We start from the raw sequence: 144179 nt of genomic DNA on the forward strand, positions 1-144179 counted from the left end.
AGACCCAGGCAAAACATTGCTTGTCTATAGGGCATAACCCATGCACAACAGAAATACAAATCTGGGCACAGTTGGGACACTTATGTTCCCAGCTTCCAGTGATTTTATTCTCAAGGTGCAAACCTGCTGTAAAGTTGAGATTCAAAGTAGCCGTTGGATCTGTAACCTTCCTGCTCTCTTATTCTTTGTATATAATCAGCAGTCATGGCATTCATTCTGAAAATACAGTAGCTCCCTGGGTGATTTTGTCAAAATGGTAGTACAGCAGGGGAAAAAATCAAATGTGCTGTAAAAGTTATTATCAAAGTTACTTTGCCTCTTTAAAATGTGGAAAGCCTTATTCTTCTGGCATTACTATGGAACAATTTAAAGAACAAAATGTATTCAGTATTTAGCATGGAGTGACTTCCATCAGACTTTGAGGGAAGTTAATAAATCAACAGAAACCACTTAACTGCAGCATTTTCATGGGTCCAGTGGAATTCTAAGCAAATAACAGGTTTGTAAGAATGAAAAGTCACTTACATTATACACACAATCTAATGTTCAAAGGAGTGTAAAAGATGCTTAAGTGTTAATATTTTATGTAGCCTTTGCTCTCAGTAGTAATTGCAAGCCATTAAAAAGAATGTTAAACCATAGCTGTTAGCACTGGCACAGCCCCAAGTAAACACTGAACCCTCACGGAAGGGGGTTAATTGGTACAAGAAGAGGTAATTTATTAAGGAACACTGAAACCCTGTATATACCCAAAAGATCAGACTGAACTGCAGAAATCTTGCGTGAATATTACATCTGATAATCAGATTTTTTTCCTACACTGCACTTTAGAGTCTCACCCTACTCAGAAAACTGGAAAACCAACAAGGTTTTTCTACGTGGCTCCAATAAACCTTTACCTGGTGCCCTTCAGTCTGCCACTCCCCCCTCCCCTCCCTGTCACTCCCTCGGACACAAGCTTACTGGCAAGAAAAGACAACACAACAATCAGACCAAGCGCATGGGGCTCCCATCGCTTTCTTTCGCCAAGTCGGGCACAATGTGGTACAGCCTTACAAGTCTCACATAGGTCCAGTGACCTTTGTCTGGATTGATAAACTTGTGTTTTCATGAATCTTCTCGAAAGGCCATCTCGCTCAAGGCTTCTGATCTCCTAAGGCACGATCAGGCAAATGGAAGGTGGGCAGCAGTCGGTTCTCACCCCACTGTCCCGTGAACACACTTTTTATCAATTGACCTCTCAGAAAAACACGTGTAGTTGTTTAGACGTCAGGAGCAGAGTTCTGCCTTCAAATTGCCACCGCAAGGCTGGGATGCACCCGCCTTCCAACAAGCCATAGGAGTATCGTGCATGTCAGCAGCACTCCGTTAAGGAAAGCTACCTGGAAAAGCTGCAGACCCGAGAGCCAGATCCAGCCTCCAAGCTGAAAGAAAGGGTATCAGCTTTTTATGTTTCTCTCTCCCTGGCATAATCTTTCTTGTGGTCTGCCATGCAGATGTCTCCCGCATATCTGGGGTTTAAGTTTCATGTGAAAGGTGCACAGAGTACATGGCAGACGTGCAGTTTGGAAAGGCCAAATTTTATGATTTGGTTTTTAGAAATTTTGTACATAAAGTCAATTTCAAAGCCCATTGAGGTCACTGAGAATTCTCCCACTGTGCTCGGCAGGATTTGGATCAGGACCATGAACTAGAATATCTTGAAATCAGTGTTTAAATGTCTAGGCAAACTAAAAACAGACTTGGGAAACCCCAACCCCCCTTCTCTGCTTTGCCTCCCATGGAAAGGTAGCACAAAAGCAGGAATAAGGGACCTGACAGCTGTAAGGTTTTCTAGCTGTGATCCCCAGATTTCTTTCTCAATCTCTAGAGGAAGCAAGAAGAGTTACATCTGTTCAAATTATTTTATTAACCTAAACTAAAAAGGAAGCCTAATTCACTAGAGTAATTTGCGATTCCATCTGTTTTGACATAATTTACTTTGCATTACTAAATGCCATTATTTGGGGAGAGGCCATTATTTCTCATACAGGAGATTATTTACCTCTAAAATTAAATGCACTGATAACTATATCTTACATATTCATAGGTTTGGTTTAAAGAAGTATTTCATTTTTCTTAGTGTAGATCCTACTCTTGTAGCTTATTTTACTGTTAACCTGTATTTTTAATAACAAATGACGCTAGTATAGAATTGGTGTCAATGAAAAAAAAAATAATTTTGCATTAGTGATAATAAGGACTTCAGAGTTTCTGGTTTTGGATTGTCATATAGCAAATCCAAACCAACCCTTAACCTTGAGAAAATGGGCCAGAAAAATAGTCATGAATTTATACATAGTACTTTTTTCACTTCTAATTGTCGTTTTATAGGACTTAACAAGAATTTTGTGTGTAAACCTGAAGCATCTTAAAATTACGTTCAGATTAAAACACAATTTTGAATAACAGACCTAATCACTTTTAGATTTCTTTTGCTGGTACAGGTAATCTCTTAAAATTATTTTCTAAGCTTTCTTGTTTGTTCATCATTTTTAATGTTCAACTATAAGCCTTTGAGGATTTCAAAGCAGTGGCCCAGTATTTGTCACCCAACTGTACTAAAAATAATATTCTAATTCCATTAAAATACCATCAAAGAATATATTTCATAATTCCACCCTTTACTTTTTGCAGTACTTGTATGAGATGATCCGATTAATTCTGAATGAATTGCAAGTAAAAGCAAGGAGTTTATCTGAAAAAAGCTGCTAGACTGCAAGGTAATATCTAAAGTATCCCTACACACACTGACTTGGTAAGTCATAAAAGTACTAAGAATGGTTGTAATAATACCATATATATTAAAAATGTCATTCTTATAAAGAAAAATCTGTTCTATATGAATTCAAGGGCATTCATAGAAGTCGTAGAACTATCAAAGTTTATCATCTTTTTTCCAAAATACTTAAAAAAAAGTCTTGAGTTTGGTTGTTTGGAGTTTTTTGTATGTTTGCTTATTGGTGTTTTTTTCTGAGGGGGTACTGGGGGTGCAACATAGTAACTGCACAGTAATCCAAGGCAGCTCTAATGGGGATGAATTTGTCCTGTCCTGTCCCTGCTAGGTAGGTCTTCTGCTTGGACATCTCTCCTAACATGTTATTGTGGGTAGTTCCCAGGATGCACTGTATAGTTTGCTAGGACCGGAGGTTCTGGAAGGTGTAATCCATTCAAAGATGAGATGGAACTGAAAATCTTTGTGGGGTTGTTTTTTTGTTTTTTTTTTTTGTAGCTATGCAATTCAACAGGCAGGTATAGGTTAAGAAGTAAGTTACACAGAACATTTCATTTTGACACAACAAATTCTTAACATTCACATTAAGTGCAAGCCAGTCTGAAAGGACATTTTTTTCTAAATATTATGACATTTTTGCAAAATATTAATTTATTAGGGCAGATGCCAATTTTATACAAAACCATCCTGGACCTCAAAACTTCCCTAGGTATCAAGAAGTTTTAGTTTATGTTGCCTGTCACTTCCTTCCACAGGTGTGTACTCTAAGTTGTGGGCAATTCAGTGTATATTAAAGCACACTTAAAACAGCAACAAAATGGTGAACAAGTACTCCAGAAATGTCCAGGTACTGTCTTAAACATGTTGCTTTTCAGCAGTTCTGATGCTCATGCATCTGGGAGGGTGGTCCCCGGATGATGACATTGCCATGACGTAGAAGCTACGTCAAAATCTACTACTACAATGCTCCATAGAGAATTCCCATGTCTTATAATGGCTTTTGGGACCCAAATGCACCAAGGTGGTATAGAGCAGTTATATGTAACAAAGTTTAGCATGTGTTATTTGTATAGTACTGTAGGATACTAGATACCTTGCAGATGAGTACAAAGACGAGTTGCAAAAATATAATATACTGTACATACAAGATCTAAGCAAACAAGAAGCAACTTTACTGATACAAAGGGGGTTTACCACCAGCTTGAATTTCTGTTGAGAGTTGTTCAGAGCTGCAGTCTGATTTATGTCCATCTCTGATATGTTTGCAAAATGTGATGAAACTTGCATGACAGCTCGCTTTTGCCTTGTACACTTGTTGCTAACAAACAAACAAACATACATACGTACATATATTTATACACACACACGTGGTAGTACCATTCTTAAGTCTAGAATCTGAACCTCACATGAACCATCACCACATTAAGATACTTCTTATTAAGACAAATATTTTCAGGGTAAAAGGTGTTTAGTATACTACTGCAGAAAATTTCCTAATGTTATTGAGAGTTATTGCTTTAACAGCCCATAAAAACATGCTTTCATCAGAACTATTCTTCACTACATTCCTTAGTTTTATTTGTATTTCAGCTCTTTTGCAGGCTGGAGTGAAACAATATTTTAGCTAAGAACTTTATATCATGATATATACAATGTTATCAAGAGCAGTATATGCCTTTCAAAGCAGATATAATGGTCCATTTGCATTCACCATATGAGTTCACTTTTGAAAATAAATCTTCAGATAACCCACAAAACAGGGAGGCAAAACCGGGGAGAAACCAGAGGCAGTGGAATTAGTGCCTAGAAAGGGCGCTCTGGGGACACTTCTTCTGTTACTTATGCATGCATATATCATGCACTTCTGCTGAAACATAAGGATTTATTTTTTTATATGCATATATGCCATAAACCTATGAATGAAAGTATGGTATTATTTTATACAGAGGAAAGAAATAAAAAGATTCTTAAATTTCAAAATCAGATGTTCAAAATGTAAGAGATGTTCCTAACAAGCTAGCTTGCTCTGCTTTTGTTCTTCTTTCCCTCCTGGAATTTCCTACATACATCTGGGTCTTTAATTGCATGATCACATGCTATCCTGCACGAGAAGTTTGTTTCAGTACAAGTACATTCAAGGGAGCAATGATGGCAAAATGCTAGTGAACAACTCTTTGGGTCATCTATTTTAGATAAATCTAGAATTAAAAAAAAAATAATATTCAAAATCAAATTCTGTTCAAAACAGATCCAAAAAAAGGATCTGCACTGACTTAAAAAATGTACTTCAATATGTTCACCCAGCCGTGCAACATGAATGCATGATGAGAGACAGAAAAGATTTATTGGCACTCATTTGGAATGATGTATATAATTCTCTCATGGTTTCATCACTTATAATACAGTCATCCCAAAATGATTCCACTAAAAACCTGCATTTCAGATCATATCATCATGTGCTCAGACTGTGTACAATGCATGCAGACATTTAAAGAAAAGAATACACAACTTAAGAACTCCATTATGCGGAATATGTTCAGATTTTACAAATTTCAGACTTTTTTCTTATGTATGCTCTGTGCTTAAGAGACCAGGTGCTTTAGCTACTGGCTCCAGCTGACCAGGACTCAGCAAAAGCCATTAAAACTTCATCTAGTGATCTCAAATCGCTTTCCTATACATAAAAATGCCATGATTTTAAGGCTTTCTCTCCCCTGACTCTTCTGATCTGGGAGCAGGTCAGGTGGGAAACTTGGGAAAGTTTGTTTTCCAAATCTTCCATTTTAAGTCTGACAAGCAGTGAGATAAGTATCTGAAACACATCATTTATCTAAAATGAAATATCGTCCATTTTGGCCATAATACTGTGATGAGAAATTCCAGATTCAAAAAAGATGGGAAGCAGTGATATATAAGATGTTTCAGATTCCTTAATGACATGTGCTCAGAGAAGGGTAATAGTGCAGGATATTGGGTATAATTTCAGTAGATACTAATTAGTAGGCCTCTTCTAATGGAGAAAAGCAAATGTGATTTTATCCTACAACTAATCCTCATACATGAAGTTGGAGACACTCATTGTTATTGCTCTGGACAGGAATTCAAGATCTCTGGGTTTGCCCTCATCACCATTTCAAGATTTTTCTTGTTACCTTGCTGAGGGAAGTGTCTTAGAAGTAAATTTTGTTCCTGCTTGGATCAGTAAGAATTCTTCAGCTGGGACAGAATTTCTCCTTTAATAATTTTATGCCATCTCTAAAGAGAGCACTTGATGAAAATGTATCCAAAGCACTTGTGATGTTTTCTCTTTAAGTAATGAAGGTTCTGTTTGGGCGGTGGGATCATGCCTGCAAGTTTGGGGTGAAAAAAAAGAATTTTCAGCCACTGAGAAAACGTGGTTGCCCCACATCCCTATGACTTGTTGAGCTATGTTACATGGCCAGAATAATTCAGATGATTTTTCTAAAACTGAAGGCTATATTAAGTATACCAAGAATTAAAAGTACAACTTTTGGAAGTCATTATAATTTTCACCCAGTACCAATCTGAATGGCATTTTCAGATTAGCAGAAATGTATTTTGCTTCTATTCTTTGTATGTACTTAAATCTAGATATACATCTCTACCTCCTGATCTCTATGTCCATCATACTCCTTGATAGTCGCAGCAAGAGTAAGGACACATACTCCAATAGAAAGGAAAGACAGCACCGCTTCCCAAAAAACTTTAATCTGGCTAATGCTGTAAGGAATGGAAGTATGCTTTGTGCCTACCTGGCTTAGAATATAGCTGATGTTCTAAGAAAAACAACACACTGGGTTTACATAAAACCGCTTTTTCTTTACCATGCTAAAATCTGACCTTGTTTGGACAGTCTTTGATATCCATCATAAAATCTTCTGGGAAGAGCCCAAGTCTATTTGGTTTTAAATAGCAGTTAAATTACAGAGTCTGCACTAGACACTAAAACCTGTTTGCTTGAGTATCTTTAGGGTGTGTTTCAGCCCAGTGGCAGGACTGGTGTGGAAAGATTTTGCAAGAGCAGAGGTGTTGAAGGTGTAGTATGATCTTAGCCAAACCTAACCCAGCCTGTTAGCTGAAGATGTATGAACACTACTGGGTTCATATACCTTCATTGAGAAGACATATCCCTCCCCTGATGGACACTGAATCTTTAGATGGGAAAAACACTGTGCTCATTGTAAAAACATTTTCTTATGGCTATTTTTTTCAGTTTCTATGAGAAATTATTGGACAGTCAGGATCAGGATGGGATTGGTACCATGGAAAATTTCCTGTTTCAAGAACTGGGGTGCTGTGCTCTTTATATTTGGTGATATTTTCTCAACTGAACCAGGAAAAATAAAATATTTTATTCTTCCTTCTTCACCAGATGTGCAAGAAAGACGCAGAATTTCTGGATATAAAGGTATCATATGAACTCCGGATCATTGAAGCATGCCTGCATATGAACTCAGAATTCCCAGCAGGCTTCAGGAAGAGTTATTTTTCTTTCAGGGATACCATTTGTTTTCCATTATAGCCACCTTCTGTTAACATTTTTGTGAGATGAGACCTTGTATCTAATTGTATTCATCCACAGCTCAGCCTATGACTGACTTTCCTGGCACCACATGTCTGTATTTGTCCTGAATCCAAGATACTCCAGGAACTGTGTGACTATCTATGATCATTTCTTCCTCCACCATCCAAAAAAAAAGACCTATCTGGGAAGAGATAATTGAACTCCCTCCTACCTGAAAGCCAGTAATAATGTTATCATGATCCCACAGAAAGATCATGGGCACTTCTAGAGTAAAATGTCTTCAAAATTAAGTGAGACACCTCTCAGTTGCATGTGCAACCCTCCTTCTTAAAATGCATTGTTTCATGTGTCTTAATCTACCCTTTCTGGGGGAAGACCGCAGACAGGAAAGGATGGTCTAGTTTAGTCCTTTCAGCTTTATTCATTGCTGCCTCGCTTTTCCCATTTTGCAATGGAACTGTGTTTCTGTCTTTTGACTTCTCACGTATTTGGCCAGGCTCTTCTCTGTGGTGCCCAGCTACAGGAGAAGGGGTAGCGGGCACAAACTGCAACACAATAAGTTCCTTCTGAATATGGGGAAGAACTTCTTTACCTAGAAGGTGGTGAAGCCCTGGGACAGGTTGCCCAGACAGGCTCTGGAGACATTCAAAACCCACCTGGATGTGACTCTGTGCAACCTGCCCAAGGGGAACCTGCTTCAGAAGGGGTTGACTAGATGATCTCCAGAGGTCCCTTCCAACCCCGACCATTCTGGGATTCTAGGATTCTATACTTTTCTTTGACTTTCAAATTTCTGTCTGAAAATCCTCGTCTATCTCATCTTCTCTGTTTTATTCCCAGTAGACAATCCTTTAATCTGAGCACAAATTTTGTACCTGACTTCTGCTTTTGAGACTTTCAGATCATCAAAACATTTTCCTTAATGGTTTCTTACTAGACTTCCCTCTTTTCCTTTGCATCATTATAGGTTCCACACGTCATCTTAGAGCAACCACTTGAAGTAATTGCCATCTCTCCTGTACCCCCTTGTTTGTCGTTGTTCTTTTCTTGCTCACTCACCATTCTGAGAATATGAAACTCAAACATTTAATAATCACTTTTCATTCAAATCACACGTCTTTTCTTAAGCATGCAGCCTGGTCTTCCCTACCAGTCAGTACTGTATATAAAATAGCTACTGCTATGGTGGCTCCCTTCTGCTTTTGAGACAAAATAGCTTCAGTGCATTTATCCAAAAGGTTTCAGCTACCACTTCACCTAGTAGCTTTCAGTATGGTTATGATATTTCTCTTGTTCTTGTTAAATCTGTTTACACTTACAGGCATGCAGAAAATTAATTTCCTACATTTTACCAAAAGCACAGCTTGATTTGTCCAATCCAGCCTTCAGTCACAGGCAGCCACGCAAAAGATGCACTTCTTCTAGCAGTCCACAAAACGTACTCCGGACATCACATCACAGTACAGTACAATAATGTGTGTGTATATGCGTGTGTGTGTGCGTGTGTGTGTATAGAACAAATACCATTAGTAACAGACAAAAAGACTAGAAAGCGAGTAAGAGAGTTAAAAGGTATTGTGAGTTACCTCTGCACTAGCAGTTCCTGGAAATCAGAGCAAATATACACATCCTTAAACTCAAACACACAAAAAATAATCTTTTTTTTTCTCCATCCTTCCAAAACAAGCTAATCCCTTCTGTAGATACTGTTTTCTATGATTTGTCTCTCAGCTTTGGTTATGTACTAAAACCTTTTTTCATTTTGTTTCCCTGCTCATCTATATATTTTTTGAGTTGATGTCCAGATATGCTCTTTCCCTTGTAAGATCATGCCACAACTATCTAGTCTATAACATTTCTGAAATATTGAAAAGGGAATGATTTGAAGATAAATATTGACTGGGAGGGTGTAGAGAAAGTTCAAGCAGAAGCAACACTAGTTCTGACAAACTGTGTCTAGAAATGGGATGAGCATCTGAAATGCACGGCGGTTTCCTTCCTGTGTTATCTTTCCACATGGAGGTTGAATTAAGGAATTCATACTTGAAAAGCTTGAAAGTTCCCATTCTAACCCAGATGCCAAAACTTTATCTGATCAAAGCAGTATGTAGGCCATTTTCCTGGGAACACAAAGAGACTGGTGAAAATTGGAGGTCCAGTTCCAGATAGCTCCATCTGCAAGACCTGCAGATAGTTCTGGTGAGACAGAGGCAAAACTGATACAAGCCCTGCTCATTTTGAAAGGGGTAGCTTTTCTCCTGGTGGACTTCAAAACTTGCTCCAGTTTACTCTGCGATGTATATACCTTTTTTGATACCTACCACAAGCTGGGAGATGTTGTGATCTGTTTTAGATGACTGTATAGCTTCAGCTTTCCATAAAGTTTTCCGTTGTGTCAGTAGAAGAGCAGGAAAATTACTTGCCTGAGAGGCAAATCTGGAGGCTCGGAGAACATCCAGCTGCCTGCAGAAATCAGCCTCATTTTCCCTCCCACGGGACAGGGCCCTCAAACTCTATAGTGTTTGGGCTGATCAGAACCACACGTGAGATACTGACCTTCCATATCTGTGCATGTGTGTTAGATGACAACTCAATGTGTTTGCCTGCTTCTGCAGTGAAAAACACTTCCAGAAGTTTGGAGTTCCTCCTCTATCTAAGACCAAAGGATCCTCTGTCTATAAAATGCAAATAGCCTGACATTCAGTTTAACTTATCTGCGCACCTTGATAGCTTGAAAAGGAAATATTTTTCTTCCCAAAGAGCTTCCAGGATAATTCATCAGTGTTTGCTTGGTGTTCAGATTTTGCAGTAATATGCACTACATAAATATGTAGACAGCTTAGTTTCATTACACAGATATCACTACCCATATGTTATTAAAAAATTGAAGGAGAGACGATATTCTTTGAAACACACTGTAGCTTCATCTGTCAGCTCTTGACAAAAGGTAAATTTACCTTCTATTGATCATTTCCTACTAACAATGAAAATATTGGTAAAAGGGGTAAGGCATATTAGAAGCATTTACCAAATTTGACCCTGGTTTGTAAAATCAATGGAAACTTGCCATGCATTAAAAGGTAAGCAAAAAAAAAAAAAAAAAGAAGAAGAAAAAGAAAGAAAAAATAAAGATGCTAAAAATAAATTGGTAAAAGAGAAAAGTTCCTGTAATTTTAGGTTTAAAATATGAGCCTGAGTAATCAAGGAAAGTATTTTTACTGCCCTGTCAATATTTTTCCTGGAAGCTCTGGTAAATAGACTTTCTTTAGATCTGTAGTGTGCGTGCCTAATGGTCTTAGGTGTCTCTTACCGCAGAAAACTTTATCCTTAAGAAATACAGTAAACAGGAACTCTGTGGTTACGTAGTTCCTGAAAGAAAGAAAAAAAAAGGAAACATGTTCACTGCCATGACACACAGACAATTTATACTGATTTAAGAAGAAGCTGTTCTCTTCTATTTTGAATCTTTCATGTCAGCCTTTGTTTCCATTGCATTAAAAAAAATCTGTTTTTAAAACCTATCAGTGAACTGGATCATGTTTTCTCAGTCGTTTGAATTAACATCTCCATAACCCCAGGAGCCCTCAGAAGTGCTGGAAAGCAGAAGGGAGCTTTTTTTTGCCTTTCTAAAGCTCTGTTTATTTACTTTGCTGGAGAAAAAGATCAGCCATCTTCTCTTCTGAATCAGCAACTTATAGAAGCTGTGATCCATCCAAATCTGAACTAAGCTAGAAAAATTATCTTGAGATCAGTTAAAGACATAATTCTCCCAGGTTTGGTGTCACCTCAGTCACTCTTTTTTACCACTTTCTTTGCTTCAAAATCTGCCGCTTGTGCAAATGAAATAGCACAGCTGGCTCTGCACATCTTCCCCTTCATCTGCAGCTCCATGACCTGGTTCCTTGGCTAACACCTATCCTACATTCACAAAGAAGTCCATCTGCTGAGCCTCCCAGATGGATGCACAGTTCAGTTGTGTAATGTGGGGGAAGGCTGGCATTACAAGGGGTGTGTTCGCAGGGGGATAAATCTCAGTACTCGGTGTTCCTGCGCTGCCGTGCAGACCAGGTGCTCCATCACCGTGCCTCATCTGTTCAAGCTCGGTCCATTCTTGACCACAGCACTGATCAGAATTAATAGTTAAGAAAAATGTCTTCTTCTCTTAATCCTGTCAAAAACAACTGTGATGTTACGAAGAACCATAAAAGATGTGACCTACAGCATTGCACAGAGACGCAGTTACGTTATGGTAGTATTATCTGAAAACTGACAAAGACCAAGACAATAATCAAAAGAACAACATTATGTTTAGATTCTAAATAGTTTATTCTCTTAAATGATAAGTTCCCTTCGTGTTAAACTCACCAGTTCAAAAAAAAAAATTATTTGACTCCGTTTATTTGATGTTAAATTATATTTCTATACACCTCGTCTGTGCAAAGTCACTCCTAGCGAACAGTAAGCATGCTGAATGCACTGTAGGCTCAGCCCTTCCAGGCTGCAGTCCAGTGAAGAAGCTGAAATTTGGACAAATATCCCATTTTCTGTTATCCAGTTGTGGTGACTGCTGTGCTTATGGGATGGACAGGATAGATTGATGGGAGCTGTAAGATGTTAAAGCACTGGTGTAAGGCATTGGCGTGCCCTGCTGCTCACCCCACCCCTCATCAATGCTGGCAGAGGCTGGGGCATTTTTTAAAGGACAAATTTTGTCTACCTGAGAAGTTGAAAAAAAATTTTTTTACACTTTATGTCAAAAGCACTGCAAAGCACTACCAGCACTGCAGAGCAAGAAATGGCTGAGAAGACCCAGCTAAACCAACCCAACTCTTTGTCATTACAATCAAAGCAGCATAATAACAGGATGGAGTCTGCAGGTGTCCTGGGCTTTGGTCTCTTCTTCTATTCCAGTGGTCTCTGCACTCCTATCTTTCCTGAAAGCCCTCTATTCTTTTAGTGAATTTTCCTCTTTGACTCAAGTACTCCATTTTTGTCACTGTAATTTCTCCCTGTACCTCTCATTCAGGTGATTTAGGTGTTACACACAGCAGCAGCTGAAGATTTTGGAGGGTGTCTGTTGTTCTGTTGGACTGATGTCTATTGCTTTGTAGCTGTTTCTTAGCAGACTTTTCCCAAGGAGCACAGCTCAGACTTTTCTCAATTTGTTTCTTTGGACACTGCAAGAAACAAACTTTCCAGTCTGTGTTGTCAGCAGTAGTGTCTGAAAAAAAAACTGATTTTTTTTTCACCAGATTCAATGTTAAAAGAACTTTTTCACTTTGAATCATCAGGTTGCCAAAATTGGAATTGAAACAAGGGGAGGAATCAGATTTGATTAATTTCCCAATATGAAAAAAGACTTTTGAAAAACTTTTTTAAATGTCCTATCACATTAAAATAATTATTTTAAATAAAAATAAAAAGTAAATTAAAAAAATGTTATTGTACTTTGAAACAATCTAATTCAAACACCAAAACCAAACACTGGGAAAATGGAGGGGGGGGGGGGGGGGGGGAGGGGAACACAAAAGAATTGAGATTTTTCATAAGAATTTTCAAAATTTCAAATATTTAGCCAGACTTTTTATGAGTGGCAGATACACAATCTAAAATACTCTCCTGAAACCAAAACAGAAGCATTTTCTACCACATCTAATCCAGCGTGGTAGATTACTGAAGTAAGCCTCATGGCTGCTTTCACTAACCTAAGATAAATGAAAATCTGCTTAATGAAATTTTCTCTAGAAAAAAATCTTGACTCAATTGTTAGCCTGTACAATGAAACAAGGGCAGAATTTTTGTAGAATTTTTCCTTAGAGAGTGTCTTATAATGTGCATTGTTTTTCCTGAAATTCTTTAGGGCCTGGTAGGCAGTGATCACTTCAGAAAGAAGTAAAAATTAATCCACAACTCCAGTATCTTCAAGGGACAGTGTACCAGTAATTAATGGGCCTCCTATTTTCAACGTAATTCTCTCTATATAACTGATATCTCCCCTTCAGTTCAAATGTAATTAATTCTCATTCTGGACTGACAAGAACCCTGGGTCGGTGAACATAGCCAGTTTTATTCTAAATAAATGTTTTAGAGCAATTATGAGTCAACAATAAAGTTGATTTTTCATAAATTATTTTTGGCACAGTTCATGTATCTATTACAGCACCATAGTATCCATCCTGTGAGTAACTGATGCATGTTGAGCTTCACCGAGGACTAAAGCACAACTCTTTAAGCCTGGAATAACAGCTCTGAGGTCAGAGATGGCTCTTGTTTAACTGGAGTGAGAATCAGCAGCAAGATCAGAATCAGCACCTTAAGAGCATGGTTTTGGGGACACCTTTTAGGGAGGTCAGTTCAGATCTCTTCAGAAGTTGCACCTTGTTCTGAAAATGTGCAGGGAATCTTCTAAACCCCAATTAGAGATGTCCACTGGGATATCACCGTGCCCCTTTCCAGCTTTCACGTAAAACCTTCACAGCGACGAGGAGAGGAGTTTATGGAAGTGAAGCTGATGTGGAGGAGCTGGCGGAGGAGAATACTCCTCTGAAGTTCAAAATACGACATGAACACCCAGGTGCTGGAGCCATTCTGGTCTTCATCCTTCCCCACGAGCCAGCCGTCTGGCCAGGTGACCCTTGTCTGCCTTTCCAAGGGCTCTTACTCACCGTGTGAGTGGGTGCAGGGGTGCCTCCCCCGGGGTACCCAGCCCTCACACCGGTGCTGTGCCTCTGCAGCTCTCACTCCTGCCTCCTCATGAATCCAGCCCTGGGAACTGGCATGGCCCCCTCCACCACAGCCATGGATCTACAGCACGTAGCAGCAACGCTCGGATCCACCCACCAGCACGAGATCGGTTCGTATGGACAGGGTTGTGCAATAAACAAAACGTTAGCTATATCTGAAAAGCTTTTCCCGGCTCAGCTTTCAGCTTTGTGCTGTTTATTTTTGTTCAACAACAAAAACAGATGTTTGCTGGTGTTTTTGCTTCTCCAGATGTACCATTTAAAATGTTGTCAGCTGTTCAAAGACACTGCTGACTTTTGGAGAGCAGAAAGAGCTGTGGGAAGTGAGCTATCTGGCACTGGAAATTGAATTTTCTAGGTGCACAGTCTTTTTTTTTTTTTTTTTTTTTTTTTTTCAGTGAACACACCGTGATTAAGGATTCGCTGAGGAGTTCTTTGAAGGGTCCCAATGTGGCTTAGACCCACGGTGCAAACTCCATACATCTCAGCACATTGGACCTTGGCGTGAGCAGAACGTGTGTTAATGTACAGATCACAGCTGCCAAGACACACAAATTCTCTGTGTGATCGCCTGGATTTCTGGTCTCTCTCTTGTTGGGGAGGAAATGTCATGATCACATGGAGACTTAGCATGAGAGACCACTGTAAAAAACAGATAAAATGGAACCATATTTTCTGACTGGAAACAGAAACACAGTTTACCATCAGACTTTGACTGCAATAGTGTTACTTCAAAGTATAAGTAATGTTGCAATTTTCATACGAAGAAATAAGCAGAGGGGTTTTTCTGGTTTGGTTTTGTTCATTAAAAGCAAAGGCCAAAAGGGTCTGACTGAATTCTGCATTTGGGTTTGGAGAGCAGTTTCCTCAAGCGTGCGTATTTTGTTATGGTTCCATATTTAGCTCAATGCTCATATTCCACTAATGTGCTGGACCGTACATCTGCAGCAAGGTGAAGGATATTTATCATAATTTGTAGCTGGTGTGAATCCATCACATCTCAAAAATATGTATTTGGCTTTTAGACTTACAGCATGGGAGAGACTTTTATAAGCTAGGAGATGATAGTCCTGATAACTTGAAAAAACAAAGACTGTAGTTACTTCCATATTCTTGCCTGAGGATCTGAAATCAATAGTGGGTTTTTAAAATTCAATTTACGTTTATGTGTACTTAGACTCTTCCACTGAAACTTACCAGTTTCACATGTCTTGTAAGGCACTGCTCTAGAGGGAAATCTGGTGAAAGCTGAATCCTGAAATTCAGATCAATTATTTAATTCATAACTGAATTGTACTGTAGATTGAAAACTTTCCTAATACTAAAGCAAATAAGATCATTTCTATTCTGCAGAGTGGATTTCTGTTACATTTTCTGTATCATCACACTCTGTAAAACCCATGTAAATCAATATAACTTGACAGTTCCACATGAATGGGGTTTGTGACTGCCACATAAACTGTATCAATCACATCACTAATTTCATTACTAAAATTAGTTCATTACTTTGGGCCATACCACTCTGAGGAAACACAGCTACGACTCGCAGGCTCAGTCCCCTGATAGACAACGTAGCAGGCCTCCTGGTTCAGGAATTAGGAGCACACAGCAGCTGTAGCCCCAAAATACTGCAAAATTACCTGACTTCAAAGCAGTTCACTGGGCAGATTGACCTGAACCTGGACCTACATTCATTCCATAGAAATGTGGAAATGTTTGGGTCTTGTTGTGAACAGGAACAAAACAACCCAGCTGGAATGTCCAAGAAATACAAAGTGAAAAAGGCAGAATCGTGACTTTAGAGAATGACCTGGGGCTTCTTTTTGACTCTTCCTCTTTATAGTAAAAGGGAGCCACCGATTACCTGATCTACTGGTGAGCTTTGATTGAAAAGGAGCAAATGTAAACCTAAATAAGGAAGTATTTCCTTTATACTGTGAGTGTTTCCTCCTAGAAAACTCAACACCACAAATCATGGCGGCCAGAAGTTCCTAGGTAGTACAACCACTCGGTTACAAGTAAAGGTTAAGAAACTGATGGAAGAGAAGCTTGCTCCCAGAAATAAGCCAGTTGCAGTGCTGGAAGAGACATTCCTCCCGAGCAGATCAACCTAGATCTGCCTTGCATGCTTAACTGCGTACTCCTAATTAGTCTGTGGCCATTGCCAGTCTTATCAAACTGTAAACCACTGGTTGATTCAAGTTTTATAATTGTATTACGTAGGCTTAAGTGTTTATAGAGAAATGCTCAGCACACGGTTGCACTGTTCTTGATCCATATCTTGTTACAGTGATCCAAGAGCATTCTTATGGAAGAACGTGTGTGTAATCAGAAAAGAGAGTTGGCTATGTTCATCACTGCTGAGAAACCTTTGCCTAGACTGTTTTCAAAGATCTTCAGTAACTACCAGTGTCAACAAGCAGCTCTGCTCTGTCCTCATACTGAAAAGCTTTTTATAACATGTAAGCATGCGTCTCTTTTGCTACACTTTCAGTACTTTATTTTCCACTTTCAATATGGAAAAGTTTTAATTCTCATCCTCTGTGTGGTAGACTTTCTGTATTCAAATACTGTTATTGTGTTGTTCCTGCCTTCAACCTCCCTACCCTTATAAAATAACTGTTCCATTCAATCTCTTCTCCTAGGCAATGCAAGGCAGAGTACCTCAGCTGGTCCTTCTCAGTAATGAATTGGTGTGGATTATTTGGACAGCACTTGTCTCTTTATGAAGCTTTTGTGAATATTACTTCGAGATTTGTCATGTTCAAAACCACAACGTGCTCATTTCATCTCATGAAACTTTAGCACGACAAGAGTACAGTAACCTGTAAGTACTCTTTGGTTCAAACCTGACTGAAATCAAAGAATTCCTTTACCATCTCTGGCTTGTGAATCAGGGACACACCAAGGCAATAATTTAATTTTCTGTTAGAAAAAGCATAAATGTTTTTAAGGAAAACCACTCCACCGGCTGTTTCTTTTGCCCTCTTAACCCCCATCTCAGTTCCAAGTATGTTCCTAATCTGATCATGTTATTACTACACAGATTGTGGTACGTTATCTAAAGATTTCAATTTACTGAAGAAGCAGAGTTCTTTTAAAACCAGTTTTTCAATAAATGCTCATCTTATCAACATTGGCCCATTATAATGACATTTACTACATTTCATTACAATAAACTTTTCAAAGAGTAGAAAAAGTAAGGGTTGATGGATGCTAAGCTGAGTAAAGGTTGTAACATTCCTGTATTTATTAGAATAAAACAAATATGAATCTGTATTTTCTGTTGTTTCTTTCCTGGTGAAAGAGTTCTTGGAAAAGTGAATTTCAAAATGTGATTCTCTCCACATGCATTGAAAGGGTTTCCATCACCAGAAGCTCAACATAACTAAAACTTGACTTTGCCAATAATACTTCTCCTCTTAAGATCCTTTCCACAGCAGTAGTAGTGTTTCCATTGTGGCCATTTCATGCCTAGAGAGAGGTACCATCTGAATCACAGGACAAGGCTGGATGGGGCTTTGGGCAGCCTGGTCTAGTGGAAGGTGTCCCTGCCCATGGCAGGGGTGTGGGAACTAGATGGTCTTTAAGGTCCCTTCCAACCCAAACCATTCTGTGATTCTATGATGAGAGTAGGAACGAAGCAAAGCTTCTCTTTACAAGACAGGTATTGGCATATATAGTAGTAGTAGTAATAATAATGATCAGATACTGTCACAGCACTCTCCAAACTAGCCAGCTGCAACAAAGTCTTCTTACCATCTCATACCAACATACACTTCATGCCAGTCCCTCTGCTGCCTTCTCTTTGTCCCTCCTCACCCAGGGCAGGCTCACACTCTCTGCTTCTTCCTCCTTAGCTGCCCAACCACTGAACAGAACCAGCCACACCTACACTTTATCCACATCAGCCAAACCCCACCCCTGAAGCCAGCCCACAGCTGTATATTATCAACATTAATTAACCCAGCTTCATTCCTCTACAAGATACCAGACAGGAATCCAATTTGTTGGTTCCAAACAATACTACATTCTGTGCAGGCAGCAAATAAAGAACATTAAGTGAGCACGTGCTGTGCCATGGTGTATTGTGCTGACCTATCCACTGGTCAGATATACGGATGCGAGTGACAGCAAGAGCAGGGGGAAGCCCATCAGCCCTTTGGCCATTCTTCACTGGTGAACTGGTTCTCTTGGAACTCTTCTCACTTCTGCTCCCTGCTCAAAAGTCAGCTCCAAACTCAGAAAAACAACCCCTGCCCCCAAGAAAAAAAAAAAAAAGCAACAAAAAACAACAAACGATAAGCATACAACAAACTACAATGATTACTGAATTCATTCCTATTTGGACAAATCAGTTTCCTCTAATACCCTAGAAAGCAGCTAGAGAGCATTTACCATTAAGCTGTTATTTGATATTTTATCTGATTTTTTCCCACGTCAAGTGCACCTTAACAGCTGGCAAATGGCCATTTATTCAAGTGACAGGCAAATTGTGAGAGACTCATACTTTAAGTTTGCTTCAACTAAATACCTAAAGATTTAGATAATTATTCAAAGGTTATCCAACAATTCGAACCTCTTCAGTCAGCACCCCTGGCTGGAGATCTCACAAGAATATGGAGGCTGTCTTGTGAGATGTCCAGTACTTCCTCTTTCTGGTTAGTATTTTGGCCTTTCTCTGTTCCTGTCTCAGTATTTTGGCTTTTATCTGTTCCTGTCTAGGTATTTTGGCTTCCCTTGGATTCTGTTCTATCTGGAAACCAAAAAGTGCAGATGCATATGAAAATGAGAAATAATTAATAATATAGCTAAACTGAATATTTCATATTCTAAAAGTTTGATTCATGTTCAGATTTTAAAATTAGGCATAATTTGGTTACCCCTCAGGGTTTTTTTTCAAAACTTATATGCTTCTCCCTACCATAAAAGCTCTCAGAACTGTATTTTCTTGTTAATCTGTGGCAGCTATGTTACATGGCAGCACTGTACTTTTTGTGATGATTAAACCTCCAAAAAGATGACATTGAAATCAGCTAAATTTTTCTAAGAAAGTAATTGATCCATGTTTCAAGGGGAAAAAAAGGAACAGGAAAAAAAAATGAGTCAAGAAAGTTCCTACACAAATTTTTTAGGATAATTAGTGGGTTAGAGTTTCCTTGCAACAAGCAGGTATTTTCCAGCTGGCTAAGGGCAGCAATGATTTCAGATCCAGCATGTCTGATGAGTTTCTAATGAAATCCAAACAATGTCTGCCCTGGCTCTTTGCAAATAGAGGAGTCTGTGCTTAAACCCTGGAAGGCTCTAAGGCATGAACTCCTCTGTGTCAGCTTGGAGATTTGCAAAGGTTTGCAAGAAAAGAACTTCCCAACAGGTCCAATGTAATGGCTGTCAGAACGGCTTGCTCTTCTCACCACACTTGGACACATACTCTCCAAAACACCCAATCCAGCTCAAGATGAAACCTGGCCCATAGGCTGTGACATCAAGGATCTAAAAGTAGCTGCAGCTGGTGAACCCTAGTGATTCTGGAAAGGTCCTTTGGAGCATCAACGCACAGGTCATCTCAGATCCTGCAAGCTCCCTTCAGTGAGGGGTGGCCAAATAAATAAGCAAGGGGATGAGGGATTTAAAAATAAATTGTATTACAATGAAAATGCTGCAAGAGCCTGTGGACTCATTTAAATCTCATATTTATAATATCATTTCCAAAAATTTAAAGACCAGCTGCAAAGCTTTAGGAATGGACAAGTAAACCAATAAAATGAGCCCAAGTACTAATGTGAGGCCACCCAGGTTCATTTCCTCAGCAGTTACCAAAGTAAATGTGGGATGCAGGAGTAGGTGTGTCTTCCCAGAACCATTCCCCGTCTCAAACAGGGATTTCAAGCACCCTTCAATTCTACCTGCCTCTGTCCCAGCTGTATAACTTGGAAGCTCTGGGCAGAGTGTGAAGGGAGAGGGAACGAGCAGCTGTGCTTCAGAAGCTGGCAGAAGCTGCAGACTCATAAGAGCAGGAGAGCAAGGCAAGATGCAGACAAGCAAGATCAACCCCTGATGGCATCTTGCTTCCACGATGGCAGCAGATCCCAGCTCCTCCAAGTCACCGTAAGCCAGGGAAGCCCTCCCTTCATGGATCCACCACCCTCAGTCCCTGGCAGGGCAGCAGGTCCCAGCTCTCCGGAGCTCCCCATTGCATCCCGCACACTGTTGTGTGTGAATAAGCTGGCCCCTTGCTGTGAGTCAGTCTTCAAGGGCCAACAACTTCAGACCCTCTGGAAACTTGCCAAAGTCTGGAGGTAACAGTATCCCAGTCCAAGGCATGGCTGTGTTCCTAGAGAAAAATGGTCAGAAATTCAAAAATTTGCAATTTTCCTGTGTTTTTTAGCAAGGGATGAAAAACAGTGTGACTGTCAAAATGCGAGAGCTTTGCTCTGGCTACAAAATAAATAGCCATTTACCCATGAGTTATTTAATAATATAAACAACAAAATTAACATAATATACTGAAAGGTAGTCAAATACTATGAAATGAGAATCTGGGCTCCAGTGAACAGCCCTGTCCTGGCTGCCAGCAGGTCGTGACACCACTGCAAAGCCTGGTGGTGCAAAACGCAGCGCAGAGGGAATGCCTACCAATACTTAGGTTTTATGATCCCGATATTGGAGGACTGAGGTCTTGGCATTGGAAAACAGTTTTCTGGGAGGAATGGAATCTCTCTTGGGAATTCGTCTGCCCTGTGTAATTATGTGTGCGTTCACATGCTACTGGTGTCAGTGAAGAAGAGGAATGAACTGTTCAGTGAGACTTGTCTGAATTCTTTGTTATGATGCTTCATCTGCTAAGGTGATAGGTATTTGATGCCTTTTTCCATCCCTCTCCCTTAAAGGTTTTCACAGCTATGAAAAAAAAAAAGGGGGGGGGGGGGCGAGATATTATCATTCAAGTGAAAATCTGAGTAAGCAAATGCATTTGGCTCTAACATACGTGGAAAGTTTATTCTGGAGCCAGAGGTGGTTACTCTGACCATAATTTTACACAGACAGTTACAAGCAGTTATCTTGGTAGGTTCATACCATTTTAATGTGAAGTACTTGAGTGTTTTGCTTTTTAGTATTTTTCAATAAATAAAGCAGAATGAACTCCAATGTTACGTGCTGCCAACTATTTTCCCAACCACTGCTCTTTACAGAGGATAATTTATAATGATCAAAGATAAACTAAAGTATTAGCCTTGAAGAAATATGACTTCAGGTTTAAAAGTTCATTTTATGAGGTAGATAATCTTTAATATTTTTTTCAGGCCTCGTAAATTTGATTGCTTTTTCCTTAGTTCTTTAATTATTAGAAAGGCAGAAAGTTCAGAAATACAGTTTCGTTTGTGTTCCCAGGGGTTTCTAATCATCGCTTCAACTAGCTGCAAGGGCACAGGCCAGTCTTCGCAGGCACTGAGCACGTATCGCTGACCTTTGCATTTGTGTTGGGAAAGACCTATTTAACGCTCCTCCGTCAAGAGAGAATCTGAGCACACGATCATTTTTCCTCCCGTTCTATGAAGACCACAGCATCCGATCCGCTCAATGTCAGCTGCTAAATAATAGTGCAATGCGAAAGATAAGATTGGTTATTGTTTTTTCAAAGGCAAAGCATACATTATTGTGCCAGACATCGAACAAACGGAGCCCTAAAGTGACAGCAGGCAAGCAAGGGGCAAAAGGCACTGTTCGTGTTCCCACATGCAGCTCCCCACCAGCTTCCCACAGCGGGTATTTGGGGGTGAGGGGTGCCCATGCACACACCCTGGTGTTTGGTCTCAGCTCACAGCTCCAGAGTTGTTCTGTCAGTGTCTGGAAAGCCAAAATACACCTATCTGCTTGTGATTGGTGAAGATTTACTTCATCTCACGCTGTGGTGAATCGCTTAGGCTCCTTCTCATGCGTGACATATTTCTTTAAATATATGGATTCAAAATGTAGAATTTTGAATTGCTCCATCTTTACATGTTTTAATTAATTATTCATAAATTTTAGTTGTATTAAAAGACATCTTCCTAACCTCCTCTTCAGTGACCTCTCGTGTTTTTAATGTTCTCCAAAATGATGCATTAGTACAAAGAGGGCATGAAGAGTTCAGCATTTTTCTTCTGGTTAAGAAGAAGATGCATCAAAAAAATTGAAAGCTCAGATAGTTCAGATTTTCAGCCCTGTTTGCATCGTATTTAACCCTGGAATGCACTGTAAAACATACAAGCCTTATATTTCAATAAAATTGAAATTCAGGGCTCCAGAAGCACAATAGTGGGACAATGGCTGTTAAATGGAGAACCTCCACGTCTTCTAGGCACTCCAAAATAAAAAATGCAACAATAAAGTGCTTCACCTTACACTTTTTATCACCAGTAGAACACTTAATCTCTCACTTTTGTTGTGCGGTGTCTTTGAAATCTGCCTGTCAGTTGGCAGCTCCAAGCTCAGTGTAACGGCACATTAACAGCGAGCTCATTAGTGACCAAGTAGCTGTGAAGCAGTGTCTACACCGTCCAAGCTCAGAAAACATCACAGCGTCCTCTGAGGCCATCTGCTTCTAAGAATTTTACCCAAAAATTGAAGCCAAGACTTACACCTATGGGACATGAGGGATGTGTTATTGTACTGTAAGAAGGAGTATGATCCAGAAGATTACTTTATCTCTCCACCCACTGGGGGGGCAATCATTGAAAAATTCTAGTATTTGTAGCTGGCTACAAAACAAAAAAAAAAATTGCTATTTCTCTGTTCTAGATGTATCTAGATTCTAGTTATATATATAATACAGCTCTAGATTATCCAACATGATGACAATTAATGTTCACCACTTTATGTTCAGGACTGCATTAAGTCAATGGAGCTTCCCATTGTCATTATTCCCACCTTCATTTTAGGCAGCTGTGGGAAATGTCGAACCGTTCAAATAACATGCAAAGAGCGATATCTTCACTTTCCTCAGATTTTAGAGGAGGGGGGTATGTGCACATGTGTTCACGTCCACATGAGAGCAAGGGAGGATGGGAGGGTGGAGGTGGAAGAAAATGGGTGAGGTTATGAGGTTAGTTAGATCAACAATTAGTGACAAGCACTCTTGTGGCACCTATGACAAGCAAGATTGATCAGGTATTTCAGAGCTCAGAAATGCAAGGCATTTGGCAACCTCTGATCTCTTAATTCAATTGATTCTTTTCCAAGTTTTTCAAACTGATGACCTTTCCAAACCTAATTAGATGGCAGGAATCAGAAAGAGGACACTGGAGAATTTTAATAAAAGGAATTGAATTGTTTCTTCATCTTCACAACCTGGGATTTATGAGGGAATTGCACTGGCTTTGTAGCAATGTAAAATAAATAGACATTAGATGATGACAGGGAAAATAGAATTGCTGCCAAAGCTAAAAAGAGCTTGGCAGAAGAAGAAAGAACTACTACATAGTCAGTCATTCTTTACTGTACAAACCTTTTCATAAGGCACAAAAAAGAGATATACAGAAATAATGGACCCTTGCTAAAAGATGAAAAGGACTTTCTATAGCTTACATTTTTCACCAGCAAGAGCTAAGATGCATCTCATTTGCTACAAAATCCTATTGTTCCCTTTCACCATTCAGAAAACTGGTTACAGTTCACAAGGAGTATTTGCAGCCTGAACATTTAACATCAGAAATAAATAACTGAAACAAGAGGTCAGGAAGAGAAAAAAGTTGTTATGAGCATAAATACTTTAAAGACATATCAGTCAAACTCCATTCTCATATAGTTCCTTTTAACTGTGCCTTCCTGAACTAGGCAGAGTGGTTTTTTCATACAGTGAACTTCTAGTAAAATTGTGTTTCCATGCTTGACAGCACTAAAAACATGTTAATAAAAATATATACATGGAAATATATATATATAAATAAAAATACATACATGGAAAGTTTCAATATTTGAATATTCAAAGGAATTGTAGATGGAAGAAGCTCCCATCTTCATGGGCTAAGATATGTCCAACCCATTTTAATCTTTTTATCATCCAGATATAACTTAGGAACCATCCTGTGTACTTAGTTAAGTTGCAGAATCACTAGAAATACCTTCATCGAACCTTATACTTCTGCTGCCTTAAATCATAAGACAAGATGTCCAATGGTAGTAAGTGTCACAAGAAAGACAGCAGAAATGTAGCTTGTCCATTTTGCTTTTACAGGGGCCTGAGATGTACACCAGAGAGCAGGCGTTGTCCTGGATCTCAGCAAGCCACCTGCTGCCCCATGCCACCACGCTGTCACTGTGACTCCTCCAGGTGCTCTCCCATGCATTGAGTAAGGTGAAAGATGCCCATTTTTTTACATTACACCAGAATGATTTTGATTTGGTGGATGTATCACTTTGAATCTGTCCCACACACCAGTGAATTCCAACCAAAATTTAAAAAGTGGTAGAAAGCTCGAAGATAACTAAATACCTAGAGTGTCCATGAAAACTGCCAGTTCATTAGAGACGGGACCAAGCCTGTACAGCTCCTCACCCGTGGAGAGGCGGCCAGGCAGAAGGCAAAGCTGGAGGGCAATCACTGCATATACGCTTCAGGACTAACTATAGCGTAGTTGTCTTGTGGTCAGAGAGGTAGCAAAGACATTCAGAGCAGTGCTTGGGTTCTTGGAGAGGGAGACTATTTAAAGAAAAAATACTGCAAAAAGGTTTTCGTTTTCTTTATCTCTTCCCATTGTCTCTTAGGGAGTTAATCTGAGGCAGTAATATTTCAGTGACTGCCAACACTCGTTGTTGCATTTGAAGATACGTAAAAGACATAAAGGAAGGTTTAATAAGGAGAAAAGAGGAGTCGCCTTTTCTGATGTAGCAAATCACAAGTACAGCAGAAGAACATGACACTACGAGGTGCTGGAACACAAATAATTGTGTAAACTATGTAAGTAAAATCTAGGTCTACTGAAGTCAAATAGATTTTGCCATAAACTACACTGGATTCAGGATCTTATCAGATATAAGCATGGCAAAGCTGAAAAAAAAATCTAAGTGAATGAGAAGTGCATACTTTTGTATATTAGAATTCCCCTAAACTCTCAGAAACAACCTCTTTAACCATTTCAGGATTCCTGCTCTGATTGTCCCCTCTTAAGAATTACCTACTTCATTCCATTGCTCATGTTTCGAAAGAAAAAAAGATCCTCCTGAAAATGATAAAAGCTTTTCTCACGTAAAACCAGGGGATTATAGATGGCATGGTTTCGGAAACAAGGACAAATGCCCAGAAAAGAGCCCAACAGCTGTTAATATAGAGGAGCCGTTAAAGGGGATCTCCTGGTATTACGTTGCAGACTGTCATTTTCGGTAGTGCTGGAGGTATCTATTGATGTAATGGTCTCAGGAGACAGGAGAGCTTAAGTAGTTTTTTGAGACGTGAGGGTATTGACCTGACCTACTCACAGCAGTTGAATTGTTGGGAATGTTGATTCATGATTTTACAAAGACCTCACTATTCTTATTCTCCAGAGTGATTATACACCTGACAAATGGTAAAAGCAACATTACTGGACCTCAGAGAGTTATTTTACTTTTAATGCATGCCATTATTAAGCCTGATAGCCTCTCTTATTGCTGTTTTGATAGCTGCCTGCTGCTTAAATGAAAGCACCACATTTCCTGACAGCTCATGCACAGGTGGCCCAGGTCTCATTCTAAACAAGTTGAGGAGAAATCAATCTTGGTGAGGAGGGGGTAGGAGAGAGGTGTCAGTCCATCTCATCCCAAGTTTGAACAAAGAATTTCACGTTGTCGCAGGGAGAATGAGGGAGAGGGGCCCAGGGAGAGGATGCTGACAGGCACCCCGACCTCACTGGCTCCTGTGGTCTGGGACCGTCTCTGCTGAGCCTTATGATGGCAAGACAACATCTTGTAGCCCTTCCACATAAATGCTGTGGTATCTTACACCTGCAGGGATTTCAGGTGAAAAGTGCTGACATCATTATTTATGCTGTCTTCATGCAAACCACAGCTATAAAAAATGGATGCAACTATTGCCGTAGCTGAGTTACTCTTCCCAACTGTGTCAGAAAAGCCCATTTCATGAGTCCATGTCTCTGTAAAAATAGTACCAATGCTGACTAGAAGTGCCTGATGCTAGGGGACAGGTCCAGCTCACACGTATGTTTCATTACAGTCTTAATGAAGGTTTGGCAATGAAACAGAAGAATTGTCCCTTGGTTTGTAAATATGTACATAGGGGGTATTAAATATTTGGTTTGCATTTCAAGGTCTCTTTGGGCTCCACTGGAGAACTACAAAGCAAGCTTTGACTTTTTGAAGACTCTTTTGGGTTGTGTAGTCTTTTCTAAGAGAGTTATGAGACTTTGACTGAGAGACTCAACAGGAACCACCTCCCGTTGAAGATCCTCTGCCACTCAGGAGTCCTACCACCACCACCGTGCCCGCCAGCAGCTATGCGTCTGAAGGATGAGCTCTCCATTAGTAGGCATTTAGCCCCAGCCAGATTCTCAATAGCTGGGGAAGTGCAGCCTGCAAACAGCAAACTGAGCTCCAGAGAGGAAAGACACCCTTCTGTTGTAGCCCTCTCGTCTGGAAAACCTTTCCTCTTTGCTAGTTTTAGAGGTTGCCCTTTCCATATGCAGAATATCTGAGTACACTTCAAGGATTCTCTGCTGGCTCTTTAGGGAGCTTGGGCACCTATCTCTTCTGCTCTGAATTGCTGGGCTGCTCCAGCTGATCATTTTTAGCGTCGTGGCACTTAAGCTAAGAGTATCCACGTGGGCAGACTGGCCCCTGTGAGCCTTCGCCAAAAATGGTGTGTGTGGATTAGAGAGCGTTTGAATCCTCCCTTGACACTTGTAGAGTTATGGCCTCTGTAAACCTCAATCCAAGATATGGGTCCCATGAGGAGAACTGTGGTGCCATCCCCCATAAATGCAATTGCTCTCTAGCGTTTCTTGCCTCGTTAATCTCTGCTTCCTCAAAACTGTGGGAATGAACTGAGCAGTACAGGTCCATCGGGAACAAAGGAAGGCTCTTCTCCAGGCATTTGTTTAGCATCTCCTTAGCGCTGTCCCACCACAAACACAGCTCTGACCTTTCTTCACCAGTCTTTCTTTTACAAAACAAAATCATCCTAAGCCTCTTACTTACAGCAGCCTCTAGACACCAGTAAAGTTCAAGGGTGTGGCTTTGGCCCCAGCTCTAATTATGGCTTGGGGTTATATTAGTTAATTATCTGCTGCAGCTTTCTGGGTTTCTGGCTTGAATGAGAGAAAAAGTTGCAAAAGCCACAGGAAAGACAGTTGGTCCTCAGAGAATTTTTGGCCCAGAGAGCAGCAGTAAGTACTAGAAAGCTTGTGAGTAAACCTGGAGAGGAGGTTTGCTACTGGCCTTTTGTAACAAGTCTGTGGATAAATTTTTACCTTATTTAGAATGGTTATGAATCTTGAGAAACTTCCCTGAATCCACACTTAACTTCAATTTAAGGTTTTGTAAAAAGAAGAAATGTTTTGCCTGAGATATTTGTTTGGTGCTGGTAGGACCCTGATGCTGTGTAACCTGCTTGGCCATTCCGAACTCCACTCGTAAGGAGGCAGTGGTATACTGATGAGTTGACTCTACATAAAAAATTAATTTTACAAACCTCTTCAAAATGTGAGGACCTAACCTAAAACCCTGTTAGCAAAGGGTGAGAGTTCATCTCAAAATGGAAAAGTAAGGTAGCATTTATAAAAAACATTTTTGCAATTATTTAATTCTGCTCCCAATGATGTTGGAGATAATGCCTCCAAAGCGTGCAAAATTAGAATATCATTTAACACCTTTGATAATGCTATTCCAAGCATACTCCTCCTGGGTAACACTTGTACAGTCATGAACTTCACTTTAAAAACATTGGCAGAAATACAGATGAAAGAGGCTTTTTATTCTTTCCTTTTTGAGCAGCTGTATGTTCTCCTCACTGCGGTAGCTCGGTGATCACACTCATTTATGAAGGTCTGTCTCCCATTCTGGAGATGAAGATCAGAGACAAAAAGAGGTTAAGGGTCTGATTTTTCAGAGATGTTGTATGCATGAAAGTCACCTCTGATTTCAAAAGAAGGTATTTCAGTGGGGTTTTTTCAGGCTCTAAACTATACAGGAGGCCATGCAGAGAAAGAGAAGAACTCAGGCAGAGTGTCCCCTCAGCCTCAGCCCTCAGAGTCTCAAGCATCTGACCACATAAGTGATAGGCTCATGGTCCCAGTGGATCCTGCCTGATGTACTGGAGAAGGTCTGGGATTGCTGACGAGGCTTCTGTGACTGCCAGCGCTGTGGTCTGCATTACTTTACCACTTGCACCCCTCGGCTGATGCCGGGACCCCACTGCAACAGATGGAAGGAAGAAACCAGTTCCTGCTTCAAGATCTTGCATTTGAAACAGCCAAGACCAACAAACAGCAAGAAGATGGTTCTCTTGTGGTCATGATGAAGCTGAATCAGAATCCACAGCCCCTCATATGTCTAGTCCAGAGACTTCTCTGTTGGCAACCCAGGGAAGTCACCTCGCTGCTCCTAGCTCCTGTCAGAGGACTCCTTTTTCCTTTTGTCAATGCCTCAGTTTTTTCAGTCAATGTACACATACCGAAATTGAACAAGGAAAACTGTAGTTCCCCACATAACCTCATTTATACTTGAAGTTAGCCTTGCTAGCAAAGCCTTTCCCATTATCTTAATTCTAAATAGACAGTAAAATAAGGTTTTCCTTAAAGCAAATACTTTAGAAGCTGAAGGAAAACCTTTTTGCCACACCTCTCCAAAACATTAGAATCACCCATTTTGGTTTTGCTCTTTAGCTCAAGGAGTTCCTTTTCCCAAGACACCTGGTTCTCCTGTAAGGTACACAGGCACTGGGACGAGGACTCCCTGTAACTCTTCTCAAAAGTGTTTAGGTTTCCTCCACCAAGATCAGAGGCCTTTTGGGCTGCATGAGGATCTCTTCTCTTGAGTTTCCCTTTCAGTATTTGGCCTTCTGCAGGAGCTGGAGGTCTTATTGCCTTTTGTTTATTTTGAAACCAGGCTTAGGAACTGATTCTGATCTACTTGACATCGCGGTAAATCAGGAAAGCAGCACGGAAGAGAGGCAATGCTTTCATGGAGAAGCACCAGAAATGCGCTCAAAATTTGATTCGTACCAGCCATGGTATATTGAGAAGTTACAGATCTTGCTGTGAGGTCCGAAAAAAGATCCTGAGTGGAAACAGGTTTTTTTTTAAATGCTTTCAGCTTCCCAGAAGACGTTAAATGAAGAGTATACAGAACCAGCTACACACGAGTGCGTGCTGCAGCAACCTAGCCTGGGACAGCAGCTTTGCCAGGCACAAAGGGACTCCTGTACTGGTGGCGTCTGGTTAGTGGGTCGGGGACTTTCCACCCATACTAGTAAACCAAACAGGGCCGATGCGTAGACATACGCACTGTCACACAGTCATCACCGCTGATTCATCGCTAGCACACTGCACTACGCAGGAAACCCTATAGTAAATACCCCCCACCCCCCTTCTATATTATGTTGTTAGGCTGTCCTGTGCCAGCTAGCATTCCTGGGCACTGTTCAGGGGAGAGCACAAGGCAGGGACTGTTCCCAGAAGTCAGGATAGATGAGTCCATTGTGTTGAGGAGAGGTAAAGAGAGTTTAGCCATATGGATGCAAGCCAGTCCCTTTGCTCTTGTTCACCCTGCCTGTGGGGTTTTTTTTAGGGGTTTTTTGGTAGATGTTTTTAATAGCTGTAAGAAAATTTCCCAGGTATAACAGCCTGGATGCTGCGAGGTAGTGACCCAAACCAACTCTGCCATCAGGTTCTTACCAGTTCTTCATTAATGTTGCTTCCTCACTGGTTCATAATAAGCATCGCCTTTTCTATTTTAAATAGGGTCACTTCTGTTTTACAGAAAACGCGTTCCTTGGCTGCATGTAAACTTCATTACTAATAGCTAGTCTTCCTTTTTTTTTTTTAAAGTACGCAGCTGTTTCAGTTGTTGTTAGGCCTGCATTTGGGGATTATCACTTTTATTTCTGATTAAAATATCTACATGGTAATGTAATTGAAACAATTGTTCCAAAGTAAATGCATTGGTTGTGGTTTTCATTATCAGGATAATCTTCCTCTCTCCCTCACACCCAAAGCAGTGAAATCCTTCCCTCTCTAGCAATATAAAACCGCATCAATGTGCACAGCAGATTTTAAACGGTTTACTGCTCACTACCCATTAAACTATTTTACAAACAACAATGGAACAGGAAATAACAAAGCATGCTCTTTGCATTAATACTTGGGCTAAAACACTCAGCGTTTCTCTGCGGTTCATAAACCGCTCCAGCTGCGTGTTCACGGTTTATGACATTTCGAGCACCCTGCTCCTCAGCAAAACGAAAACCTCCTCTGGGGCTGGGAGCTGCAGCACCCCCGGGCTGCAGGGGCGGTGGGGTACCCGGCTGCCCCCCCCGCCGGCGCCCCAGGCAGCTGCCGGGCTGCGGGAGCGGAGCCCGCCAGCGCAGTGCGGGGGTAAGAGGGAACACTGATTTTTCTCTCTGTTGCAAGCAGGAACAGATCAGAGGAGGAGCTGATGGTAGCGATGGTGCCAAGAGGCGTGGGATGGAGAAGCACTGCCACCTCTTGGCTAGAGGCTCACATGGCGGGGCCCGGGGGGGCATCCCCGGGGCTGCTAGCGGGTGGCAACAGACCGTCGGGGCTTGGGGGGAATCAAAACGTCTGGTTTGCTCCGTGTGGCCGCTGCTAAATAGCACTTGCACACGTGAACATGTATGAGTGCTTGCCGTTTGGTTTCCCATCTCCTACACCTGAGGCACTGTCCTACCGAGGGTGCCAGAAAACCACCTTCAGAGTCGTTATCTGCCAGCAGGACCAAGCGGGGAGCTCAGCTGGTGTAAAGCAATCCTTCCAGCCTCTGGTGCTGGGCTTGGCCCAAAGCGATGACATTTCTGGGGAGATTTATGTTATTTTGTTATATGGCGATGGAGCTCTTCCAAAGGAATAAATTACATATCAGTGCTGCACTGACGCTGGGCAGGTAATGATAGTCTCAGAGGGGACTCGACAACATCTTGCAAACATCTGTGGTCATTTGTGTGAGCGCCAATTAACCTGTGGTGGTCTGTAGATGAGCTGGACTGTATCTTATGTTCTAACTTAGGAAGTTAAGAAACTTCTTTAAGAAAAGAGGGGATGTTTCCAGATGCTGACAGAGGAACTCTTCAGGTTCTTCACGGAAAACCAAAACTGCACAGTGCTCCGTGCTGCTCTGCAAGCCATCAGCTGTCCAGCCACAATTGGTTTCAGTAAGTGCAGGGAAGACGGTAGGAAAAGAGCATAGTGATGAGCGCTCATTCTTTTCTGCCACTGCCTCAGAGAACATCTTTAAGTCTGCTTTTGTGTACGATAATGAAAAATCTGATCACCTTCCTCAGCATCCTGGGGACATCCAGTCCAAAGAGTTGTAGCTCGTGCCAAGTTATAATCAGCCCCGTGAGCAGACAGGTCCGTGCCTTGGGTCCCCCCACACACACATGGGTCCTTCTACTTACAATCCGCTGGTGAGTTTCTGCCTGGCAGGAGAGTGCCATCACTGATGACTTACTCTGGAGAAAAACGATGGACTGCATGTGGTCTAAACTACATACCTGGAGCCACTTGAGGCTATACAAGGCAAGGAACACATATGTGACTAGGCAGTGTCTGTGAGTATGCGTCGGCACCAATAAACACGCTGAGGAACATGACCTTGCACTGACACGTGGAGTGGCTCGGCAGATCTCATAGCCATGCCATGGGATCTTTAAGCCACGCTTGAACATACAATTTTTTAACCTATACTCTTCATCAAATACTTCAAAACTATTTCTAAGTTTATTGGGAGATCCCAGCGGAATTCAGGATTGAGGACAATCACTGTGCTTTTTCTCTCATACTTCTACATAAAACCTTCCCAGCTTCAAGTCTGCCACAAGGAGACAAAGTTCTTCAGTCACTCCGTTTGTTGGTCTAAGTTTATCATTTGCACAAAACACCTTCCTGAAGCAAGCTGGCAAATGGAACTAGAGTTGTTTGGGGTTTTGTTAAATAAGATAACCCATATTGCTGTTTAAATACAAACTATAGAGTGGAGGTTTAAGGACTTTCTTTTTATTATTTTGGGCTCAGTTTTCCTGATAATTGGCAAAACCTTTAGGAGGGGTTTTAGTTTTGGAGGAGGCCTCCAAGAGCTGCTTGGCTCTTTCCCTCCCTATGGGTAACAGTCTTATAAAAAGCTGATCCCTATGACTGTAAACAGGGGGGAAAAAAATGAGTGTGTTGGGAAATGCAATAATAGTTTGTCAGAAAAAGCAAGCAAACTGTATCCGGAAAGCCCATATGTATTTGCCTTCCAAAACTGCCATGAAAATTAAACTTTTCAAGATGAGAAGTACTTACCAGAGTGGAAATTAAAGTACTCAATATCCACAGCTTTACACTCCATAATGAAGTAGGAAAGTCTTTGCAATCCCTTGTTTCTCAGAAACCATCCTCCTCATCTCTGAAATGTTTTATGGTAGCACAACTTAATAGTAGGTTTCCCCATTTGTTTTGTACTTTTGTATAAATAAAATTTCACTTCATAAGATATTTCTATATTTCAAGCCAACTTACAGAATAATTGTAGGATTAAAACCTAAACTTTTGCAAGAACAGCTCTGGTACATTGTTGTATCACTTGGCTTTGTGTGTGTTGCTGTGAAACATCCTCAGTCTGCATAGATAGAGAACATGTTTAACCAATTTTTACAATATAAATACTTTGCAATAAAGAGCAAGGCCGTACTTTCATGTTTGTGTGTCAGAGATCCACACTGCTATCTATCCTGCCAAGCTTTTGTAACATTTAAATATATGTACATATATATGCATATATGTTCTAAATAGGACTAATTGCCTGGTGAAACGTTCTTCCACTCCCTGTTGTCTCCCTCCAGAAGGCAGCTGTTTATAGCATGTACCGCAGTGAGGGAGAGCACACGGTTCAGGCTTAGGAACAGGGTGTAATCAAGGTAGCTATAAAAATTTCACTTTGTAAACGTTTCTCAGGTTTAACTGAGCTCTTAACAGGCGCAGTAAAATGTGATGATGTGATTGATAAAATTTGACCATATCTTTCCATATGAGATCCTGAACAAAGATGTATTGCATTCCAAGGCAGGTTAATTTTGACTCCAGTTTCACTCCATCTTTGATATTATCAAAAGACCTGGAAAAACAGTTCTGAAATACTGAAGGCTTTATCTTTCGATTCTGCAAACAGAGGTTTGGTCTTCTTATCTGCTCAGACATACGGTGACTTCCTTTTCTTGTTTTAATAATAGAGCCTTCATCAGCACTCAGGGTGATGAAAGTAACTCGTGTGATGGCCTCACTAACAAACAGAAAGATTTTGCCATGATTTCTTTTCTACAACATAACATATTAATTAAAAGAAAACTTGATTATCTCAAATATAGCATTTTGAAAATTTTTAACTACTTGACCAAGGGGTCACACCTCTAAAGTATATATTCACTCACAGCTGCCCATATGTACTGTCACTCTTCTAGCTTAGCCACCTTAGCTAAGCAAAAAGAGCTCCTCTATACAAATATACGTACATACACACACCCTCCTATCTGCCTGCCTCTGATTATTGAAACCAGAATAAATTTAATGTATAGATGCAATTTTCTTCCACTTGGGGCTTTTGCATCCCACTGAGCTGGAGCAGGAAATCCACAGGGAAGAGGGTCCGTGGCCAGGGGCTCCACCTGGCCCTTGGGCACTGCCAGGGAGGAAACCTGGCATGGAGCAGGGGGCGCGTGGGTCTCAGAGCAGCACCTTCCCCACCCAGTGGGACCCCCTAGTTGAAAAATCTACAACCTGTGCATAAAGAAGGAAAAAAAATATGCTGGAAGAGATCACTGCATTTTTCTTTCCAGTTACTGTCTGTGCCATTGAGGTTCAGACATCACTTGCTGTGGGCCTCCTTCTGAAGTGCTTATTCATATTAAGTAGCACCATTGAAGTCAGTGCTGTATGAATAACGTTTATATAATGCTTGGTAAAAGCCTACAAAGCCCCGTGAGATGAGTGTTCTTATTGCTTCTGAGTTATAGTTGAGGGAATTAACACAGCAAGGCTAAAAGAGGGGACTTGCTGTTCAGAGCCAAGTCATCTGTTGTTTTAATCCACCTCTAGCTCTCCATTGTCCAGGGACTTTAAGTAATTGCCTTTCTAGACTCCCTGGTGAAATAACATTTATCCTCTGACCCTGCCATCAGCATGTGATGGTGCTTCCCTGGCAGACCAGGTTGGCCACTTTCTGCTTCCTCCATTAACAGAAAGAAAACTGGTTTTCCCCTCCTTGTCTCCTGTCTTAATCTCTTCCTCTGTCCTCACCCCTGAAACACCTGCAGTAGTGGTCTTGTTCTACAGAGTCCCCAAAAAGTACGCCATGCCCTGGGTGATGCTGTCGAAGCTTCGATCAACATCCAAACCAAAAATTCTAAAAGCAAAGGAAATCTTGTGGGAGACTGTCGATTGCAAAAACATTATTGGGGGGTGGGGTTGCTCAGAGAAGTGATAGTGGTTTTGCTGTAACTAGCAATCTACCTATGGGGAGCAGAAAGTTACTGTTGGTTTTAATACTACCGTTTCTTTAATTGTTGCCAGGATACCTGGAACTGGGCTAAGTACCTCTTTTTGGCTGGTGCTATAAATCTGCGAAACCTAAGACACAGGACTGGACCTCCTGAATCATCAACTCCAGTGCCTTGCTGACACAGGCAACCGCACCATACATTAATCTATAAATAAATATACTGGAAGGCTGTTGTTCAGCAGAACTCTTTGTAAAAGGCGTACACACAGCAAAAGAGAAATAAGGCAGCTGGTGAACACAGCGCTCAGAAGGAGCCTCTGGCTCTGACCCGCTAGACCTCAGGCATTCTGTGGGCCATAGCCACCTAAATAAAATAAAACTATTTGATTTCAATTAAAAAATATAAAAGATGGCATATTTCCACCATTGCTGACTCTTTGATATCTTTTTATTTCAGTAAGAAAGTTTCTAGTTTTCCTAAATGCAGGGAGAAAATAACCAAGAGGATGAAACCCTGCAAAATGGAAGAATGAAAAGATTCCCTTAGTGTGTCACAAAATTTCTCCACTGATACAACCCTATTTTTCCTCCTTTTGAAGTATTCCTATCAGAGGAAAAAAGAATTACAAAAACGGTCCCACAGCAGTAAGTATCAGACCGGCACAGCTTTACAGTAGCATTTTTATTGTGTTTATTTGTTTTACTGATGATAAAGACAAAGTTTTATATGACTCAATTTAGATCACTGTAACATACAGTAGTTAACATTTGATGCTAATAACACAGTGTTTCAATCGCCTGGAAAAGTTAATTTCATTTCTGAAGACAGTAGAATCTATAGGTTGACTCTGTTAGTGACATGCATTTTCTACAGTCTTTGTGTTATTTACGCCTCATCTTATGTTTTCAGCTTCTTAATTAAAGTGGAAATTGAATGTGCTTGTTTTAAAAGGGAACAAAGTGGAAATGATTGATGAAAAGTAGCTGCAAGAATTGCCACTCTCTGAAACCACTTGATTTGGCTGTCACAGAGGACTTTCCAAAGGCTAAATTAGAAGGGCAAAACAAAGGAGCATTGTATGTTGAGACTGCAGATGGTAGCCTGAACCCTGGGGTCTAGGCAGATTAATTTCAGTATGAATTTATAATTCTTTAAGGATATACTATTGCTGTATTGATAACAGTGTAATTAAAGAATCGCTGTAGATTGATTTAAAAATATAGTAAAAATGAAACCTTGCAGGAGAGACTAAAACTTCAGAGAAAAAAAAGGCTTTCTTTCAAGGGACAGTTTGAGGGCTCTTTTCCCTTTTTTGAATATCCCAGTTGTCTTGCTGCTTTCAGGAGCTTTGATACTTGGCCAATACTTGAGCACAGAGTAATGAAAACAAGAAGAACTCTAAAATCCTGAGTCGTATTTTTTTGCAAATGCCTTTGAAATGTCTGAGGGCAGCATTTCTTCTTTGAGGTTCATCTATTTTAAATGTTTGTGTTGAGCTGAGTATAATTTGACTAAGTAATATTGTCTGATGCACTTTAAGGCTTAGGTTCAGGATGATATATCGGTGTGCATTGCATAATGTTCCTCTCACTGTATCTGATCTGAGCATTGCCAAAGGAGAGGCAGTGTGATCAGAAAATAGCATGCTGGACACTGGCTTTCTCTGTTAAGACTGGTGCAGCAGAGAGCAAACATTTTTTTGTGTTGAGATACATATATATATATATATATATATTTACAGGCATTTGAAAGACTGCAAGCTGACTACTGTACCTCATGTAATCCCATTCTGAGATGAGGGACAACCAGAATTCAGTCTTGTCTCAACAACAGATTTCAGGTCTATCTCAAAGGCAAGAGGCGTGGGGACCGGATAAATATTGGACTATTATTACCTTTTTATATATCATAAGAACTAGAGGCTGGTCCACGATGCTCTACCCTGAGCTCAAAGACCAGCTCTGCTCTTAGTCAGCCACCAGTCTAGTTGGGGCAACAGAAGCGCAGGGTGTAGGTGCACAGTGTAGTAACACTGATCTTATCTAGTAGGGAGAATGTAAAAAGGCAACGTTAACTCTCACTGTTTCCCCAGGATGGGATGGCAGGAAATTTGAAGAAGGCTACTATGGTTTAGCCTTGACCGTAAAGGACACAGGAAATATTTATTTAGAATTAGAATTAGCACCTGCTCCTTTGGTGGTGTGGTAAGGACTGCTGAAAGGTGCCATTAAGGAAATGAGTAGGTGGAGGTCTGGGAGGTGACTAGGAGGTCTGAGAGTTGGTAAGGAGCTCTTTGCTATCATCCTGTTTGTCTTTGTGGGGGCACGAGCAAATACAGGGAAAGTGCCCAAGGATGTTGTGTCTATACAGGCATTCACAGGATTTAAGCAAATATTACTAACTTGGAGGGCAAGTTTACAGTCCTCGTGAAGATCTCCTAGCACAACCATACTCAGGCGATCTGCTTTCTTACTCAGAGAAAGCTGTCAAGGCAATTTATGACTCTCCTAGATGTTAGGCCTAATTATGCAGTGATTCTCTCCTAGTGACGAGGGCATGATGGAGTGTCCCACCAGCCCATACTTGTCAGCTCTTACCATAGTGCCTCTGGCTCTCCAACTGGAACTTTTGCTACACTAATAAGAGGGAACTGCTGCTGAGAAGTCCTGTGTCAAAGAAATTCTTACCCAGGGTAAGGTTCCTTTGCAATAGCCCAGTAAAAGCATGAAAAAGTCAGACATCTGGTGCTCAGTATCTACAGTACAAGTGCAGTCCATACTCACTTCCTTCAGTGGGATTCATCTTACCTAATTTTAGTGGGCTACAGTGTCCATGTCTACATCTGAGCTCATCAGGTATCACCCCTTATAATCTCCTGAGACCCAGTGAGTTTATTAATGGCAGTCTGGGGCATGTTTCACCTGATCCCAAACTCTGCAGAAGAGACCTCTACTGACTGTGAAAGGAGTCTCAGTGACTAGCTCAGATATACACACTTGCTTTGCAGCTCTGTAAAATTAGAGAAGATGAATCCCAATCTCTGACCACGCATTCAAATTCTGAAAATGGATAGTCCCAGAGGACGTATCAAGTCAACAGGCGAAAGGAACCAAGACCTGCATTCAAGGGTGGATTTGTGAATGTTAGGTTCTCCAGCTTATAATCAGGCCACTTTACAACCATGTTTGGCCATTTGTAGACGTAACTTCACTGGGCCCACATTTCCTTTTCATACTGACAACTGTGCCTGGACAAGGCACGGTCAGTACCGTGGCTTTACAGGGCTACGTTCCGTCATTAACTCCTCCAACACCTCTGAAAGGGAGTGATTCAGTCTAGGAAAAAGGCTCATGCAACTTATTCTTCCTATAACCAAGTGAGAAGCAAAGACTGAATTATGCCTCTCAAAGGCGGCGTTCAGCCTGTGGCCTGGGTAGAAGAACATCGATGTGCTGGCCATCCTTTGAAGAAGGAGACAAGGTACTCACTTTAACCATTACGGGCTTGTTTTAAGGGAGCTCGGGTTCTGTAAACAAGACAGAGCAATGTTTTCTTCTGGCAACCCACACGTTTCGCAAGAGCTTTAACAGGCTCTACCAGGAGACAAACAAGTAGCCAGCTAGCGAGGCGAGGAAGCAAGGCATCTCTTCAAACAGCCGGAGCTCTTTCCTAACCACAGGCAGCGGCGTGTGCTGCTGCCCCAAGCACGTGGCAGTGACATGCTGGAGGGTGAGATGGGCTTCCTGAGGGAGAAGTTCAGGTGGAATTTGTTACAAAATAGCTCTGCTGGACAACTCTACAATAAAGCATTTGTTTTGAGGATATTCACTATCTCAGTTGTTCCTGTGAGCTGTTATTCTAAGAGTGTAAACACAAACCATGCCTGAAGGGGTCAGACCCAATGTGGCCCAGTAAGCTTGCTCTGACAGTGCCTCTTCGTAAGGCGTCTGTTTTATCCCATGTATCACTTTTACTGCCCTTGCCTCAGCTCTCTGTGTCCATCTGGAAATGCAGAGACCAGAACCTTGCCCTCTGCTGTAGATGCTGATGGACAAAACTGCCTGAATGTGCTGGATAGAGACTACCGCTGGCAAGAGAGACCAGCGAAGAGGGCTGTGCTGCAAACAGCCATTTAAGCAGATAACAACTCTCATTTGAACATTTTTGTGCGGTTCTGTTGCACGCTGCTTCTTTAAGCATCAAGTGAGCTATTCATGCAAGCAAAACCTGGTGGCTTAGGCTGTGGACCCATAGCTCTGGCTGTGCCATTGAGGAGGTTACTGCTTCTGCTGGCTGGAGGCTGCTGTTCCCTCAGCTGGCATCTGAATTGCCTATATGAGTACACTCTACCCTGTTAAAGTCAAAATGTGCTGAATGGGCAAAGTCTGGTTATTTAAATATGGATCTGAGCTCCTGTCCTATCGCAAAAGTACCCAGGCTGCAGGTTATTGCACCCTCAGTTGTGCCGCTACAACTGTTAGTATGGTCGTGTTCAGACTAGCATTGGTTTAAAAATGGTTTGCTGGATGGCAGGGAAGCAACAGTACAGGCAAAGAGCAAAATACGTGGAGTTCACCTGTTACAGTAGTCAACTTCTGCCTTCAAAAACAGGACGAAGAAATCAAATTCTGTTGGAGAGAATTAACCGCCATGGAGAAGACGAGAAGAGCCTATGCATCCACTGAGCCTCACTCAGGTCCTAAAATATATGACTCAATCTAGACTTGAGTGCTGCAAATTCAAGACTTAAGAGTTGGATGCGTGTTTCTTACAATAAAAGAAATTAATGGCATGTAGGGGTTTCATTTTCTTAGCGCTTAATTTATTTTATTATACCACATAGATCCATTCTTGAATAGAGTTGGTTAAAGAGCATACAAGAAATCCTCCTCTTCCAAAACCTCCAGCAAAATACCAAACCCAGTTCCACCACAGCCTGGCTCCAAGACCAGACGCCAGTTAGGTCTTGGTGGATGATACTCTCCCCTGCTACTTGCAGCAGGTTCCCACAAACAGTAGTAAGCCTCAGCTTTGACAGAGCATTTCATCAGACAGTGATCAGTGTTCTCAGTCAAAAAAGCACTTCCTTATAAACTATGTATATCAGGACCATCTGGAGACCCCCACCATAACAGTGCAATAAAATATACTTTAAATTTATGCTGTGACATTGTGCTTATTATAAGTTCAGTTCTTTCAGCAGACGTATAAACCAATAACTTTCCTTGTGTTAAATATTCCCCAAAGAAAAGTAAATTGACCTCTTCAGGGATTTTCCAAGGATCGGAAAAATGTCCTTTCAGTATCTGTTTTCCATTATTGCAATTACAGAGGGTGATGATAATCCTTTCAGCATTATTGTTTCGACATGTGCATGATTTATAGTCGGACATCGAAGTTCATTTGATGCCATTGTTGAGAGCAGCGCATTGTATCAGAGATAAAAGGAAGGAAAGAGACATGTAATCTGATAACGAACAACTCGTGAGCGGAACAGAAATGTGGTCTTATTTAACATGATTATAAATAACTACTTGAATTTCAAGTCATCAGTGGAGTGTAAATGCTTGGAGATGAATATTGTAAATAAACAATTTCACAAGAGGCTATTCAGATCAGCTGATAGTATCCCAGCGAAGGGACAAAGAGTTTCTGCTGTGCACCCTGGCACCGGGTCCCGCTGAAACTCCTTAGACAGGCAAAATCCTCAAGAAGATCACCAGGCAGTTCACATAAATAAGCAACACTAAAGGCTCTGGTTAAAAGCATCTCTATGGAATTAAAAGGTGCCCTCCTAAACACATGCACACACACCCTTTTTTTTTTTTTTTTTTTTTTTTCCCCCTGAATAAAATGGGCTCTGTTAAATTGTGCCTACACAGGTGCTTGCACATGTCGGCAGGATAAGCTGCGCCAGTGGCGGAACAGCTTGTGCACAGAAGACATTTTCTGTTCCCAGGACGGGGAGAGCATCACCCACAGCAACCTCTGCCCCAAAATGTTTAAAACTAGCACGTGGTGGGATTTCCTTGGTATGATGGCAGCAAATTCCTACCAACAGCTTACCTAAAGCCCCCTGGAAAAGCAGGAAAACAGCAGTCCATTTTCATAGCAAACCATTTGTCTCCAGAGAGAAGCACAGGCAGGGCTGTGGGCCAGGTGTCGGGGTATTCCTATGAAGAGGCAGAGGAAGGTGTTCGTGTCTCAGCTACTGGGCACCAGCTCTCACCATGCTGGGTAACACATCAAGCCCGAAGTGCAGCTGTTGGGACAAAAGCCCATTTTTGCTTCTGCTGCTCCTTCCCAGTGCAATAACCCTCAGCTAAGCGCCGGGTCGGGCAGTGGGTGCCAAGGGTCTTTTCAGTGACCTTCGTGCAAGCTCCCAGGGCTCTCAAATCAGATATCTCAGCTCTTTGGGAAGATATAACTCTGTGAGGGAGGTTTCTGTGGCCACACACACATGTCTACAGCTGAGCTGGTCACCCTGGGCTCCCTTTGCTGACTGCAGTGAGAAGCAGGCACTTCCAGGGTCTCATCCTTCTGGATGAGATGAACTGTGTCCCAGAAGATAGTACTGGTCTCCAGTGAGTGTGACAGTTGTATAAGGTGACTATATGTAGGTGTCTGTGCTAGAGATGTCAAAAGGTAACTGAGATGAGACCACATGCAGTGCTTGGCAGAAATCAGACTTTATTTTATGATGTTGGAGATGCTGTTTCCTACTCGTGCATCGTATTGAGTAACCAAGTCAGTGATGTGGAGATCATTTTCAGTCTGTTAAACGAAATACTGGGATACAAAGACAATCAGGAACATCAGTCCATATATATATTTTAAATGGATTTATTACAATCTGTTGAATCCCCATACGGATAACCTAGCTTAGTAAAACTATCCTTTCTTAGTTAAAGAAGTAGACTTATCCAGTTTCATTCAATTCAGCTCAGAAATTAATTTGTTATACCGACATAAAGCCACTCAGAGTCTACCAAACATTAAAAATAATTCGACTGAACATAGTTTAGACAACACATTCAAAATTTACTAGAATGACAAAGTTGACAATAGAAACCCAACGTCCTGTATCTCAGTATTATGCTGCATTAGCTAATTATTTTCTCTGAGATTTAATTTCTTTTGATTTCTGTGCATAACTGGACAATATCCCTATATGACAGTCATCATCTTGCTGTATGGGCTGGGCTGAGCCTTTGTGATAAATCTAGTAAAGTCCCTAATTGGCGCTACGCTATATTAGCATATATATTAGATATATCCATTATAGATAATGTTACATTAGATGGAAAGTATCGGCTATTATCTACAGTTATCTGGGATTTGACTGAAAAATTACTGATGGAATTATTTCTATTACAGATACTGATTTATTCAAATCAGAATTTTTACAGAAAGTTTTAACTGGATTATGAATTAAAATTGAAAATTTTTCCCTGAAGGAAAATCCTGTAAAAAAGAATCTTAAATCATTCAAAACACTTCCTTTTGATAAAACTGTAATAACTTGTTTCACTTAGCTTTTTTGAGTGTGACATGAAATACCTCAGTATTTTAGAACATCTAATTTAAAAATCATTTCCAAGCAAAAGTGGAACTATTTTATTCTGAAAAATGTTAGCTGATAATCTCTAAACCATCAGTACCTTTTCTCTCTTTTCAAAGTTGGGAAGAAAATAAATTTCAGCAAAAACAACCCAGTTTGTCCGAGTAGTTCGGTTGGAGAGTCTTAGCGACTGACAGCAGTTCTTTGTGCAGGTCCCATCACAAGCTGCTCTCCTGTGTTTGAAGTTCCAAGCAAAAAACCTTTGAAAACAGGAACTAGGGAGGAACAGAGTTGAACTTGTATTATTCCATCCTCTTTTTTTCTCCCTGATGCAACACTGATACATTCTATTAAAAGATGCATTTATCTATGTGTCATGAGATCAAAAGATATTTAAATCACCAGCTGTGATATTTGTTTCATTAAACTAAGAGAGTTATTTAATATTTATGGCTAATCTTTATATACAGATATTAAATTTTTTTAGCTTATGAACTGTGTTCTTGAAATTATCCTGAAAGTAGCTGCATATTTGACCCTCAGCAGCAAAAACAAATGGTACACAGCAGCTCTGACATGGTATCAGAGTAATGGATCATTTTAAAGAGCCTGGAAATGATTAAACATGGGTGCTGCTGCATGCAGTCTTTAATTGATTGATTTGAGTTTGCGGTCAGAAAATGACTGTCAGCTACAGCTTATCTATAATTATCAGTAATCAAAACCAGACTTTTCTCTCTTCCTAATTCTGTAATGCTCTTTCAGTGCTCTTGACTTATGTGTGACTCAGGCATGCATCTGCAGTTGCCCAGCAGGGTTAGCCTGAATAGCAATATTCTATGATACACACTCAACAGAAAAAGAAATACCTTTGTACCTCTGAAATAATCGCTGGGAGCAAGAAGGAGAGACGTTGGCAGGGAAAGGTCTGAGGTTTAGATTATTCGTTTCATGCTGTGCTGAATGACAAGGGAACCACAGAGAAAACTCACGTTCTTTCTTTTCCCCTGCCTTGTTTGTGTACTGCATGAAGAGCAACCAGAGCACTCCTGGAGCAGGAGCAAATTTTATTCCACCCCAGTTAAGAGAAACAAGGAAAATCATCCCATTCTCTTAGGCATCCCTCCTGGAGTGATTAGAAAGAGATTTGGTTTTGAGGGATGACCCTTATAATTGTTTTGAAACCTACTTTGACTGCACAGCCTGAACAAGATGCTCACTTTGCTGAAGTTGCTGAGGTGTCATCAGCATTGTTGCCGCTCCAGAAACAGGAGTGGCTCTCCTGACATCTTTTACCTATCTTGACAGGACTGATGCACATCAGGATGAAGGGTTGAACCCAATTCCATCAAATCCCACTGGATGTTCTTTGGGTGAAAAGAGGAGGGAAAAATCAGGTTCGACTCCTTTTGAAAAACAGGAAAAAACTGCTCAACTCCTGTTCAATTTATAGAACAAATAATTTGGTCACCAAATTCCAGAGCAGAAACAGGGTTATAAATGCCAAGTGATGGAAGATGCTTCCTGCACCCGAGGTAGGATAATAGGTCAGAAGCTGTTCAGGGTGCAAGTCCCATCCCTTTGCAGCACGCCCTGTTGGGTATGGGTTTAGACAGCTTACAACTCAGTTTGGTGGTGTTTGCGAGCCCTGCTATGATATATTTCTGACTGGATGGCAAACAGAAGGGAAACCCAAAGGAGGGGAGAGTTTCTGCTTTCCCAGCAGAAAGGAGGAGCAGGGGGCAGTCAGGGAAGATGGTAGTGCTAAAAAGGGGAAAAAATGGGTTATGTTCTGCTGATGTGCTAATGTATCTGGTATGTCCTGTCTGCTTGTGCTAACTAGCTCAAGTAATGCAGCCAAAGATGAAAGCTGAAGATATAGAAGGATTCTCTAGAAAACATATTTTCAAATGCAGCATATCCCTCCAATGTCTGTCTGCACGTAAACATCAGTGAGCTTTTTTTAGATGTTTAAAAAGGGCAGGTCTCATTAAACCCAGATGAGGAAAAAAATAATCCTTTTCATCACATGAGTCATGAGAGCATGTGGATACATTCTATATGTATAAAGATGAGAAAAGAAGACAAATTACTAGCAAAACCCACATTCTATTTGTTAAGGAAGAGCTGAATAGTATTTTATTTTCATATTTTGCATAAAGACTTTCATCATCAGTCACTTTGGTGAAGATGCCTAGGGAATCTGCTATCTTTGTCCAGAGGACTCGGTCTCTCTACAGTCTTTTGAGCAAGCATCCCACAGATGTGCTTTATGAACAGGTAACGTCTTCTCCTGTTAGCCAGCGCTGGCAGAGCAGCGTATGCCTGCCTACTGCTCCTCTCCAAAACACGTCGATTCTGGCCACACGTCCTACTTTTTGATTTATATTCTAGAACTGCCGAGCACTTGGACGATACTTGTCTGTCAGCAAGCGAACACTCTCACAGAAACCTACTGAAGTATTTGTGGTGAAAGACAATATGCTCTGTGCTGGACAAGGGCCTGAGCAACCGGAGCAGGGATGCTAGGGCCAAGCAGCTCTCACCGACTAGAGACTTTCCCAGTCCAGAGCAGGATGCTATACCTCTGGATCAGCTCTGGGATTGCTACCAGACCTCCTGCTTCTACGCCAAGTCAAAATCCAACGGTGGCAGCTCAGTGTGCTTCCCCTCTTCTCGGAGCTGGCAAGAATAAAAGACAAAGGCCCAAAGCAGTCAGTGTGCCTGTGCCTCCTTTTGCCTTGCCCGCTGTAAAATGGGCTGGCAGTATCTCTCTGACGCCATGGCTTTGGGTTTTTTTCTTAGAAAATGCTGATAGCAGAAAGAACTGCCCAAAAAAGGAAAGAAGGGGAAAAAGGCACATTTGTGCTTTGGTCCGGCAGAGGGGAGATCCCTGCTGTTCCATCACTTCCCTTGTTTATCAGGGAGGTGTTGCATTGCACTGGGTAGAAATGCTACCCCAGAAAATGTTAAAATGTTGCAAGAGAAGGTGCCAATGGAAAAAAATACTTTTCTCCCCTTTGGATCTCTCTCTGACAAGTACTTAAAGCAATCAGAGTTGACAGGATGATAAATTTCGACTGCAGTTTTGAGATTGAAAGTGCAAGCTGGCACACAGTGATCACATTTCTTAATCATTTCAAGATGGATTTGGAAAGGGCACATTGTCTTGGTCTCCTACATCTCGCACAGACAGAACATGTAGCACCAAGCTTAAATTTCGCCTCTGATTTTCGCAGGTGGCTACGTATACCACTGAAAAACTGACTACAGTGCCAGCACGTTTGCTCCTCTGAAATGCAAACTATACTCTGGTGAGACGTTTTGCAAATTGCTATGAAGGAAGCGAGAGCTGTGGCACTGGTCCATTGTACCCAGTAGCAAAAGTGGAAGAAAAGGAAACCCCTGGCATGGCAGAGGAGTAGAATTAGTGACAACACTGGTGAGAACTGCTGCAGATTTTCAGGACACAGCCCCTGCCGACAGGTGTTAGCATGGGAGGTGAAGTCGGGGTAGGTTTGTGTTATACCGGACCCAGCTAGTTCACAAATGACATCCCTAGAAGCAGTATTCTGTGTGGAAGCTGCATGTGCATGTGCTGAGGGTTTTTGCTACTAGTCACCACCTGAACTAATGCCTACCAAAAGAAATGGAAATACTCCTGTTGACTCCAACACTGCTGGAGTGGCTCCTGGGAGTTTATATAGGATAAGCGGCTATGCATCTCCCCTGATCGCTGAAGAGACACCAGCAAAGAAAAAAAACCTTCATGGCTTCATAATTTACTGCCAAAAAGTGATCATTGTGCTTATCTAATCTGCCATCCTGTACAACGTAAACCCCAGGATTTCTTTAAAATATCTATTTTGGATTTCAGCCTCACTCCTCAGTGAGCTGTTCACCTTCACTGAGCTCACTGTAAAGGTCTATTTAAAGTCCTGTTTCCAGTCTGAGTTTGTCATGCCTCATCTTCAAATTGATTCATTCTCTGCTGCCTAAAATCTCAGGAATACTTTATAGCTTCCTTTTCCATAATGCTATTGACTAACCCTGCCCGGAATTCCCAAGACCTCAGAAAACTTCTATATTACATTTTGGTTTATTTTTGTGTCTTACTGCAGGCTGTTTTCATATACTTCTGTGTATGAAGATGCACGCTCCCACACAAAGAAACCCACAGACCACAGTAACCTCTTGGATAAGGGGGAAAAAAAGTCTCCAGTTGTTATGTCCATTTTGGGAACATGACTACAAACTACTCGTAATCTGAGTGCACCCAAAACTATTTTTGAAGTCTAGCTGTCAGCATTTTTGTCTCAGCAATATTTCTGCTCTGCACTGAAAGTCACTAAACTAGAACATTGCAGCATTAAGCTTTCAAAAAGAGGAGTCAAAAAACTTTGTGTCGAGTTGAATGCACTTTTAAAATAGGACTGAAGCTAGAGCAAGCTGATCTCCCCTCCATGAAAAGAGGTCGTGGGCACATTATGTCCTTGATTTTCTTCTCCTCTCATCATAAAATGTGTTAGATGACAGGTTTGGGGTTTAGCCTTTTCTATATATCAATCTGCATATTTAATTCTCCTTTTAGTTGTATGTCCATAAAATGTAGCTTGATGGCGTATTGACTTTTGAGGGCTAATATTTGCTATTTTTACCTCTGAACAGAGTTGATCAAACTTAGCCAACACACCCAGAAGAAAAAAGTGTGTGTCTGGCACCAGCTTTAGACCTCAAAAAAAATGTCTCTGCCTTCAAGTTTTCTGCCATTTGCTAACTCTCTCCAATTCCAGATCTTGACAGGCCTCCTGGGTGAGCTTCTTTATTCCCTGTGGGTACCAAGGACCCAGGACTCCTGTTACTGATATAGGAAAGCCAGTTCTCTTCAATGGTCTGAACGGTGATTGTCCAGCAATGTTTGTCATAGCTTGTGTTCTCAAATCTCCTTTTCTCCCTGAAAGAGCCCTATGCATTTTTAAGTAATATATCCATATCAGTTGTTTCACTATTCCATTTTCAGAAGTCAGTGATATTAACAATATAGGTTTTACAGGCGGAGAACAGTCAAGAAATCTCTTTCCCTAAACTTAAACTTTGCAATCTAAAAAGTATAGGCAAATACAATGCATTTGAAGAATTACTGAATTGTTATAAATATAATAAATATTTCATAGGTACTTCTTTTTAATCCTCTACATATTTTAGTCAGTCAAGGCCAACTTTTAACTATTATTAGCAGTCTGTTAACAATCTTTTTGCGTGTAACCCTGTATTACTTATGTTTTCAATCCTTGTTAATTTTCTCTCTAAAACTTTAAACGGTGATGGTCATATTCTTCAGCATAAAGTTCCTAAATGCCAGTTTTCAGATCTACTGCAGTACAAAGTTCATAAATACCGTGGACAAATAATTTTTTTTCAGTAACACTGTTTGCTCATATTGTTTTAGCTTTCCATTCTCTCTTGATGATAACATGGGTAAATAACGCGTAAAGGTCAGTAAAACTTCAATAAACTTCAGAAGTTTTGATCTGGCACTGACAGAAATTTCCAAGAATTAATATATCTTCTTAAAATAAATCTTTGATTTTAAATATCAAAGATTATTTTCCCATTAAATGAGACGTGTGTGCTGCAAATGTTGTTCCACAAAGATCCTGGGAAAAGTAGAAACAGAGGATAGACGTACATTTCTGTGCATACCCTATAACCACATCAGTCCTTTGCTAAAGAGTGATCCTAAAGAGGACAAAACAATATAATATAATATCATCTCTTTATAGGAGCAACATCAGAGGGAAATGATAAGAATGACAAAAATCTAATCTTATAGGCAACACTCTACTGCTTATAGCATATAACTTGCAATTCTAATAAAATCTCAGAAACAGATTCTGGCAGCAATTCTAATAAAAACTAGGAAACGTTATATTCTACTAGAGTTCTGGTATCACAAGATTTATCCAGATAGGAAAAGACACTGTGTAAGATCACTTGGAAGAGATTCAGCTAGTCATACGAGTTGTCATTCTGCTACCGTAATGGTTTTAACCCACTCTTTTGGAAAGGCAAGCCTACACAGAAGACAAACCAGTCTTCACAAACAACTTGATCAACCTACTGAGTACAGGAGGCTGCTTCCTACCTTCGGAAGGCCTTTCATTTAAAGTGCTATAGAAAGACAAAGTCCAGAAATGAAAACTGAAAATCAAGTAGAGTCTAAGAGTGATATTTGGGACAGTGGTCTGAGTATCTTAGTACACAAAGCAATATACACAGGATTACATTAAAATCCTCTACTCATCCTACTTCCTTCTGAGTTAAATGCATCCATAGCACAGGCTCAGGCGAATGTCAGTTGGTTTTCCATAAATATGAAGGGTAGGCTACAATAATTAGGGATTTTGAGAAGAGACTGGGGATTTTGGTTGTGTTGCTAGTAGCCAGATAAAACTCCCCACCACCGCCACTGCCTCACACACACACACCCCCCCCCCAAAAAAAAAATTTAAAAAAAAATAATCAGTGCTCTGTAAAAGCTATAAAGAATGATCTGTTTGTTAGCAGCAGGAAAGAGGATAGTCCATGCTATGGTAGAAAAGATAGTGCACTGACTTGTTCAGAAAATGAACGGGCACTGCTTTCAGAAAGCTTATCTATTAAATATATGTTATTCCTACAGGGACGCAGTGGAATTTATTATCCTCCCACACAGCGAGGCTTTCTTTTCACAAACGTGGATGAGAGAATCTAGTTAACTGCTTGCTTATTCTAGCTGGCCCTTTCATGGACATTTTATAGTTGCAAATGTTTTGCTATGGCATTGTAACCCATAATTATAAATACAGATCTTTGGCAACATATTAGATACTCCAAAACATGAAAGTTTAATAGGATTAATAGTTATACCCAGTAGTTATATTCTGTAGTTCATCTATAAAGCAAAGTGTTCTTTGTAGCGGGGATGCCCAGGAACTTCACATTACAAGTAAGGAAACAGGAGCATGAAAAGCTGAAGAACTTCCAAAGAAAGGCAACAGGAGAACTTTGACCACTTGCCTTTATTTTCCCATCATTTCGTTTCTAGATTTATTATTCTTCATATATTTGTATTCAATAGTCACCAAAATAGACTTGTTTGTGGTGCTTGAATGTTCTCATTCCTCTGAACTGCAGAGGCGATTAAAAGAAAGGGAAGTTAGTTTTCGAAGATACATTTTTATCGGCAGTTTGGACTCAAGCCCATGAAATTAAGAGTTCTTAATACATTTGGCACCTTCTCTTTCCTAATTTTTACAAACATATTTTTAACTCTATTCTTCAGGGATTTTATTCCCAACGTATGACATTTCACAGCCTAGTACAGTTGTCATTAATAAATTCTTTATTCTCCCTACAGTACTCTAAATGGTAAGATCTGTGGAACATAATCCAGCCTAAAACAGCAACATAAAATGCCTACATTATCACAAAATGGCTTTTTATTCTCCATTTATCAACAGCTAAATCCAGCAAGATGCTTACCAAAGGAAGTCCAATTCAACTGCTTACAGAAGACATTCAGGTCTCTCATGACTAGCATCTGATTCCTTTTACAACCATCAAAATGGACTTAAAACATTAAAAAGGACATTTCATTTTACCTAGGATTTGAGGTAAGATAGATACATAAGCCATTTACGTTCTGCAAGGCTAGATGTATAAGCTGGGGAAATAAAGAGCAGCCACTAAAAGCTCTGATCTTTTTCTTTAAAGACAGGGGGGGAAAGGTACCAAACAAATGATTTTTTTGAACCCATCTCTTTGTAAACTGATGGTGAACTCCAGCTCACTTAAAGACCTAATCCTGGTCCTAATTAATCAGGAATGTCATGTGTTCTACTGCTGAACTGTTTGTTGCTAATTTGAGAAAATAATAAAACATTAAACAGTTGTGAGCAATCTCAGCTCTTGAAAGCTAATAATATACAGCCCTTATTTTACCAGTGATTTCTGCCCAACTTAACTGTGAGCGTAACAGAATTAAATGACTTCTGTATAATACCACTAGCTCACTAGCTGTTCTTTTTTTTTTTTTTTTTTAATACAAATCCTTAAGGGCAACCCCACTACATAAATATGTCTCCTTTACTTGGAGTAATGGAACCCAGGCCAGGGTGAGTCCAGTACTACCCAACACTTGATTTTCTGGGCTATTTATAGAGATGATCTTTAAAGCAGATTAATATGACCCATTTCAGAGTGACTGAGAATTTGGCCCAATTTCCTTGCCCCTCCCAGGGATATAGCTGTCAAGGTTTCAAGTAATGGAATCCAGTAGCATGAAATAGTAAATTTACTTTGCCTAGATGCACGCACACACTCACACACACACACAGTCATCATAATTTCCTATGACATTTAAGAGAAGAAAAACTTTCATACATAATATTCTAAAGGTTGAATATTTGGCTACCAATTTTTTCCAAAATAACTATTAAAGTTGTAATCGGAAGTGTTCCAGGCCACAGGGTTGGGTGGTTAAATTACACATTGAGGGGGAGATGGGCTGTGAACACTCAATGTGAGCTTTATTCTCTCCAAAAATTCTTTCATTAGGGAAAACCTAAGACAGGCAACTCAATTTTATAATAAGAAAGTGCCATTTCTTTCTATTGAACTGACTATTTTGGAAACTCAAAGGGTTCCAAGCATACTATTAATTTTTTACAATGTCAGCATGCTTTTTATAAACTGTTTGGGGGTTTTTTTTCTGAATTTTAACAGTCGTCCGTTTTGGAAATATTTTATACTCCTGAGGAAAGATTTTTCTTTCCCCGAAGTGGGGAACAGTATCATATTTAAGCCATATGATCTATTTTTAAAAATGCCATAAATATGGAACAAGCCCTTTCCAAATTGTTCACATTATAAACAGCGTCTAGCAAGAGCTGTAGCAAGGGCTTTGTTTGCTTTTGTTCTTGCAGGAGATTCCTCGCATGGATTTCCTCTGCAAGCGTCGGGGTGAAGACTCAGCCCTGCTTTAATGTCATCAGGGCTGGGAGCACACTGGCACAGGCGGCCACGTGGGTGGACATATCTCCATCGTCCTCGTGGCTACCTTCTACGTAAGTGATCCTAAGGCCACTGAAGCCAGTAGAAGGGTTTCCAGCAGGGACAGTAAGCTCTCACTAAACCATCGGAATAGGTGTACAGTCAGGGCAGAACCACAGTTTCGTGGTCCAGCACGAAACAAGGTAGGACAAATCGAATCCACGTGGGACTGACTGGGTTCACTTGGTCCCATTTCTGCAGTATCACAGTTGCCTGCCACGGTGTGTCACCAATGTGGTCAAAACATGCTTATGAACTGTTTCTTCCCCCTCTTTCCTGAACCTCAACCTGAAGAAATGTAGGGAGGATATTGTTCTGAATCTGTAACTTTGAAAGGTCATGGCTTTAAAACTTGCTCTGTTATAGCTGAAAAACATGAGAACTCTTCCATCTTTCAACAATCACTGTGTCTTTCAGGTGTTTTTCCCATTCATCCATACAATAGTCTACAATTTCAACCCTGAATGTTTCAAAGACAATGTATTACAAATAAGCTCAAGCTATTTCCTTTTTTTCAGGTTTTCTTTGTTGCTTTTTAAGTTGGGCTGAGGGTAACCAGAGGTCTTAGAAGCAGATACATCCACCCTTTCCTTACTGCCAACACCACCTCCGAAAGGGATTAAAACACATTCCCGGAATGAGTATTTGCAGCACAAAGAGCATGAGCTGCGGGGAGCATGTCCAGTGGGAAAGATGTGCTCAGCCACAGTGGGGTCCTGGTGCTGGTGAGCAGTACAGCGCTGCCAGGCTGCCTCCAAAAGCTGCCAGCTTTTAGACCACCCGCTTGCATGTTCCTTTCTCCCTTGCCCTGGTTTAACAAGAAGGCAAGGCCTCATCTTTGAAACAGAACTTCTTTCTGTGATTTATTTATTTGTTTGTTTGTTTTATTTAGAGATGGCATATAAAAGGCACAACCTGGCAAAGAGATAGAGCCAAAGAATTCAGTAGCTCTCCGGAGAAATCAGTTACAGGCCTGGGATTTTTCTGTAGTAACCCAAAGGAATTAATCTCCTCCTTTCACATAAACAAGCCTTATGCAGAGCCTAGGTAATCACATAATTACAACCACACTTCACATACACATTACCATCTGCCCTTTTCTGTTCCGACAGCAGTTCTTCCTCAGGCTTATGTGAAAAGGAAAAAAATGATTAGCAGAGAACAAAAACATATCAGTAAAGAATAATGTGTGTTTCCTTATTAGAAAGCCTTGGTCCTCCCCTCCCTCCTTATTCCAGTACATACAGACTATAAAACAGAGAAATATTCACAGGATATTAAGTATTAAAGCGCTGATGTCAGCAAGCCAACAAAAATGCAAAGGACAATATACAGAAGTGTTACTGGAGCTACCACTGTAAAGTAGTCATTTTATGGCGAATTTTAAAGTTAACTCAAAAAACCTGTAGATATGGTAAACACATAAATTGCTAGATTAACTAAATCACATTAGTCCCATACATTCTGCTCCATCAGAAAAAATTGCTTAGCACCATCAGATGGAAATACAGCTGAGTCCTGACATATTTACAATCAGCACCAGCACCCTTCATGGTTTTGTATTCCTCTTCATCACTTTGCTAACAATTTATGTGTTTCCTAATGTTCACCAGGCCCAGGCAGGCATGAAGACAAGAAAAAGTTTTATATTTATATATATATATATAATGTAAACAGTTTTTTAATCAGGAACCTTCAGACTTTCAGACTCTGAAATTTCTTTTAGGTTAGATTACCAGCTACTCTTTCCCTTTGTTCCTAGGGAAAGCACAAAATCTTTGTTTGCCTTTGGCATCAACAACTTGTTTACTATTAATCTAAACTTTGCATGATGTCACTGATACTGCATTGATATTGACAGGCATGTCACCAGTAATTGTCATTAGAGAGTATGAGGATATGTGAGTGCGTGGATGTGTGTGCATGAATATGTGTGAGACAGAGACAGAAAATGTGTGTGCAGTCTTTTCAGAGCAAACAAACTGGGAATCCTGGCATTTTTAATCCCTGAAGTGTGTGCAGTGCACAAGGAGTGACCTGTGGGTGAATTGATGTAGAAACAGAACATTCCTCACTCTTTCCTGGAAAAATACTACCAAAAACCTTAGTAAATGGTGCAGAACATTTTTTTTTCAATTGGGCCCCAAGGAGTCACAAGTAAGAAACAGAGAGACAAAAGAAGGTAGAAAGCATCTATACACTGCGCGTTCAAAAGTGCAGTTATAAAAAATAAAAAAGGAAGGAGGGTGGGAGGAGAGAGGTTTATAGTTTGGTCATTTTATCCCTTGAGTGCCATTAAATGTTCCAGGCTGCGCGTATCTGGGATCATGCCAGGTGTTTCATGTCCTTTCCACAGTTACTGAACATTCCTGCTAACGGCCAGATCCTCTCAGACCTAATTCTGCTGACTCTTCCAGGTAAGAAATAACATTCAAGAAGGTGTTAGTGATGTGGGCTGAGTAGAAGCACTGCAACACAGGATCTGTGCAGAAAAGGCTCCCCTCTCTGCTCTGTACTGAAGCAGTCAAACCTTTGGGTCCCTATGGAAGCAGTGGCCTGTTCCTCCAACGCAATGGTCTGTTTTCATCTTGTTGGGAGCTCAGGACCCCTGCACCCAAAGGAAGACCGTCTGGAGAACAAGTGGGGTCAGTCTAGACAGGGAAGATTGCAAGACCAGGTCCTGCTGTACAGCACACACACACCCTCAGCATCCTTTTCCTTTCTTCCATGGGGTCATATGGACTGTGCCATGGTTTCTATGTAGTGCTTACATCTTAGACCCAACATAGTGTTTATGAAGTCTTTCCCTCTTTGAAGGTCTAATGGAAAAACATACCCTATAAAGCTGCAAAACTGGGCATTGACCTGCCTTTTAAATATCATTTTGTGTTTGAACACCTTGAGTTTCTTTTCACTTAGCATAATCTCTCTTGATTTTTGTTTAACGTGGGGAAAGCATATCACAGTCACTCTATAGGGTAAACGCAAATGCAGTTCTCTCATAAGGAAGAGTTAAACAGGACAGTTTCAGAACTGGTCCCAGTCCCACTTCTGCTATATATATTTCAAAATATATTGTGATGGTCTTGTTGCTTCCCCTAAACAGCTGGACACAGTTCATTAAATGACCTCTCACCATACAAATTGCTTAACGTTTCCTGATGAGCCATCTTTTCTCCGTTGCTTTAACTTTCTTCCAGGGATTGCTCTCTTGTGTGTATGCCCTTTGACTATCGGGGCTTAAGTTTTACATTTACTCTTAATGCTACTACTGTAACAAATGGGGCAGGAGACTGACATCTTCTGGATATCAAGTCATGTAAAACTCCCACTTTTCAATGTCACCCTGTTGGACATATTCTCCAAAGAAATAAGGAAAGTCCTTCCTCTAAATTCCTGTCTCTAACCAAGGTTTGTCCACAGAGGGAAAGAATTGGAGTCTTTGTTTTTAATTACAAATACATACCATGCTTTCAAATGGTTTTCCTTACCTGGCAACAGGTTTCACTGTTTAAGTCGTTTCCTTGCTTCCCTTTTCCTCAGCAGGGGTCCTCTTAGCCCCTAAGAAACTAAAGATCTTTTGTGTTTCTGTGTTTATCTTGATTATCTAGGACTTCACACCGTTTGCTCTTTCCCCATATTATAAGTCTATATTTCAAGGGATATCTCTTGGAAAACACATGGAGAGAATGATAAAGAATCACCCAAGCAAGAAGAAAAGACCATGATGCATATGCTGCCCAAACTTTCCTTCACCTTCTCCATCCCCCTCAAAAGCAAACCCTCCCCTAAACCCCCAAAGCTCAACATGAAGCATATGTGAAAGCAATAACTTGCTCTGGAGAATCAACGCATTATGCTACCCTTTAAAATCTTTCAGATAAATCAGTCAAACAAATAATGGAAATCTAAATTAAACCAGTTGGACAGAGCCTATTAAAGCCCAGTGTTCCTGGAAGTGCTGAAATAACTTTCCCTATCAGCCAGCAAAACATTAAAAAAAAAAAAAAAAAAAAGCGCCAAATCTAATTGGGACAAATAAACCTTGTTTACAGAACATAGCTGTTTTTTAAATGCTTGCCAAACTAATTGTTACTTTTAAAGCACTGCTGCTGTTTCAATTAGGCACATACTTAACTGAAGGAGTTGCTACACCAACATTCAGGAGCCAAAAGGAGAAGTAACGTTTAAGTAGCAAACTAGAGCTGTGTCATACAGCCTCACAGCAGCATAGGTAGGTCTACATCACTGATAAAGCAAACACAGGTTTCTGCCCATCTCCACCCTTCCTTATTCACAGTGATATCTATGATTATAATTATCCTGTAGTGCTCGGTGATGCCATATACATTACCCCTTCAAGTGGCACATCTGCTGCTTCAGTTTCCTCTAAAGACCTTGAGAGATAAGTTGTGTCCTTGGAAGCAATTACCTGTCTCCAGTCAGTTTTTGCTAATGTATAAAGTAAGAAATGAAAAAAAAAAAAAAAAAAGAACAAGAATCCCCAGTACCATGTGTGTGGTGTCCCCACACAGATGCTGGCAAGTACAAGCAAACTAAACATGCCCATTAAGACATGATAACGCTCCATAATGCCACGTGGAGATTGTATGGTGTATCATGCAAAGTCTCCAGCAGCAGAGTTTGCACTTGGAGGAAAAATAAAAGGAAGAAGTTAAAAGATACGAAAAAAGTAGTTATATTCATATTTATGCTGCAGTAGTATTTGAAAATACAGACTTTAATAATACAGCTTAGACTTAATCTGCTGGCAGAACTGTTGCCATCATTCCCTAAGAAATTTAGAAAACCAAAGGTGGTCTTGTTACTATATCACAGAACTGGGAATCAAGTTCTTGTTTTCAGAAATGCCAAAACTTCCCTCGGATCCTCAGCAAGTGCTTTAACTTTTCAGCTCCCTTAACCTTTCACTTTTCACACAGACAAAATACCTAGCCCATTTTAGCCCAGCCTGTCCTCACCCTCTTCCAAGAGGGATTTCTGAATGCCCCTGAGCCATGCTGGTAGTGTGTTTTGAGGGCTAGCACTGAATTGTTTCAGTGACAAGTGCAAATAATTAGTAATTATTAAAAAAAGAGTAAAAAAAACCCAAGGTTTTATGTCAGCTGAGCATCATTTCTTTTTGTGAGGCTTTCTGTAGCTGTGTATGTTGCCTGATGGTCCCATTCTGCAACACTTCAGTGAGAATTTCACCCATATTAAAAGTGCATGATCAATTCAAATGCAACTCCCATTTGTTAAAAGCTGAGCACCACTGAAGTAAATCTATACAAAATACCATAAGGTGAATACATTGAATCTCAAGAAATATACCAAAAAGAAAAGGTTTCTTGTGTTAGAAAATGTGTATTAGCTAAACTTTACATTTGAAATGCTGGTCTCCTGTGAACCCAGAATATATTTTCCGTATGTCCATGTGTTGGGAGTTTCATAAAATGCTGAGCACGTATATTTAAAATAGTTCTGACAATGTATTAAAAAGCTCTAAAATATTATGACATGGCCAATTTCCATGCTTTTTAAAATCCATGACATGACACAATATATTTTATGTGTGGAAATATACATCATAAATATTGGCCAATGTCATAATATTTTTAATGTTTTATATGTTGTCAAATCTGCTTTAAACACAATATGTGTGTTATACATTTACTGAAACATAACTCAGAGGGATGCAGGAAATCAACTATATTCTTTTTCCATGTGGGTTTATTATATATTTTATGGTTTTGTTGCTCCTTACAGTACAAAGCTCTTTTTTTTTCTCTTTTTTCCTTCTTTCTCTTTCCTTCTTTCTTGCTTGCTTGCTTATTTGCTTCTTTGATTACTTCCTTTTTCTTTTGTTCACTTTCTTTTGTTTTCTTGCTCTCTTGCTTGCTTGCTTTTTCCTTTACTTCTCTTGAACAAGGTAAATGTTGCTTGAAAAACAAGAACAGACTTTGTAGTTTGCTATTGCTCACTTTTCTTTTAGCTATGTTGTACCTCTGACCCAAGCAACTCCAAGTCATGGACAGGTAATTATCATGTTAACCCTGTCTGACCACTGGGAGTGAGGTATTCATACAACCAAGGAAACAGCTGCCTTTCCTAAAGCTCCTGCAGTGCCAGAGCTCTGACCTTCTCAGCCCAGCCACGGGGCCGCAGCTCTGCCACAGCACATTCGATCAAACCCTGGGATATCACAAGTACAAGCAAAGCTACTGAAATGATGTAAGACCAGAAAATCCTTTTCTTTGCAAATCAATATCATCACAAGGCAACGAAACCCTGCAAGGCAGGATCAATGCACCTCAAAGGCATCCTGTCCCCAGGCTGATGGTTGGCACCTCCCTAGCTTCCAAGAAGCCTGGCCAGTTTTGGTGTGGACAGGCCAGTGCTGCCCCAGCCACTTTCAGATGACAACCTTGACATTGGTGGGCGCTACAAAGTGTTCAAACACAGCGCCCATGTTACCCTGTGGACCAGACCCTTCACCCATTTCAGTGACCTAGACATGACTGAACACTTCTCCATCTCTCAGTAGCGCAGCCTACCACATTCAAAGACAAAATAATAATGCAAAACCAAACAGCTTCATCACCATGTAAGGCTACGAGATAAAATTTAAAAGAAAGATACCGCCAAAGGTACACTTCCTTACAGACATAGACTGAAATCCTGGTCCCACTGAGGCAAACAGGAAAATCCTCAGAGCTCAAAAGGCAGAAGGCTTTACCTCTACTCTTCTTGCCTATCAGAGACAATCATGAGCTTCTACTACAGACACCTTTGTGATAAATGCCTAGCTATGAAAAGGGGCAGCAACAAGTAGGTCACACAGATAACTTTTTGGAAAAGTTTTACTAGAAAAAGGAAATGTATGTAATTAATGATGTTCCTAGGGTGAAAGGGAGTGGTACAGTAGCTGGGGGGGGGGGGGGGGGGAATAATATTAAAAGAACTCAAAATATTTGAAAATGTTGTTTCATGGGTTTTATTTTATTTTTTCAGGTTTTTCCCTTTCCTTTTTTTATTCTTCCTCCATTTTCCCTTTAGAAATGGAAGGGAAGCTTAATTAAAACAAGTTGTTCTGCAAGCAGCAGAGCTAACGAAACCTTGTTTCCTGTGGGTTTTTGTCCTGTATCCCCTGCTGTGATAACCTTAGCTCCATTCTCACATCCTCTATGGCTGCCCTTGCAGTTCCCCAAAACAACCACTCAAATTCTCACACTCCCTACAGTTCCCCACCATGTTCTTAAAATCCACTCTACACATGTGCTACTGTGTCCCCAGTTCCTTCCTAAACCACTGGCTTTGTCAGAAGCTGTAGCAACTTCATTATCCTTGTGATTGGCAACAAGCCAGATTGCTCATGTGTCTTTAAAATCGGTATGTAATCCTCACTCCAGTATTTTGCATTAATCTTAGCGTAGCCTTATGCTGCAATGATCCTGGGGGTCAGGGAATACATATAACTAAGTTTAACTGTATTCTGCAACATTAGACATGCAAAAGAAACATGAGAAACAACTAATGTGAATGAAAATATAGCAAATCCATTCCAGAATAGCACTCCATAAGGGTTCACATCTATACTCGGATCCATTAAATATTTTACTGTGAAAAAATGTTGCAACTGCATTGGCACAGACAGCCCAGCTTATGATCCAGGCCTTGGGCCTCCTGCATAAATTACTACTGGATTCCCTGACAGGGTGAGGAAACCTGGAACCCAAAGCCTGGGAATTCAGTAGGTGGGCACTGGGCACTAAATCAGCCTTTCTTTCAAAAAGAAAAGTGTTTTTGTCTGCAGAAGCAATAATCCGGAGCTGAAGGGTCCCTGTGCTCTGCGCCTGAAGGGTAATTTGTACAGCAAGACTCCTGGGAGCACCAAGACATTGACCAGCTCATATGTTTGTGGGTCCCAGCGAGGGTGGACCTGACTCATGTTCTTTTAAGAGATGCTGCTAGGCTGCCTGGGTTGGACCTGATACACTGCCTCTTCTCTCATTCTTGTTTCTGAAGTACATGTATCCCTGCAGCTTTGACCCACCCCGGTCAGGATAGCTTTTCCTCAGAAACGACGGGTGATTTTATGCGTTCCAGCTTCAAACAGCCAGGGTAGGGTGTGAGCCTACAGTGCAGATGTTCAGCCCTGTCCTAAAACCCAGCCCTTCTCAAGTGCTTCTCAGTCATCTAAAAAGCAAAGACACTGGCAAGTGTTAGTCACTTGTGAAACACTCTGGATGGGAAGGAGGGTGCTCGAGCAGGATCAGCCTTAACATCTGAAGTGTGGCCACACAGCCTTTTGCAAGTCAGTGTAGGCAGGCTCTGCAAATGCTCTGAGCAGATTTGAGCTCTTCCTCTCTTACTGCATTTGAAGGTGACCCAGACCCTGTAAATCCCATTGGAATGGAGCCTGCAGGCCCTGAAGACAGGCAGGGGACATGGAAGTAAATTGAGATTGCACTGATGAGCTTTCCTAGTTCTCAAAAGCATAATCAGGGCAAGCTCATGTCTTGCTGCAAAAGCCCTCATAGCCATCCCCTATGAAATAACTTTCTCCATGCATAACTAAGCTCCTTCTACCACTAAGCAGAGGACCAGTACAGGGACCCTGAGGAGAGCTGTTGCCAAAATGAATCTATGGAGCACTTCCCAGCCTTAACTGGGTTATACAAGTATATGAGCCACTAGGAGTAAAGTTCAGCTCCATCTCCATGGCTGTGAACACCATTAAAAGTGCTGTCTCAGTGTAATGACCAGGTTTCCAGCACTTCTGCTCTTGCTCGTGAATCCCAGCACCTGCAGCATGTCAGGGCTAGCACTCTGGCTAGCCAGCTAACAGTGACTCCCCTTCCTAGGGAGGTAAGAAATACCTATTTCAAAGATGAAAATTAAAAAGTTACCTGATTCTGACTAATGCAATGAAGGGAATCAAATTATGATATAGGTCCTCACTGCTCATGTTCTTCCCATTAATCTACTTTACCCCATTTTATGCTTTTAAGCTACCTTTTCCTGAGCCAAAAGTTACTCCAGTCAAGCTAGAAAAACAAAGTGTGTATAGCAAATATGTGAAAGAGCATATTTATTAATGCATTTCCCCTCTTGTTTCAGGAACACATTCTTACAACATAGGCCAGTAGTTCTGAAACTGGATGGGAGAAAGAGAAAGGTGGGGAACAGTTTTATTTTGGTAGGTGGTCACGGAAAAACAGAAGAAGGAAAGAAAGAAAAGAATCTACACATTTAAGAAACATTAGCCTAAATATAATCACTTGATGTACAGAGATGTTAAAAACAGCAGAAAAGACAGCTCTGCTGAAAACAGCAAGCTCAGACAAAACATGAAGCAAAATTAGTATCATCAACCAACAGCATGAATGAATTCTAAAAATATTTGTGGGATCTCCTGCAATGCTTATCACTCAACATTAAGCCATCCAAGGCAAGTGTCCAAGAATAAGGGGGGGGGGGGGGGGGGGTATGGGCGGAGCAGGAAGCAAAATGTTTGAATATTTTCTCAGGAGGAACTCTGTCACAAGCCTTGCTACGAAGTTATTTCTTTTTCTTTAGGGAAAGGCAAGATTTTTGCAAAGTTTCTAAGAGGTGATCCTTGGCTTAGACATTTTGTATCACACAGGTTAGCTGAAGACACTTGAATCTGAAGCATAATTAATTTTTCCAGAAGTAGCACTCTAGCTAAAAATGGTCCCTGTTACACCCATGGAGAATGTTTCATTGTCCTCTAACAATAAAATCCATGGACAGATAATGGTGAACAGTGTATAGTATGATGGTTTCGGTTTTTTAAATGAGGTCTTTCTGCATTACAGCTTGCTATGCAATAGAGAAAGACAACATGAAGACAGACAACGTCAGGTTTTGCAGCTAGGAGTGGAAGGAAGGAAACAGCCTACCATTATGTCAGCCATTTCAGCCTGGCTGGGTTTGGAGCCTCAGAGGGGCTCCTTTCTTTGCACAGAATAAATACACCACCCCTGACAGCACAGAGAGCAAAACAGAGGAAAACCACAGAACTCAGATAATTGCACTTGAAAAGAGAGGAATTGCAAGCAACCTGGGTGCACGGTTCAGAGGTCTGATTCCTCCGTGCTCTCCCCAGGTATTTTGAGAGAGCAGGAACAATTACAGCTGCAGTGAGAGTGAGAGTGCAGGGAAAGGGGCAAGAGAGGGACTGCCAAAAATAACCCTCCGTAAGCTGCAGAAGCAGTGATTGAGAAAACAGAGTCAGGGCTCTACACAAACGGCCACATGTACAAATCTCAAACAGAGCAGTGAGTGTTGACTTCAAACTGCAAATCTTTTTGTGGAGGGGGAGAAACCCCACTACCTCGTAGTTCTGGTATAACTATACTTCCACTTGCCACATCTTATATCCTGCTGTAATTGTGTCCCACTGAGCCATGCCCGTACTGCATATGTACTTCCCAGCTTGCCCATATGCTTCTTAAGTGGTGAGCTCATCTAAATCATCCCTCTCATTTCCCTCCTACAGAAACTATTCATGGCCAGTCTATTTCTATTCTGACCAGATCACTGATGCTCCACAGGACTTTGTGGAGCCAACCCTACCGAGATAATTGTCAGATTTAGAACTGGTTAAGAAAAGCTTTTCCCGAAAATATTTATTTGGTTAAAAGAATCCAAGAGATTCTCAAATTTTTGTGAACAACAGGTGATTGTTTTTGCCAGAATGTACCCTCAATTCTTATGACATCTTTTTATATAGCTGTAGGCACCAGGCACATTAACCACTCTGAGGCCATGCTAGGTTCAGTCCATATCAGTCTGACAAAAAAACTGACAAGCAGACATGAAGGTGAACTCAAGATGTCTTAAAAGTCATGTACAAGTTCATTCATGGCCAGAAGTACTCGGCACACACTGTGGGGGAACAAATCATCAAAGTTGCTCATAGGCCAAATTTCCACGAGCTCTGTTTCCACTGCAGAAGCCAGATTTTCAAAACATTTTCTAGGTGTCTAAATAACGGGCTGTACTTTTATAAAACTTCAACCCAGGCAGCTGAGCTCACTTGACAGCGTGGCCACTCATCTAAATATCTAGAGAGGTGCAAGGGCCTTCTGAAAAGTCACAGATAAAAAGTGCTGGTTCAGAACAGTTGAGATCTGGGAATGAAAAGGTGAAAGAGGCCTTCAGGTCCTTCAAATACAGCATGTGCAGAGGTGATCACCAAAATAATTCTAAGCCTCTCTCAAAGCAGTATGTGTGTCTGTATTCAGGTTTTCCCCAAAAGTTAATTTTTGCTGGAGGACATCAGCATTTCATCCAGATGTGTGGAAGGTGTAAGTAGAATTAACTGACATTGACAAAATTTTGATGGTAGCATGAATTTTAATGAAGGAGGGTTAGAATAGAAAGTCTTTATCCTACTCCAACTATAACAGCTACAGGAGTCTGTGCTGTACATGAGTTTGCCTACACAGATAAACATAACTACCAAAAGCAGGACTGATGCACCAAAAGACTTGCCTGCTGCAAAACCGCCATCATAGACACATAAATACAAGAAATAGCATGCCTGTCTCCAGAGCATGAAAGAAAGTGTGACTGTGACCAGGCAGGAGAGAAGAGACTTGAGTTCTCATCCTCATATGGCACCTGTCATACAAGCTGGAACAGAGTGGGACCATCCCCTTCCTTGAAAAGCAAAAGGAAAAAGAGATAATCAGATATGTCACCATGCAGTGTTGTGGGTGGGGAAGATAACTGATAGTATCTAATTACATTTTTTTGAATGGAGTGATAGGTGGGTTTTGAAGGATTTCTGTTCTAAAAGTGAAACGTATTGTTTGGAGTGGTCCCGTGGGACATAGCTATGAACTATGGAACAAAAGCACAGGAAGGAAAATTCAAGATAACTGTCAGGAAAAACTTCCTAATGGCATGATATACAGCCTAATACTGTGGAATAATCTTCTAAGAGAAGAGGTGGAAGCCCAGCTGAATGAGTAATTTTAAAATTAGACTGTAGGAAACAATTCAGCATTGGCAAGGGGAATGGACAAGATGACCTCATCAGCCTTTTCCATCTCAGATTTCTATGGTTCTGAGGACAGAGAACAATAAAAAGCCACTGCACAGAATAAATCCCAGAGAGAGTTGCAATAGGATAAATGGGATTAGCTATTAAAAGGTGTAGATTGCAAATGAGACTGTGAATGAGGAAAAGTGGATGTGAGGAGAGATGAAGTCATCAATGTGTTTAGAATGCAAACTTGGAGGCAATGATAGGCAAAGTCTTGGGCAAGGAATATAAAATTGGAACAGACCAACTTCAAAGAGATAAAAGACAGCAGAGCATGAGGTAGGGATGCTAGGCAATTTTACACGGAATAAGTTTTCATTTAGCAGGTGCCGGGTGTGCATGGCTCACACTCATTAAGAGCCACCAAGCATCAAAGCCATTTTTAATACTAAAATATTATGTGAGAATTTAAGGATGATGCCTAGGTATTTGGAAAGATAGTGATTTGGGGTATTATTCTTTCGCTTCACAACCACACACATATGCTGCGCTCACCAGCATTCCCAACAACAAAGGAAGTCTCCACTCATTTGGCTGGAAGGATCAGGGTCCATGGATTTGTCTTCTGAGCCAATACCATCACGGACTGTTTTCTCAGCCAGTACAGAGCAATTAAGCACATACATTTTCCTTTTGCTCATACCACACACAAACCTGACTCTTTAGTATTTGTTGGAGAATAAAGCACTGCAAGAAAGAATAAAATTCAGAATTCAGCTTGATCCAGCCCAGGTAACTAAGTAACTACACAATTATTTTCCATCAGGGAGCTGAAAACAGACGCCAACTTCACAATCAGTGAGTCTGTTAAAATTTTAATTGTGGAATTGAAAATATAATGCATTTCAGCCATTTTGGGAAGAGCTGGGAGTGACCTGTCCTGATTTTTGCAAGTGGATTTGCAGTTTATAATTACTCAATGCCATTTTCGAGCAGCTCCCAAACTGTATTTGTGATTTGTGCTGTATGACAGGTCCCAACATACTATTTCTGCTTGTGGAATGGATGCCTGGAACTTTTTAAGCAGTGGCATAGGAAATGGCATGTCACAGACTTCATTGTGAAAAGTTCATGAAAATTCCAAAAGGTATAGATGCTTCCATGAATACATAGCAAACTTTGGAGTATTTGCAGAACAAAAATATTGTGGGCCTCCCCATTAGTAACACACACAAAGAAGCTAATCAAATGTGAATAATATATACATTGACCAATTTCTTCAACCAGTTTCAAGACATAAGAAACAAAAGTGGATATTGACCTAAAAATGGTAAACAATTCAGTTAAGAACTTAGGAAGGACGTTAGGAGATTATGAATTTCTATAGCACTAGGAAGTGATGTTGCTATGTTTGCTAAAGTACCTATTTAAAGTTTTAAGAAATAAAAGTCATTGTTCTCTGTATAGCAAAGGGTCCTATATTGTTTTATGCAACATACTGAAAGTATATGGGAGTTTTCTAATATGGGAAAGTTTTCCCTTTGACTTCATATTATCCAAGATAAGAGACAGGAAGTCATTTAGCAGGAAAAGCATGGGAAGGAAACTTAATTCAGGGGGAGTGCCTTTACTGTATTTATTTTGTTTCTCCTTAGAAGTACCATGATAATTACAATTTCTATCAGCTTAAACACAATTAGAAGCATGAGATTCAAAATGAAAGGCATGCAGCAACAGGCCCGAGAATAATGACCGATAGTTAGTGTTCTGTACCACCAGTAACCCTTCATAAACAAGTTATTACGGATAAATTTGACCTAAAAGACCGTATCTGTCTCTGCATTCCCTTTCCCAAAACTTGTTGAATTTCCAAAATATTTGATTTCCCAAAAGTTGTTGAAATCTAGAGCCGTCTCAATTACTAGCAGTCACTGATATTCATTCTCAAAGGAAAACCTGGAACACCTTACTTAAAGCATACATTATGAAATACTGTCATACATATAAAAATATAATAATTTCTGTGCCATATATATACATTAAAAATATACTACAGAATATATAATTTCTGTAATATAATAATTTCTGCCATAGGCTTCAGTACAATATCTTAGACAGTTAAGCAGCAAATCCACATACTACTAATTATCTGTTAAGATATGATTTACTTGTGCCTCAGCTGTTGATTCTCATATATTATCACATTGCTATTTGTTATCGTTGGTTTTGCTGATTGTCACTATGAACATTCATTATTTGGTACCATAAATGTGGACAAAAGCTGCACAGCATTTTATAATAAAGCCAGATAAAGTCTCTTCAGGCAATTCCCAACATACCCACTGAAACGTGTTTTATAATCTTTCCTTCAAGTAAGTAACATCATTTTAAGGGCACTTAGATGAGGAAAAGTTGCTGCCATCAGCAAAGGTTAGAATACCTGTTCTTTAAAATGCATTCTAAATGGATATGCAATAAAGGAGGGTATCAACAGGCAAAGATTTGAAACAGAGAATTACAAGGGGACCGATAAAATATATGTTATTCTAGAACAGACAATGACTGAGGAAAAAATAAAAAGGCATAGTATAGAAAAGCAAAACCAAGAGTATTATATGCATGAAATGAACATATGTTGAACAGTGACTGGAGTTCAAAGAATTTCTTGCTGGTTTTTATATATATTTTTTCATAAAAATGTGTCTGTCTTATATGGTATTTCTTGAAAAAAACCAATAATACCATAATAAGCCATATTGAAATACTTCCTAGGTGAGTATAGGAATGAATTCATTTCACTGTTAGGGTACACTAGAAAAATGAAGCTTAATTCATTCCCAAAAGCTATTTGAGCTCTGATTTTCTAGAGTGTTTTCTCTCTCTTATACCAATCACCTGTAGTATGATGAGCCACGGGTATAAAAATGCTTGCTGAAATAAGTAAGTTTTTCTTGAACTGAGACTTTTCTAGCATGAAACAAGGTAAGGTCGCAATGCCACTGTTTAATTATTCAGCCCGTAAGCTGCCTGTTACGGTTCAGCGTAGTTACTGCCAGAGGGGATAACTTTAGTGGTCTAAACCTGACGTCTGAACAGACATCCTGGAACCATAAGGTTTGAATATTGGCAGAGCAGAGCAAGTTCTTCATTCTTCTGTGGTAGCTATGTTTTACTGCTAGGCAGTTTATTGAACAGGGGTCTTTAAGCTGTGCCCTTAAAAACCCAGAGCTCATGTGAAAATTAAAACTCCCATGCTGCTCTCCATGAGCCCGTGAGCCCATCTCAGTGTCATGGGCCAATGTTTCCCCCATTCATCCACTGTTGGGTTTTATGCTGTTCATTTTCTATCATCTACTGCAGGGATGGCTGTGTGTCAGCAACACCGTGCTGTGGAACGTAAAGCACTGTGGGAGCCTTTGTGATGAAAACTGCTACGCTGAAGTAAATCGTAATTATCATTAACACATACATGGGCCACTTTAAATGTATTCTGCCAGACCACAGTTAGATCCGCTAAAGAATAATCAATTGACCTACAATTTATAATCCTGTTCTCAGCTCACTTGCAGTGCTTGGGGATTGTTTAGTACCTCATGCGTTTAATTCTCAAGCCCCGTGGTGATATTGCTTATTATCATGATTTAACACTGATTGATACCCTGCTATTCCTGGCAACACGAACGATTAGTTGAAAGAGAAAAGATTAAAAACATTGTTGGGGTTTTCCCTGCTAATTTCTGTGTTATTATGTAAGAAATTCTATCGGTAAATATTCTTGCATACCTTATATACTTTGAAAAAAAACTTTCTGGCTGAAATTATATTTTGGCCTGATGACGATATCTTTGATGCACCCATACATGAACAACCTGTATGGATGAGCCCGCAGAAAAATACATAGAAGAATATGTCTGTGCATATACTTGTGTGTATGTATGTATTCACAGTGCACATAATGCATTTATATCCAGTGTAACCATGAATACACTTCCAGTTCTTCACAGGCTGTATGTTCATGGGTCAGTACAAGCAGTGCTGAAACACTCTCTTGGGTGGAAAGCAGCAGACATTCTGCACCAGCAGTGCTACACAGCTGTGTTTGCGGAAGGGGAAGTGAAGTCTTCCAAATTAAACTGTTGTAAAATTTAGATAGGCAAAATTCAACTACCAGAGTTGGACTTGGCTGGCATTCTGAGACCTTAATCCTTACTCTTGCAAAGGGTCCCCTATGACCTCTACAACCATAAATGGTGTGTATCTGGTTTTACATCTCATTCAGGAGATAGTAATGTCTGCATCCCAGCTGAGGCGCTCACCTTGCACAGCACTGCTCTGCCACAAGAAATCTAGTTTGACACTTCCCTGTTCTGACTGTTTCCTCTAATTCCCAGCCTGTGTTTTTGGCCTGCTTATCTCCAGTCTACCCACCAGCCTCCTCGCTTGGCCTGCCAGAACTAAAAGTTTGCAGAACTGTGGAGCAGAAATGAAGCTGAATTAATCAGTACTCTGCTTTATGTCTGCAAGTAATGAACTTCCATGAAAGGAAGACAGAGAATATAATTATTTTCTCACAACAGCAGATTATGGAACAATTCCAAGCTAGTTTAGCTGTCAGGAAATATACCTGAAACTGAAGTATAACAATAATCAGGGAAGCTACTCCTTCTGAAACTGATACTTACAAGTTCTGTGTTGTTTCAAAGAGAAAGAATAAAATATGGAAGACTTCCCAGGTAACATAGAGTGGACGAACCAGTCTGGCAATGCTGGGGAAAGCTTGAGACAGCTGAGAAAAGGTGAACCTGCATCCTGGAGCAAAACATTCATCAGGGCGCCCAAAAGACCTCAGGTGAACCCATGCCAGCACAACTGGACTGTGCCGAGCAAAGTTAGCCTGGAAGTCAGGTGATCCAGAGTGACACTTGTATCGACTTTAACATATAGCCATAAATTTGAATCCTAAATGCTCTGGATAAAAAGACCCGAGTCAGAATTGCATGTGCCTGGAGGACAGCCATTGGACTTTTACAGTTCCCAAAACACTCAAAGTCCTGATGCTGCTGAGTGTGACACACTCACCTGTTCACCAACACAAGAAGTTTCTCAGTTTCCTAATGGCCTTAGGAATAAAATTACATGCAATATTTGAGTTTGCTCTGCCCCTCTAGTATTCTTGGAAAGCTCTTGGCCAATAGCAGTTATGAGTACCTAAGAACAACCCAACAAGAATGAAACTTTTTGATTAATAGAATGAGCCTGGCTCCCAGTATTGGAGATCTGCATTCATTTCTCAACTCTGCCACTAATATTCAGTGTGTTTGGGCAACCCAATATCATGCTCGTTTTGAAGTCTAGAAACAAAATCTCTCTCTTTACCCAATAGTATTTTCCTTGCTGTGTACACAGGTCTGCAACCTGGACTGTCAGCTCCAGTGACAGAAAGAGCATCTTCTGTGCTTGTGCTGTGCAGGGCACAACAGAGCCTGTTCCACACTACTGTTAACAGAAACAATAACATAACTGAAATGACTAAGATGATGCGTTTTCAACTTAAATCAATGCCTTCACTAGCAATGTCTCCCAGAACATTTATCCACTGCCAGTAGTTCCTCTTACCTGCCAGAATCTGTTCCACTGAATTTGGAAAGGGTTTCTTTAGAACTGAACTGACTGTGGAAGTGTCTGTTTACTATCCACCTACTTGCTACAACATCAAAACTCTTGCTCTTTTGAACTGGATGCATGAGAAAAAACAAAAAGAGCAAACAAACAAAATTCTGAATGTCACAGATGAATAAGAATGCTTTACTTGTTGGGTTTTTTTGGTCATCATACAACCAGAAAGACTACCAGGACACATTCCTCATTGTACGATTACATGGCATTACATTTCAAGCGATTTGTTCAAGAAGATTGTCCTAGGTATGTAAAGTGACTGTTCAAGAATAGGATGTACGACAGCACATTCACAAGCCAAGACAATCACAACAGTCTGTCATAAGTATTTGCAAGTGCTCTTTCCTTAAGAAGAGAAAAATATTTATATATTGAATAGCAAAATCCCTCTATTTTTTAGAAGTGTCTTAATTCTTGGTTTATTGTATTAACTTTTTTCATAAACTCCCTCATTATCCTGGCCAGTTTATCAGGCTCTTATTCCTGTGCAAAGCTGAGCTGATAGTTTTTGAAGCTGCCATTCTCCACAATGGCTAGGAGGAGGGAGGAGGAAAGGACAGGGAGCCAAGAGCCGAGGAGAAGGATGTTGTGGAATGAAAGATGATCAGGGAAGGAAAAGGGAGAGTCTGTTTTGTTAATGCTGTTCTGGCCACCTTTCATGTCTTCCTCTTGAATTTTTTAAGTTCTTCAGCTGCATGTATTTAGCTTTCTGGCTGCCTTTGTTTTTTGGCTACCCAGCCTCTCTCTTTGCATCTACTCACTTTCTTTTTTTTTTTTTTCTTTTTTTTTTTCTTTTTTTTTTTTTTCTTTAAGAAACTTGCTTAAGCTTTTCCGGCCACGTCTCTCTCACATTGTGTGGCCGCTTCTCTTAGCTTCCTTGCCAGGCTTTCAACCAGGGCTGCTTGGCTTAGACCTCCCCCTACTGCTAGACGCTATTATGAAGCTTCAGAAATCTGTAGCATGATATGGGCATAGAGCATTGAACATGTTTATGTGGGCAATGGGGTGTTTCATCTCTGCTGAGAAGGCAGGGTGGTGAGGACTAATCTGCCTGGCCCCCTTCTCACCTCACAGATCACACACCAAAAACTCACATGGAGGAATCTGTTCCCTCCCAGCTTTACCTCTCCTGGGGTATTAGTATGCAACAAGGGGAAAGCAGCCGAGGGTATGCAAGACAACTAAAACACTCTCAGTGCCAGTGTAGAGGTCTTCAACAGGCAACGTAAATTTTAAGGTAGCAGTCTCTGGCTGCTCTCCTATTGAATTCTTGGATCCATATTCTAGGCAAGGAGTACAATTTAAGACAGTTCATGTACATACACATTTATCTACCTACTAGCCAGCCTATTTATAAATGTTTTGATGCAGTCATTAAGCTGTGTTCCTGTGATTCTAAATATCTATATGAAGGTTCTGTAAGATACTTTGTACACTCATCTGGATACATGGTCTTTAAAGCAGGAGACCATGAGAAATACGAAATAAGGTTTATAGAAACGCTTCCTGTAGCACTGCCTCAAAACTCAGAAGGAATGCAATTTACCAATGTAATTAAATAGAAGCCTAATCTTAAACATACACTTTGGCATGAGAATGGCACTGTTCATATCACTGGTAACTTGTTCTGAAGTGCAAACACTGTTCCTACCCTAATGAGAACAACACAAAAATAATTTACCCATTAGTGATGGAGGCTAAGAGAACAGAGATGACAATGCTGCAATGCTACATACATGCATTCAAGCGTATAATGGCAAATCCATTCCAGAAGGCAGGAAAGGAAAAGAAAGCTGAAAAGAAGCTGAGAAATGGATCAGCTCGTTGAATTGCTCATTCATCAATTTAAAATCATGGAAATACTAGGTGCATATACTGTTCACGAATTGTACTGAGGAACTAAAGCACTGAAGGGTTGAATTGTCCTTTTCGCTCCCACTTTGTTCTCCAGTTCATTTAGCCAGAGAGTGCTCACAGACCCTCAGCGGCTCTGCAGCAGAGCGTAGTCTACAGAAGTCTTCCACACTCATTGATGCAAAGTCCTGGTAACGAGGGAGATGAGGGAGCTCTTGAGAAAATCTAAATCCCCCATAAACTGCTTTTATTTCTAGCACGTTACGATAGATAGCGAATGAAAAAGCAAAAAAAAACGCAAACTGTTCCCCACTGGCAAGCTCTCTGCTCCTGTATTGTTCTGGCATCTCTGTTGCTTTCGCACAGTCCCAAGCGTTGTCTGGCTTTTGAGCTTTGTGTTTACACTGAAGATGATACACTGTAGCTAAAACACACAGGAAATAAGACAAAATAATGTCTTATTATCAGATTCTTTTTTTTATCTTTTCAGAAAAACGTGGTTTGGGTTGTCACTGAAATGCTTTTACTGAATCAGTCTGGAATACGGTAAAAACTCAGTCCCACTTCTATCAAAGTCAAAGGTCAATAAACATTTGCACCCATGCCAGAACTTTTAATTAAAATTGCCAATATTTTTTTAAAGCCTGCTCTTCTCATGGGATCTTAAAGAACTAGCTAGCTATATATTTTATGCAAAGGAATCCTTCTATACACCACCAAAGGTCTGCTACTTCTTGGATGGTGCTTGAAAGAGGCTTAACAGCATATTGAAAAAGGAAGTAAAAATGAGTACGTCAGCTGAGTATCAGTACAATACAATTATTTAAACTGGAATTCCTCCAGAACACTGGGATGATTATAAATCTGGATATTCTTGTAAGTCTTGTAAATGACTGAAACTCAGATGTGATAAATTATCCATCCATACAGTGGGATCATTTCTGAATGCTGCAGTATGACTTCGGGTGCTTACATATTGGAAAGACTTGCACATATCACTTTCTTCTCCTGCATTTCTTTTCTTTTAGCACTGCAGGTGTGCTCCATGCTTTGCAGGCAGAAAATTGAGCCATCTGTCCCCCAAAGGCCTTGCAACCTCAACAGAGAAGACAGGAAATGAAGGCACTAAGGAAAATCTGAATGTTCAGGGAAGTGTATTGGTTTTGTCACCTATAACTTTGTTTAGCTATCTTTTCACATGGACAAAGGGGGATCATACTTGACTATAGCTCTTGATCCCCTTCAGAATTCAGCCTCTCCAAGTGATCTAACATATTCGTGTGCTGCTTTACATCTACTTTGTATAAACTGAAAGTACGCATGGGGGAAAATAGTCAACAAAAAATGACAAACAACCACAAAATTAATGTTTTACGTGAACAAGTATAATTCAGATTTTTTTATTTCATTTTTGTGAGTGTTCCTTAGCTTTTTTTAAGTCTGAGCAAATTAGAATAACAAAGGCTTACTAAAGAGATACTTCAGGTATTTCAAGTCATTTCAGCCATCACTGTTTAGAGACTGCCCAGTCACCTTGTTATGTGGAGCATTTCTATGGCAATGACTGAGTTTTGGTGACACAAAGAACTGAACTTAATAGAAGAAAGGATGGTGGCACTGCACAGGGGACAAAGCATTTGCCCTGGCTGGGGTAGTGAAACATTTGGAAATGTTGAAAAATCTAAGGTTTTTATCAACTCAAAATTCAGGAAAGAGAAAATAAGACTGAAATTTGCCAAGTCTGACAGTGGCCCATGATAACAAGTTTTGGGAATCAGGCTTCTGGGGTGCTAAAAAACCAGAAGAAAGTCCCCAACCTCTCATTCCATTTGTTGGTATACACATGAACAGTCATTTCCCATTGCTATGTACGTGCTTAGCAGGAAGAGACACGGCTAACTTTAATTCCACTAGGTGTTTTTAAAGTACATTAAGGAAAATGAATTTCTAGTGCACTTATGTAGCATATCAAACAAGTCCACTGAATTCTTAGTAAAGTCTTTGAACTTCAGAATTGTTTATTTCTGTTGAGTTTAAAGACAGTTCTGAGTGCCTTTGTACAATAAAAAACAATACGTACTATCTAAACTTCTACCCTTTCTTCATTAAAGGTCTACTGAATGCCTGTCTTTCATGCAGCTGATCTAATGCTAATCTGCCAGCAAAGTATCATTAAGGGATTTTTTTAACACACTGAAATGCATCTACCCCCTCGTCATCCCAAGACCAGTCACGTTTCCATTGAAATTGATGGGAAGATTCCCTTTGATTTCCATGGAGATTTGTTGGTTTCATGCTATATTGCATGGCAGAGTTATTTTACTTTCCATCGAAGAGAGACTGTGGACCAAACACTGCTGACCCTAACACAGGGTAACTGTCCCTCATGGCGTGGTAAGCACCACCAGCTTTACATTTCTCTGAAGTGATGCAAATCAGGAAATAAACCTCCTTATAGTGGTACAAATAAGAAGAGACGAAGTCTACAGATTGTTATATTCGCTGAAACAGCTACATCACAAGGCCATACTCCACAAATTCCTATTATACTATTAATGATCAAATATTAAGTAAATATTAAACAGTATCTCATTAGTAACTCCTTTTTATTAAATTGGAAACAGTTAAACATGATTTCTTTTATGCCATAATAGTATCAGAGAAATCATTTAAGAGATAGAAAAGCTGTTTACCTTTCAGTTTTGAAGCTGAGACTCTTAATGAGGGAATTTTATATAAATTTATATGAATACTATTTATATGAATACTTTGTGAATGCTAAATTCCATTAATTTTTCAGATATTCTTTACTTCTGTTTTTACAGGGTTTTTTTAATTACCTTATTAACATGTAGTACTTATTTCTTGGTTCTTTGCAGCTTGTATTTCCTCAAAACTTAAGAAAACATGTCAGATTTAAGCCATTCTTTCTACTTCCCACATGAACGGATTACTATCCTCATAAGTAAAGCACTGTGATTCACAGTTACAAGACAACATGAGGCAGAGTAGACTAGGAAGAGGGACAGTAGTGTTTTGCAGCTGCACACTATCTTTCCTTCGGCAAAAGCATTGTCACAGCAGTTCTGTGTAATACAGATACACAGCATCAAAAACTGAGCAGAAAAGATGGGGGTGACTTTGGGGCTGATTTTCACAGTGCGAAGAGGAAAATCAGACCCATGTGTCCTTGATTGCTTCGTCTGAATAATGCCTTGAAAATCAAAGCCATTTAAACTTTATTCTCTCTACCAGTTTGAAAGGAGACCCTTAGGAGACACCCTGTTTCAGCAGCAGCCACGTGAACAGATTGCTCTTGAATGGAACCAAAGTCACTGCTACCTTCCATAACTGCTTCTTGTCATATTGCAAGATTAGCTTTGAAAGACGTTGAAATGGGCCCAGTAACGGTTATCACTGAATGCTCTTTGATGACTTAAGTGTAAGTTTAGTGGTCTCGTTTCCTGTGCAGTGAGTAACTACATGAATGAAATAAGCGAGATACCAAGAATGGGATTAACGTGCTGCTTTGTGGGCAGTCTCACAAGGGATGCAAATGACAAACAGAAGCACACACTGCACCATTCAACTCCTACAGTGTTTTTCCTTCTGGGTTTGAACTATTGCATCTCTGCAGGGCAGCACGGGAGAACCGGAGCAGTTCTGTGGAAAAACAGAGGATTTTAGTCTCCAGGACTGTGATTCAGACATGTTTTACAGCCACTGAATTCAACATACACATTTAATTTAATATAAAAATTAAAAATAATAATAATAATAATCCTGAATAGGTCTATTCTAGAACAGCTCTGATCAGAAAGAGGCAAAACTGCAGAGGCTGTGCAGCTGACACGGCCAAGGATCCCAGCACACACTGAACTGCAACTGAAGAAGCCATTAACAGAGGGACTTTTGACACATGTCTGAGCTTAGGTCACTTGACTGTACAATTTCTCTTGTAGCTGAATCTTTCTCACAGCCTCCCTACTGCCTGCAGGATCGATCATCTGAGGAAACCCACATCACAGTAGCTATTTCTGCATTGGAGCTGCAGAAGGATCTGTGTCTGTTTAGACACTTAAACATATCTGTGAATCTGGACCTAAATTCCAACAGTGATTACAATTTAGCAAGAACCTTCAATCATTCAGGTGCAAACCCCTTCGTGTTTTAAACCTGCAAATACTAGTTTGTTTATAAACTTTCCAAACAATTCCAGACATAAAGAGAAGGAAAGGGTTGCTTCGAGCACCACGAAACTGCAGTCTTTCAGGAGCCACTGAGTCTGTTTATGTGTGTGACATTGTGGAACATGCTGTGAATTATAACTGACAGCACAGAATTTAAAATTATGGTCCCTTTCTAACTGCTGTCTCTGTGCACTTGAGCCATGAGGTATCATTTCTCAGGAAAATGCATTTCTCATCCTTTAATCTGGAATCACTTTCATGTCCTACACAGGCTCTATTACATGCCAGTAGATCCTACCTCTTCCATGAGGATGCTGTCCAGATGTCTGTGACTTACTGTCTGGGGTCCTCATGGGGCAGAAGATACCTGACACTTGAGCATAGAAATTTATTGTCGATGCAGAAGTATGACACCAATAAAATTTTCTTCAGATTACTCGAGTATTTCTCGGTGTTGTTAAGAATATAATGTGGTGATAACCAACCTCATAATCCACTTGCAAAATTACATGTTACCAACCAACCACGAAACGCAGTTTTTCACATTGTAGTATTGTAGATACTTCATGCCCTGTAGGCAAATAGCTTTGGTTAAGGGAGGAAGGTCTTGAGAAGTTTCATGGGCTTGTGACAAGAACAGCTTGTCTGAGTCTAATTTTACCCAACAGTTGCATAAATGAATTTTTAAAACATGATCTATATTCTTAATGTCTAATCCAGGACTGTGTGGTTTCATGCAGGGCTAATCCCACGGAGTAAAATATGACTTAAAGCCTTGGATCAGAAAACTACTGAATATCAGTTATACCAAAATTATGGTGCCTGAGGATAGCTAAAATAAATAGAATAGAATGGCACACAGGGTAAGAAATTACAAAGACAGATAAATAGTATGAAAAAGATCTTGTCCAAAACAGTGACATTCCCTAAGATACCATTTAAAAACTTGGAACAAGGACTATGTTAGTCAAAGAGGCAGATGTTAATTAAAAACTCCATGTTAGGCAAGCCCAAGGGAAAGAGAAGTTACACTTGCACATTTAAGTTACAAGAATAAGAGAATCATAGCAGAGACACAAAAATTCTGGGGGACACAGAAAAGTGCTTCAGCCAGCAGGCAGCTGCCTCTCAGAAACCTGGCCCCACATTTCATGGAACTGGTAAAAATTTCAGCAGAAAGACGCACATACCCCCACGGTGAGAAGTCCTCTACCTACAGATGCTCCTGGGAGGCTCAAGGCTGTGCCCGTCTGGATTCTCCCACCTCTCTTTGCTTTGCCTGACACAAGGATTTACCAACCCAGCGCAGCCCCCAAGCTGAGTCTGCTCACGTGGCCAGGAGCAAGGGATGCAATGACTGAGCTAGCAGAAGTTCTCTGTCTGGGTTACTTTTGGACCCACCTCTGCTCCTTCTCCAGCAGAGCAGTGGAACCCCCTTGACTGTCATCCCTTGGGGGTCCTGCCCCTCTCAGTATTTCCAGGCATGTAGGTGTTGCTCTAGGTCACATGAAGATTTTGTTGGTCACATCTGTAGTGGACCGAGAGATGAGTTTCTTACACAACTCCAACCTGCTTGTGTAAGTATGAAATAGAGCCTAAATACCTTTACCTACATTGCACATGCACTCACTCCAAAAGCAACAGAGCGAGAATTGCCTCCTGAATCCATGCCACAGAGCCAGGGGGCTCACTCCCATGCTGTCCTTTGATGGCAGAGGTGACACACTGGCTGTTGCAAACACAGCATCTTGGAGGAACAGACCTCTGAGCCAGCACTGACCTGGGCACCACCAGCCCTTGCATACTCACTGCCTGTGTCATCAGAACCTTTGTCTCTGCCCTGTTCCTCCTGTGCTGGGCTGGAGGCAGCAGGCAAAAAGCTGGTGGGACACAGCAAGAAGAGAAGCAGACTCCCACTGTGAGCACCTGCTCTGCCAAGGAGCTGAGGAAATACTGCTACAGCAGAGGAGAGCCAGCAACCACCAGATGTGAGGGATGATCTCCAGATGTTGGGGGAATGTCAGCCTCCCACAACTGGGAAAGGTGTTTACCACCATAATGGCAGAGTCACTCTAAAAACCTTTCTTTTCTCTCTTATTTACTCCTGCCAAAGCAATCAGCAAGTTCAAAGCTGTCACTGAACTCAGACAAGAAGGGAATGATTACAGAGTGCAGTAATATTCTGCATGTAACCAAAGCACTTCCCATTATGTAATGCAATGGCACATACGTTACAAGCCTTTCGCAGTGTGCTGCCCGCAGCTAGTGGGAGCCTGCTCAGCCAGGGTGCCTTGGCTCTTCATCACATACTAACCTCATATTTTGCCTCTGGAAGTCTTTACTTGCATCTCTGAGTGTCAGTGCCAGCTAAGAAGGCAGTGATTATGCTCCCTTGGGTTTCTGCTACACTGATGGTCCAAGTCTCCTAAATGACACTTGTAACACAGCAAGTGAGCCTGCGCTTAGTTTTAACTGATGAATTCAACAGCCAAATCTATCACTGCTTTTCCCTTGGATCTTGTGAAATATTATCTGAAGAGATAATCTGCTCTGATAAATAAAACAAAACAAATGAGCGCCTCAACAGATGGTTTCACTATGAAAGTCTGAAATCAGAGCTGAGAAAAACTTTATGTGCTCTGACACAACATCTCATCAAACCCTGACAGATTTTTCCTGTTGTTCATATTTACATGATGAAAACAATCAACATGATATTTTTTTAAAAAAGGCAACTAAGAATCTCAGCCCAGCCTCAGACAAAACTTTTATTTCCAGATGTTTTCTCTTCGTAAGATGAAACATAAGAACTCTTGTAACAGAGTCAAGCTAAAGATGCATTTAGCTTAGTGTCCTGACTTTGACATCAGATGGCAGAGCGTACTTCAGAAAGTGTATACAGAACACAGCAAGTATACCATGGTACCTTGCTTAGTCTACCTTCCTGGTTTCTGATGCATTTTCTACTTATAATTCTTGTCTTTTTAGTATATCATTAGCCTTGCACATTAGATAAAATTCAGAGTAATTAAAAGATGAGGTTCTTGCATGGGTGGATTAAGTGAAGATTATTTTCCATGAACATTTAAAACACATGCAAACCTAAAATTCATGTATATGAACATCTTCCCAAAATTATGTTTGTTTTTTTTTTATTCAAACTGAAACAGGCAGACAAGATCATTGTCCAGCAAAAAACAGACGACTTGAAATGTTGAGAGCTTTCACTCTTGCTTATTGCTTTTTCACTACAAATGTGTACAACTCCATAAAAACATTTACCCTTTGTTTTTTCAATTCAGTGTCTGTTTTTTCTATTTAATTTACCTTAGAAGACCTATCGTCTTGCCACTTCTCTAAAACTAAAAGACAAAATCACTGATAACCTCAAAGAGAAAAGAGCCGCTCTAAAAACATGCATGGTCAGAACATATAGATACATGGATCCAAACACTATACCCTACTTGGTCTATGTTTGTATGGAAGTAGCTGCACATTTGAAATATTCATATTAAGTAACTCCAGATTCATGGCAGCATAATCAGGATCAGGCACCTTTGCCTAGCTGACTAACACGTATACACTCCATGAGAACGGGTCCTCTGTCTTTATCCAAAAGGGTCTCTATTTCCAGTACGGGGTCCCACACAGTAGCCCACATGTACAAGAGAGCACTGAAAGGCTCTGAAAAAAAGCTGGCTAGGTCTCTTAAAAACACATTGTGAAGCTGGACATTTTAAGTTAAAAACACAAAATAAATTTTTAAATGATAAATTGGTCTCTGCTTATGAATTTTATCCTGCTGGAAACAAAAGAAACCACTATGTGCACCTTATGGTAAGGTTTAAATAAATATTAGTTAAAAAAGCAAAAGTGCGGTCTCTTTTATTGCCAATTACAGGTTTACAAAGTTAAACAGGGAAAAGTAATACTATAGCCAAAACAGACTTGCAGAGAGCCCTCCAGAGTCTTACTTGCTGTTCACTGGACTAACATTAGTTATATTTTTATACCACAAGAATGGTCAGGGAGTGTTATTAGGCTTTTGGTAGCTTTATGATCAGTTTCATATTCAAGGTATTTTTGTCCAGAAATCTCCAAGTTTATGTGCAATCCTTAAGGAATATATCAATGAATTGGAAGAAGCCATAGTAGTATTTCTGAGGAAAAGAAAAAAGGCAGGCTCAGGGTCAGTCTAGAAGTCAGATACAGCTGTAAAATTTGGTTCGACACATTCAAAGCAAGTTGCTGGCTTTCTGCTCCCTGTGTTCCAGGAAGAGAGCATTCTTTGGCAAGCACTTCATTCAGAGGTTTCAATTTATGGGAAAGAGGCTTGCCTCAAAGAGGTTATTTTTCTTATTTGACCAAAGTTTGGTGTTTTGCATCATTAGAACTATTTGCCTCAAAAAAAAAAAAAAAAAAAAAAAAAAAAGAGTTAATTTTCAAGACATTTGTTTCCATCCAGATAACTGGGAGTTCCTAGGCTTTTGTACTAAAGCGTTCCTAGATGAAAGTGAAATCTACAAAGCAAAGGTCTTAAAAATGTCAGAAAATACAAATACCAACCATTAACCAGATGTGCGTGATCTTTGTGGACACCCATATTGATCCTACCACCGTAACAGGACACCCAGGGCTGCCCAGGTAAGCCACGCTGGCTATGTTTTACACACAAAAGCAAAGGCAACTCTGAATTGCCCATGGCTGCACCATGCTTGCAGCAGAATTCACAGCTGAACCCACATTTCCTGAGTAGTAATCCAGTGCTATTAGCCATGAACGAAAATAAAATATAATAGGCCAGACCTTCTGACTGAGGAGGCTGTATCTGTTTTGCCAGTCTTGTCTAAAGATCTGGCCCAACACACGTTCACTGCGCGATTTCCATAAAATATAGGGGTTCCTGGCCTATTTGGTTTCCTCTGTCAGATTTCAGATTTTTTCCAAGAAGAGAGATTTCCACTAAAAGAGGTATTGTGCATTTTCCAGAGTTAGCATGCAATAATGCCATGCATGTAGCAATGGAACATAATTTGCCATCAGGATTTACATGAGGTAATGCCATCTGCATCACATCTCTTTTGCTATGAAGAAAACACTAAAATGTAATTTGAGGTCAAGATTGTAGGGATTAAGATTACTGCTTCTTTTAAAGTACACTATAAAGACAGAAATTTTAAGTGGGCTTGTAAAATGGAAGGATCCTTATTTCAGGCCATATTTTCAGCACATTGCCTGTTATTGCCTAGAAGAGTATTTAAAAATTAGGTGAATGCCCACCATATTGTACCTTGATGTAACTACCACATGTTCTTTTTCTATTTGCTTGTGTTGATTTAGGAATCCCTATGCCTGATCTTAAAAACATTTCAGAAAGCAGCATCATGTCTTGAATCCCAAGGCAGGATGAATCTCCCTTAACTTTAGATGTCTGCATCATGAGTCTCTTTGTTTGGTCACATGGCCCTCTAAATCACGCGCTCATTTTGTCTCACCCTTTGAATCAAATTTGATACAGCATGTAGAAGACCTCTAGCTGGATTTCATTTTCTAACAATTCAGCTGGAGACCTGACACCATAAAGGGTTAAGTGATCTCAACCACAGAAAGTGCTCAGCTACCTAAATCTAGACCTCCTCTCTGTGCCCGATCTCTGTGTTTGTGGCAAAACCACCACTTTCCAGCAGCTTCATTTGCCTCAGGGCAATAGTAGCATCTCTTATTTCTGCTGTCTCTGGCTTTGACCTTGCTGACAAGACCTATTTATCTGTATAAGATCATGACTTGTTATGGACTTGATATATTTCTTTTATTTCACTCAAAGTCTGTGCTTAAATACAATTCTCTCTGAATAAGCATGAGCAAAGACTGCTGGAGGAAAAAGCAAGTTGAAATGGAGGTTTAGGGGGAAAAGCATGTTTTTTCTGCCTCTCTGGCCTGTATTTTCTCTGAGATTCCTCCCTAGTTGCTCTTACCACATTGTCTGAGGGTATCCTTAATAGGTCTCCACATCCACTTCCTCTGTTAGGTGCCATGAATCTCATTTTTTCAGCAGTGAGATCGGAAGCACTGAAATTCAATTCACTTGAGCCAGGTTACAGGTATGTCTGTCTCAAGGTCAGGGAATGGAACTGAGGTCCCCAGGGAAGTCCAAAGGCTCCATTGGGTCCCCTTACCTAGACTACTCAGGATCAGGAGCCTAGACTGCACAGGGGTCAGTACATTAACTAGACACTATTAGTAACAGGAGTAATAGTGAACATATATTTTTATGTATGTGAACATATATAAAAAGACATTTGGAATGCCTGTATTTGTATGGTTATCCCATTTTTTTAAATGGGCTTTAAAAACACTTTTCTGACTGATAGGACAGAAAAATAACATTGGAAATAGCATTTCATAACATTACACTCTAGTGAACTGCTTTTATACAATCAGAGAAGCTCCCCAGGTGGTCGACTAAGTGGCAAGTTTCTAGACTTTCACATCACTAGACCAAAAACTCCCTATTTCACAAAGGAGGAGAGACATCTGCTGAAAATGAGAAATTCTTATTAGCTGAGTTCAGGATACAGAAGCCTGCAGCTAATCAATGACACCACTACCACCATCATCACCCAGAGCTGCCAGTGCAGCCCAGATGAATTCAGAGTCAGGGTTTCAAAGACTTCATGATAACAGAACGAAGCACTGAGAACAAAAAAAGATTAGAGACTCTAGGAATCGTGGGTCAAAGATTAAGTAGAGGTCAATCTAGTCATAAATAAAGAAACTGATAAATTCTCCCTGATGTAAGGCTGAGTAATAAGAAACAGAAAAACTGTATTACCTGAATTAAAAGTACATGAAACTCATTACCCCTTTTTTACCCTCAACTACGACAGTGAACTGGACAAAAACAAAATTCCTACTACTGAGAATGTTGTCTCTGGACCTCATAGTCACACCTGTTGAAAGGAACAACAATGCATAGCTGTATCAGAATCTCCAACAATTCGAACAGGTGAAAACTTCTAACACATCTTGTCATTTGTGCTCTAGACTAAGTGATTATTCAAACTGTAACACAGTGGTGGAGCTGTTCTTACATGTACATACACCTATCAGCAAGAAGTATGTAAGACTCACCAGAGAGATTTTGAATCTACTGTCATTATCGTCTTTGCCAGAAGTTTTAAATAGTTGAGATAGAATCAAGCACAGAATAGTTCAGAACATGTTTTTCAATTGTATGTAAGAACCTAATTATTTTTATAAATCTAATCTGACTGACTCTGCAGAGAGCTCTTCCCATGAAACTAAGTCACTCCCTTGTGTACTGGAAAATAAGATAACATATAACTCTGCTAGTTAAAGCCTGAGAGTTAAAAGATGAAAACTAATTTGGAATAAACTCAGCAGTGAATCTGCAGAACAACAAAAGTGTTATTTAAACTGCCTTGCACTTCTACAGCCCACTGTGTGATTAACAAGGGCAAGAGCACCCTGTAACACTACTAGAACTGTTGTGGGGTTGTTTCTTTTCATTCAGACTGTCATGACATGCTAGAGTAAACTGAGTGAGGCCATAATCAGGCACAAATTTTTTGTACTATCTCTGAACTGATCCATCATTTTAGTCATTACTTACTTGTATTGCCTTGTAAAACTCATCACTGCCACTAAGTATGGCTTATAACTTATAACAAATGTTCCTTGTCCTTATTCCCAACACATTACACATATATTCCTCTTGGATTGCTCGGACAAGGACAAGTGAAGTGCTTTCTCTGTGCCTTTGAAATGAGATTGGAAATATGCTTTTAAATACATATTTTGTTTAGGGCAGGGAAGAGCAGGACAACAACCCATAAGATCCACTGAACAGGCAGAGCCCATTCTCAAAGCACTACACCTTCCTTTCCTGGTACCTTATAGCTCCCATGGGACAACTGGCAATTCCCTGTTTGTCCCCCAAGATCCTGGAAACCCCTTGAGGTTCCTCAATAGCTGCTGGAAACTCAAACTTCTCGGGGCACGTTTTTGCTGCAGAGCAGATGCGGTGCTGAGAAGCTCAGCCCAAGTCTGGCAGGGTTTAGCCTTTCACCAGGGCTAACCAGTATGAGTGCTGTACCAGCTCATTATGGCTCTCTGGATTCCAGAGCCTAATATATTTCTGTCCAGGACTGGCCTGTGCCAAGGGGACTGGCTTACCGGCCAGCACGGAGCTCCACGGGTCACTCTCGTGGCCACACTGCTCTTTGCCCCTTGCCTAGGCCCTGCCTCGCATTTTGAACACCTCGTTTAAAAATAAATAAAGACTGACTAAATCGGTTTTGCTCTCTTGTAATGACACATGCATGATTACGTGCCTGGCGAATTTTCACTGGATACACACAGAGGGAGTGAAATGTGTAAGTGCTTTTTCCTACTGTGCGTATGATGAGGTATTACAATACTAGGATGCTCAGTTGAAAGCAAGGCTCTGGTTCAAAGGAAATGCAGGTGGTTTCGATTGTTTCTATAGACCAGAATGCCTGCTTAATAAGAACAAGCAAGTACATGCAGAATTCAGAGAATCAACAAACTGTTCTCATTAAAGGCTTTCTACCATAATGTGTCTACAGGCACATGCACACAAAATTAAATAAATGTCACAACTTAAAAATGTGGGCTATCAGCTATTGTATTTCAGTTCACTCGGGGATAATTGATCAAGCAGTGCATTCTTTAGTGATCTAATATAAGAAAACTACCTCCTAATTGGCAATGGTAAGTAAGTAATAAGACAAGAAAGAATCATGCACAGTGTAGATGCAATTCAGAGTGTATATGTTCTGTTTACCAGGCCACCACGGAGATTGATTACTTTGGTCAGACATTTTTCCATAGTTTTAATGCAGCTGGTTTAAGTAGTAAAAGATTCTTATTCTTCCACAGCTGCCACCTGCCTGGAGTATAATAGACACTTCTTAACTGGCACCTATTCTTACTGAAAATAAACGTACTGACTACAAGGTGGTCCTGATTATAGGAAACTAGAAGCAACATATTGTTTGGAAGTTGCATTGTTTAACATCTTTGCCAATGATCTGGAGTGGGTGATGGAGTGCACCCTCATCAAGCCTGTAGATGACACTAAAGTGAGGGGAACAGTTGATAGGCTCGAGGGCAGGGTTGCCATCTAGGATAGAAATGGGCTGGAGGAATGGGCCAGCAAGAACTTTATGAAATTCAAGGAGGGCATAGGCAGAGTCCCACACCAGAGAAGGAGGAGCCCCTTGCAGTAGTACAGGCTGGGGACTGGCTGGGAAGCAGCTGTCCTGAAAGGGGTCTGGGGGTCTTGGCAGAGCACAAGCAGGGCACCCCAGCAGCAGACCGGCAACAGCATCCTGGACTTCATCAACAGGATCATAGCCACCAATATGTAGCCATCGTGCTGAGGGAAGGGATTCTTTGCCTCTACTCAGCCCTTCTTAGACACCACACAGAACAGCGCATCCAGTGTTGGGGACACCAGAAGAAAGACTTCAATAAACTGTCCGTGAGGACATTCAAGATGTAGAACAGGTTGCCTTGTTCTTGTGCAGCTTTCATCCTTGAAAGTTTTCAGCTGGATGAAGCCCTGGTCTGACCTCACAGCTGGCCTTGGCCTCATGTAAGCAGATGGTTGGACTACAGATCTCCTTTTCCAGCCTGATGTGTTCCGTGGTTCTGTAAATTATTCTTTTTTTTAAATACTTTTTTTTAAAGTATTCTTGGAGAATAATTTCTTCCTACTGATCTAAAAAGAAGAATGATGCCAAAATTTGAACGCTCAACTGATCTCTTTCTTGGTGCACTCAAATAAATGAACAAGAGGGTGGAAGATGAAATATAAAGCAAGGAGGTATCAGTTCTAACTATTAATACGACACTGTTTGCCTTTTGTGCATGTTCTACTCGGGATGCATTGCAAATGAGAAGTGTTAGTCTAACCTGTTCTTTAACACATTTAAATGAAGAGAATCCACAGTGTCCTTCAGCAACTTGTCCACAGGCTGACCCTTAAAATCTACTCCGTAATCTCTAACCTAAGCATTTTTCCTGAAAATTAGTCAGTTTTCTGTTCTATCCACAGTAGACATGGGGGCAGATTGTTCCCCTTAGTTTTGCCTTTTGCATCTTTGGAGAGTGTTATAAGGTCTCTAGGTTATCCAACCCAATTCTTCCAAAGTTTCCTGTTAATTTATAGTTCTAGATCTAATATTCTCTTTGCTTTTCTTTCCACTTTTTCTCTTTTGTCTGTCTTCAAGTGTGGCATTGGGCTTTTACCAGTATAAAGTAGTGAGAAAAGTTTATTTCATTTGTCTGGTAGTCTATACATCTGTTCATACTTTCCAGTATGACGTTTGATTTTTCTAATGTAGTGTCTCTCCCTGAGAGTGGTCAAATAGCAAGACACTGCAGACAAAGCTGGAAGAAACACCCAGGAGGCAAGTCTGAAATTATATTTTTGCTATATTTGGGCTGGGTCTAATATCTTAAAGCCAGGATGAGGTTAGATATCACAGGGAAGGCCCCACTCTGCCTTCTTTCCTTCCTTTTCCCTTCCCAACTCTCCTCTCCCCACTCTGACTCCTAGCTGTGGAGTCCCACCTGTTGCCTTTGATGCCTTACTTTTAACTGCCCAGTACACCAGTTCAACCCAGAAATCTAGCAGATGCATTTGGCTTTATTTATTGTGTTAGTTTTTTTCTGTCTTAACTAGTGCACTCGACTTCCTGTGGAGCCTGAACCAGAGTAAAAGATGAACAGGAACATGAAGGGGAGAAAGATGGAAAGGCAATAGGACAGTTTTCTATGGCAAACAGTTCATGTCTCCTCTCAACGTTTTTGGAGTAGAGGGCTTCCAGTGAAAGCTCATTGAGCCTCCCAATACCCCTGTAGATCAAGTCTCATCATCTTTAATAGATGAGTAAAGCAAAGTCCAGAAAGAAATGGTCTTCCTCAAGGAAATTAATCAAGGCAGAAGGAAAGCTAGAAGTAGGACTGAGCTTAAAGCCTCTTGCTCCAGCTACATACTTTCCCCTTTGTCTCCATGGCCCACTCCTCATGCCATTGCTGCTTTGTGAGTTTACAACAGCTGAGGGTTTGAACGTTTAAAATATTACTGCTACAAATAATGTTCCTACATAAAGATATACCAATAATACAGATTTTGTCAAAGCTGGGCAGAAGGGATCAAGGGGCATATCTAATAAAAGAGGTAAGTATTTAAAACCCAGGATATGCAATGTCTTTTAGTTTTATGGCCTTCATAACAGAATTCCCAAGTGATAGGCAATACATAGCAGCTTTCAACAGAGCAAGCTAAACATAATGGGATCAGAAACTGAAGTACTTTAGGTAGTGATCTGTTCATTGTCAATCCACTGAGTTAACAGCTGCCTAAAATTAGTCATCAATCTCCCCTGGATGATTTCTGCCTTCTATCTAATCCTTGTTTGACATAAAATCTACTGAAAGTCCCTGGAACTCAGAGAAAAATCCATGGTATCACCCTCCTTACTGATCACCTCAAGTCACAAAGTTATGTTGTCACAGTGGTCTAGTGAAATTCTGTCATATTGACACAGATTCAGAATGAGATGAAGGAATTGTGTCCGGCTTGGCCTGATCAGTAAGATACCCTCATAAGCAGTGAGATGGGGGAGACTGAAAGAATTAAAACTGGATTTCTTACATGAATGTTATCCCTATTACATTATTGAAAAAATGAAAGAAAAAAGCGAATATGAAAGCAAAGGAGAGCGGTTTTCCTTTTGCTGCATTAAAAGTAGTAGCTTCCTTGTTCATTTTGTGAGCCTCACAATCTTTCTGAAGGGCTTGGCTGAAGTGTCTATTTTGAGGATCCTGTTCAGGTGCAGACATAAGCATAGTGCAAATCTGCACCATCTTTTTGAGACTGGAAAAGTTGTGAACACAAGCAGAGGAGCTTGCCAGGGAAAAAGTCAGAAAGTCAGATAAAGCCAGATCCACATGCCAGGGGAATTTAAGCACCCAGATGCTGTCAAGTCTCACTTTTCAAAACCTATGCATAGACCGAGCAGGGGCTGCACTCTGTACGTTCCCTTCTGTATGCTTTTCCTCCAAAGAACAAATAGTGCATAGGTCCCTGGTCCCATGTCGTCCAGGCAGAGTCTCTGACCGGAGCTTAACCTGACTCCTTTACAGCCTACAAGCCCAGGATTTCCTTCTTGGAAAACACACCGCAGGAAGGGAGCTGCTATATATCATTGCCTCAGTGCAACACAGAATCAGGATGCTACCTGGGCATGTACCCAGCCCTGAAGCTCTGAAACCCTCTCAAGTCCTTCAGCTCTCCAGATAGAGCCTTAGCCTTAATTGGAACATCCTTTTCTCCTTTGTGATTTCATGTTGTGAGTCAGACCTTCAACTTCTTGCAGTTGATCATTGTTTTGAATACATGCCTTTCAGCAATGTTTATTCTTGATAAAAAGGATATGAGGAATTTTGCAAATACATTTACTATATAGAAAACTGTATGTGCAAAGCTGGATATCCACCCAAAGGCTGATCCTGCAAGAACTCCAGATACAAAAATCACATTTAATTCAGGCTGTATTTTTCAAATTGACTGAAAATGCACCCAGATCTCCTTCTTGGCAAGGCAGAAGTATATTTAATTGTCATGATAGGTGATCCTAAGAAGTATAAAAGTCATTAATGTAAAATTTTATGTAGTCTTGCAGTTACAGTTCCTCCGAGAATCATCCAAATGTACAGGGATTACACAGGCTTCTAAGAAACATCAGCAAAATACACCTGATTTTGTCCAAAGGATGAGTTTGGGAAAAACAGCAAAGGGGCAGCAAGGATATGCTTACCGCATATATACTTACAGATGCTGCGAAGGTGGCTGTACTGGAATTTTTTGGGCCCCAATCCTATGAAGCAGATTTCAAGTCCTGTTAGCGTTAGTGAGCAGCAAGGGTTGTCAGCAGCTTGAAGGATTCACACACTGGCCTCCAAGCCTGGTATCTGCAAAGATGCACAGGAGGCCCGCTACCAACTGGTTTTAAAGCCTCAGTTTCGAATCCAGTCAGAAGCCTCTCATCTCTATAGACTGTTTGCCCATCCCAAAAAGATTATTACATGGGTTTTATTTGTTCTTTTCCTTCGGTTCAAAAACACAGGGGGACCCAATCAACCCTCTTTTTCCTATCCAGAGGCCATAGAGGTGGCTGAAGCTGTGGCAGTGTAAGGGCCGGGTTACAGCCCTCGCCTCAGCCTGGGAAGATGGGTGCCAGAAAAGGTGCTGGGGGCTTCTCCCAGCTGTGTCACATTTCGGTTAGGCATCATTCCCTCAGCGGGGATTTGGGATTTTGGCCCCCTCGGGGCCAGACCCACTGGCTGTAAGCAAAGTTCAGCTGCCAGAGCTGGGCCCAGGGCCCCGGGCCTAAGCCCCTAGCTGAAGAGTCAAACCCATAGCTGCTGAGGTACTAATCCCAGAAGTAAATCTACACTTAAAAAGCACAAAAAAAAAAAATCCCACTCTTAAAATTCTGCTTCTAGTAACCAAACTAAATATGACATAAATATCCTGGGCAAATGTGTGGCTCTGGAAATACCAAAACTCTGGCCCTGTGACATGGCTGCTGGGATTCCTGCCATTTGCTAAAAACTTAAGCTGGGAAACACTTTGTCCAATTACTCAAAAACAATGAAGATATAAAGGAATTATAACCTAAAAACAGAGGTGCTGAAAGAAAGAAAACAGACCCACATAATAAACAATATTGATTTAATTAAGGCAGCAGAGAAAAACCTTCACAAGCTTGGGTGCCCCTGGTATGTGTGTGCATGGGGGGGCAGGCGGGCGTGCGCAAGCATGTCTGCTCCTCTTGGGACCGGCTTCTGCCCAAGTCCAAACAGAGGTGTCAGAGACACAAGGGACATAAACATCAGCTCCTCTGCTCTAAAGCTGCTGCAGAGAGCAGGACTGGCATGGACCCTTGCAAGCATTCATGGCCTAGACCCCATCCGTGGAAACCATTGCTGGTTGTGTATGGGAAGATAGACACTGAGATGGGCTTTTGTGCTCTGAACTTCTGAACCCTGCAGGAGACCCGAACCACCGAACCACACTTTGGTTGTTTGTGAAGAAAGTAATTTATTGAGCTCCGTCCTGGAAGAAACCACAAGACATTCTGAAGGGCTAAATTCAACAGCTAAAAATATTCCTCCAGAATTGGATGCAACGAGAAAGGCTTCAAGGTTTAGACAGATGTGTGTTTCCAAGGGCAGTATTTTGTTCTTCAGCTCTCAGAAAGTAGTATTTTAGTGCTTTTGGTAATTGGAACAAAGACGCATTCAGCCCCCATTGCATAACGTTCAAATGACCACAGAACAATTTCTGGTTGTCCTTTCCAGGTGATAAGCAACAGCAATAACATGTTTGGGAGTTCTCATTTCTCTAACGGGAACCTCTTCAGCATGCTTGTGAGTGATGTGTGCTGAAGAGATGAATAAACAAACAGATACATCAGCTGAATGTGAAGTGGTCTGGAGGGAGTAAGCAAGAGGAAAGAGAAAGAGGGCAACTTCATGTGCATTTAACTTAGAAAATATGTGACCACATACAAAGGCATGTGATTCTTTTCCTTTGCCCGTTGGTTTCTGAGTCTCCCAGGAATACCTGCACCACATTTTGAAGCTTTCCTTTCACGCACATGGAATCTCGAAGATTACTTTAACACAGTGAGCTGCACAAATTTTAAGATTATCGTATGCTTTAATACTGCAATAGGGGATCTAAAGAAATCACAAAGTATCTTGGGATTCAAAATGAGGTGAGTTGGTACAGTCCATGTGAAAAGCAGAGGATTATAATAAGAACCATCTTATTTAAGTGATGCCAGAAAAGCCAAACTACTCTCAACACCAGATATTTTAGGGACCTTTCCACCATGCTCTAGATTTTTTGGCTGGTCACATTCTAGATGATCCAATTCCTGTTGCTTTGGAAGTATGCTGGAAACCACAAAAATAGCTGTGAATCTTTGGGAATGCTGAAGTCTTAAGCATCTCAAAGTTCCCAAATGTATTTCAAGAAGTCTGTGCCTTTCACCATAGGAGTTCAGTGATTTTTGTTTCTAGGAAAGAACAGTTATAGACACCACTCAAAACTAGACTAGAAAAGCAGACATAAAATTACAACGCCGTTCAACCATGAGCTAAAGTACTTGGGGAGAGGGCTTTTGTCACTCCAGAATCCACAAAGACACTGCTGACCATTAGCTGTGAGGAAAAGCTTCCATGCAAACTACAGAGAGGAGGCTGAAAAAGGGGATCAGGAGCCTGGTTTTTCCACAGGCAAAAGGTCCACATGGCACATCTCCATGTGCCAGAAAAACATGTGCAAGTGTGATACCACAAAATCAATGCCAATCATTTTGACCTTTCCAACAAAAGTACTTTCTCAATAAGACTGAGGGAACAAAGAGTTTACTGTACCTTTTTCTGCTGCAGAAGAAATAGAACCACAACAATGTTGGTTTGTTGGAGGGTTTATGGTGGGTTTTTTTCCTACTGATCACACATTATTTATCAAAGGACTTTTTTTTTTCAGATAAGCCAATACTCAGGAACGACAAGAAGATAGGCTTTCAGAAGAAGGTTTTCTTGCTTAAATAGCTAAATGAAATTGCCAGAGAGGTGCACACTTAAACATCTGGCTACTCTATTTAGGTGACACTTTGCTGAATTTGAAAATTTTTTCACTTACTGGGACTATTTTTATCCCCAACACTTCAGGAAACTGTCAACCAAGTTTCTTACTTTGCTTACTGTTTAAGGAACACTCTACTATTTTTTACCTTCTCTGTTTATGTGACTACAATATGACAAACAGCCAAAGATATTAACGTCCTTCAAACTAAGAGAGACAAAGCAGAAGTATAAAACAAGAGGTAAGAATTACATTAGTATATGTTCTGCACAGAGCATAAGCATATCTGCATATGTTGAACCCTGCAACAGTGGTGCTGGAAGCCATGAAGCTTCCACGTGTCACCAAAACACGAAGAATCCAATAACGTGTTAATTGCTTGTAGGCTTGCTTGATTCCACAGAACCATTCAGGTCAGAAAGGACCTCAAAATGTTTAGTCCAACCACTTCCTCATAGTATCCTTTTCATGCCATGTCATTATAGCTTTTACTTTACACTTTTCCATGTACTACTCTTTCTCTTTTCATTATTGTCATTTTCTTTCCTTCGGAAGGCACACAATACAGCATTTTTTCATCCATATCTTTACTGCACTGTTAGTCACAACCCATTTCACTCATTTTCTGCCTTTTGCTATGCCCAGCTACTCTTTCATCTACACTGCCACCTCCAAAGCTACACTGAAGGACCTGTTTCCCTTGCACACCTTCACTGTTCTGTGGCCTCTCTCCAGTTCCCTCAGATGTCACTTTGTACGACTTGTTTATCTGTGCAGGAATATATTCCTGTTACTTTTAATCATGGTTCACTTCCAAAGACCCTTCTTTATCCAGAAGAGATTGTACTATGCATATGATTTTGCACTAGCAGAGAAAAATCTACTGGCAGGCACACATGCCCTCTTTTAACAAAACAAATTCCCCAGGTTCAACACAAGCACATGCCCAAAGCAAGCATTGTTAATAAGAATTTTACAGAGAGGAGGGAAATGTAGGCAGCCAGGGAAAATACAGCTTCTTAATTTCACTGCAAATTATTCTCCAACACTCCCTTCTCCCAAACCATCTTGATCAAACAACCAGTATGCAGCTTGCACTACACTGGGTCAATAGTAGCAAACAGCCAGCTGTGCCTGGCAAGCACATGTTTGGGTTCCATGTTGCCAAGTACAGGTGGACTGATTGACGTTGTGGGTTTTTTCTTCTTGGGAAGGGGGCCATGCAGGAAGGAAGGTGAGGGAACAGGACTGGGTGGGGCATTTTCTGCGCTGCAAAGCTCATGGTCCACTGGTATTGCAAATCTCCCTAACAGCTGTATTCAGATCCCCTTTCATATTTCCCGGTGCAAACATGAGTGCTGGGCAATCTGAAACTTTTCCACTATCCAGAGGCTACCTCTGAAGCGCAGTTCACTCTAGGTGGGATTAGATGGGCACATGAACTTGTGCTTGCAACCACAAATCCTTTTGAAATATGATTTCACTTCTTCAGCCTTTCTCAGACACTTACCAGTTCAGGAAGAGCAGGTCAGATCACCACGGGCAGGGGCTCCACACAGCACATAGCTCAGGAAGCAGCTATTGTCCCAAATCACATTCTGCTGCCTGGATTTTTCCTGTGTTTTTAAATAACAGCAGATAACTCCCCCTGAGTTCCCTCCTGCCTTATGCTATCTCACCAATGCATTAGAAACTGACTGTATCTGAGGGTTTCCAGCTGTTGGCTTTGGTGATAGGCCTAAATCTCTTCATTGACTTTAGCAGTCTCAACCTGAAATGTTTGTGTGGTTGAAGAAAGTTAATGAAACCTTTCTGGTGCAGCTGTTCTCAGTTAAGAAAACATCTCTGCACCTCTGTATTAACATCTCCTGTTAACATTGCTGCAATAACAAGCCCCCACCCCAGGGATTCTCTTTCTGCTTCTTCAGAAATGAAGGTGTTTCAGCTGATGAATTAGCAACTAGAAATTAGCAAAAGGGCTTAATTCAGACTTCTTTGAGGTGTGATCTGCGCATTTACGTGAAGAGAGGCAACGTGTCTTTGGCATTTGGCACTGGAAATGTGCAAACGTCTCTCCAAAGGTGGTTTTGTTTCCAAAAGCAAACTGTGACAACTTTCAGCAATTGCTCTTAGGATGATAGAATAGAGTAATAAAATTATACACACTGACATCAACATTATCAGTGCCTGATTCAATATATTTGTATTTCTTGGAATACAGAACAAATTTTGCAGAAGCTCCCTGTTCTTAGCAGGTGTGGAGTGGCACTCTGCAAATGAATGCCATTATCGCCCACTTCACTTCGGGGCAACTTCCACACATCTTCATCTTCTCTTTTCCCTTCCAGCTCATTATTTTCCATTTTCATTCACTGCTCCTTCTCCTTTATTCCCACAGAGGAAGAATGGAAGATGTTGGCAGCCTCTCTCACACCCTGTCTGAGAAGTGGCAACCTCATGTAGATTTAGCCAACTGTGGTTCGCTATTTAGTGCACAAAAAACAAAGCAGTAAAGCCAGGGCATGGGCATAGTTCTCAAGATCAAATCTGCTGTTTGCATGCTGTGTTGCTAGCACTTTTATGTCAATTAATGCTTTTCTGCAGGCAGGTGTTTTTCATTAGCAAGAAAAAAGAGATTCCAGGTGAAGATTTTATAAATGTGTTGACAAATGCCAACATTTTTTATTCAAGTTATGATTGAAATGATTGTAACCTCCTAGGAAAAATGCTAAGAATGCTCTTGATGTGGTTAGGAGTGGGGAAAAAATGGCTGAGGGTGCCAGAATGAACTCTTTGATTCTGCAGAAAAACGGGACAAGCCAGAAGGTAGTTTGTTCATACATACATTCTGGATATGTGGCTTAGCACAGTGTACAGTATACACAGGTTCATAACTGAAACACAGGGGTGCCATTCTGATACAGGTTACATTTTAAACTAAATACTTAAGCTCAACCACTTTCCACAGCCTGAAGCCCAAATCCTAGCCTTTTGATATTGATACAGTCTCCTGTTATCTGCAGGTTCTTCTCATCATTAACAGTCACCAAGCAATACAACTGACAGCTGTCATCTACCACCTTCCCCTTAGGATACACGCATACTTACATACCTGTCTTTGGTATATATTGTATATATAATGCAAATACGGTTGCATTACACCAGGCAACAAAGAATGGTGCCTTTCCTTTAGAGCAGATAGTCGCCGTTTCTGACAGCCCTGAGGTCTTGTTTGTACTTGCAGATCTATTAGAGATCCACATATTGTTTTGTACCATCTGCAGCCCTTCCATACACTACTGAGAGTGGGTGTGTAGTTTAGCTCAGCTAATAACCAAGGCTGTTCCCTGAACTGGCTCACAGGAGAAGCTCTAATTTGTGTGAAATTATTTTCTGCCCCAACACAGACACAGTAATGGTAACATGAACCCCAACCTAACTCTTTTATATAGCAAAGGGGTGCCACTGCTGTCTCAGAAAGTATAGTATCTCATGTGGTAGTTGCTTGACAACTCCAGTAAGTTAAACAGCAGACTAAGAATTTATATGTGGGTTGCCACCAAAACAGAGAAAAACACCTTCCCTAATCCAAAAGAGCTCCCTCATTTTGTCTTCTTTTACACTGATTTCTACGCTTTTATAGAAATTCTTTAGGGTGACCTCCTAGAGTTTAGAAAGTTAATGTTCGGCTGATTAACGCTTCTTTACACTGGGATTATGTCATCAGTAATGCTTATGTTTTAATAGTGCTGGATTTTTAAACCAAGGAGTTTCACACTGAGTAAGAGCTGCTGTTGCATGCAGGGCACACAGGTGTAGGGACTTGCACCACAAGAACCAAGCAGCAAGAGCAGAGAGCTCCGTACTAAGCCCCTACATTTGCTGTGCCGTTGGCCAGTGCTGACAGATACGACACTACATGTCCCTAGAAATCCTTGTGTGAGATTCCAGCACCATGGCAAAATGTATTTCCACTAGCAGCTGAGAGACATAATCTATTTTACAAGTACTGCAACCTAGCAATTCTATCAGCCCAGTAACCTGTTTCTATGCACTTTTCCAATCTTTCTATTAATAAACTAAGCTATGAAACAGCAGATTACTTTCCATAGGTGAACACCTAACCTGATAAGAAGAAAATGATCACGCTTTAAAAATAGAGGGAATATGACACCACTGCAAAGCCATTGAAGTGGCCCATGTTATGGAGTTCTGGTGGTTGGTGGTGGCTGTGCTCATCTCTCTGTGGACATGAAGCTTGTCCCTTTTGTCTTCAGCATACGCTCATTACAGAACAGCCAAGAACTAGGTCTGTTACTGCCAGAGCTCAGCCGAATTCAGTGTGGATGCTGCTGCCCAAACAACAACGAAATTAATGATTTAAACAAAAAACCTCATTAATTGCAAGCTGTTTTGAAACAATTGGGAGAAATTAGTAAATTATTTGTCAGTAGAAGTGCAAAAGAATAAAACCACTATGGAAAGAATTTTTACTTTCAAAAGCAGACAGACACTCTGTTGTGGTTTTAAAGGAGAAGGGAGGAAATGTTGGTTTGGCCCATTTTGATCTCTAAAGGCTTGTAAATCAGTGATAATAAGCTTTCCTAGTCTAGCCTGGGAGAGGCTGTCCTGGAGTGATTCACATTTCAAAGAGCTCAGGATAAACAGTGCACAGCTCTCCAGTTTGTTCCTGTGGAGTAAGCAGGACAGTACAAATTGGGGAAGACTGCTACTCAGGGTGGACCAAATCTTCCACCAACCTCAAAGCCAGCACAATTAGTATAGCGGAGCTCAGTTGCTTTCATATTCCAGCCAAAATCACTCCCTTGTTATACTCTGGTAACTAAATAAAGGATAAATAAACTAAAGAAAGGCAAAGGATGACTGTTCCCTTGGTTTTGTTACTGGGTTGTGTCACAGGATCTGTTTCCTACAGGACCCTCTGGGGCTTCATCTTTTTAAACAAAGTCTGTTTATTTGGTTGGACTCTGCAGAAGGACGTTGGTCCTGAGAAACCGGAGATTTATAGTAGATATAATACACCTACAAAAGGTAAACGCCCCAAACCCTTTGTGTCAGGGGAAAGGCCATGAAGAAAGTTGTCTCAAAGTCAGCCCCACAGTACAAGCAAGACAGAAGGCAGTGAAGCTCTGGGGCTCAGAATGGCAGCAGAGAAGGGACCATAGGGCAACAATATCAACTGCTGTGGCAACTCCAAGCAGCACTGCACCTTGCAGAGTAGACCAGAAAGACCTAAAACTGGTGGTTTTCCATTATAACCTAATGACTGCATTTATACCAGTAAATAAGTATATAATATCCATTTTTTCCTCACTCGAACTCATTCCTAATACAGCAGGAGGCTCAAGTGGGTCTCCAGTTGAGAGAAAAAAAATAAATTTCATTTGTATCTGTGCAACAGATAATTAACAAAAAACCCAGAGATTTTCTTTTGGATTAGCGGAGAACAGAGAACAAAATCTCAAAACGTTTTGCAAACTAGACAGACACAGCAGAACTTGAAAGGCAGCCAGCTGGCAGAAAAATTGCTACAGAGTAGGAGGTCTGGGCAAAACAAAGTAAATGGTATAAGCTCTCCATCATGAAAGTACAGGGATTTTAGCATCCCTGGAGTAGCCACATTTTTCCAGGGACAGTAAAAGTGCATGTATACCATGACCTGCAAAGACTGCAGAGCTAGTGCTGACTTACAAATTGTAGAGGTTATTACTTTACTGTCTCCATGTGGCTCTGGACTTTGCCATATAGATCTCAATACCATACTGCATGGCACAGGCTCAACGTGCACTGTGCTGTACATATATTCATAGCATACCTTTGCCTTAAATGCCTGTCCAGCTTACTGAAATCTTTTCTGTAGGATCTGGGAAACTGACATAATCAAAACACCGATTCACAGAAAAAAGACGTCATGGTAGCAACTAGGTGAAGACACCAAGGAAGAGATGGGTCATTAGCAATCAAAGGCTGTGATTTTGCATTCCATGTTTGGTCTGCAGACAGCAAAAAACCAGTACCGTGGAAAGAATGAAACTCTGTCCCTCTTATTTATGTTAAGGTGAGCCTAGAGACTGCAGTCAGCATTGAAGCTCTGTTGTGCTAGACATTCCACAAACATAGGGAGAGAGAATCCTCCATCTGAAAATAATTTGAAATCTAACCAAAAATACAAAACAGAGGGAGGAGAAACAAAGAGGCAGAGATGGAAGGACTTGGCAGCTGTTAGACAACAAGTCAGTGGAAGAGCTGGAGACAGTCATGTCTCCTGCCTTTCAAGTGAGTGCCCTCACCACTAACTCATGCTCTAGCTCAAAGCCAGGCAGTTTATATGCTACAGACCTATTGCTTATAACACTGTATGTATTGCTGCTCCCTGAAAGGCTCTGGAAAATCACACTTCTTTCATGAAGGTATAAAAGAAAGATCAAAAGACAAAAATAGATTGCGTGGAAAGATGTTGATTCACATTTTGGAACAAAATTCATATTCAGAGTATTAAAAGCTTTAAGGTAGCAAACCAAGTCGAACTAGAACCATTTTGTTATCCATGAGATTAGAGCTACATAAAAAGACATAGCTCTTAGGTTTAAAATAAGGTCTATAGAATAAAAGAAAGCAAGAACTGGTCCATCTTCCTCATCTTTATTTTTTGCTCACTAGAAGAATGAGATTATTGCTGAATTACAAGGCAATAAATTCTGACACAACTACTTTATGGACATATGCTGGAATCATCTTGTGGAATTTGCTTGTAAGGGAGGTCATGAAGTCAATGAAAAGTTGGTCTTTTATGAAGGGCTGAATAACTTCATGAGTCATTACCACTAACTTGTTATGCAAGAAAAGGTACAAAAACCTTATATTCTAGAGCACAAGATGATACTTTACATATCTCATTTTTAACAGAATGAAAGACTGCCAGAAACGAATTAGGAAGAAGAGTTACCGTCTGATATTTATGCATTTCTTCTAGTTGTTTTGCTGTTGCATGTTCATGTTGTCCTTTTCTCTGTGGATTTGCCCTTCTGGGGAGAGGTTTTATACTAATGCTGACATCCCAACACACAGAATGTAATTAGATACAGTTTCAGACTCACACTCTATCTTTCCATTGAAAAAACCCCAGGATTTCTGTGCTCTGCATTTGGCTCAAATCTGTAATTTCATGGGACATGAATATCTAATATTTTGTAACTCCCAAGACTTGGCAGTATTCTCTTTTGCACCATATTATTGCTGACTATAACAGCACCCAATCCCTTAAAATCATGCCAAAATTAAACTTTAGGTATGAAGTCTGCCATTCTTACAATGGTCACTCAAAATATCAAGAGAAAATCAAATCAGAGATTGCTATCGTTTATTACACTCTCAGTGAGAAAGTTGTATACTGCTGCCAAAACCACTATAAACGTTAAAATACTATTAGTTTGATAGTTTAAAATACAATATGCTGTGTAAGGGTGTTCCTTGGCTTCAAGTAACCTCTGGAGATGATGATGAATACTGTATTTCTAGCCAGCTCACCTAGGTGCTCTGCAGTGCCGCTGGAGGCATGTGCAGACAGTCCCACTGACAATCTAAGGAAACTCATCCCCTTAAACTTAAAACTTAAATGCTCCTCACTCTCATATTCTTTGGCTGCCTAAAGTGGTTTCAAATAAATTATGCAGATACCCATGGGTGTGTCTGCTGCTGCTTGCTTTACTCACACAAGCGATATGACTAATTCTATTTTAAGGCAAATCAGTGCCGTTAGGTCATTCAGTCTGCATCCTGTATAAAACAAGGCAGGGAATTTTTCTCAGTCTTGTAGTCAATTCAATGAATGTTACTTGAAAAAAAGCTTGCATTTAGGCTTCAGTCTTACTGCCCCAGGAACAGTCACTCCAACAACCATTGTGTCAACACAGATCTTTATCTAAACATTGGCACTTCTTCCCAAATCATTAATAAAAATTTTGGAAGTGACAGAGCTCCTGCAGTCTCTGTAAAACTGAAGTAGAAACAGACCCATTCGATAATGATGCTCCAGAAAATATAAAGATATGGAGAAATTACGGCTCCATTTAGCACCAAACACCAGAGATTAATCACTACCATAAAGCTGGAACTGTAGTTCTAAAAGGTGACTTTTTCTGGAGTATTTAACACCAAGTGGTTGGTTAAAGAAATCTTGTTATTTCCTCCTGACTGAGGTAGTTATGACCCCTAACTCATTTACAACAGGAAAGTCTTGTTGTTATGCCAGAGAAATCAAGCATTTTTAATTTCCCACTCTAAAGAATTTTTGCCAGGCCTTAGCATAAAGTTTGTGTCCCTTTTTCCCAACTCCACTACCCTTTGTGAAAACAAATGTGAACTGCCTAGCACTGGCCCAGCAAGCATCCAAAGAGAGACACCATCACCCCTGCCTCTCTCCATTCCTCCCATCAGCTGTGCAAATGCTGGTTGAGTTGCTTCATGCCACTGTGACCCCTTGGATTTTTTGGAGCCCCTCTGTCTGAAAGGCAGTTCCCCCTCCTGCAAGAACAGCCAGCAACCCCAAATGCACCCAGCTGCTGTAAGGAGTTTTCTTCAAACAGGCTCCAAGCACCCAGCAGCCCAGATGAACCAGGCTGCCTGCTCTGCCTCACCACCTTTTACCACCCCACTGAGCCATTCCCTGCAGCACCTGCAACTAGCATCATCAGCAAGTGCATTTTGGTTTTAAATTGTGCACGTACAGGGCACATGCCCTGCCTTGCAGAGCCCTGCCAGGAAGTCTATAACGTGTTTCTGGCAATACACCCTACCACCAATGCCTGCCTGGCATCCAAAGAGCAGGTTCTTAAAGCACTTGCTACATGCTGTAAGGGAGTTGTGTAACGTTACTTTGCTTTACTCAAATGAGTTCACATTGTGCAAGATGAGAATCACTCACATTTCATCGAGTCATTTCCGTGCGGATCTCAGGGGAGAAGTAGACTTCAGTACTTTGAGATGCCTGTCTTGGAGTCTGGGTCACGACAGGGATAATCAAGATTACTGCATCTTTCCTATCACAACCTCTTTCTCTCAGGAAGCCTCAAGTTTTCGGAAACTACGCCGGAGTGAACTCCAGCTGGGGATGTATTATAGTGTGGATACCATGCCACAAAGCTTACTCCAGTTTCAGGGACAAGAACCCAATGAGTAATTTCAGACAAGCTACAGCAGCCTAAACAAGAACAAAGGGCTGGTGTATATAAATAATAGCTGCATCCTCTCAGACTGAAGACACTAAGAGACATTAAAGAAAACATACAGTTTCTGAGGTTTTTCACCTTAAATAGAAAGACCAAAACATCACAGGCTAGAAAAATAGAGTCATCCTGCCGCAGGACAGAAGCAAAACAGAGTTTTTCAGCAGACCAGCACTCAGAGATCTCTCTCCTCCTTGCAGCAATTTGGATGTGAAGCCACAGCCAAGCCCTTGCTCAGGGCTGGTGTTTGGGTTAACCATTGCCGGATGATACTGAGCTCTGACTACTAATCTTTGTTTCCCCCAACCTGAAGTCTGCCAGCCTCACCCGTACTCTGTGTGGCCCCGGTTCTCTCCCACCCTGGACAGAGCAGACGCCATTATTGTTGTTACCTGGAGCAGTAGATAAAAGTAAGGTTTTAGACAGTCTATCTGCGATAAAACAGAAGTCACACTATCTGAGCATTTCCATTTCCAAGGGTTGAGTGTTTTTTTCCCGTTACTCAGTTTTCTCATCTTTTTAGAATTCAGTTTTCTCCACCTGGCTTTTCTTAAAACAGTTTATGCTAAGTTTGACCACAAACAGTTAAGCCATTTCTGAGAATGTTGACAGAAAAGTGTGAGTGTAAAATTGCTTTTTTTTATGTTGGCAACCTTTTTTGGTTTCGAACAGCTCAGCATCTCAGCAGGAAGTGGAAGAGAGTTAAAATTTGACCCTAGGTCAAAAATGTTTCTTGATGATCCAGTGAAAATTCGCTTCTCTATCACCAAGTCTGCTAGACACAGAACTCGAGTAGCATGCAGTTAAAGTAGTCGGTCAACTAGACAGTGGGTCATTCTGGGTTTCATTGTGTTAGTAAGATCTAAGGCTATGCAACTGTTCTTAACTAACACTGTTCTGAATTTTCACATGGTGAAATTAGTTATTTAGGAACTACTGGTTACTAGTGTACCTTTTTTATGGCTGTCTAGATAGGAACACTCAGGAGAAAAAAAACTTACAAACTCTGTAAATGAAAAGTATGTTAAACTCTTGGATGGATTGTGTCATTTAGGGCTGAAGTTGCTTAAGGCCAAGATTTAATCAAATTATAGTGAAGTGTGATTACTTCTCTAAAAGAAGGTAACTGTATCAATTTTACCAACATATCCTCCTTCAGCTCTTTTATTTAATCCTATCCAATCTTCACAGAATCCCAGAATGGTCGGGGTCGGAAGGGACCTCTGGAGATCATCTAGTCCAAGCCCTGCTGAAGCAGGTTCCCCTCAGGCAGGTTGCACAGAGTCACATCCAGGTAGATGTTTGAATGTCTCCAGAGCAGGAGACCCCACAGCCTCTCGGCAGCCTGTCCCAGGGCTCTGCCACCTTCAAGGTAAAGACGTTCTTCTCCATATTCACATGGGACTTTGGTTGTTGTAGTCTGTGCCCGTTGCCCCTTATCCTGTCGCTGGGCACCACTGAACAGAGCCTGGCCCCATCCCCTTGACACTCGCCCTGAAGACATTTGTATGCATCGATAAGATCCCCCTCAGCCTTCTCCAGGCTGAACAGCCCCAGCGCTCTCAGCCTTTCCTCAGCAGGGAGATGCTCCAGCCCCCTCATCATCTTCACAGCCCCCCGCTGGACCCTCTCATAATCTTAGCTCATGCTCTTTGATGTTATATAGGAAACCAGAACTATACATATTCAGGCAACTCAATGCTAAGTGGGAAGACCAGTGTTTTTGCATGCTGTCTTGCTTTGTGAGAAGCATCCATCACTTCACAGTTTCATTGCTCACCAGCTGCTCACATAGGTGAGGTGAGACACTCAGACCTATGAGCCTTGCCATCTTAAGATTTGCTGGCAGAACACAGATATAAGTCGCAGCTTGCACCCGGCTGGAAGCAACTTGTAAATACGAGATAAAACAATGCATACAAAAGCACTGTCTTGAGAAAGTTAGCAGTTTTCCTGTCTGAAGGAGCCAGGCCAGCAGATAATTCTTTGGAGTAATTTCTTCCCCTTAGAAAGTACTTAAGTGACCTTAAGCTGATGAGCTGGCAGCAAATACGGCTCGAGTTCAGCGGATGCACATGTCTGCACTGCATGATTCCACCACAGGGACCCAAGACCTTGAGAAGCAGCTTTAATTGAATAAAGCCATCCAGGGCATGGACATCACTCGCATGGAGTTGTTGGAACAGAATGAACTGAAAGAAGCACTATGGCCTAAAAGCCATAAAACTGTACTGACTGCCTCCTCCAATCATTGTTTTGGCACAGAATTATACAAAGTTGTCTTTTCTTGTTTTGTTGCACAAATGTATGACACAGATTATTCATTCATTTTTCAAAAGATCACACATGAAAGTTATCTTCAGAATGTCTCTAGATGCACTGCTGGAAACAGCAGCATAAAATCCTTTACACAAAGGATTCATGGTTTTTTCCCCTTTGAAAAAAAAATGCCTATCTCTTCAATTTTAAATTAATATTTAACAAGTGTATACATACACACGCATATAATTTATATATTTATATATTTACATTAAACTTATTTTTCTAAGACTTTAGAAAGCTATGAGAAAAACTACTGCAAGGAAGACCTTCCTACATGTTTTTCTTGGGTCTCATTAGCCTCAGTGTAGCAGCCTCAGGTTCCTATAGTATTTACATTGAGTACATGATGCATTTGAAAGATCACTGGTAACAGTTAACATTGACAGTGTTGACTGTAGAATAGTCAGTAGAAATTACCTACCCTTGCTGAAAGGCTATCAGTCTCCTTTCTATTTATTTTAGATAGCCTCATAACTGTAGTTTTCATTAAACACATTTTTATACTACAAAAGAGCTAGGAGCAAGAATGTCCAAGCCCAACTTAGTTCTATATGGATAACAAAAACAAAATAGAAAGAATCAATTAAAATTTGCTTCTTCCATTGTCTACACTAACAGTACATGAGAGGATTGGGGGAAACTTGCCCATGAACTTGTTCAGGACAAAAGGAAATAGGACAAGCTAGACCTCTAGTGTAAATCAGTTTATAGTTCCTCTGCCACTAAACAAAATCATGTAAGAAAAATGATGATTTTACCTAAGCTTATTTAAACAGTATGGTGGGTCAAACACTATTCACACTTAACTTGAGCAGGCAAAAAAACTCTGTTATTTAGAAGGCTAAAAGCAGCAACAGATAGAGCTATCTAGCGTGACGTTCTTGTAGGGCTCAAACTTCTTAAAACCAGAACAACCTGATGAAACATGTTGCATTATAAAGAGCAAGTTCAAAGTCATCACAACAGGTGAAATGCTGATTATTAAGTCCTGAATATGTTGCAACTGTTGTGCAGCAAGATACAAGAGGCATCAATATCACAAACCTCAGATATGGTAGTAGATGCAGTTAAGAAGAGACTGGATGGATGTTCCTGATTGTTGATAAAAGGCTGCTGCCCCTGCCCTCCAATACAAATGAAGGCTGGCTGAATCTACATCAAACGTCCTTCTGGAATCTTGCAATGCTGAAAGTCCACCTGAGCATCACCCCAGAGGTGCAGGCTGTGCCTGCCCCATGGGTTTGCATCCCTGCACATTGAGACAAGCACACACAGCAGTGAATGTCATTACAAATCTCACTATAAACCTTTCAAAGATGCTTACCATCAATCAAGCTTCTCCTGGACCTCTGAAAAATATCTCAGTGTTTTAGGAAAGAGGGAGGTTAATTAAGTCAATGGCAAGCTTCCTTGGGAGCTTTTATTACATGAGTGGCTCAACACAGTGTCAGGAGGCGTTATTGTTTGGAAAGCACAGGCTCATTTTTCGAGAGAAAGAACAAAATAGAGGTTGTTCCTGTGTCCATTAGAACCACTACATAACTTTTCCAGAAAATGACAGGATTTTAATGTCAGGGTTTTCTAGCAATTCCATCCTGAGTCATACAAACTCTCCCTTTCCATAGAGTTTTGACCAGAGTTATTTTTCAGCATAAATTGCTTTTCTCTGTGAAACTGTTCTTTGTCTTCATCGCAAGCGTCTTCAATTGATGAGTTAGGGAAGTTGTCACTCATCATTTCTTGCTTCATCATAATGCCTTAAAGCTTATTTTATATTTAGTACTATGCTGTATATAAAAATCATGGTCATGAAAGCTAATCTGTAACATTTCAGCAAAGTCAGCAAATATTGTTGCAAGAACCTTAAATGTAAGCACTTTATAAAAACACTTCCATAAGTAAAAAATTACCCATACTTGAAAGGCTGCTCAGTCAGGTTTTTATACTGAGATTGTCACTGAGATGCCTTAGAAGCTGTGGGTTTTAGAAACATATTTTCATTTCTTTGTCATATTTTTCTTTCCTTCCCTTTAAAAAGCTTTTTCTGCTCAATGAAACATGAATAGTTGATCTTTATCAGAAAGAGACAGAAAGATATTCTGGATAGCACCTAATGCACTTCCAAACCATGATTACTTTAACAAAAAATTAGGGGTTGAATATTTCTTCTTTGGCTTTAGTATTCCATTTTATTTATCGTAGAAATATGGCAAAAAAATCAGATGCAAAGGCATAAAAATATTTTGGCTTTGTTATTGTATATGCTATACAAACTATTTGACATAAGAGCAACTGTAAGTGACATCGAGTGAAACAGAAAACACTGATCTTCCTTATAAAGAATAAACCTAGCCACTGTTTTTAGGTATGGAAGTTATACAGTCTCATTCCTCCACATTTAATTGTATTGCACTACTTCTTTCACAAACAATTCATGCTGCCAAATGCTTCCAAAAGTTTTACAATACAACTGTACAGGTTTTCCAAGCAAATATCATAGGTATATTCTTAATTGCTTACTTTTTCCCAAGGAATCATGCAGGTTAGCAGATGGTTATCATCATTACAAAACATTCTGAACAGCAACCGATTGTTTAAACGTCTATGCTGAAATAGGAAATCTGAAGTGAACAAGTGCATTTAGTTTGCAATTCCAAGTAGGACAAAAAGTTACCAAGACTAGATCTTTTCAGTACAAGTCTATTCCTCTATAAAAGCATCAATTCATCAGTTTGATCTGGTTCAGCATAATCCAGCATTTGCCTCCTTTCTGGCCTAACACAAGTTATCTAAACTAGTTTTCAGATGTTGGCATTTTAAACAAGTCATATAAGGTTTCAGAAAATCATCCTCAGTTTGGGATTCTTACTAGGAGCAAACCCCAGTGCCAACTCTTACAGAAAACAATTACACATAGTAGTGATTTTGGGGAAGTTCCTCCTTTGTTTTTATACTCCCTTCTTCAGGAAAATGCAAGCTATTTGCAAACATTAATTAGACTGACTGGTGGCTGAGAGAAAGCTATCTCTAAGTGGAAACTGCAACTGCTTGTTACCTGGCCTTGTCAGAAAGCATTACCCATTCTCCATTTCACTTGCTAACATTTGGCTTAATATCTGGAACTTTTACTGTGATATGTAGCCTAGAGAGAACATTTCTATCAGCCTCTTGGCCATGGAGAAATCTTGTCTTCATGAAGTTAAACAACAAACCACCGGCTGACTTCAATGGGACATTTGAGGACCTCCTGTTGTGTCTATTACCATGACATATGAGCATCTTTGGGAGGCACAACTGATATTTATAGTTTACATGAACAGGCATTAAAGTCACCCCTTTTTACAGAGGTGGAAATTGAGAAGTAGAGAGGCTACGTCTTCAGTTTTAAATGCTAAGGGCTTAAGCACTTAACAGACATTTCAAGTGGTTTTGTTTCCTTTTTGTTTCTAGTGAGCTGATGTTCCATGTCTTTCAGATAGATGAGTCCCTCTTCTGGCAATACTTACCCTGTATTTGTTGGATGGTTAAAGTGAATTCCAAGAATGTCATTGCCTAGACATCTTTCTGAACTCATATTTGACTTGTAGTTAAAGATTTTGCTTGAAACTCAAGAACTAGTCAACAGAAAAGGTGAAAGATCCAGACTGAGATTCTATATTAACTTCAGTAGACAATCATTTTATTCCTTTCTATGTTACAATACAATCTGTTTGTCCCTTTCTATTACTTGGTCTCTCATAAACTACTATAACATAAATACTATTTAAAAACATCTATGAGTCTGGTGGCCATTAAGAGAGCGCAGGGTGTGGACACCACAAGTTTAGACTGGAGTGCAAAGGGAATTACACAAGGGAGAAAGCTATGCGATCAGAATAGACTCTCTCAACTTCTTTCAAAGGCATTGATGACAGATTGTGTGCTCTTTTTATTCATGTACACAGCGATCTCAGCTTTATTCAGCCCTGCTTTTTGAATGTCAGTATTTTAACTGAATAGATTTTAAATAACCAAGAGGAGTAGGTACTAGCTCAGTAGCGTGATAAATGATCTAATTTTTGATAAACATCTTCCCAGACCTGTCTTTGTAAAGAATTCAGTGTACCACTATAAGGACGAGAGTCAGGAGAGTGAGTGACTTTACCACTTCTGCTTCAGGTCTTCAGCTTCCCTTTCAAATGCATCTAGTGAGGGCCTTCTTTGTAACCTTTGCCTGCTGGTGAGTGCCAAAGACCTCTAGCAAGGGAGCCATGCTCTCTGAAAAGACCCATGTGCATAACATATGCCACTGCTGTTGCTTGGTAGCCCTTGCTCGTGCTCCAAAGGCCTTGTATGACCAAGGTGCACAGTGGAAGACTCTCTATAAAAGACATCTGTAGCAAGCTTGCACAAAGGGATTGTCTGACACCAACAATGGGTATGTTTACCAGCTCATGATGCATTCATGCCATATAGGTTTGCAGATGTTCTACGTCCTAAATTACTTATGAATATCTTAAGGGGCATCTGTTCCAGACGTTAGAACGGGACCCCCTTGAGATAGCTGCTGCTACATCAGCTCACAAAACTTGAACAAGCTGTGACTGCAGTATTCTCACCAGTCTTTTCGCTTGGTATATGTTTCTACTTTCTAATTTTAAACTTGAAACTGTCTGCTGAAAAATGACTCAGAAAAAGGATGGGTGACTTAGTATGGAGGAAATTAGAAGTCCAGTCATAGTCAACCCAGACTTTTGACCCTGAGTCTGAATCACATTAATTGTATGTACTGTAACCCCCACACAAAAATATACACAGAATCAAACAATTACTTTTGAAAAAGCGTCTGGATTTCCATGACAGTCTGGCTTGGTCTGGAACTGAAAAAGGAGACAAAAGAAGAAAAGGCTCTTCGTGCAGTTTTTCCAGTCCTATTTAAAGAAAAAAGTGTGCGCAAAAATCTTGGCCTTACCATAACAGCAACATTGTGCTTGGCTTCATTGGGCTACTCAGGAGTCCAAAGCATATGAAGTGTGTTTGGGATTCTCAGCTGATATGACAGGCACAAGGCTTCTCACTTCAAAGAGCATTGTCACAGTTGGTCTCAGTCATTGGCATTCTCAGAAAAGAGGGAAAAAACTACAAGGGTCTGAGAGACAAAGTGGCTTTCTGCCTCATGGTTTTTTTTATAAATTAAAAAAGCCTATAAGCAAAACCTTTACTCCATATTAAGTTTCAAAGTGCTTTTAAAATGAGATAAAAGCTATTTTCCCTCATTTTAGAAGAGGGAACTGGAGGAACCTATGGCAAGGAGCTGCTTGCAAAAGGTCACAAGCAGAACAATACCAGCAGTAACAGCTTCCACCTCGCACGGACTACCCACCAATGCTCTGTTCACTAAGAAATATGGGCCTTCCATCATGCAGGGGATATCCAAAGTAAATTATACCCATAAGATGAACCTCGCTGCTTTAGCAATAAAAGGAGCCATGAGAATTCCTTATGTTACTGTTCCCTTGCTTAAAGGTTCGTATCTTCTGTTAATTTGGCCCCACCTGCTGTATCTGACAGAACCTCTGATCATCTTCAGGGTAAAATTAGGATGATGTATTTCTTTAATTTACTTCTCTCTGCTTAAACCTGAACATAAAGATAATTTTCTGTTGGTGATGCAAACCATGAAATATGTAGGAGATCAAAGACTGCACAGTTATAGTTGCTGGAATAACTCCAGTATTCAGAATTTCCTTGGTTTTAGTCTTTTTTTTCTCACAACTTTAACTTTGCATCATCTGGCTTTGTGCAAATTTCCCTAAATATCAAGACAATGAAAAAGAGAAAGAAAGTTGTCTGCAGTACCCCAAAAGTTGTGAGAATTAGGCCAGAAATTGTCTTCAGGGTGCGCAGGGATCTTCCCAGCTAAACAGACAACTAGCAGAAGGATGCATCAGGCTAACCGAGAGAGTTATTTAACTATTTTCTTGGAAATGTTCCTCCTCTCCCCTCCCTGAACACGCACAGACAGTCCCCATCTCCTCTTCATATAATCTTTTTTGAAAGATTAGGGAGGAAGTGGGGGTCCTTTGGAGGCTCTCAGGACCCATCCTTGACGAGAGGCAGGCTTCATTATCCAGACCTTTCTCAGCAGCACTGCACTTTGTAACTCTCAGTAAGTGACATTAAAGACAGGTCTGAGGAAGGAAGGTCAGACCCCAGGATGGGAGAGGCAAGGGGAGATGCCCCTGCTTCTTGAGGAGATAACATCCCCATTGCTTCTCAGGCTTTCTTTAATAACTGCCTGCAGCAGCACAATTGTACCCAGGGCCTCCTCTGCAGTAACAACAATGAGGAAAGGCGTACTCTATTACTCTTAAGTACTAAACAGTGAGCACCACAGTCATTAAACAGTTACTGTACAACTAGTCCTGCTGGACTGTACAACTAGTCCTGCTGGAATCAGTAACTGCTCTCAGCCCATGTCCAGCAGTTCCTGGGGCAGCCTAAGGCAATACTCCTGCTGCATAGTCCCAAAATTATTTCTTTTGTCTTTACTTTGGTTGCAGCAGTTGCAGAGACTACTTCACAGGCTGGATCACATAGCAGCACTACCCTCAGTTCTCCTCCCTCACAAGGAAGAGAGCATGTCCCTTAATATTGTAATGAAGGAGCATTTTTTAAAGGAAAAGTGAGCCTTTCAAACTTTAAATGGGGCCAAAAAGGGTTGCCTTTAGGAAGGAGCAAGCCCAAGAAAATACATGTCTCTGCCACTCCTGAAATCTGAATTCTTCCAGAATCTAACATTCATTTTTCTATTTTTACACAAACGTTATTTTAACAGCCTATTGTCTGTTATACTTTTGTTGGCATTAAATGGAAAAGGACCATAAAGACAGAAAAATCATGAGGCTACCCTCTCCATATACTTTGAAACTAATGACTAGTCTGTCTTCACTCATTGTGACAGTAGATCTCCTTCTTTTTGAAAATTGTTTCCATCAGTGGAGCCCTGAATTTTCTTTGCTGATGCTGTACCTCGGGGGAGAACTGTTATGATAAATTTCAGACCTGGCCTAAGATGAAGCTGTTCCATAGACCCAGTCATTTATTCAATTACAACAAGCTCTAGCTCTTTGGATGAGTTTCTGGGAATAGGAGAGCATGGATTTGGAGGAGGTACTGTTTCTAAGAAGCTCAAATCCCTAGGGATCAGATATTCATAAGACTGCAACCACTATATGTTAAACAAAAGCAACATCTTCTGCCCCCAGTGAAATGTGATGATGTCTCACTCTCACTAAAAGAGCTATTTGAACACTGGTTTACAATTAACCACTTCTACAGCACTCAGAAACCATTTTAGTAGTTTTCTACATCTGTAAATAAGTGACTTGTAGCGCATGAGACTGTTTTCTGAAAGTGAAAGCCTGTTGGATACTTTTGTGGCTGTTTGCTCAGGAAAGGTTTCACATGCAAGAGTTAAAGCAGTCATCCCGAAAATGTTGAATTCTTTCCTCCTATTTATTAGCATTCCAGTCAGCAAAACTGCAGACTAGTCATACCCCACTAGTCAGACTACCTGAACACGGAGCAAATAGTTCATGACAAACTTCCAAATCTGAAATTAAATGACTCACAATAACTGAACAAACTGAATAGCTGGCTATTCATAAATGACTTACAAAGAGAACAAAGGTTAACCTTTGGAAAGCCATTTAGTACTCATAGTTGGCCACGATCTCTCTTTTTTTTTTTTTTTTTTTTTTGTCTTTTAAAATAACAAAAGTGATCAAAAAAGCAAAACAAACCTTGAAAGACAAGCAACCTAATCTCAGAGAGATGAATCTTTGGATCGTGCATGAAACACCATTGCTGGCTCAGCACACCAATTAGTTTGTGCAGTTCTACAAGAAGTGGGAGCTGTGAGCCAGAAGTAAGAAACAAGCCCAGAACCAGCACCAACTTGCCACTAGCAGTAAAAAAATGTAAAGAGGCAGCTTTAACTAGGCCTTTCCAAATCCGCAAGGGTCTCTCTGCCAATTACTTCAGCTTTCTTACTCTTATTCTACCTGGCTTCGTATAGGTCTTCATGGCATATTCAGCTGAGCATCTGAGCATTTTTTATTAGTGCAGTAAACAAAGTGTCTAACATCTCACTTGTAATGCTTTATTTCATCTACCCTTTCCCCCAGAAAAACAGCATGTGAACTGAATATTTGAGACACTCTTGAGCATGATTCATGAGTCCAGCTGAGTAATACACAACTATCTTTCTCCTCATCTCTTTGCATGCCTTTTCTGATGTTTTGCTACCCATGTGGCCTTTCGTATTTCATCTGAACCTAACCTGTGATTCTGAAGAATTGGTGATGAATAATCGTATTATAATTTTAATCTTTTTAGAGGGAGCAATTTTTCAGATTGGAACAACATAATGAAGGTTAAACATTTGTTCTACATACAATAATGCACCCAAAGTGCACATGTGTGTGCATCCCTGCCCCAGGATGGCCTGTTCTCACACGGTGGTGAGGAGGAAGACACCATTAAAACTCTATAGACTTTTGTTGGGTGGGAAGGATTCCATTTGTGGGGGTGGAATTTCACTGAGGGTTTTGTAAGGGTCACCTGTATTATTACTACAGCTACATCCGTGATCAGTGAAGCAAATGATTCTGTCTGTCAGTTATTAGTACTCCCAGAGCTAGGAAAAATAAACACATCCAAAACACCATCATCTTTTGATTTCCTTTCATCACATGTCTTAAAAGCCTGTGTCTTGGAGTTGGTTTTAGACCAACATATTGAATGGATTTTGATTATGTATTTCCTTCTGCTTCTGCCACAGGATATAGCATTAATAAGAACTTAATGGGCATGAGATATATATGGATTTTTAGCAAAGCTTAGCTTTGCTCTTCTCTGCTTTCATAATATGTGGAGTCATGGAAATCCAGCTCCAGCTCCATGCAGTTTGATTCAGCTCTGGGGATGGCGTTGTGTTTACCTATCTACTACTGTAAAGCTTTGCTGTAGAGGAAAGGGAATGTATCCACAGATTGATTTGACCAAGATGAGACTGCACACTGCAGTGAGGACCAAGGGATACTTCATTTAAGTGGCTAGCAATAGCTACTACAGATACCTCAGTGGATCCTTAGCTGATATACTGAGTTGTGCTATGTCAATGCACAGATTCAGCATATTCCTGGCCTGGGCTGATGAAAGTGATCAGAAATAAATCTGAAGAATTACATTGTAAAACATCTTCACTACAAACATCAGATCAAACTCCATTGAAATTTCAGCAGCCAAACTGAAGTGATTCAATTTAATGATCTCAGACAGTTTGTTGACTGCAACATCAACCTCTAAAAGGTCTCTTACATGTGACCTGCTAGCAAAGCCATTTCTGAAGAACAAGATTGAATCCTGGCAGACCAAGCAATCTTAGTATTTTAATGTGAACAACACCTGGATTTTTGAAACAGACACATTACATAAAACAATAAACCTTTCCTAACTCTGCCCTTCAGACCACGGAGAAACAGGCAGTGAAGAGCAGCATGGGTACTGTTTATATAAAAGAGGAAATTTCCTATGTTGTTGCCTATAAAGAACACAACAGAAATAATATTTCTATTCACCCCAATTACCTGATCAAACCTTGTACTAATTAGCACCCAGACAGCAAGGTACAGGTTTACTCAATGTCCTAAGAGATCCCACAGGATGGGAAGGATCCTAAAGCGGATGAGTGGAATTAAAAACTTCCCTTAATTGTTCTGCATGTCTCTAATGAATGTTACAGCCTACACAATTTTTGGCAACACATACTGCTGGGGTATTATTCTAAACTTTGCTTCCTAAACCAAATAGCCTACTGTTTCAAAGCAATTTTGTTCCCTATGCTAAGGATTAGCTCAAGGATTAAAAAAGTGGGCCATGGAGGGCTGTGACAGAGACGGCGTGTGGGCAGTGCTTTTGCTAATTTGACCTTTTTTCACAGAAACTAGAGGAAACTGTGATCTGAAGCTGACATTTCCTTAGAACATCGCCCAGCTTTCCTAACACTGGGACCACAATTCACTGATAACAGGGCTTTGAAGTAGCTGGAGCAGAGCCAGGAAACATTGGAAGTATTCTTCAGAGAATATCTGTTTCAGATTACCCCAATTTATAGTAAGCCACACATGCTAACTTTAGTATTTCTTCTGCCTTTAAAGCTTTTCGTCTTCTGGCTGATTGATCTTGAGCCTTTTCCTTTGGCTCAGTACAGTAACATTTCTTGTCCAAACACTGCATTCCTACTTTGCATCCAATTTCTTCCCTACCATGTGTCACTAGGTTCACTTATCTTTCTCATCCTCTGACCCACATTAACATTTGCAAATATATGATTGTGCTGGAGTTGAAGCAGAACCTGTGGCAAACACTGCTCTGAATAAGGCTAAGCAATCACATGTTGTGGCTTTCTTCATTTTGTTTATTCACACCTGCAGGACTGAGTCTTCTGGTTCTACTCTTCTTCGCCTTGCTATCAGAGACTGCATAAGGGTAACTCATAGACAGGAGTTAGGTTTTTCTAGTCCCATTGGAGTTGTACACCCAGCTTTCATAGCAGGTAATGCAAGTCAATAGGAGCAGCTCTGTAGGGCAAACCACTTGCTGCTGAGGATCCGACATCCACAGTTTACTCATGCTAAGTCTAGTGTGATCCCAAGTACTGAGCATTCATTTGCAGCTGCAGGGGTTTATGTGCACATCTTCCACTGTGGTTTCATACAAAAGGAATCAGGCTCACGAGCATTACAACCTTGTGCTGCTGCAAATCAAAGCTCACTAAGAGGTGATGGTGGTAATGCTCTTCTGATCCAGTTCATAACACCAGCACAGCAGCACCACTTGATCCTTCAGAATCTTTGGCTAAGGAAAGGTGCGGAACAATCATCCTACACAGTGAAATACAGAGGTTACAGCAAGCTTGGTTCTGCAACCATCCCTTGCCTGTCTAGGCAATGTTGTCCATGGCTGTAAGCACCTTCAAAGCAGAGCATGATGCATTGTTTGCTCTTCAGTCACACCACAGGACTGCTGGCAAGCATGGCTTTCACTGCCCAGCCTAGCCAGGAGTTCTAGGGCATGAGTGTAGATAAGCAAAGCCCATTAAAATCGTTTGACAAGTCTGCAGAACGATAAATGCCAGCATGGTTTAGCATCTAATGTATGGTGTGAGAGAGTCTATAACCTTCTATGAAGCTCTGAGACATTCTTTTGCCTGCTCCCAAGCTGGAATATTAATGTTACTTAGCACAAGAAAAGTGGGTAGCAGGCTATTCTACCATCAGGCACTTGTCTTGGAAAGACAGTCAGTATTTATACAAATTCTTATTTTCAACATATCATATCAAAACAATGACAGAAGTAACCCATATAAAAAGCTTCCACCTTTGTTAAATAGAGCAAAAATATCTCTGTCTTTTAATAGGAAGACAATATTTCCTTTTATCACTATTTCAAATAACTCGGGATGCTTTACAATCTAAATAGACATTAGGAGTTGGGCTCTGAGATTCTTACATTTTGGGTTGCTATTTTTAGACCAGTCAACTACTGACTTTGATAATTTCCTCTACCAGGAGAATAAAAAGATTATCTGAACTGGTGAGAAGACCAGCTCATGCAGTGGCAAGGAAAGGACTCTACACATGGCAGCTGGTTACCTGTTGCTCTTCCTTACAAGCCACGAAGTAAACACGGACAAAAAAGCACGCATCCACTTGTGCATCCTGCTAACATCAAAGCTCACACATACTGCAGCCAGGAAGCGCAGTAGGTTGGCCTCTGCCAGATGCTGGCAGCAGTCTAGAAATCTAGGAGAAGCTTCTCAAAAGGGTAAAAATCTACTTAACAGTTTGAGGTGGTTGGGGGGGAGATCCACCACACCAACACAAAAATATGCAGGGCACTCCAACTAAATCTGAGCTCTGTCATTAAGCAAAAGGCAAACTTATATATTTCCCTTCCTACCCTTCAGCAGCTCACATTCTTACATAAAATACTGTTCTGACCAGTTTTGGTGGGACCACCTCTGTAAAAAAGTTACTGCTGAACATGAATACAGATATTCACCCAGTCTATGATGCCAGCAAATTTTGAGAAAGTGCACCTTCCCTGCTGTTATCATGTGTTTCCTCTCTTTCTCTCCTTCTTGGGAAGTTAGACTATAATTTCACAAGAGGCTGTCTCCTGAAATTTCTGAGTTTTCCTTACTGTCATGAGAACAGCCAAAAAAGTAATAATTTTGGAAAAGACAAAAATTGAATTAATCCATTTTCCATACTGAAGCAACATTTTGAGACCAAATTTACCTACATTTATTTTCACCGAAACAATATGTTTCTTGACGCATTTTATTTTGAATGGAAAAATAATTAGTTACAAAAATATGATGGATGAGAACTGATCTCACCAACCAACAAAGCCACAAGTCTTTAATTTCAGGTTGACCCAACAGAATATTTTTTCCTTCCATTTTTCAACTCAAATTTAATTGTTCAGACAGCCATTTGGCAGAAGGCTTTACTATTTTTAAGGAAAAAATTCACTTGGTTATCAAAAGCAGTTGTGGAACACAAGCATGCCTGTGGGGGTTGACACGCACTGAGACTACAGGTACCTCAAAATCGTGAAATTTGGTAGGAGCCACACTCTCTAGGGTGACTTAATGAGTTCAGAAAAAGGTATAGACTGTTCTTCTTCCTGACTTTTGTTGTCATCAACTTCATTTCCCCAATTTTATCATTTGCAGCACCTGAAAAGATGTAATTAATGATGATCAGAGACCTTTCTTAAACAGCAGTCAAAACGACAATTTGGCACAAAGACACACTCCTGCTGTTTTCTGTTCAAATTGCTTAAGTGAAGGAAAACTAGTGCTAGAGAAGAAATGGAAGGCTCCGAGAAAGAGGCATCCATCTGCTTGATCCCGGTGGTCTTGCACATTTACTGTGTTGTGTGGAACTTGATACATTTCAATACGTTACAGCTGGTGAAACGTTACCCAAACATATAACCCAGAATTAAACTACCTTCTAAAATTGCAAAAGCACATTACCAACGATTACAAGCTTCCTGCGTAGCACTTTAACCATTCTTCAGAAGGTACCATCCGGCGTATGAGTATGTCATAAACTCCCTAAGTGCCATGATGTCAAGCCCGAGAGCGGAGTGGTTTCATCAAGGTCACACAAAGGTTGCATGGGGAAGGTGAAAACTGAGTTTAGTTCTCCCATGTTCCAGTAAAGAGCTTTGACAGCCAACCATCGTCTCTCACTGATGTCAGCCTCTGTAATAAATGATGTCTCCTCGGTGGGGAACTGCCCAATCTGACATCATTAGCAGATCTGGAATTGCTAAAAGGTTTAGGGCTTCAGCATGTTTTGGTTTTAATTGAGCATGAAGCCGTCTTGGCAATAACACCAAAAAAAGCCTTACACCCAAATAAAATCTGTTTGGATTGGCTGGTCTTTATGAAGTGATTCAGAACAACAAAGCTGCACCTTCTTTCTTCACGTCGGCACAGTTGTCAGGACTAAATACTGTGGACTGCACGTCCTTGAATGAGATTGATTGCACAACATTTGCGAAAGTGCAAAACACTTGAAATGCATCTTGTGTGGGAAGAAAACAAATGGATCAGCCCTCCTTCCCTTTGAATCTATTTGGATTATTGCAAAAACAAACTGCCGAGCAGGAGACAAATAAGTAGGGTCATTCTTGCAGGGAAGAGTGCCTGTATCACATTCACCCTGGGTAAAACTAACATATCCTCATATGGCTTTGGAAAGATTTCTTCTTGGTTCCCAAAATGGTCAGTTAATAGTCCATGAAAGCAATCTTTACAAATAAAAGCACATTTCTAAGTTTAGGGAAAATAACACATTAACCCCTGAACTTAAAATCATCCTTAATGGCACCATTCTTCCAGCGACCGTTGTTCTTGGTTTTGAAGATCAGAATTCAACAAATACAAAAAGACATTTTCCCCCATTCCCTCCTGGCTCCTTGCTGCCCACCTCATGAAGGTGTTCCACATGCTCCATATGCCACATGCTTCAATTTCCAGAACATATATTATCCATAATTGATTTAATCCCTCAGCATTGGGAACCATAACTGCACAATAAAAGGATTATGTCTGTTTCTTGTTCTCCTCACCTCTACGATACATGCATTTCTCACAGACAGCAAAGATGTTTCTTCTGTAGCATCATCAGATTTATCCAGCAAGAGCCCAGTCCTACCACATGGGAGTTTTATTGCTCATTTCAGCAAGAGCAAGGTCCCAGTCTGCAACTGTTTATCTAGCAAAGCATTTTCACAGATAAATTATACCAATCTGTGAGGTGCCTTGACTTTACCCCATGTGCATTCTTGTTGCCTTACCCATGCAAATTCCAGCAACAGTGTGGCCCTGCAATCACACAGACCGATCAGCTGATCTGGCAGAATGGGAACTTTACCAAAAAAAAAGTGAACTTTTTTAGCCAGATTAACTTGCTGCATGATCACTGTTGCCAAAGCAAAGGATGAGCCCAAGCACCTAGTTAGATGGAGTGGCAAGAGTGGAACGGTCACTTCCCTTACAGCTTGAAGTCAGCTCAGCCTTGGAGAGCCATCAACAACATATCTTTCAGATGTATTGGTCTGTAGAGGAATTGTAGAGGAACTGTTAATTAAAAATTACTCTACACCGGTCCACATCCTTTGCTGATAAGTCAACAGTTAGATCATCACTATAGAGGTCTGGACTTAAACTAGATAACGATTTGTCCCATTATAGCCAGTCTCCCCAAGGCTGAAAATATTAAGTAGGTCTCCAATAAAAATGAAATACGTCCTCAACACCAGTCACTCCTGTTTTCATGAAGGGCAGAGCAAGAAGACATATTCTTAATCACATGCCTGACTCTGCAAAACAAGTTGTGCTTACCTGTTTGTCAGCCCACAGCCATGATTCAACTGTAATTAGGACTATTCCTCCGAACCAGTAATTTCATCTATCATTATTATTACTTTATTATTTTTTTAATGGCAAATAGCATCTACCTACATGGAATGTAGGAGGACTGTTTTCCTTTTGATATTAAAAAGTTCTTTCTCAAAGTAAACATTGCCTGAACCTCAGAGTTGGTATACTGTTTAGGAATGCAGCCGTGCACAAAGCCAGAGGCTTTTCAGAGTGTTAAAAGAAACCTCAGGCATTGGAGTCAGCCCCAGGAAGCAGATGAAAATGATGCGTACGTGTGTCAAAATGCCAACTTCAGCTGTGTGGATATGTCAACATGATTTGAACATGAAGGTAGAAAGGCAGAGGCTGTATGGGACAATGAAAAAAAAACTTTTTAAAAGGCTTTTGTTCTCTGAGATGGATTCACTGCATAAAAACATAACTTCAGAAAATAATACACAAAAAGGAAAACTGAAGCAGCTATTAAGAATAAGTCCCTGCTGCTCTTTAAAACAAGGTTAGCAATTACAAGCACACCAAATCTTTGGTATGTCATGCAACTCTTTCATTTGTGGTTAACTTCAGATTAAGATAAACTTCAGTGTTATCTTCATTTTCTTTCCATTCCATATGCTTTGTTTACAAGTTGGAAAGTGTCACCAGCCATCCTAAGCTCATGTTAGAGCAAACTTTGTGGAGGACAACAAAGCATTGTTTACAGGACATAATCCCTACACTGTAAAATCTCCAGATCTAATCAATATTTCTTTTCTTTCCACAACATAGCTACTATCTCCAGCATTATGAGAGACTACTCTCCTCTCCTTACCTTTGCCATGTGATAGAGTGGTGGCCAAACCTAGCTCTCTCCCAGCAGGTCCCTGCACTGCCATATCCTTCTGGTGCTGAGACACTGCCTGCCTTCGCAGTGGTGGACTTGGTGCTGCTACTCAGAAGCTGGACAGGGAGCAGAGAAGCTGGAGAGGGACAGGGTCTACAAGTATTGCCACAGTCTCAGGTCTCTTTGCATAACTCAGCAACTCACCTAGAAAACCCAGCAGATATGAAAAGATGGGAATATAAACCCCTTACTCTGCAAGGGCAAACTACTAGGTTACCAAAGCGGTAACATCAGAAGCAAAGCCAGGAAAAAAAAACAAAGCAAAACGAAACAAAAAAAAAAAAAAAGAAATCCATAGATGATAACTTTTCAATAAAAGCATTAGGTATAAAAAATGTCCTGATTTCGAGTTACTGTCCCAGTCCCTTTAATGGCCATGTAGTCATAGCTGTCCATCCTCCTCCAGGACAGTTTAAGCCAGATTTTACTTTGCCATGATGGACCTTGGTGTTCAGCTTTCAGAGGCAAGGTGAGCAGTCACAGGGCACTCCCATCAGCACTTGTCTTGATGAGGTATCGCAGGTCAGAGGAGCCTGGTTCAGAGATAACCCAGCCACTGCAGCAGCGTGCCCCAACCAAAAGGAGCCCGATGCAGGACTTTGAGAATCTGCGAGGTAATGTTTTTTATTCTGATTTCTACTTTCCATTTCCAGCCAAAAACCCAGCAATTTTTTGCACATACAAACAAAAACGCATTTCTCTGACATATTTCTAATAACAAAGAGGAGTAGTGGCAATTCAAAGCTGAAATTCATGATCTAGCTGGAGACTGAGCTCTCTGACTGATAACAGGAACAAGATATATTTGATGAAGCTTTCTAGCTAGTAAAGGAAGGATAGGCAAAGTTTATGAGCATCTCACTTGCACAGTGCTCTAATGTAATGATGGAAGGCTAGGATTTGTCTGGGTAAGCAAAAGTTAAGGTGCAAGATAGTGCTATGTCAGATCCGCAGTGAAAAAGCAGAAGAAAGTTTATCTGCACAGATGCAGTAATAAAATGGTTTAGTAGTCAATACCAAAAAAAAGCAGACATTTTTGGTTAAGAAACCAGATAGATATAAACAATCCTGTCTCTAGTACTGAGCTGGCATAGCAGGTAAAATTAGTTAAGATGCTTAACACAAAGAAGCAAAACAAAACAAAAAAAATAAATCCCAGAATAAACAACCATGAACTACATATTCTTGAAACTCAGCATGGTTGCGGTGATGACATTCAGACTCATAAACTCGGTTTAACAAAATATTTGGGCAACTTACTAGCACAATAAGAAAAATAATTATTTTCTGCTCCCTTTCATCAAGTTAATGAGAAATCATTTGGAATGGGATGGAATAGAGACCTCCACCACCACCTCTCCTGGTGTGATGAGCCTAATTCTACAGGCTTTTCTGCTTGGGCTTGCCCAATCCAAGCTATCACTGCAGATTCCTTGAAATGTGAAACGCAGTTCCCAACATATGCTATGAAGGTATCAAACAGAGTGCACTGCGAGCAGAAGCAGAACTGTATGTCAAGTCATACGAAAACTCTCTGTTTCACCAGCATAACCAACAGAACATGCAACCATCATGAGTTTCACATTTCTCACTGAATAGGTAACAGTGGAAGAAGAACAGCAGCGATGCCAGAAAGAAAGGTTGCCTAACGCACATCACAATGTTGTCAAATTCAGTCCACCAAAGGATTTATAGAGCAGAATTGTCTACACTGGGCACCAGTGAAGGACTTCTGGCTTCCCTTTGTTTGAATCTCCTCAGGAAAAAGCACTGGAAGTCCCCAGAGGCACTCAGCCACCATTCCTGGAAGACAGCCTGACAGTCATTATAGGATGGAATAGAATGGGATGGAATTACACGAAGCTAAGTACTTTTTGTGACAGCTTTTCTGCTCATTCTTCCATCTTTGTGACTCTGATCTAATAGTAACTGCAAATGTTAAAGGAAGTAAATCAAGTGTTGGATTGTGCCTCCTCTATAAAAAGTCATGAACATTCACCTACTTTAATTCACACTTAATAAAATGCTTCTTGGTAATATGAATAAGAGGAATCTGAAATACCTTATGAAACGGTAACACATAGATAGCATAGACACCATTACAATCACAAAACTAGCCAAATTCGAGTCTCAGTTCAGTAGGGTAGAGGGAATTGTACCAAGCATTAAAAACAGACAAATACCCCAATTTTCCTGTGAGGCAAAACTTACAATAAGAAAAAAAAAAATCAGGTCCACTAAAATACCCTGCTTCGAAAAGTGAAGCATCTAATTTGATTTTGCTTTTTTCATATATATATTTGCTTCAGAGAGAGATTCATTATTTTTAATTGCAACATATCCAATTAATAAATAAAATTTGCCTCAAAAAAAAAAAGCCAAAATACAAACACATATCCAGATAAGGAAATGTCTTTCAGTCTTACCGAAGCATGGCATTTTATTATCTATTTTAATGAAATGTCACTGAAATAATTTTTAAGAACCTACTGGAAATTTTTCAATACCCTCTGCCTAGTCAAATATCCACAATTCCATCTCAGGAAAGTAACCTTAGCTTTACTTCAGAGCAATTTTATATGTCAAGGGGGCAGCTTTAAGAGCAGCCTCCTCTCTGTCAGTGTCTTTAGCGCTGGTTGGCATGGAGGCCGATTGTGGCCCTTTTTCATCTAACAGCTATTCTATGCAGCACATTCGTTACTCTTTGCTGCCAAGGAGACAATCTGTTTTTCATTTCCTCTGAAGAAGAGCATAATGCTATGAGTAAAACATCAGATATAATTAGGCAAAATGGTTGAGTGCCTGACTGAGCCGAGAAACGGAACTGTGCTGGATATGAAAGATAGCCACACACCTGAGAAAGAAATGAAAGAACAGACAAAAGCACTGCCCGCCCAACTGGAATGTGCAGAGGCTGTCACGCATTGTCCTTTTCTCGTGCAAGCGGGATATTTCCTAGGGATTGTGCAGACTGATTAAGTATCCTCTCATAACATCTGGGTGGGGAGAAAAAAAAAAAAAAAGAAACCAACACACACAGATCCTGCTGCTTTCCTACGTAACGAAGTAAAATGTAAGATGGAAAACCTGATTCCTGCACATTTATAGATCTGGACACAACCTAGACACAGTCCTCCAGTGCTTTATGCCAATTACATGTGTGCCTCTGAAAAATGTCCCTTAACATACACAACGAGGAGTCTGTCAAAAACCTTTTGCTACTAACAGCAAATATCAGTTGATTCGTTACCATTCACAAGAAGTGAATGTTTTGGAGCCGGAAAACCTGAATTCTTATATTCCTCTGAGCCACAACAGTGAGCAGCACCACCTCATGCCTCATAACCCATGAGGTTATGGAGGGCTGGAGGTCCCCTGGAAATGCAGGGATCCTTCAGAAGAAAGCAGAAGAGCCAACTGTCAGGTAGCTGAAGCTCCTGCTCCAACAAAGATGGGCAAAGAGCATGCAAGGTGCGGTTAACTACCACCAATGACCTCACACTCCTCCTCATTAAAACTCAGTAAATACAGTATTGCTATATCTAGCAACAGACCACAAGTTTCATACTAATGCTGCAAGCCTTGTCTGGACCTGTCTCAGCCTGCCTAGAGCCTTCTTGCAGCTTTATTCCCTTGTAAAAGTAATTTTTTTAATGACTTGGTGGCAATTGCTGTATCTGTTTTATTTTGCTTATCTTTGTTTAATGATGTCATACAACCACCATTTTTATAAGAGGTAATTGTCACCAGTAGCTCTTCTGTAGCAAAGAATGAATAGAATGAAACGTCTAGAATAACAGTACAGTTTAGGTGAATAAAGGCAAGGTATGGCAGCAGAAGACTTGAAAGTGAGGATGCAGGTCAAAGCGTAGATGAGTGTGAGGCATGGGACGATTGGAGAGCAGGCACAAGACAGCACTAGAGACCAGGGGATGTAAACATCTCACCAGTCAAAGAACTGCAGACTTGGGAAATGTGTAAAACTGGTACTAGGGGGAATAAAGTGAACAAAAAAAAAAAGCGTCTAATAGATGCAAGACACTCCAAACAGCAAATTTGGGTGTAATGTGGAGGTGCAGACTAATGAAAAAAAAAAAGCCAAGCGTTAAAACATGTTAGAAAAAAAAATCTAAAACTGTAGATGTACAATATGTAGATATAAATCTACCACAGACTAAGAGGAAAAAGCCTTCAACACCATCATCATAGCCTTCCATGTGTAGGACTTAGGACACTGAAGATATACTAACTCCACTTCCAGACTGAAACCAGTGACTTCAGGATCCTGAGGGCAGCCGAGGGGCGTGCATAACAGCAGAGAAAGCGCAGGTACAAGGGGGTGTGCATATAGCAATTTTAACTGCATCATTATTGAGATATATTCTAGAAGTGTACTCTATTTTTCTTTTCTCTATTATTTAGATCTGGACTAATAATTATTCATTAATTATACTGATAGCAATTCAGTTACACAAATAATACTTGATGTTGTATACAAGGTATGTTTTCTTTCTGCAGAACAAAATTTTGAACGTAATGCTACCTTTCACTCATGGATGGTCATCATACATGTCCTGGACACCCATGGATGTAACAGAGTAGGATATGTCCATTTGCATTAAAGGATTGCTCTGGGCAGTAAACCCAGCACTGCCAGCGGGGGAAAGATTCCAGCATTTCTTACCAGCACAAGGGCATATCTGCATCGTGTTTTGGGGACTGAAGTACAGTGGCTCTGCTCGTGCTCTCCAGGCCTGCCAGCTCCACACATGAAATCATACCATCATGGTTAGCCCAGCAGTGAGCACAACTCCTGCTGAAAGCCAGGTTTAGACTACTGCAGGTTCAACACTTCCCCAACACAGCCGCAGCACTCTCAGTTTACAGCTGGTTCACATCTGGCTGCTTCAGAGCACAGGCTTCTCTCTGCTTGCAAATCAACTCAGAGACATGCTTGAAGGTACAGTCCAGAAACCCAAAACACTCATGAAAACTTCTTGTATTTCCCACTCCTTCCTTTCATTTCTTTTTTCTTTTTTTCTTCCCCCCCCCCTTTTAAAAAAAAAAAAAAAAAAAAAAAACAACTTTGTCAGCATGTCTTCTCTCCAGGAGAGCACCTGAATGGTTTATTAGCAAGAAACACTGCCCATGGTTTCCCTAGTGGCTTAGGCAGTGACACTACTAGAAAGAAACATTAAACAAGGTCTTCTGTGAGAAGACAGCCATGGTTGTTCATCCCAAAGCAGCACTGGAGATAAGTAAGAAGCACACCTCAGTCCACCACAGGTCAGCACAACATGGTCCTCAAGCGGATTTCCCTCTCCATCACCAATGTTCCTGCGCAGGACGATGCCTATCAGCTACAAGAGGCAATCAAACCTATTGTTCACTTCAGGAGTACATTAGAGATGTTACCTAGATGAGCAGTGACTCATGAACACTTTCAGCTGTAGCCAAAGGAGACGTGGCAAACTGATTCAGTCTAACAATTGTCATAGCTGAGAGTGTCAGGAGGAGGTTTACAACAGTTCTGCAGTCTGGCTTTAGCCTGAAGAGTTAGGGCGGGGACTGTAAAGAATTGGCAGCTGATAACAGAAGTGGAATGAAATCAAAATATCTATCCTTTGTTTATTCATCATCTTGAAATATTTATAATGGTCCAAGTAACCCTCCACCCACCCCACGCTGGAGCTTTTAAATGTGTGTCCAGATTCAAGACTGGCAGCATCTTGAGTCCATCTCTGGATTAACCCAAACCCTTCTCCTTAGGCCATTAACAGATACTTTAACAAAATGAGACCAGAATCTACGCTAGCCTTAGCTTTGTACTTGCTGCCTAAACTCAATTTAATATTAGGTGTTGCAAGACTAAAATGATCCCTAATGAACCCAGGAAATGGCATCATGGATGAAGTCACGCAAGGCCTGACTCCAGGCAGCAAACCTCTCCTCTACATATATAAATAAATATATATAAATAGATTCAGGGCCAACTGCCCTTAATAGAGCAATCTGTACCATGGTACCTACCTAAATGGATTTAAAGTCTCCCTCTGACTTAAGTTTAACATTTCTCTCTGCTCTCTGTTTTCTTTAAAAAGAACTGTACACATAGCATCCATATTAAAACCACGAACGTCCATAATGCTCCTGGAGTTCACATCTGCAGTTTTCTTTGTTCTCTTTCAGGAGAAGTCTGCCAGTAGGGAAGATTACATGTTGCCTTGAATTTTCCCAGATTATGTCTGCTTGGAACCAGCACTATGGTTCAGTCTTTTGTACACATGGAGAGGGCAGCTGGAACATTTCAGATACAGATGTGAACCTCCCCAGAGTTAATTATTCACATTATTGTTTGCATCTTCGATTTGAGTTACCCAGCTTGCATTAAAGTTCTACATACTAGCTTTGGTGCGCCAATACCTTTTGAGAATTGCTGGCTGCAACTGCTGCTCTGTACATACATTCCCAGACAATTTTTGGTTTGTGTGATTGGTGGCAAGATTGTGAACACAAACATGGAAAAAATCTTCCACCAGAAGAGCAGCTATTTGAACAATTAGGAGCACAGAGGAGACTGAGAATTGTTCTTCTAAAACCCTTTAACTGCATTCCCTACTCTCCACCATCCCCACGCGTCCCCTCCCTTTGCTGATCCAAGATGCCTAACCCTGCAGACAGTTGTCCTCATGTACTGTTTTTACTGGAACTGCAAGACAGTTTATCAAAAGGTTTTTCAACAATGATACTTTCTCTCAGACCTGAAGAAAGAGCTAGCTCGGTTCCCTCCCACATCCTCCACACACTTGCTACAGAAGAGCTGCGAGGTGTTGATGATGACCTGTTTCAGACTTCTTTAACATCGGATGCCCTGGCCTCCTGGTCTGACAACTGATTGATAAGTCCTCTTTTGTGGGCTGAGAGTGACTGACCTTTTCCTCTTGGATTCCCATTATAGGGTAGCCCTGTGTCCTCTTTCTTGGCCAAGTGCCATGGGAAAGAGAGCATACAAAGGCAGCTCAAAGAATGATGTATGAAGTTAAAAAAAAAAAAAAAAAAGGAAGGAGGCGGCTTTGAGAATCGTTCAGCATGACTGTGCACACACTAAATATACATGAGTCTTTTTAACATGTAAGGATCCTTTCTCTCATCTCTGCACTGGCTCTGTATGTTGAGATGAGCCTTGCTTTAAGTAGGTTTCCCTGGACATGTCTGGTCTCTAGGAACGCTTTTAAATGAATTATCCACTGGGATCAATTTCCAAACAAAATCCATCACACTCAGGGCACAGATTTCCAACTTCAAAAGCCATTAGTTAAGCTGGAAGAAAAAATTGCAGCAACTACTGTGGGTTTCCCTAAGCTCTTAAGTTATACAATCTTGTCAGTGCATCAGAGGCCAGCAAGACCATTGCTGCTGGAATGGTTAATGGGAGGCTGATAGGAGGGAAGAGCCAGCTGCTTAAGATGTGGGAAAGTCACTCATGCTCCCTGCAAAACTCCTAGGATTCCCTCGGATTTGCTGAGGTGCTTTTCGTCCACCACTCTCTGCAAAAGTACAGTTTCTGAGTACAACATCATAAAACATTCGGTAGCTTATAGAGCTGCATTGCCTGATTCATATCCATATCACACTTCAACCGTAACTTTGCATAAATCAAACTATGAGTTTCCAGAAAGGTTGGTTTAAAAAAAAAAAAATCTGAAACGGTACAAGAAAGAAAAGTTACTGCAATATACAGATTGAAGGGAGGGGAATAATAGAAATAACATGGCAAAACCTGATCTTGCAAAATATTCAGTCCAACTTCTGTATAAAAGGGATGACTAAAGTTATCCAGACCTAACCTTTTCAGACCCAATAGTGCTTCTGATGCATTTTATGTTTAGTCATTAAACACTTTCCACACCAAGTAATTTGCCCAAATCCCTCAATTCTGAGGGCCCCCAAAACACTGTATAAATAGCACTGAAAAATCTAGAGACAGACACTTTTTCAATCTATGTTTGCACATTTCTGTCACTGAATTTTTTCACGTGGATTTCCATTGAGTTTATCCTGCACTTGTCATATTTGTATTAGGTGGAAGCAGTCTGTTAGCTCTACAGCTTAGGACCTGTCACAGAAGGAAGAACAGGGGAAGTTTTGGGAAAATGTTGGGGTACCCATTGTCTTGGAGGATTGCTCAGGAATCTGTCAGTCTATGTTTTGTCAAATGTTCAGAGGAGGTGGGCAGAGACAGAGGGAATTTTTGTTCACTTACATGTTAACTAAATACTTCCCCAGACACGGCAAGATGTTCATCATACTATTCCTGATGAAACCCACGTAACCATGGTGCCCATATTGCCTACAAGGGCAAGCATCTAAGGGAGTCTGCAGAATGGAGACCTGAATGGAGAAACATTAATGCGTGTTTGCTACTATGATATCCAAACTTAACAACACTCAGAGATCAAGTCATTTATTGGAAATATGTTTACTCTCTGCTGGCCATGGTCAACAGAAAACCAGTCCTGGCCCAAAAGACCTTTGCGCTACTGAGAAGAGTAATCACAAAAAGTGAAACACCCTGTGGTGTCATTGCCACAGCCTATATTGGGTTCAGTTGTAGGGTGGTCAGGCTTTTATTAGATGAGTAAGTTCTGGGACGTGCCAAAATAAGTCGTTCATCCAAAGCTCTGCTGAGTTCGCTACTGCTTTCAAGCAAAACTGGAAGGGTTTCAGATGCCAAGGAAGAATTTCATAGGTTGGGATAAAATAATATTAATGCCTATGGTGTTGGCCTGAAAATAAGGAAAATTCAGCAGCATTAGATTACTTGAAATTTATAGGTAGGTGGATCATCTGATGCTGAACTTGATCATCTATAGAAAAGTTTAACTCTTCTTTTGCAGCATACAATTTCAGCTAGAAATGAGTCTAACTAGATTCAGATCTAAATGTTTACCAAGTTTAAGGGTTATACATATTTGCTAGAAAGGTCATATCAAGCACAGATCTGAACTATCTGGAAGTTCTTACTCAGCCACAGACCAAAAAAGAAAAAAAAAAAAAAAAAAAAAAAGAGAAATCAAGCCCAGCTATTTCACTTGTCAGAACACCAAACTCAGTATCACAGGCATTTACTTGAACTACAGTCAGTATCAGCTACCAAAGTGAATGGTAGAGATATAATCCAACACATTTCCTTCCTTCCATTAATCTTTTTGAAATTAGAGGTGAAAATGCTTATACAAGGTGAGTTTGGGATTTCCAGAAAAAAGTAATTTCACTGAAGAAACATAAGCTTTGTAACAAAAGCAAAATACCAATAGTGAAGGGGAAACACTGGGGAAAGTGCTGCTTTTTTAATTAATTTTTGTAATGTTGGCTACTTCCACACAGAGGCAGACATCCCACATTTGTTATAGCATCTGGCAACATTATTTTAAATCAAGACACTGATTCATCTGACTGGCCTCGGAAGCGAGCTAACGCTGTTTTCAGCAGGACTGAAAACTGTATCAGAGCCTCAAGAGGGGCAGCAGGCAGCCTCAAGGACTTTATCAGACAAGTAGAAGGGTATTGTCCACAGAGGAAGAAAAAAAATCCAGGAGTCATTGCTAAAGGGCCCAAGTAAACCTGATGAGCGGGGGGCACCTGCCTCCCGCTTCAAAGGCAATGGCACAGCATCTAATACAAATGGCTGAAAAGTCTAATGGCTGGAAATTAAAATAAGCAGTCAGTCTGCTAAAAAAGATTTTTTAATTCAAAATAAATCAGACTAACAATTTACAGATGTTTGGAAAGAAAATGTTTAAGTTACTCGTTTTCAAAGCCTGAGCCCTCCCTCCCTACCTTCAGTATTCCACTTGCATTTTTAATGGTTGTGGTGGCTTTCTGCCACTGCCTGCTCCCTCCTCATTCATAGCACAAACCTCATGAGTCAGCAGGTCTCGCACTCACCCTTAACTTTGAAATCACATCACCTCTATTATTCTCAGTTAAGCAATGGAGGTAGAGAGAGAAACCCAAGAGCTCATTATCCCTTAACAAAAAGAACTTTATCAAGCCAGAAAATAAAATGTGTGTATATATGTATGTAAATATATGTCAAACAAACAAACAAAAAAGTCATATTTGGAAAACACCAATTTGGTGAAGCTGTGGAAATCTTAAGTAGTAAATTAGATCCTTAGAGAAAGGAGTAGAGGGCACATACCTTTTGTGATTTATGCTAGCACTTTGTAAATGCACACATACTAAGCCAACCTGTATTGCCAAGCCAGAAAAGGAACCTCAAACACTGAACGAAGTCTAAAGTGCCTATCTCCAGCCTGATCCTTCTAGCTCCGAGAGTGGTGGCATGGCTGGCAGGCAGGCCAGCTCCCATCCTTGTGCCACTGGCTTTGCCCCAGCTCCCTCCGTCCAGCCAAACCATAGGTGAGGAATGACACTGCTACTATCTGTTGCATCTACTGGTGTTCCTTCTAATGCTGTCCGGTTTACACTGTTCTTGCTACCCAGTTAGGGGCTTTCTTCACTTCCCCTCCCCCCGCCCCCCCACCCCCCCCAATGACTGGAATTGATGGGATTTTTTTCAGTATTGATGTACTTATTTTTAAAAAAGTTCTACAAACAAATTTGGTTCCCTGACGCATCCAGCTTCCTCACTGAAACTGGAAAATTAAATTTCTCTTTCTTTTCAGCTGATCATTTTCCATTTTGAAGTTTTGTCTTGGCAAAAGTACACGAGAAACAAGGGTCAAGAAATGCATCTTCCTGGTAAATCTTTGCTTTTTTTGCCAATTTATTCTACTTCTGAATGTGGCAGGCATGGGAGATAAAGTCCCAGTAATTAATTATCTACATGTAACATTTTTTACAAGTGGATGAGAATATAAAACCTGAGAAAATTTGAAGTTTTTCCCCAAGAATTTTGCCCCTTCAATTAAGAAAAATGTGCATTTCCATCTTTATGCAAGTTTTTTAGTGAAAATTTGTCTTGCCCTGGTTCTGCAGCCTGGGAGAAGACCAAGAAGGGAAGAAAGGTGTTGATGAACATGAGGGACATGAATGCAAAGCACTGGAGGAAGCGTTGCTCAGATTGCTAAAACTCAGCGCGCTGGCTCATCCCCGGTGAACGTATCAGTATGGGTCTTCCTTCAAAAATGAAATTTGGAGCCCCAAATCATTCTTGAAACGCATTCAGAATTACCCTGGACACATTTACAACATCAACGGTAAAACTGCAGAGAAAACTTTCCCAAATCAATCCGTTACGCATTTGTGCCACCTAGTGAACAAAACCAAATGGAAATGGCTTTGTGAGGGAGGAAGACAGACCCTGGCCTCAGAAATGCTCGCAGACTGGCTCTCAGGAGTGCTTTGGTGGCTCACTAGGTTACTGCTTTTGTCCATCACTGATGGATTGCCAGTTTCAAACCCTAGAAGGGCTGCAAGTGAATGTGACCTGGTAGTTCAGAGCCGCCAAAAACTTTTTCCGTGTCATGGGGCGGGGGGGAAATAGCTGGATCTCACTCTCATCATCTCACAGCCCTATCAGTGACATTAGCACTTGGTGCTATAGAGTAATGAGCAACTCAAAGTCATTCCGTGTTCAGGTATACTTAATTTAGACAGCTAGCATCTGCTATTCTGCAAAAGGAATCCTAATATTATTCAGATGAAAATCTACTTGGACTGTAAAAAAAACCCAGTATTATCCTGGGACACAGTTTCCTATATAGCTTATGGCTATTTGGGGACCATAATACATCATGACGACGTAGCATTATTCATAGTAATAGCAGTCGCGAGGCCCCAACCAAAAAAAGGGGAAACTTGAATGTAGCTGCAGTTTACAAGCTAATCCAATAAGAGGGAAAATAAAGAGAAATCCTCATTTTACAGATGAGCACGGTGAAGTTACAAAGCCAGGCAGCATATGGTTATGCTGTACATTCTAGGGCAAATCCAGAGCCTGGTGATGGCAGTTAGCACCCAAGGGTATATAGGGTATACATGCATGTCTATAGGGTTTCCTTGTCCCTGGTGTCATGCTCCTGCACGGCTTCTATGGCTGCTCAGACCAAGGGCTAAGGAGGGTTGTGAGGGTTCAAGGTCCGTATAAGCCTTCCAAAAACGTTGATTTTTTGTTTAGCTTGTGTGATTTAAAGCTTCAGCTATGGACTTTGGTTTCAGCTTCCAGGCCAAAATCCCTAACCAAGTGTTGTTTCAGTATTTTGCCAGTTTGTATATTAAATGACAGTAATCAGATCCTGTGCAAGACGTTGATTTTGTTTACCAGTATTTCAAATGTAACCACTATCTGAGCACTAACTTCCCTGCACAGTAATAAACTCAGTTGAGGACAAATGACAGTTGCACACGCTATAAAATAGCGCCATCTAGTGCACACGGGGTGTTAGACTAAACAATCCTTTTCCCTAAGGAAAAACATCCTGAAGGTAGCTGGACACATCTTTAGCGCAAAGCTTCCAATTTCAATTGTTTCTAAAATTTAGGTCTGCACTAATGCACATTAATCATATCTGCTCAGCATTTGAGTTCTTTCATTAAATGCTTATGCAGAGAAAACGTTTTCCATGCCACAAAAACCAAACTCCTACCTATCCCCAAAATTAGGCATGTACTTATCACAGCAGTATCAGCTTCACAGCCTGTGTACTGACTTTCCCTAAGAAGTGGAGAGCAATCAGAGGAGAATCACTGGTGAGTCTCAAGTAATGAGACTTGTTACGATTGCTCATTAAAATCTGATAAGGCGTTTGTAAGAGCTAAACATCTAAATTCACAAACTGCTGTTTTGCTCATGAGAGCAACTTTTGCAATTAGTACAGCAAGCCCAAAGACGTTGCTTACAGCACAGAAAACTCTAAAAGTAAACATTGCCAGAGCAGCACGAGGCGATCCTCAGCACACCTGTAAGTTAGCTCATACCAGAGAAGCCAGAGGAGCATTTGCCCAAATTCTCCACATCTCTGCCATGATAGTACAAACTTAGTGCTATGCAAGACAAAGCAGGTTGTCTACTCTAAGAGGTTAATCTGCAGCAATTGTGCTCCACTGCAAAATTAAACCACTCTTTAGGGTTAGACAAGAGCCAAGCTCCTTGGCTTGTAGTACAACACATTGTAGAGTGTGCCAGTCACCAAGAAGGAAAGTCCACCCCGTCATAGCCCCATCAGAGTAGTTGCTCTTCCTTAGCACCCATATGAAGCTTTCTGCATCTCCCTGCTCCTGGATGCTCCACCAGACCCTTTGGGGCATTGGTTGCCAGTGTAATTTAAAAGGTGCTGATGCTCCACAAGGAAGTACAACCTGTCCGAAATGGAGAAAGTACAAAGTTTGCCCTTGCAGTGCTCTGTTAAAGGCTGTATCATTTTTGGTCCCAAATACACACGAATATCTTCGACCGCACTTGTCTGCACTGTGATTTCAGCAATTCTCACAACTTGTATTGCTCCCATCAGAGGCATTACCATGCTAGAAATAGACAGGCTGTAACACCACTAGTTCAATAGGCAGATGTCTCCTCTGAACCTGCAGTGATCCTGCTTATCCATGTCAGCAGGAAGGACCCTGGTACCATTGGAGGTCCCTGCCACTGCACAAGGTGGACAGTCTGGACTGTTTGCCCTGATTTAAAGGTTCTGGGGCTGTTTCCTCCAGCACAGAAATGTCAGTTCAGGTGTCTTGGATTAAGTCCAGGTACATAATTGCATTCTTCCTGTCTACATTTCCCTTTTGCTTTCAGTTGGATAAAATAATCCTCATGCTGCAGCCCACATTGTGTTTTGCTGCTCTGCATGCTAAGAAGCTGCCATATTCCATTCCAAACTTGGCTGTATTTAAAGGATGGATTAACTGTTCTTTATGCATGCAGTTTGGAACTGGAGTGCATGGTCTATTGTGTGTTTTAGGATCATTGTTATTTAAACCAGCAGTTTACCACTGGTATCTTCATCTTACACTCAAGTCTTGAAAGACTATACAAAAAATAGACCACTGTGGAGAGTGGGTTAATATTCACAATGAGCCAAAAAAAAAAAAAAAAAAAAAAAAAAAATCAGTGTTCGGTTAGAGTGTGATTGCTGCAGTATTTTTCTGGAGGGGGTTGGGAGGGAAATGGCCTCTTCAGAATTAAGGAAAAAATAATCCACTTACATCATAGAAAGCTGGAATCACATCAAAGGTTGTGAAAGCTCAGAAATTGGCAGCTTGAAATCTGCTAAGAATTGAAATGAATTTATACCTTTTTTAATAGAGCTGGAACAATGATTCAAACAACTTAATCCCTTAGCAATTTCACAACCTTTTGTTACTTTTCAGAAGTCTCTCTTTTGTCCTGGTGTCTCAAATCACCCATTTAAATCTTTTGCATATTTAGGACCAAATCCTGCTCTCCGAAGTGTTTGATCCTGTTGAGTTCAGTAGAGCTGTAGATGTGCTTGGGAGAGCTGCAGAGCTTGGCCTCTGACCTTGACACAGAGGCGACACCAAAACAGGGCAGCACAGCCCGAGGACAGCACACAGCTCTCTTCTCTGCACAGCTACCATCTGCTGTAGCCCACAGGAGAAAGTCAGCCCTCATTTTTAAAATGAGAGGAACACCAACCTGCTTCCCAGAGAGCTGAAAAACTAAAGCACATGCATGTGACAAAGCCTATTTAGTACAATTTTGCAACAAAACGCTCGCTGGCCTTTTTGAATCAAGTGCCTATACACACGCAAGACCTCTTCAGCCCAGGATCAACAGCACAGCATTATGTAGTTGCAGGACAACCGATGAGATGTAGCATCCGAGTCCATAACTGAAGTGCAGGGCAGTCTCCTTGTGCCAGAACAGAGCCCTCTGCCTGGATCTGCGGTGCAGAAGATGCCCACGGCAAGCCCCAGGCGGCAAAAGGGCACTAAGGCGTAGGGGCTCCTCCACCCAAGAGGGGCACAAACCCACGGCAGCCCTCCTCCCAAGCTGTGCCTCAGCACTAAGCAGGGAATAAGCCAGAGGGGATTCTAGTCCATTCCCCCTCTTGAAGGTGCTTCAGTGGATAGCCAAGAAGGTGAAACTCAGAAGTAAACAAAGTGAAAGAAGCCTGATTCTGTAGTTAGGCAGTTGAGGTGCTCAGCTAGGAAGAGGGCGACCTGGGCTGTTTCCTCCTTTTAGGGGGCTGTTGAGGTGTTACACTGGCCACTGGAGCTAAAGAAAGGCAATAACTCATGCAGTGACCGGCAGCCCCAGATGACCCCTTCCAGCCGAGGAGCTTGACCACCGCTCTGGGTGCTGGTTTCAGGCTGCGAACTGCAGCCCTGGCACAGCCAGCTCCTGCTGCCACCAGCGGGCTCTCTGCAAAGACCACCCTTTCTCTGAAACCACGGCGCGAGGCTTCCACACGCACAAGCACGCACACGTCTGTGTTGGTTTTCTGCAACACTAATGCTGTTTGGTCCCTGCACATTCTAGGTATAAAGTTACTTTTGCACATTCCCTCTGTTGACAGCCACCTTCGCTAACCAGCAGGCCCCCGTTAGCTCTCTGCAAGAGCTCAGGGCTCCTTTTCTGCAAAAATAACACTTTGTTGGCTCCTCTGCAGACCTGCTAGGAGCACTGGGAAGGAAAGGTACTGAAAAAGTTCTCAAGTGTACCCCAAAAGCTCAGGTAGCAGGAGCAGAGCTTTGGTAGAGCTTTTTGACTGCTCTACCCTCCTTCCTCAAGGCTTTGGGATCTTTTACCTACTCTGATCTGTGAAAGAAAAGCATTTGCCCCTCATGTTAACTCTGTGGCAGCAAGTATATAGAGCTCTGGTAAGGTCAGCGTATACTCAAGGGACTGCACCACTTTGGGAACCAAGAAAAAGGATGAGAAAAAGCCAGGCAACTCTTCTAGAGCCAGGTGGGACAGGGATTGCCCACAGCTCCAGATCTGGGCAATTCCCAAGAGCCAACATGCCTGATTCAACACACTGAGCATCATGACAGCGCATTCAGGGAGGTCAGCACCTGTGGAAGGCCATGATCCCTAGAAACTTCATCTTCTACTGATGAGCACCTTGGAAGATGGTAAAATAGAAAGTAATGTATTAGCAAGGGCTGTTGTGAGACCTTGGCAAGTTTTAATCTGCCTCAGGTAGAAGTGTTTTTAATATTTAGCAGAGCATGGGCTAGAGCCTGCTTCTCCCAGATGCTCACCATTGACAAGCATTGGTCCCCAGGCTGTTTGGTCGTTCTAACCCAGGAAGTATTTAAGGAGAAGTTTAACGGGTAAAGTTTTGGTTTCTTTCGACAAATGTTTCAAAGTAATAGAACATGCTAGCGAATGAGGGCTTAGCCTCCTCTGGTTTTGGATTCAAGGTTTTAGTCTGGTTGACACAAATGCATTCAGATGATAGTAACTGCCTAGTAGCAATGTCAGGCGAGGGTGTTTTACAGGGACAATAATTACATCAGTTAATTATTTGCACAGTGTCATAGGTGAGCATAGCAATGCATCATTTAGACAAGTTCCTACCCCGAGGACCTTACAGTCTAATATGGATGGACACAACATAGATAACTAAAGAATGACCCATGGAAGCAAGAGCAGAAGCAAGCTGAAATTGCGCTCATCTACCACTATGACTGTGGGACACGTTTACCTCTCTGACTACCTAATGTTCTTGCCAGATTTGCTTTCCAAACGTGGCACGCACAGCCCACCAGCTGGGAGGCTGGAGCACACCTCCATCACCAAGGCTCCGGTGCCCGCTCCGTATGGTCCCTTTGGCGCTAACAAATGCTGCAGTCCACGCTTCTATTTATGAGGCATCCTGCAAAGCAGTCCACCCTTTATTTCTGTGGCATCCTGCAATCCCTGTTATCCTTCCTCTGCCAGCTGAGGTAGCCCTTGCCTTTTGTGTGCTCCCATAATGAAGTATCTCCCCTCCAGAAAGAATAATTTGCTGCTGCTTCCTTCGGGGCAGAAGGCAATCGTGAAGAAAAGGGGTAGAGAAGTTCAGGCTGTGTTCATACCGCGTGGTCAATGACACATATTGACACAGGGACAAACCAACACCCGCGGCAGAACCGTGAACTTCTGGAACCGTTAGCTACGTTACAAGGCAGGCTTACATTAACTTTAAAATAAAATAAATAGCATTCCCAGGCCAGAGGAGGAGGGTTAGCTATTATGAAACTCAAAAGTAAATCTTCACTGACTAGTAGTTTTCCAAGTTGTTTGGTTTGTGGTTGTTTTGTGTTTTGTTTTTTGTTTGTTTTTGGGTTGGGGATTTTTTTTTTTGTAAGAATGATGTTCTCTATTATTATTATTTATTTACATTTCCAGGGCTGCCTCATGCCTCCAGCTTCCACTGCACACTACAAACAGAAGTGCCATCCTGCAGAGGAGGGAAGGTGACTCCTGCTGGTTTTCCAGCCTAGATCCCAAGTAAGGTAGAAGAGAAACCTTCACAGTCTTGGTGCCCCTGCTCCTGAGAGGCCCTTCCAAAAGCATGCATCTCTCCTTGTGTGACCTCAGCAAAGACACCCTCCTCCAGCTATCTGAGTGTATCCTCTGATTATGTACTTAGGCACAAATGCTGACATCTTCTGGATTTTGAAGAGTTCATTCTGAAAAGCAGAAAAGCTGTGTGAATGAAGAACTGAAGCAGCCCTCAGCAAATGAAGAAAAAAAGACTTTGAAGGATTTGGGAAGACTTCTCATAGGAAATATGAAATAGCAGCAAGAAAAGCCACAGAATTAGTATTTTGCCAGGGAAGTCTTCCCTGTTTCCTATAAGCACCCCTGACAAAATTTTTATGGGACCACAAAGAATTCTTGCTTGCATTTCCATGAAGCAAAGAAAAAAAAAACCCACAGAGATCAAACAGCTCCTTTATCCATGCATATGCCCAGTAAATGACAAACCAAAAGTGTTATCTGGGATAACACAGTCACACAGCTCAGAGGGAGAGGAGCAGGGATGCCCTAGCCAGCTGAACAGCAAATGTTTACTGCATAAGAAAACTGTGGTGGTGTAAATATTGTTAGGTTGCCAAGGAAATTGTAAAAAACTTCACACCCTCCATAAACGTATACACATCCTTGGACAAAGACGTCTCTATGGCTTTGGGACAGAATGTGAGAGACGTGCTGAGCCTTAAAATATGCTTGAAAACGTAGAGTGCAATATTGGAAAATCCAGACTATCCATTAACCTTTTACATATGTATGTATACACACATTCATATGTGGACAAAACCAGCAACCTGAATAAAAATATTCAACACCTACACTTTACATGAACTTTATATGTATACTTATGCTTTAGAAATACATTTTCCATTTTTACTGAAGTATATTTTAAATACAGTTTTTATAAAATGAATAGAAAAGTCATATCATAAATATCAGCTACTTAAAAATGAAAGTGTGAGGAAAATACAAATTGTTCCAAACTCAACACAAAAGCATGAAAATACATTTCACTTGCTCAGAACAAACCAGCATAGGAAATTTCGTTCTCTGTAACAACTCTGTCCATTTCTGTTTCATTTTGATTTTCTTCTAGTTCTTCCCCTCAAGACTGAAGAAATATTTTTATACATACACACACACTTACTATACTCCCGATTTCTCCAAACCCCAACAGAAGAATCTCCTATAATTTTCCCAGTTTCCAGAGAAGCTTTCCATAGCACACTCTCATTTACATTTTATTACCTTTTTTTTCCTTGCACCATAGAATGCCATGCTTAACGTTCAAAATTTATTCCTTATTGCTCAACTCAAAACTGTGTGTTTCTTTACCTATAATGGGGACAAAAAGTGTGACAGCTGTCCTTTAGTATGACAGCAGACCAGGTTATGCGCTGCACCTCTCAACTTACACTGGCACAGTATGACTAAAGATGCTATACGTCACCCAAAGCACAGGCAAAGCCTGCATTACAGGCTTTTTCTGTGTTACTCGGGCAATATTAAACAGCACAGAATCACATTGCTCAGCTGCAATGTGGATGAAGCCACAGAACTGAAACGATAGAAGACAGTCACGTACGGCTTCCCATGCAAACGCCAAGAAGGCTGAACCTTTAACTTGACACTAGTCACAACTGCACTCAATTGTCCTATAAAAAATATACAAAACATCCCTTTCCAGTTTCCTGAAGCATATTCCATCCAGTCATATTTCTAGGAAAGCTATGTTCACACTTCAATTGGCAATTAACTTTTTCCCCCATTAAAATATCATCATGTGTCTCTTGGAATGCATGCACCTCATGTTGTGTAGCGTGCGGAGTAACGTCATGCTACAGACAAGAGCTGGCAACGAACTGGACATCTGTGCTACCTTGCCACATACCAAAAGACCAGTGTGATAATACCTAGCAAATAAATATGATCACTTGTGTAGCAAGTCTTTCCTTTTCTTCATCTATTTTAACATTTGAAGGGTGTAGCTTAACAGAGAACAGCAGAAACCAATCTTACAAATACATATGACACGTAACCTAATTTTTCCCAGCCCTTCTGTGCTTACAGCCAGTTGGAAGTCATTGGAAAACGCTTTACATTGAAGACAACCCAACTCCAATATGGAATAAAAGTTCAACCACTTGAGATTTTTCTGAAGAATAATAAAAAAAAATTCTGGAAATTCCTAAACAAAAGAATTGTTTTGCCTACAAGAAGCAAAAAAAAAAAAAAAAAAAAAAAAATCAAGTCTTTTTTTCTCCCCTCTCACCCCATTCTGTCAGAGAATTCCAGAGAGCTCCTTGGCATGGGTCCCCAAACCTGAAGTGCTGCCAGAATCCAAGGGGAGCTCGGTATGGTCTTAGAAGGAATCCTGTTTGCTCCTTTGGAGGGTGAAACCAGAAATACCAAGTGATGGTTCCCAGCTAAACTGCTGGAAGCCTGGAAGACCCAATACTGTTCTCAAAGCTTTGACAAACCCACACTGGGGAACACTGTGATGTTCCTTAACACCAGCGAGGATCCTGAGGTGTCACCCCATCAACACAGTCATCTACTCTGCTTAGCTCAATATCATCCCTATCACTACACATCAAACTCAACAGGTCTCAAAACAAAAAGCATGTGAAATCTTAAAATGTTTTACCATACCTACACCTCATGACTCCATCTATAGATAAAAGTCACCCAAAAAAACCCCACCAAATAGTCACATATAGAGATGTTTAGAAGCATACCTTCCAAACCATTCTCCTTCAACAAGATTTTCAGAGACATGCTTCCAGCTAAGAAATTAAGCTAACTTGGCAACACCAAACTAAATAGCAGATAGTTCATTGAAATCTATTAGAAATAAATTTAGTTTTGCATTTCCATGCTGCATCTTTGAAGCAGTTGCATTTACAGCTGTCCTTCAAACCTCCACATCCAAAATGTGGAGGTATCAGGAAGTCAGCTAAGGTGTTGCTGGTTCTCCCACCAAAATAACTGAAGAACATACTATCTTGTGCAACTTACGTAGCATAAAACCTTGCAGAATTTGAAAGAGAAAACAGACATAACACTGTTTTCAAGAAACACGTGCAGTCACCTCAAGCAAACATTACATGAGAAGATTCTACAAAAATGCAACCCGCTCTCTAGCACAAGTGTACTCCTATCAGCCATATCCTACCAATTGCATAGACAACTCACATGATCCAGCATCTACTTTACAAACAGCATTATTGCTAACAGTCATAATCATATTCAGAGTGTCCCCAAAACAGTTTAAGAAAGAGCCTTGTAATGGCTTTAACACCATAAACATCAAAACGCCTATCATCTTATAGAGCTGTGTGTCTGTGACTGAAACGTTTCTTAAATGACCTGGGAATGCTCTCCACTACCTCCTCTGTCAGAGCATAAGTGCAGAAGAACAGTCTCCGTGGGCAATAGGCTGAGTTACTATACTGTGGTTATGGGGAGACTTGCAGACTTGAAAAGAGAATATAGATACTCCCATACAAAGACTAAAAATAAGCCCCAGGACTAAGAAGAAATTACAACCATTGCTCGCTCTTCAGCTGCGTTACCCCTTCTCAGTGGCACCTACTAACTATACAGAAACTCACTATCTTTTTCAGCAAAATGGTTCCTAAGTAGGATCATAGAACAGCTTGGGTTGGAAGGGACCCTTAAAGGCCATCTAGTCCAAGCCCCCCGCAGTGAGCAGGGATGTCTTCAACTAGGTCAGGTCGCTCAGAGCCTCACCCAACCTGACCTTGAATGTTCCCAGGGATGGGACATCTACAGCCTCTCTGGGCAACCTGTTCCAGTTTCACCACCCTCAGCACAAAAAAAAATATTATTCCTTGTATTTATCCTGAACCTACCCTCTTTTAGTTTAAAGCCATTACCCCTTGCCCTATTGCTACAGGTCCTACTAAAAACTCTGCCCCCAGGTAAACTAATAGAATCACGCCCTTAGTCAATAGTCGGCTGACACACACTTGCCATCAGTGAAAGTCGCCCTCTGCATTACACCAACCCCAAAACACAAAGCCACCGGAGAGAAAAAAGAAGGCGGCAGGGGGCGGGGGGCCACGACACACGGACAGACTGTTACACAGCTTTAATAACGCCACGTTACACACTGTCATGAATTCCACCTGTTCTCCAGCTCTGGAAGTACCACATTCCAGAACATCCTCCGTACATTTATAATCCACGCCTGCTCTCCACACTGCTGCATCCCCCAGTAAGCGCTTCCAGTCTTCCTAGCCAAATTACTTACAGCTTCCACAAGTGCAATTCAATCTATGCTAATTTTCCAATTAATTCTGTATTCTGCTCTCCAGCATTCTCTCACTAGCTGACATGAAAAGCAGGCACCCACTTTTACACTGAGATGGCAGAACAGCTGAATGCTTAATGACCTAAGTAGTTCAATTCACTGATGATTAAATCCTAGTGAGGTTTCCAAAGTTAATTGTATGCAGTTTCCCACCACACAAGCAAAATGTGAGACACTGAGCTTAGCTTAGAACTAGTGAAAAGCTTGCAACTGTTTTATTTCCTTCAAGGGAAATAGTTGTTTTCAACAGAGTCTAAAAATGCTTTGTTAAAAATCCTATTTATTGTGCTTTAGCTAAAACTCAGCCCAAATTGAGCCTGTCCCCTGGAGTTCTTTCAGCTACCTACATGGATGCTCTTCTGAACTGCCCTTCCTTGAGCCTGCTATTTTCAAACCTGGTTCTTCCAACACCCCAGTCATTCCAATGCTGTGAAACCTTCAGATACAGGATTGTCACCTGTGCTCAGAAATGCATTACAGCTTTTCATCCTCAGCCTCGCAAACAAATGCTCTTGGTCAATAGGAGTATTTGCCAGGACTTGTAAAAGAAAATAATGTGGGACTACACTGATTTTTGAACTTAAAACCAAAACTTTACCAGTGCTTCAAAGTCCCCCCATCAGCTCCACTTCATCAAAGTCCCCCCATCAGCTCCACTTCATGACAGCCTCAGGAGCGTTTGTTTACACTGTTGACACGATGTTAGGAGGCGGGGCACAGAGGTTTGTGATTGCCAATTAGCAGGTTGCATTGCACTCCTAGTTCGCTGCAAGGTTATAAACTACTAATTAAAAATAGAAACTAAAAAAAAAAAAAAAAAAAGACCCTAAGCCTCAAACAACAAAAACAACAACAGGGAAACCCTATGGGTGATGTATTTTGGGGTGTTCTATGGATTCTTTGGATTTCTGGAGTCAACTGCCTGCCTAGGAGTGTACACGAGGCACATAACAGCGCTTCCCAGGCAGCCGCCGGCTGTCGGCTCCAATTGCTTACACTGGCTACATAATCACGTAAATTGCTTTCACTTCCCGTACACTATTTACAACTCAAATGTGGAAAGAACAGAGACTGGGCATCATTAGCCCATATACTCTATTCCTTTGTGAAAATATGTAATTCTCTTAATTAACATATTAATGGTGATTACTTTGGGTTGCACAGTCGAGTAAGGCAATTAATACCACTACAGACATTTGCAAAAATCAATTGAATAAAAGTCAAATTTTGCAAATCTTAAGATAAGCAGGCAATGCATTGTAGGCTTCACTGATATGCCCTTCACCTGCCCACGGCAGGGTGTTAGGCTTTAGCTTCCCTGAACCTGAGTCCCAAATACAGAAGTAATTTCCACAGATGATGCTCACTTCTAAGGAAAATAACAGGGCTACCTGCAGACAGCTTCAACGGGTGGGTTCAGTTCCCTAAGAACCTGATCCAGTTCCTTCTAGCGAAGATGAAAAGGTTGCTACTAAGTTTGAACATTTATTAATATAGCGACCACATACAGCCAAATACAGACTGAACTACAGGGTCTGTCTGCACACACAGCAAAGGAGCCTCTACAAAACCAACAGCTTGCTCCACCTGCAAACCTTGTTCTGCTTGGAGGAATCACTGCAAGATGCCCCTGACTGGGGATGGAGAGAAAAAGTCAGCTGTGATCCAGCCCAACCGTAAGACTCGCTGCTGCCTGAACTCACGTTGTTCTGCTCTCCAGGACACAGAGCATCCTTTTGTAGGGTTTCTGCGAGCAGCTGAATTCAGCACCATCTCTGGAAAAACGGTTCCCATGAAGGACAGTCAGAACAGTCATTGAAAACCCTCCGTTTCAATTCCATCTGGAGAAAATCCACAGGCTAGGAGAGAAGAAATCCCAGCTTTTTTTGAAAAAGCATCTTCTCTACGAAGACAAGGGAGTGGGGAACTCCATCAGCACCACTCACTGGAACTGCGCTCATGAGTCTTACTGGTGCGTTGAAGCCAAAGCTTGTTGGAATGTTTTAGTAGTTCTTTGCAAAAGAAGTAGTTTTCCACAGACGGTGTTATCTATAGCAAGACTGGTGTGACTAAGCGATCCAAACATTTTTATTCTGCACTGAATACCCAGGAAGAGGTAATTCCATACATTTCAGTGGTTTCATACTTTCGTCAAGCAATCCATGAACATGACAAACTCCTTTAGTTCAGTTATAATTTAAATCCCGACTAAAGTGCCACAAGATAGTAACTTAGTGTGTGCCATCCAGGAAAGTTACAAGTGTTGTTAAAGCTTCAGGCAGCCCTGCTCAGAAACATTTAGTAGGCAATGCCCAACGGGGGATCCTCCATTGCCTGACAGAGGTAGGACCAGCTTCACTGTGACTTAAAACCACGTTACTGCCCCCCCTCTGAAACTGCTTTATAATTCCAGGGAATATGAGACTGTAGCGACACCAGGTTGTCACTCAGCCTTAAGCACTGCCTTTCTTCACCCCCCCCCATCTCTTTTCTTCTCTCTTCCTGACCCAAGACACACTGATCTTCATCTAGAGCTTATGCAGAAGAGCACTGCTACGTCAACCTCCACATCAGACAGAGTTAGCCTTACAAGATAAAGAGGAGACCCTCCAATGACAGAGCACAAAACCACATCTGGAGAATAAAAACGTTTGTAGGTTGTACATGGAAGCTGCACTACAGATCTAAGGATGGATCCCCTCTACCGAAGCAGCATAGACACGTGATGAGCACAGAGCTTCTGCGTAGTGGTTAGACATGGGAAAGGATGAAAGGAGATACAGCACAAATCCATAAGGAACCAGATTCCAGTAGTCTAACTCCTGCCTGCAGCCACTCCTAACAACAAACTGAGCAAGGGGCTGGCAACAGGAGGTATGCCCCACTGGTGGCATCGGTTCTCCTGGAGGTTCACCCCCAAAACTTCATAGATGTTTGTATTTACACAAAGGAGCACTTCTTGCCACACAGGATTACACTGTTGATCCTACAGGAAAATGTGGAGTAATAGACCACCAAGTCACGCAGAGAGGAGCTCGCTGCGGAGGCTGCCGCAGGCTGTTCCACAAAGACTTGCCACAGTAGCAGCAACAAGAAAACATTAATTATAAATTAGTTCTTCAGGGCAGCTAAAGACAGCAGACCTCCATCAGACAACACCCAGGCATCTCACACACAGGCAGAGCACACAGCAGCTTCAACACGCACCTTTGTGCTGGAGGGGCCACCAACCCGGATCCTTTCTGCTCTGCCCCTAACAAGAGGTGCTAATTATGAGTAATGACAGTAATGAGTGGCACATGCTGTCCCCAGCCCAAAGCAGGTGGTACCTGCAATGCTTGTTAGAGCACAAAGCCTGGCTGTTTCCTGGCTGTAATTGTTTAAATCTCTTGAAAAATCTCTTGAAATCTCTTGAAATAGACTAAAAAATTAAGAAGTGTCATTTCAATAAAATATTTATGCCTTCTCCTTGAGGAAGAAATCACAACAGATTATTTTTTTTCTTCCTGAACATCCAGAAGGTACTTCAAAAAGAGTCAAATCTTTTTCTCTCCCAAGATGATACTTGTGACAATATGTAAAACAATCTCATTATTTCAGTGCAAAAAAAAAAGTCTAAATAAAAGGGCTTTAAAGAGTTTTGCAAAAGACACCCAACAGGCAATTTGCCCATGTTTATCCCTTCTCATAACAATCACCTTAAAATCTTCTTTCAGTGGCAAAGTTTAAGAAAACGTGGCCGTCCTTTGCGGGGGGCGGGGTGGGGGTGGTTTTGTTTGTTTGTTTTCTCCCCCCACCCCCCCTTTCCCACCCCAATTTGGGGCTATTTTTGTCACTCATCCAGGCAGTGGCACCGGTCATTTTTGGTGCGTCCACTAGGGGGCGCGCTAACACCGGCCGCGGCGGAGCGCGGCACCTGCCGCCCCCCGTGCCGGTACTCCACGTCTGCAATGAAAAGGAAGCTCTGAGTAAAAGGTTGACACAACCCGGCATCAAAGCACGACTGAATGAGAAAATTAAAACAGAAAAGGTGGGATATATACGTCTAAAGCTGGAAGACTTTTCTGACAAAGTGGGA

Source organism: Falco rusticolus, chromosome 12, assembly GCF_015220075.1.
Source record: "Falco rusticolus isolate bFalRus1 chromosome 12, bFalRus1.pri, whole genome shotgun sequence".
Taxonomy (NCBI): Eukaryota; Metazoa; Chordata; class Aves; order Falconiformes; family Falconidae; genus Falco; species Falco rusticolus.